At 44.7% G+C, this 144,179-nt stretch overlaps 4 protein-coding genes and 1 pseudogene across 4 annotated transcripts; 3 read left to right on the forward strand and 2 right to left on the reverse strand.

The window, feature by feature from the left end:
* Window positions 1-39,561: 39,561 nt before the first annotated feature.
* Window positions 39,562-42,281, forward strand: LOC123094715 (cyclin-B1-5). The gene is made up of 9 exons (XM_044516654.1): window positions 39,562-39,803; window positions 40,113-40,242; window positions 40,341-40,413; window positions 40,503-40,724; window positions 40,822-40,920; window positions 41,012-41,260; window positions 41,395-41,553; window positions 41,695-41,873; window positions 41,970-42,281. The coding sequence occupies exons 1-9, from the start codon at window positions 39,749-39,751 to the stop codon at window positions 42,112-42,114; spliced, it is 1,311 nt and encodes a 436-aa protein (XP_044372589.1). The 5' UTR covers window positions 39,562-39,748; the 3' UTR covers window positions 42,115-42,281.
* Window positions 42,282-42,915: 634 nt separating this feature from the next.
* Window positions 42,916-80,833, reverse strand: LOC123079663 (UDP-glycosyltransferase 87A2-like; annotated as a pseudogene).
* Window positions 80,834-82,377: 1,544 nt separating this feature from the next.
* LOC123137804 (BURP domain-containing protein 4-like) lies at window positions 82,378-83,774 on the forward strand. Its single transcript, XM_044557654.1, has 3 exons — window positions 82,378-82,504; window positions 82,916-82,975; window positions 83,087-83,774. The coding sequence occupies exons 1-3, from the start codon at window positions 82,390-82,392 to the stop codon at window positions 83,731-83,733; spliced, it is 822 nt and encodes a 273-aa protein (XP_044413589.1). The 5' UTR covers window positions 82,378-82,389; the 3' UTR covers window positions 83,734-83,774.
* A 481-nt stretch (window positions 83,775-84,255) lies between these two features.
* LOC123137793 (ABC transporter C family member 3) lies at window positions 84,256-91,397 on the reverse strand. The gene is made up of 11 exons (XM_044557642.1): window positions 91,181-91,397; window positions 89,025-90,815; window positions 88,341-88,427; window positions 87,631-88,260; window positions 87,351-87,515; window positions 85,983-86,277; window positions 85,674-85,888; window positions 85,169-85,474; window positions 85,007-85,070; window positions 84,676-84,915; window positions 84,256-84,568 (listed from the first exon to the last, which is right to left on the reverse strand). The coding sequence occupies exons 2-11, from the start codon at window positions 90,774-90,776 to the stop codon at window positions 84,468-84,470; spliced, it is 3,855 nt and encodes a 1,284-aa protein (XP_044413577.1). The 5' UTR covers window positions 90,777-90,815; window positions 91,181-91,397; the 3' UTR covers window positions 84,256-84,467.
* A 2,899-nt stretch (window positions 91,398-94,296) lies between these two features.
* Window positions 94,297-100,158, forward strand: LOC123079669 (uncharacterized). The gene is made up of 9 exons (XM_044502472.1): window positions 94,297-94,801; window positions 96,451-96,549; window positions 96,628-97,074; window positions 97,155-97,214; window positions 97,309-97,503; window positions 97,601-97,626; window positions 97,684-98,506; window positions 98,603-99,462; window positions 100,120-100,158. The coding sequence occupies exons 1-9, from the start codon at window positions 94,297-94,299 to the stop codon at window positions 100,156-100,158; spliced, it is 3,054 nt and encodes a 1,017-aa protein (XP_044358407.1).
* The last annotated feature ends 44,021 nt before the right edge of the window (window positions 100,159-144,179 follow it).

The following is a 144,179-nucleotide window of genomic DNA, read 5'->3' on the forward strand; positions in this document are numbered from 1 at the left end:
GAGTGAGTAGGGATTGCCATGCAATGGATGCACTAGAACTAAAAGTGTATGAAAGATCAAAAATAAAGTAAGTGGGTGTGCATCCAACTCGCTTGCTCACGAAGACCTAGGGCATTTTGAGGAAGCCCATCATTGTAATATACAAGCCAAGTTCTATAATGAAAATTCCCACTAGTATATGAAAGTGACAAAATAGGAGACACTCTATAATGAAGATCATGGTGCTACTTTGAAGCACAAGTGTGGTAAAATGATAGTAACATTGCCCCTTCTCTCTTTTCTCTCATTTTTTATTTGGGCCTTCTCTCATTTTTTGGCCTTTTTTTTATTTTTCATCCGGAGTCTCATCCCGACTTGTGGGGGAATCGTAGCCTCCATCATCCTTTCCTCACGTGGGACAATGCACTAATAATGAAGATCATTACACTTTTATTTACTTACAACTCAATGCTTAGAACAAAATATGACTCTATGTGAATGCCTCCGACGGTGTACCGGGATGTGCAATGATTCAAGAGTGACATGTATGAAATAATTATGAAAGGTGGCTTTGCCACAAGTACGATCTCAACTACATGATCATGCAAAAGCAATATGACAATGATGGAGCGTGTCATAATAAATGGAACCATGGTAAGTTGCATGGCAATATATCTCGGAATGGCTATGGAAATGCCATAATAGGTAGGTATGGTGGCTGTTTTGAGGAAGGTATATGGTGGGTGTATGGTACCGACGAAAGTTGTGCGGTACTAGAGAGGCTAGCAATGGTGGAAGGGTGAGAGTGCGTATAATCCATGGGCTCAACATTAGTCATAAAGAACTCACATACTTATTGCAAAAATCTATTAGTTATCAAAACGAAGTACTATGCGCATGATCCTAGGGGGATAGATTGGTAGGAAAACGTCCCCAACCGCCACTCATAAGGAAGACAATCAATAAATAAATCATGCTCCAACTTCATCACATAACGGTTCACCATACGTGCATGCTACGGGAATCACAAACTTTATCACGAGTATCTCTCAAATTCACAACTACTCCACTAGCATGACTCTAATATCACCATCTTCATATCTCAAAACAATCATAAATAATCAAACTTCTCATAGTATTCAATGCACTTCATATGAAAGTTTTTATTATATTCCTCTTGGATGCCCATCATATTAGGACTAATTTTATAACCAAAGCAAATTACCATGCTGTTCTAAAAGACTCTCAAAATAATATAAGTGAAGCATGAGAGTTCAACAATTTCTATAAAATAAAGCCACCGCCGTGCTCTAAAAAGATATAAGTGAAGTACTAGAGCTATACTGCCTAGCTCAAAAGATATAAGTGAAGCACATAGAGTATTCTAATAAATCACGATTCATGCGTGTCTCTCCCAAAAGGTGTGTACAACAAGGATGATTGTGGTAAACTAAAAAGCAAAGACTCAAATCATACAAGACGCTCCAAGTAAAACACATATCATGTGGTGAATAAAAATATAGCCTCAAGTAAAGTTACCGATAGATGAAGATGAAAGAGGGGATGCCTTCTGGGGCATCCCCAAGCTTAGGCTTTTGGTTTTCCTTGAATATTACCTTGGGGTGCCTTGGGAATCCCCAAGATTAGGCTCTTTCCACTCCTTATTCCATAGTCCATCCAATCCTTGCCCAAAACATGAAAACTTCACAACACAAAACTCAACAGAAAATCTCATGAGCTCCGTTAGTATAAGAAAATAAATCACCAATTTAAGGTACTGTTGCAAACTCATTCTTTATTTATATTGGTGTAATATCTATTGTATTACAACTTTTCTATGGTTCATACCCTCCTGATACTACCCATAGTTTCATAAAAAAAGACACACACGAAAAACAGAATCTGTCAAAAACAAAACAGTTTGTAGTAATCTATAACTCTTGAATACATATGTAACTCCAAAAATTCAGAAAAATTAGGAAATCCTGAGCAATTTGTGTACCAATCCATAGCAGAAAGAATCAGATCAGAAGCACATTTTTGTGAATTATCAAAACTAATTTACTGGGCGCAAAAGTTTCTAATTTTCAGCAGGATCAACACAACTATCACCGTAAGATATCCTAAAGGTTTCACTTGGCACAAACACTAACTAAAATATAAAACCACATCTAACCAGAGGATAGATGAATTATTTATTACTAAACAGGAACAAAAAGAAAAGAACAAAAATAAAATTGGGTTGCCTCCCAACAGGCGCTATTGTTTAACGCCCTTAGCTAGGCATTGATAATTTCAATGATGCTCACATAAAAGAGAAGAATTGAAGCTCAAAGAGAGCATCATAAAACACGTGACAAACACATATAAGTCTAGCATACTTCCTATGCATAGGCATTTTATAATCAAACAAATTATCAAGGCGAGCAAAAACTAGCATATGCAAGGAAGAAGAAAGAGACGATAGCAATCTCAACATGAAGAGAGGTAATTTAGTAACATGAAAATTTCTACAACCATATTTTCCTCTCTCATAATAATTACATGTGGGACCATAAGAAAATTCAACAAAATAGCTATCACATAAAATATTCTCAACACGATCCACATTCATGCGAAACTAGCATCCCCAAGCTTAGGGTTTTGCATATTACTAGCACACTTGACATCAATAGAATGTATAATGACATCATTGCAATCATGCTTTTCATCAAAGGAACTATCAAGTATGGGTGCAATAGTAACAATCTCATGTTTAACATAAGGGACTATAGAAAATTCATCTCCATAAATATTGGCATCATGGTCACAAGAATAGCAAGCATCATGTTCATCAAGGTATATTTCAATCAAATCATCGGAATCATAATTATCTATAGATTCATGCATATCATTATTTTCTTCCAAAGCAACGGTCATTCTTTTAATAAATTCTTTGACATAGACATTATGAGCATAGTTTTCATAGGAATATTTATGTATGTCAAAATTTTCATATTTGTAGAGAGTAATATCATAATTTTCAATCAAAGAAGCAACTTCATAAGAACCCTTAAAAGTAACAAATTCTTCAATTTGTTCGATATCATAGTAACTATAAACACCCTTTGCATAAGAAGATAAGATTTCATTATCATTAAACTCACATAGGTAGGGAAGGTGTTTTTTACGGTTCTTAGAGCAACAAGTAAAATCATAAATTTCACAAAGATTCCAAGCATAACACATCACCTATTTATTTAATTCCATAAGAGTCTCCCTTTTTTAGACAAACGGGACACACAAAATGAGCATGCTCATCTAATGATTTTCCCTCAACTAAACTAGTTGGGGTTTCAGCACGAGCACATATAGATCAAAGATGATCCAAGTAGAACACTTTAAGTGGAACCATATCAATAGATTTTTAGCAAACAAAGATGCAAGCAAATAGAAGGCACATGGAAACACAAACAAAAAGACATACGGGAAGAAGGCGAAGAAAAGGCAAATCTTTTCGAAAATCATTTTGGAGGTGGGGGAGAGGAAAACGAGAGGCAAATGGCGAATAATGTAATGCAAGAGAGAAGAGTTTATGATGGGTACTTTCTATGGCTTGACTTGACGTAGATCTCCCCGGCAACGGCGCCAGAAATTGGCAAGTTGATGGGAGACAAATCTTGACCTTGACTTGGCGTAAATTTCCCCGACAACGGCGCCAAAATTTTTTCTTGCTACCTCTTGAGCTTGCATTAGTTTTTCCCTTGAAGAGGAAAGGGTGATGCAACAAAGTAGAGTAAGTATTTCCCTTAGTTTGAGAACCAAGGTATCAATCCAATAGGAGACAACACACAAGTCACTGAATACCTGCACAAACAATCAACAACTTGCACCCGACGCGATAAAGGGGTTGTCAATCCATTCACGCTTACTTGCAAAAGTGAGATCTGATAGAGATAGATAAACCGTAAAGTAAATATTTTTGGTATTTTCTGTTTATAGATTGGAAAGTAAAAGATTGCTAAATAGTAGATCGAAAACTAGTATGATGTAAAAGAGAACTTATATGATGGAAAAGAGACCCGGGGGCCATAGGTTTCACTAGTGGCTTCTCTCAAGATAACAAATATTACGGTGGGTGAACGAATTAGTACCGAGCAATTGATAGAAGAGCGCATAATTATGATGATATCTAAGGAAATGATCATGAAAATAGGCATCACGTCCGTGTCAAGTAGACTGAAATGATTATGCATCTACTACTATTACTCCACACATTGACACCTATCCAACATGCATCTAGAGTATTAAGTTCATAAAGAACAGAGTAATGCATTGAGTAAGATGACATGATGCAGAGGAATGAACTCAATTATGAAAACCCCATCTTTTTATCCTCGATGGCAACAATAGAATATGTGATTGCTTCCCCTACTGTCACTAGGAAAGGGCACCGCAAGATTGAACGCAAAGTTAAGCACTTCTCCCATTGTAAGAAAAACTAATCTAGTAGGCCAAACTAAACCAATAATTCGAAGAGACTTGCAAAGATATCAAATCATGCATATAAGAATTTAGAGAAGAACCAAATAATATTCATAGATAATCTGATCGTAAATCTACAATTCCTCGGATCTCGGCAAGCACACCGCAAAAGAATATTACATCGAATAGATCTCCAAGAACATCAAGAGTAACATGGTATTGAGAATAAAAGAGAGAGAAGGAGCCATCTAGCTACTAGCTATGGACCCATAGGTCTGAAGTAAACTACTCACGCATCATCGGAGAGGCAATGGTGTTGATGTAGAAGCCCTCCATGATTGAATCCCCCTCCGGCAGGATGCCGGAAAAGGTCCCTAGATGGGATCTCACAGGTATAGAAGGTTGCAGCGGTGGAAAAGTGGTTTTGTGGCTCTCCTGGATGTTTTCAGGGTATAAGAGTATATATAGGCGAAGGAACTAGGCCAGGAGACCCACAAGGGGCCCACGAGGCAGGGGGTGCGCCCTAGCTCCCTGGGCGCGCCCTCCACCCTTGTAGCCGCCTCGTTGCTTTTCTCTAAATTCATCTGCAAGTATCCTGGTTTGTTTCTGGTACAAGAAAGATCATCGCAGAAGTTTCATTCCGTTTGGACTCTGTTTGGTATTCCTTTTCTGTGAAACTCTAAAACAGGCAAAAAAACAGAAACTGGCACTGGGCTCTCGGTTAATAGGTTAGTCCCAAAAATAATATAAAATAGCATATTAATGCATAATAAACATCCAAAACAGATAATATAATAGCATGGAACAATCAAAAATTATAGATACGTTGGAGACGTATCACATAACATTAAGTATCAAGTGAAAGTGCAAGTAATCCCTAGGTGGTTTTGGTAATTCTTAACAACACTCAACGGATCCTTATCTTAAAGATCATCTCGTCTTTCGCGCCCACTCATCAATTATTCCTTATAAATAGACCCGACTAGGTCCTTCCTCATTCTTCCCCTTTTCGCATCTTCTTCCTCACGCACCCTACTCCTGCTCGAGCTCCGCCGCCGCCGCGCCCCTCATCTTCGTCGACCTTGGCCGCTGCATCGACCTGAATATGTACAGAGAAACGGCGGCTAACCTCCGCAGCAACCCTGCAGCCGTAAGCTTTCTTCTTCCCCTGCTCCAAATCAGCATTAGGGTTCATATGTTCTTCCTGTGTTCTTCGCTATTCATCTCGGTTCTTCATAGTTCTAACACTGCAGCCTCCTCCGATCCAAGAATAGTATAAAACTTATGCAATAGTTGTTTCACACTCATTTTTGATATCAGCAGATCCCTTTATATTGCGAAGAGGCCTTCTTAGAACTGATTGACTCATTTGTACTCTATTTTTAGGTCTAGAATATTTTCTTTTCTGAACAGCCGTTTGATCCAAAATAGTAGCTGTAACTTGTGAAACATGTTTATGCCACACTTAGGCAAAAAAACTGTATCTGTTAGATCCCCCTAGCCATGGCGACTTTTATCACCCGTTTAAAAGATAATGCTTTAGTTGATAATCTTGACCGCCCATGGCGGCTTAAATAACTGAACTGTCAATGATGCTTATGGCAATTTAAATAATCTGTCATAATTATCCTCATACCATTAGGCCCCTAGATAAGCCGCCATCTTGAATATTTACATTTCCTCTAGCTTAAATTTGAACCGGAAATTTTATCCTTTCCTAGGATTCCATCGCCATGGCACCTAAGACAAGCACCTCATGCAACTGGGTCCCATCCATCATCACCGAGCAGACTCTCGAAGACTTTGTGAAAGTTGGTTATCTGCCGAAAAGGGATGTCATGTCGTATCGTGCCCCTGACCCGACAGAAGAGAGACCTCAACCCAAGGAAGGGGAGGTGATTGTTTTCACGGATCATATGAACCGGGGTTTCTCACCACCCGACCCAAAATTCTTTAGAGACGTCCTGTACTTCTTTGATCTCCGCCCACAAGACATCGGACCCAATTCTGTGTCTAACATCTGCAATTTTCAAGTGTTCAGCGAGGTGTATCTTGGAGAAGAACCCAACGTGCTACTCTTCAGAGAGTTATTTTACTTGAACCGTCAAAATGAATGTTCCAGCGGATAGAGCTTGGAACTTGGCGGTGTCTCAATTCAGCATCGGAGAGACGTCATTTTTCCTTATGCCAATCCGCCGAGCCATCCTAAGGACTGGAATCAAACGTGGTTTTATTGCCAAACATTTCCCCGACTGATGAAAATATGTTCTCCGGTTTTCGCGCCTTGCGTTTGGATTCCAATCACCCACTGCCTGACAAGATATCACCCGCCGAACGCAAAACGCTCGCCCCCACTTTGGCCAAAATAAAAGCTCTTCTGGGGAACGGGTTAAATGGCATCGACTTGGTTTGGGTCTGGCACGCCTGGCGGATCATTCCATTAAGCCGCCGCCCTGGTCTAATGTGCAAGTACTCAGGCAAGAAATATGACCCTCAGCGACACAGCCCTGACAATCTGCCTGATCATCTCGTCAATGATATGACCAAGTGCCTCCTCAATGAAGGCTTAATAGACTATGGCAAAGTGGGCTTAAGCCCTTTCTGCGCAACCAACCCGGCTCCAGCGGTAAGTCGCCAAGCTGAACAATCATTTCCAATATTGATGTTTTGTCTGTACTCAAATTTTTGCTGACTTTGTAGGCTGATGACAAATTCTGGAAAGTCAAATACGACCACGAGGCCGCAAAAAGAGACAGGAAGGCCAAGAGAGCCGCCGCTAAGAGACGCGGAAAGAAACCCAGTGCTTCTGAGCAGCTTCGGCTAGATGATTCTTCTGAGTCGGAGGTAGCCCTTGACTCCCTTGGCTCGTTTTTTATTTACCTTATTGATACTGATTATGATTAGGATGACACAAGCACGAGCCACAGGGGTGGAAGAAGAGGTAACTATTATTTCCTCCAACTCAGAGCCTTTGTCGCGCCAAAAACTCCGCCAAGTAACCCGGGAAGTAATATTTTCACATCCCTTAGCTTATCAAGATCCTCAATTTCTTTTGAAGCGACAGATTCATGAGAGCCGGAGGTAGACCCGGACCACGAAAGACGCGGAACTCTCCTCCGGTCTTCCCAATACACCAAGAAAACATCACAATGAGGTCATATCCGTCTTAGATTACTCTTATTCTTTGGCGGGTCTCACTCGTCAGCCACTGAATCCTTCTGACTCGAATTACCAGGAAACCTATCCTTCTTCTGATGACTCAATTCAATCCAACTTGTCGGCTTTCAAAACTGCTCCAGGGTAATGATGACTTTAATTATCTTGTACCTTGAATTTTTATGCTTATACTGACCTTTTGATCTTTATGTAGCGGCAAAGCAAAGGTTAGCAAGAAGGCCAAGAAGGACAAGCCGGTCGATGAGCTGATCCTCAAAGAACTGGCACGTCAGACGTCCATACCGGAAACCTCTGCTACTGAGCCGCCGCCTGAGCCAGCGTCTAAACCGCCAACCTTAGCAGCTGGCCCGCCTGCCGAGCAAACTCTTGATGGCTCTGCAAATCCTGAAATCTTGAGCCTAGTCAAGACAAACGACCCTCAAGAAGTTGATGTTGAAATTACTAAGACCAGTTACGCTGAGCCGGGAAGGCCTACTGTGCTTGCCAAATGCACTGCCAAAGAAGAACTCCTGGAACACCGTAAGGTCAGATTTGACCTTACGGATTACTCTCACATGAGTGTCGGAGAAGTTTTGTCTGGCTATCTGAGCCAAGTGCACAGTAGCCGTGACGTTGAAATCGACATGGTGAAGCAGATGCGCCATAAATTTGAGGTATGATCTCTTCTTTTCCCTGGATCCTTCTTATTATGCCAATCCCCCAAGTCTACTGCTTATGATGAATATGCTGTAGACTTAGAAAACGTCAAACAAGTATTAACAATGTCTTTAGATTAAAAACCTGTAGAAATCTGGCTTAATCCGTAGCCCCCAAGGGCCAGCTTAATCAAAATGAATGAGCCGGTCCTTCACATGCTTGTATAGAACGTATTAATCTACATAGTTCGAACTGCAATACGCATTAGCCCCCAAGTGCCAAGTAGTCTTGCTTGAAAAGTGCTTGGGACTTTAATTTTGTGAACCACCAATCTCATGAACCGCCATTGTAAATAAACTTCCGCGGTAGACATTAGCCCCCGAGTGCCAAGTAGTCTTGCTTGCAAGGTGCTTGGGACTTGAATATAATATGCTAATAATCATGACTTTGACCCGGTATTTGTGCAGGTTGCCACCAGTCAATTGCAACCAGAAATCTCTGACTTAAAGAATCGCCTGCAATCACAAGAGACAGAAACCCAAAGGGCAAACTCCAAGTTTGAATGCAGTGTATCTGAACAAGAGAAGATGAAGGCCAACTTTGAGGTGGAGAGAAAAGCTTGGGCTGACAAAAAGAATGCATTAACCCAACGAGCTGACAAGGCAGAGGCGGCTCTTGAAAAGGCAACCAATGAATTTTCCGGCTTGAAACGCCACGTGACCCAGATGGTTACCGCAATCTTTGGTAAGTCGCCCTGCAAGTTATAAATACTGTATACTTTTCAATGATCATATAAATTTGTTCTTAACGCACCTGACCTTGCTATGCAGGCCCCAGGAGCTCAAATCTTAACAAGGACATTTTGATAAAACTGAAGGCGGTTTATACACTGGTGGAGCAACTCTACACTAGATCTTAGTGCGCCTTAGCCGTCGTGCCCCTGTCCAATGAAGTTCCCACACTTTTGGCAGATGTGCTAAGGAAGCTTTTTGTGCTTCCCCAATGGATTACTGACCTGAAGCGATCGTCTGCAAGAGCCGGAGCTGTAGCCGCATTGAGCCGGGCCAAAGCTTGGCTTCTGGAACTAGACCCGACTGACATTGCCATTGGGTATCCGAGCCTAAAATAAGACGGTGCGGCCTTTGAACAGGAAGATTTTGCTACTTTGTGTGAAGGCAATATGCCCTGTGGCCACTTTGATTGCTGAAGAAGCGGATCTCTCCAAGTACCAGGCGGGTTATGATGCAGAGAACCGGAGAATCCCAACACCACAATATACCCTGACAAATTTGATTCCACTAACTCGTAAGCATACCTTCGCCCCTGAGGTTGACTCGGCCGGATTAGTTGATGACGAAGCCAAATTTAAAGCTTTGAGTGGCATTGATTGGTCGTCATCAACCTTCCAGGACCAGGAACATGATGAAGAAGTGGAAAGGGTTGATCCGTATGCTTCAGGCCATCAAGATAATTGACCCGCTGGGCGGCTCATACTTGCAGTCCTTATTGAAAAACAATGTTTAATCATTTTGACTCGGGGAGTCATGTAATAGGAGTAGAAATGACTTTGTTGTGTCGTGCCTTCGTGCACGTTTTGATGCCTTAACACTTTTTTAAGCCGCCATCATATATTTACTCCATCTTATGCTTTTATATTTTCCTTGTGCATAAGAAAGCCTGCAATCTGTCATGTACAGAGGTAGATCACAGAGACCCTCGGCGACTTACCACAAGGCGGGTTATAATTATCCCACATAATTATAAATGTGAAACATGAGTCATAAATAACTCTAATGAGAATTAGAACTTTCAATATAACTGATAACATCATACCTGAGATCTCGAAAATATTTTACTGCCGGTTATCTGACCTGTACAGTAAGAGTGAGGACCCACTTTAGAAGTCATGCTTTCAATTGGAGTTTGTCACACGCCTGGCGACTGATTGTTCAAAGTCAAGCCGGCTCAAACAGAAATTTTATATGCCTTTAAAACATGAACACAGAACAGGGTCTCAAGACAAATCCAAAGAGTGCTGTCAAAAAAGACTTATATAAAAAGGAATAGAAATACAAATTAAGGCTTCTGATTCGAATACGATCAGTAAAGCGTCCCAAAGGGGTTGAGCTAGGATTCGAATACAACCATGTAGCCCCCAGTGGCTTTGGCATTGCGCCGATCAAGAGGGTAGCGACAACTATGTTCTCTTTGGTTCGGATATGACCTATGTTTGAACAGGAAGCCCCAAATGACCATGAGAATATTTAACGACTCTGATTCGAATACGATCTGGGTCGGACCCAAGAGGGGTTAAGCTATGATTTGAATATGATCAAGAAGCCCCCAAGTGGGTTTTGGCATTGTGCCGATCAAGTGGGTATCGGCAACTATGTTCTCTTTGGTTCGAATACGACCTATGTTTCAACAAGAAGCCCCCAAGTGACCTTGAGAATATTTAACGACTTTAATTCGAATACGATCAGGGTTGGACCAAAAGGGGTTAAGCTATCATTCGAATACGACCCAGCCCCCAAGTGATCAAGTTTGTTTGAACAGCTATGATTCGAATACGATCAGGAAGTTGTGCCAAAGGGGTTAAGCTAGATTCGAATATGATCAGCCCCTAATGGTCTTTTTGAAATTATGACAATGAAGACATATGATCTTTGGGGATGAAAAGGACAGAGGTCCTGCTTTATTATTGGTAATATATACATCACCAAGATATGTACATCATGAGAGCCGGTGGCTCAAGTGTAGTAAGGCCGAAGATGAGCTATATTCCACGGTCGGCGGGTCTCCTCCTCCGACTTACGTGAGTCTTTGTGCTCTCGAACATCAATAAGGTAGTATGACCCGTTATTTAAATTCTTGCTGATCACAAAGGGCCCTTCCCAAGGTGGGGATAACTTGTGTGCGTCAGTCTTATCCTGGATGAGCCGGAGCACCAAGTCGCCTTCTTGAAAGGTTCTAGATTTAACCCGGCGGTTGTGATAACGCCGCAGGTCCTGTTGGTAAATCGTTGAGTCGGCTACTGCCAAGTTATGCTTTTCATCCAACATGTCAAGTGCTTCCCGATGTGCTTGCTCATTGTTAGCTTCGACGTAAGCCGCCTCTCGGGGCGAGTCAATGGCGGATATCACTAGGAAGAACCGCCTCTACTCCATAAACCATGAAAAAAGGGGTATAACCCGTAGATCTGTTGGGGGTAGTACTGATGCTCCATAACACTGATGGTAATTCCTCCACCCAACAACCCAGCGTTCGTTGCAAAGGAACTAAAAACCGGGGCTTGATACCCTTCAAAATCTCCTGATTGGCTCTTTCTTCTTGACCATTGGATTGGGGGTGAGCCACTAATGAAACATCAAGCCGGATATGCTCACGTTGACAGAACTCGTCCATAGCCCCCTTGGACAAGTTAGTGCCATTATCAGTTATGATTCTATGGGGGAAACCAAAACGGAAAATCACCTTTTTCATGAATTGAACCGTCGTTGCCGCGTCACATTTACTGACCGGCTCTGCTTCCACCCACTTTGTGAATTTATCCACTGCCACCAAAAGGTGAGTATTTTTATCCTTGGATCTTTTGAAAGGCCCAACCATGTCAAGCCCCCACAAAGCAAATGGCCAAGTAATTGGTATCATCCTCAATTCCTGAGCCGGCACATGAGCTCGCCGTGAAAATCTCTAACACCCGTCGCATTTACTGACCAGATCTTCTGCATCAGCATGAGCCGTTAGCCAATAAAATTTGTGACGGAAAGATTTGGCCACAAGGGACTTTGAACCGGCGTGATGGCCGCAATATCCTTCATGAATCTCATGAAGAATCTCTTGGCCTTCTTCAGGAGACACACAACGTTGGAACGCCTCAGTAACACTACGATGATGTAACTCGCCATTGGCAATCGTCATTGACTTAGACCATCGGGTTATCTGTCTAGCCAAGGTTTCATCTTCAGGCAATTCTCCCCGGGTCATGTAAGCCAAGTATGGCACTGTCCAATCTGGGATGACATGAAGAGCCGCCACCAACTGTGCTTCCGGGTCAAGCACAACCAAGCCTTCCTCTATAGGTAACTTAACAGATGGATTATGCAAAACATCCAAGAAAGTGTTCGGGGGTACCGGTTTATGCTGAGATCCAAGCCGGCTTAAAGCATCAGCCGCGTCATTCTTCCTGCGATCAATGTGTTCCACTTGATACCCCTTGATGTGTCCAGCAACAGCATCAACCTCACATCGATAAGCTGCCATGAGAGGATCCTTGGAATCCCACTTGCCTGAAACTTGTTGAGCTACCAAATCTGAGTCGCCGAACACCTTACCCGGCTTAAGTTCATCTCCTTATCCATCCGAAGACCATGGAGCAAGGCCTCATACTCAGCTGCATTGGTAGTACAGGGAAACATCAACCTTAGCACATAATAAAATTTGTCACCTTGAGGGGAAGCCAAAACAACTCCAGCCCCCGAGCCTTCCAATTGCCTGGATCCATCGAAGTGAATAGTCCAGTATGTGTTATCCGGCTTCTCTTCAGGTGCCTGCAATTCTGTCCAATCGTTGATGAAATCCACCAGTGCTTGAGACTTGATAGCAGTACGCGGCACATATTTCAAACCATGAGGCCCAAGCTCAATAGCCCACTTGGCGACTCGTCCGGTAGCCTCTCTGTTCTGGATGATATCCCCCAAAGGAGCAGAACTGACCACAGTGATGTGATGAGCCAGGAAATACTGCTTAAGCTTCTGGCTGGCCATGAACACCCCATAAACAAGCTTCTGCCAATGTGGATACCTCTGTTTGGACTCAATAAGCACCTCGCTGATGTAGTAAACCGGCCGTTGAACCGGATATTCCTTACCAGACTCCTTGCGCTCCACCACAATGGCCACACTAACAGCATGTGCATTAGCAGCCACGTATAATAGCAATGGCTCCTTATCAATGGGAGCAGCAAGGACCGGCGGCTCAGCCAGTTTTCTCTTGAAATCCTCAAAGGCAACGTTAGCAACATCACTCCATACAACGCCGTCTGTCTTCTTCAACATCTGATACAGCGGTATGACCTTCTCACCTAACCGGCTTATGAACCGACTTAAAGCAGCAATGCGACCCGCCAAATGCTGAACATCATTGATGCACTTGGGTTTTGCCAAGGAGGTGATAGCCTTAATCTTCTCCGGGTTAGCCTCAATGCCTCTGTTAGAAACTAGAAATCCCAAGAGTTTTCCTGCTGGCACACCAAAGACACACTTTGTCGGGTTAAGCATCATAATGTAGACCCAGAGGTTATCAAAGGTCTCCTTGAGATCATCTATCAGTGTTTCCTTTTCTCTGGACTTCACCACAATATCATTCACATAAGCATGCACATTGCAGCCAATCTGAGTATGAAGGCAATTCTGCACGCAACGCTGATAAGTCGCCTGGGCACTCTTGAGCCCAAAAGGCATAGAAACATAGCAGAAGGCTCCAAAGGGAGTAATGAAAGCCGTCTTCTCCTGGTCCTTAACTGCCATCTTGATCTGATGATATCCAGAATAAGCATCCAAAAAACTCAGACGCTCACATCCCGTCATAGCATCAATGATTTGATCAATACGCGGGAGAGCAAAGGGATCAGCCAGACAAGCCTTGTTCAAGTCCGTGTAATCCACACACATACGCCAAGTGCCATTCTTTTTGAGCACTAGCACCAGGTTAGCCAACCATTCAGGATGAAATACCTCAATAATGAACCCGGCTGCAAAGAGCCGGGCCACCCCCTCACCAATGGCCTTGAGCCTCTCCTCGTTAAACCGCTGGAGAAACTGCTTGACCGACTTATACTTAGGATCAATATTGAGAGTGTGCTCAACGAGTTCTCTCGGTATACCCGGCATGTTAGAAGGCTTCCATGCAAAGATGTCCCGATTCTCATGGATGAACTCGATGAGCGCGCTTTCCTTTTTGGGATCTAGATTGGCACTAATACTGAATTGTTTAGATGAATCGCCAGGAACAAAGTCAACCAGCTTGGTGTCCTCAGCCGATTTAAACTTCATCTCCGGTTCATGCTCTGTGGTGGGCTTCTTTAAGGACGTCATGTCTGCCGGATCAACATTGTCCTTATAATAATTTAACTCTTCTGCAGCACAGACCGACTTGGCATAAGCCGCATCGCCTTCCTCACACTCCAAAGCCACCTTTCAACTGCCATGAACTATAATGTTCCCTTTATGACCCGGCATCTTCAGCTGCAGATAAACATAACACGGTCGTGCCATAAACTTGGAGTAAGCCGGTCGCCCAAACAGAGCATGATACGGTCTCCTGATCTTGACCACCTCAAAAGTTAACTTCTCGGCCCTGGAATCATACTCATCTCCAAAGGCTACCTGAGAGAGTCCTGGATTAGGGGGTACTCGGACAGCCAGACTATATACTTTGGCCGGACTATTGGACTATGATTGAAGACTTCGTCACGTGTCCATATGGGATTCTCCTTTGCGTGGAAGGCAAGCTTGGCGATTCGGATATGTAGATCACCTCCTCTGTAACCGACTCTGTGTAACCCTATCCCCCTCCGATGTCTATATAAACTAGAGGGTTTAGTCCATAGGATAAGGACAATGATAATCATAGGCTAGCTTCTAGGGTTTAGCCTCTACGATCTCGTGGTAGATCAACTCTTGTAATACTCATATCATCAAGATCAATCAAGCAGGAAGTAAGGTATTACCTCCATCGAGAGGGCCTGAACCTGGGTAAACATCGTGTCCCCTGCCTCCTATTACCATTAGCCTTAGACGCACAGTTCGGGACCCCCTACCCGAGATCCGCCGATTTTGACACCGACATTGGTGCTTTCATTGAGAGTTCCTCTGTGTCGTCGCGATAAGGCTTGATGGCCCCTTTAATCATCAACAACGATACGGTCCAGGGTGAGACTTTTCTCCCCGGACAGATCTTCATATTCGGCGGCTTCGCACTACGGGCCAACTCGCTTGGCCATCTGGAGTAGATCGATAGCTACGCCCCAGGCCATCAGGTCAGGTTCGAAAACTTGAACTACACGGCCGATATCCGCGGAGACTTGATCTTCGACGGGATCGAGCCTGCGTCAGGAGCGCCGAACACTCACGACGCACATGACTTAGATCTGCCATTGGATGGTGTTCGGGATATCGTACCTGCAGCTGCCCCGGGCTTTAATCTGGAGCAGATTGCGCCATCCGAGGACGGGAGGACGGACCCCGCCTCGGAGGCCGCACACTCATCGGTGTTGGAGCCGAACACAGACTCCACCTCTAAGGAAATCTGTGCCACCGGACCCCCGGACTCGTCTCCGGTCTTAGGATCCGGACCGCGTGCGTCCGTGCCTATCGAATCGGATTGGGCACCAATCATGGATTTTACCGCCGTGGATATCTTTCAACACTCACCCTTGGGTGACGTGCTAATTTCACTAAGGTCTCTTTCTTTATCAGGAGACTCTTGGCCGAACTATGTCTGGCTCGAGTGGGACACGGACGAGGAAGAAATTCGCAACCCACCCACCACCCACTTAATAGCCACTGTCGATGACTTAACCGACACGCTTGACTTCGACTCCGAAGACGTCGACGGTATGGACGTCGATGCGGGGGACGATCTGGAACCACCGCCCACGGGGCGCTGGACAGCCACATCATCATATCATATATACATGGTGGACACGCCCCAGGAGGACAATGGCGACAAAAAGGATGCACCAGAGGATAATCCCCCCGGGCAGAAACCAAAGCGACGGCGTAGGCGCCGCTCTAAGTCCAGCCACAGTAAAAATAGCGATAACAACGCAAGAAAAATTGACACCCCGGTCGACTCCAAAGGCAACAACGACCCCATGGACCCAGCGATGGAGCAGGATGAGCCAGGGCACGCCGAAAATAGCCCGGAGAAAACGCCCAATCACGGCGATCCCGAGGGTAAAACTCATCAACCTGCCTCCAGAGAGGAGGACAGTCCGGATGATGCATTCATCATCCCGAAAACACGTTTGGAACAAGAGAACCTCCAGAAGGCTTATGGCCACCGCGAGGAGCCTGAAGAAGCAGAAGCAAAGGCTTAAGGCCGTGCAGGATACGCTCAACCACGGATGGAACAAAGTGTTAGACACTAAAAAAAATATGGCGACGATCGCCACACAAAGAGCTACCCAAAGCGCAAGCTGCTGCCTGAATTCGACGACGAGGCCATAGAGCCCATTCTGCCGAAGAATAATACAGCCGATCAGCTGGACCGACCACCTCGTGGCCGCGGCAGAGCAGCTACTGATGATGCACACAAGCCAGCACATGATTTACGTGAGCTCCTGGACAAAAAGGCTGGTGCGGCCAGGTGCATCTATGGATCTAGAGGACGTGCTCCGGCGCAAGATCATAGCCACCAAACGATCATATTGATCGAATACCAGTTCGGAATCAACCCCGAACACAACAACCGTCGACAGCATGCCACGACACATTCAATTACAGGAGTGCTGCGCACCCCCTGTGCTTCACCGATGAAGTGCTAGATCATGAATTTCCACACGGATTCAAACCCGTGAATATAGAGGCATACGACGGAACAACAAACCCTGGGGTCTGGATTGAGGACTTTATCCTTCATATCCACATGGCTCGTGGAGATGATCTCCACGCCATTAAATATCTGCCCCTCAAGTTGAAAGGACCAGCTCAACATTGGTTGAAAAGCCTCCCCGAAAAATCAATTGGAAGTTGGGAGGAACTTGGGGATGCTTTCAGGGCCAATTTTCAAGGAACCTATGTCCGACCTCCAGATGCAGATGATTTAAGTCACATAATACAACAACCCGAAGAGTCAGCCCGTAAGCTTTGGAATAGATTTCTCACTAAGAAGAATCAAATTGTTGATTGTTAGGATGCCGAAACCTTAGCGGCCTTCAAGCACAATATCCGAGACGAATGGCTCGCCACACACCTCGGCCAAGAAAAACCGAGGACAATGGCGGCCCTAACGAGCCTTATGACCCGCTTTTGCGTGGGTGAGGACAGCTGGTTGGCCCGTAGAGGCACCAGCGACCCAGGCACATCCGAAATTAGGGATGGCAACGGGAAGCCACGACACAATAAAAACAAGCGTCAAAACAATGAACAGAGTCCGGACAACATGGCGGTCAACGCCGGATTCAGGGGCTCTCTACCCGGTCAACGGAAGAAGCCATTTAAAGGCAGTAAAGATGGATCGTCCAGCCTGGACAAGGTCCTGGACAGATTATGCCAAATCCATGGCACTCCCGAAAAACCTGCAAATCACACTCATAGAGAATGTTGTGTCTTCAAGCAGGCCAGCAAGCTAAATGCTGAACACAAAGAAGGGAGACGCCAAGTGAGGACGAGGATGAGCCTCGCCAGCCGAACACTAGGGGATAGAAAAAATTCCCACCAGAAGTCAAAATAGTGAATATGATCTACACAACTCATATACCAAAGAGAAGGCACAAACACGCACTCAGAGACGTATAGGCTGTAGAGCACATCGCCCCCAAATTCAACCCTTGGTCGGCCTGTCCGATCACTTTTGATCGCAGGGATCACCCGCCTAGTATCCGGCAGGGAGGATCGGCTGCCTTGGTGCTCGACCCAATAATTGATGGATACCATCTCACTCGAGTCCTTATGGACGGCGGCAGTAGTCTTAATCTGATATATCAGGACACTGTCCGCAAGATGGGGATAGACCCGTCAAGAATCAGCCAAAGTAACACTACCTTTAAAGGAGTAATACCAGGCGTTGAGGCCCGCTGCATGGGCTCCCTCGTATTAGAGTTATATTCGGTTCTCCCAAAAACTTCAGAAGCAAAGAATTAATCTTCGACATCGCTCCCTTCCGAAGCGGCTATCATGCACTACTCGGAAGAGCGGCCTTCGCTCGCTTCAATGCAGTACCGCACTACGCCTACCTGAAACTCAAGATGCCCGGTCCACGTGGCGTCATCGCAGTTAGCGGAAACACAGAGTGTTCCTTACGTGCGGAAGAATATGTGGCGGCTCTAGCAGCCGAACACTAAGCGGCCTCTCCAACCCGAATACATGATCGGTTGTCAAGACCATGGACACGGTTAGACGAGTTCGGTGCACCACCGGTGGTAATAGCCCAGATAAACCTGAGCTGGGGTCTATAGATATACCCCCATAGGTGGTGCTAGGGGCTGCAAACATGTAACAAAGCCCACAGTTCAGCTTGACCCTATTAATATAACAATATATTGCATTTTCATGATTCATTGAGAATAACCAACTTCTTGCACGATTACACTAGACTCTTTTACCTAAGTTTTCCTTTTTACAGATACCAATCGTGCGACACCCTTCCAGGATACAGCACAACGGAGACAAAGGCGCAGACGTGCATCAGGGCCCCGCTCAAAGGTTTCTCTTTAGATTAAGCCCTTGCGTAAACCTTCTTTAATGTCTCTTGTTGCTTGACATCCCATGGGTACTTAATACACCCACAAGGGATACTGGCATTATTGGCATTTCGCCATGACAGATTAATGCACGTACCTAGAAATTATGGGTTCATTATCGAGGGCGTTACTCCGCCCAGTATATGTTATAAAGTCCGAATACCTTCGGGAGTGTTTGGCGTCGCGAGTTTGGCCTTATATGCATCAGCTCCGAATCATGTCTTTTGTCAAATGTTGGGTTTGCCCAGCTCCTGGGTTTGCTACCTTACGTTCCATTTTATCGGCTAAGGTGACCAAAGGAGAACTACTGCGATTGTGCCCTGGTTATTCCGGATGAGCACCTCAGTAGAGAAAGCTGAAAACTGACTATCATAATACAACGATAGACTGGTCAACCACTCGATGACTTATCGGAATCTTTGGGATTCCTCCGCATTAACGAAGGACCATTTCCCGGTCATGTACATACATGCACCGTATTCGGATGAACGCGGAAGTACCAGGGGCTATATAGTAGCCCCACCGTCAAACTCCTATGACTAAGTGAAAGTGTTAAAGCTATATAGTCCGGTTGCCTAGTTCGAGATGCAATCACCTCCTTAATGGACCAAGACGTTGGATCAAGTGTGATTACATGCATTTTACGAACACCCCCGCATTATATGCGTGGGGGCTGAAGCCAACGACTGCAAACTTTCAGGTTATATACATACATAAACGGCCGCACAGGAGGCACTACCATACTTTCGGGTAAAAGTATAAACACAGCCTTTATAATTAAAATAGCATTGTCTTTACAATCGAGATATTTGTCACTCGAACATGATACTCTTCGAGCACTGAGCCTCTTATTAAACGGGCGCCTTCTAGGACCTGATCAAAATAGTGCTCGGCCGAGTCCTGGCCTCCTGCCGAACCCCGGGTTGCAATACCGGTGGCCTCCATATCTGCCCAATATGTTTTAACATGGTCAAGAGCCATCCGCGCACCGACTTCTTTACATCGTCGATATGCGACACAACACTAAGGAATTGTTGCACTAAACCAAAATTACTGTCCGGCCTTGGTCCCTTCGGCTAAAGATGATCTACGACAGATCTCATAGCAAGTCCGGACAACCTATGGAGCTCGGCCCAAGCGGCCATCCTTTCATTCAACGGCAGCGGACGCGTCGGGGCACTGGACTGTGACCAGAACAACCTTTCCACCTCATGATCTTTCTGATCCTTGAAAAACTTGGTCGCATCAGCAGTACTTTTCGCCAGGTCCGCATACGCGTCTGCAGCACTCCATAATTGATCCAGAGAAGCATACTTTGGATCTCCGAACTTCATCCGCAACAAATAGGAACTCCCAGCCGAGATATTTCCGGCTTGTCGAAGCTCCTCCCGTGTAGCTCTGATTTTAGAGCTCGTTTCCTTGGCTGCATCCAAGGCCTTCTTCAGGTCAGCCGCTTTCGCTCGGCTCTCCTTTTCAAGGAGCTCATATCAGCCGGCGGCATCTTTCAGCTCCACAGCCATCTCAGCTATTTTATCTTTGCTTCGGCGATGAGCAGCCTGTTCGGCTCTCAACTCTTTGGCCACCTTTAGGGCGGCCGCATTGCTTATCCTGGCTTGTTCCTTGGCTAGGGCAAGTTCCGCCCTTAGAGCCTCCACGGCAGCAGCTCCATCTGCAGCCACAACACATTATATTAGCATCATGCTCCTCTTAATATGTGCTAACAATTAGGAAAAAAACACATACCCTGTGACTCGTCAAGCCGCTTGTTCACAAGCAAGATGTCGGCATCTGCCACATCAAGTTGTCGCCTCAGTTCGGCGAATTCAGAAGTCCGGTCAACCGCCGGACCCTTAGCCATCTGCACATAATACAGTGCGATCATTACTTGGGAGTGTGATCCTCCGTTTGCCACCTAGGGCTGGCAACCAGAGTCTCAGGGGCTACTATCTATATGGAGCACACCTGGCGTGTGCGGTACAGCCGAAGGATTATGTATTTCTTTGCGTAACTCAAAGCCTTTGAGCAGGCTCGTAAAAGCTTCATTCAACCTGCTTTTGGCGGATGAAATCTTCTCAAATACCGTGCCCATTAAAGTACGATGAGCCTCTAAGAGAGCAGCTCGCTCCAGAAGGCATGTCAGTGTGTCCGAGTAAGTGTCGGACAGTCCCGGACTCTTCCTATTTCCCTCCTTGGGAGCCGAACACTCCAGGCTTTGCATGGTCGAAGCATTGATTTCTGGCCTTGACGGATCAGGAATCCTCCATGACGACACCTCGGGGTCACCCGCCCCTTTGGGCGGGGAGGCAGGTGGAGTTTCACTCTCCATCATCTCCGGAAGAAGATCCCCCGAAGACGAACTCTGTTGAGAAGGGCTACAAGCAGACTGAAAGAGATAGATCTTGGTTATTGTTCTCAGAGGAAAAGCAGTATATATTTATTAAAATACTTTTAATTCACTTACAGCTTGGTGGAGGGCTGGCCCGTTTGTGGGTGTTGTGCGGCGAGGACGCCCTCTGGGGCGGGGCTCCCTGGCGAAGGCTTCTTCCCTAGTTTGGACGCCTCCACTTCCAAGTCTTCGGAGGCAGCCCTTTTCTTCCCGCAGGGGGAGGGAACTTGAGATTCACCTCCCCGATTATCCTCCTTCATGGAGACGTTAATTCCCCCGGTTTGGATGTACAATGTATGAAGCCCGCTTTCGGCTTCTCTGCTCCTCCCTTCATCCTTCCCCGATGGCACTTGATTGGGTGTGTGTTTAAGCATCTGGGTTAGTACTGTATTCGGTGAGCCTTCGGGAAGAGGGGCCGGACACCTGATCCTCTCCGCCTTTCTTAGCCAATGCTGGCTGTGGATAGTTTTTAGAATAAAGTTATGATAAACATGAACAGTGTGTTCGGTTGCAAAGTTACTTACTTGGGTATATGGACGATTGCAGTTCAAGCCTGCATCCTCGGTGGTGTCCGGACACTTTATTCATGGTCCGAAGAATAACCGATACATCCCTTTGAGCGTCATGCCAAAGAAGTGTTGAATAGTTCGTGGTCCTTCTAGGTTGAACTCCCACATTCAGAGGGGTCGACGTTTGCACGGTAGGACCCGTCGAACTAGCATTACCTGAATTACTTTGATCAGGCTGACATCCCTCTCAAGAAGATCTCGAATGCGGCTCTGCAATGTCGTTATGTCACTAGCAGGCCCCCAGGCCAGTCCCTCGTTGACCCAGGACGCCAGTTGAGGCGGAGGGCCCGAGCGGAAGGCAGGGGCGGCCGCCCACCTTGTGCCTCGGGGAGCAGTGATATAGAACCACCTCCGCTGCCATAGATCGGACACCTCCAGGAAGGAACCCTCTAGTCATGGGGCATCGGCACTTTGGCTTATTGTAGCGCCTCCGCACTCCGCATGTCGCCCGTCGATCACCTTCGGCCTTATATTGAAGGTCTTGAGCCATAAGCCAAAGTGTGGGGTGACATGGGGGAAAGCTTTGCACATGATGATAAACGACGAGATGCGATGGATGGAATCCGGAGCTAGATCATGAAAATCTAGCCCGTAGTAGAACATGAGCCCTCTCACAAAGGGATCAAGACTAAAGCCTAAGCCTCGAAGGAAGTGGGAAACAAATACAATGCTCTCGTTGGGTTCGGGAGTGGGGATGACCTGCCCTTGGGCAGGTAGCCTGTGCTGGATTTCGGCTGTCAGATACCTGGCCTCCCTGAGCTTCTCGATGTCCTCCTCTATGACAGAGGAGGCCATCCAACGACCTTGAAGGTTGGATCCGGACATGATTGAAGGTCCGAAGTGCTTAAACCTGAGCTTTGGGTGTTGGAACTCGAGGTGGGGGAAGAGGCAAGCGTGGGAAGAAAGGGACATGCCTCGGTCCCTCTATAAAGGGGGAGAATACCAAGCGTCCTCAGCGTGACCGTTCGGGACTTGCCTAAAATCGAGGAGTTATACCAACTGGCGTAGTTGGGTTACCCACACCCGTATTGATGAGAATCCCGCGATAAGGGGGACACGATCTCTGCTTCGGCAAGACGTGCCAATAAAACTGCCTTGCAATACGTGTAGTGGCAGGCTGGGAAAAATGGTTCGTGATAAACTGGGCCGTGATGTGATGTCACGCTATGAAAAGTTGTCAGCAGATTAGATTTGTGGAATATTGTTCTCTCTATGGTGGTATGTGACTTTTTTTTGCAGAGCCGGACACGATTCATGTGTTCAAAATTTACTTTGGAGTATTCGGAGATGGAACCCGCCTTGCAATGCCGAAGACAATCTGCGCGCCGGACTCATCGTCATTGAAGACTAGTTCAGGGGCTATTGAGGGAGTCCTGGATTTGGGAGTACTCGGACAGCCGGACTATATACTTTGGTCGGACTGTTGGACTATGAAGATACAAGATTGAAGACTTCGTCCCGTGTCCGGATGGGACTCTCCTTTGCATGGAAGGCAAGCTTGGCGATTCAGATATGTAGATCTCCTCCTCTGTAACCGACTCTGTGTAACCCTAGCCCTCTCCGGTGTCTATATAAACCGGAGGGTTTAGTCCATAGGACAAGGACAATGATAATCATAGGCTAGCTTCTAGGGTTTAGCCTCTACGATCTCGTGGTAGATCAACTCTTGTAATACTCATATCATCAAGATCAATCAAGCAGGAAGTAGGGTATTACCTCCATCGAGAGGGCCCGAACCTGGGTAAACATCGTGTCCCTAGCCTCCTGTTACCATTAGCCTTAGACGCACAGTTTGGGACCCCCTACCCAAGATCCGCCAGTTTTGATACTGACACTACCTCCAGCTCGATCTTGCCGATCGGGTATGCCAACTTACCTAGAACTACGTCGTGAAAAACAGTATTGGACTGCTTAAGATTTTTATCTGTTAGCCTCATACAACAGAAGGTCTCATAATAAAGGATATTGATGGTGCTGCCTCCATCCATGAGTACCTTAGTGAACTTGTACCCCCCAACTTGAGGTGCTACCACCAAAGCCAAGTGACCCGGATTGTCAACCCGGGGCGGGTGATCCTCCTGACTCCATGTAATGGGCTGCCCAGACCATCGCAAGTATCGAGGAACTTCCGGCTCAACGGCATTCACTGTCCTCTTGTGAAGCTTCTGGTCCCGCTTACATAAACTTGTGGTGAAAACATGATACTGCCCACTGTTCAACTGGTTTGGATGACTCTGATAGCCAGACTGCTGCTGCTGCTACTGACCCCCCTGGCCAGATTGTTGATTGTAGCCGCCTTGTCCACCTTGATTGAAATTGCCTTGATTATTCTGGTGGCCCTGAAAGCCGGAACCAGAACCGCCACTTCCATTGTTCGGGCCATGAAAGCCGCCACCTCCAGAACCGCCACCCGGCCCGTGATTACCATTGAATATGTTGGAATTTTTGAAAGCCTTTATGATAGTGCAATCCTTCCACAGGTGAGTAGCCGGCTTCTCTTCAGTGTCGTGCTTCGGGCAGGGTTCATTTAACAATTGTTCGAGAGTAGGACCCGAGCCACCAGATCGAGGAGGTGGCCTCCCCTTACACCGCTGATTGTTGCCCTGTGCATTGGTGTTAGCCACAAACTCTGAGCTACCATCGGCTTTACGTTTATTATTGCCGCCTTGATTTGCCGGGTTAGGCTGAGAGCCTTTAGCGTTGCTGCTCTTCTTTCCCTTCCCTGCCTTCTCATCGTCAAACTCAGGATCCTTGGTACAATCAGAGTCAGCATATTTGACGAGAGCTGCCATCAGCTCGCCCATGTCAGAACACTCGCACTTGAGTCGCCCTAGCTTCATCTTCAGAGGCTCAAAATGGCAATTTTGCTCTAACATTAATACTGCAGAGCCGGCATCCATCTTATCAGAGGAATGTATTATTTCCTTGACCCGGCGCACCCAATGGGTCGTGGACTCACCCTCCTGTTGCTTGCAACTGGTCAAATCCACAATCAACATGGGCTGCTTACATGTATCTTTAAAGTTCTGGATAAACTTCTCCTTTAATTCTGCCCACGAACTAACGGAATTAGGCGGCAACGCCTTCAACCAATTACGAGTCGTGCCATCTAGCATCATGGTGAAGTACTTGGTCATTGCAGCCTCATTAACTTCTAGTAACTTCATGGCCATCTCATAACTTTCAATCCACGCCCCAGGCTGTAAATCGGCCGTATAATTAGATACCTTACGAGGCCCCTTAAAATCCTTGGGCAATCGCTCATTACGCAGAGGTGGCACCAAATAAGGTACACCCCCGGTCTTGGTGACCACACCTGCCTCAACTGACACCGTCGGATAAACTAGCAAGGGCTGATAAGCCGCCTACTGAGCCGCCTGTTGAGCTGCTATTTCTCCTGCCTGTTGAGCCGCCAGCTACGCTGCCTGCTGAGCCGCCTGCTCAATTTGCTGACGCACTCTATCCGGATTATGCACATTAGGAGCCCCACCCTAAGTCGGGTCGTACCCGCGCGGCTGATCGTGGCGCTGGGCATTGCTTGAAACGGCTGGTGAATCTAAGTGTGTGCTATAACTCTTTCTCCGGCTCGGATGTGGGGTTGAATGAATCCTGTCTCTACTGTAAGAGTATGCCTCCTACTGTGCTAAGGCTGTCTGAAGAAGAGCTCTGACCCTTCGTGTTTCAATCGCCGTTGGTGAATCGCCATCAGCTGGGAGATCCACCAGTCGTGCTGCCGCCATGATCATGTTCTCCAGCGGGTTAGAATAATGACCCGGTGGTGTCGGCACATAAGGAGGCGGAGCAGCACTCAGATGTGGGGTCCCATAACCTATGGTTGAATCAACGTGTTGATATCGGGTACTGCGACCCGGTTTACTCCCGGTGGGTTACTGGGTCCTGCTCCGGGTGTCTGGAAAAGGTTCCTAGGATCATAAATCGGAGGCAGACGAGATTGAGCCTTCTGGTACCTTCTCCTCATAACCTGACGCGTTCTGCTCCATTGTGAGCTGGAAAGCCTGTGACTGAATCTGCTGTGCTCGGGCATCCAGAGCCGCCCGCTCAGCAGTCATCCTGACGTCTTCCGTCGCTAGGTCTTCTTTAGCTTGTGCTATATAAAGCTTCAATTGTGCCACCTCCGCATCATGTTGAGCCTGATCCACCAGGTTGACCACGGCGGTTAACAGGGTCGTTAACTTTTCCATGAGATCCATCAACACTTGAGCCGGCGAGCGCACAGGGCCTCCTGCCCCGGCTGCTCCTGTCCCGAAGGTCATTGCCACCGCAGTTGATGAATTTAACGCAGGTTGGGTACCTGCCATGAAGATTCTGACTCTGCTCGGTGGCTCAAAGGGGTCCGGAATACTGCTACCATCGGAACAACCCCCAAGCCCGCCATCATGCAGTTGATAGAATAAATCCGTCTCACCTGTGGACGACTCACCGTCCGAGTAGATGGACGTCTCACCGCGGAAACAGATCCTTCAGAAAATTCCCCTCCATGGAAGCATCCCACGAAGGCACGCCTCATGGCGGGTTGAGCCCGGGCTGGTCTCGCACGCTAAGCCGTCTCGATGATGTCGGTGCAGATGTCCGGCTCAGCTCCCGGCTCGCCGATCTTGCCTATGAGGACGTGGATTCCACCGAAGGGGACCCGGTACCCGTACTCGATTGAGCCGGCGTCTGGCCCCTATTAGGGAACGTAGTAATTTCAAAAAAAATTCCTACGCACACGCAAGATCATGGTGATGGCATAGCAACGAGAGGGGAGAGTAATGTCCACGTACCCTCGTAGACCGTAAGCGGAAGCGTTATGACAACACGGTTGATGTAGTCGTACGTCTTCACGATCCGACCGATCCAACTACCGAACGTACATCACCTCCGAGTTCAGCACACGTTCAGCTCGATGACGATCCCCGGACTCCGATCCAGCAAAGCGTCGGGGATGAGTTCCGTCAGCACGACAGCGTGGTGACGATGATGATGCTCTACTGGCGCAGGGCTTCGCCTAAACACTGCGACGATATGACCGAGGTGGAATATGGTGGAGGGGGGCACCGCACACGGCTAAGGAACGATCCGTAGATCAACTTGTGTGTCATGGGGTGGCCCCCTGCCCCCGTATATAAAGGAGGGAGGGGGGAGGCCGGCCCTAGGAGGGGGCGCACCAAGTGTGGAGTCCTACTAGGACTCCCTAGTCCTAGTAGGATTCCACCTCCCTTGTTGGAGTAGGAGAAGGCGAAAGAGAGGGAGAGGAAGAAGGAAACGGGGGCTGCGCCCCTTGTCCAATTCGGACCAGAGGGGGGGCGCAGGCCTCCTTCCTTTTGATCTCTCTCCTCTATTCCCGTATGGCCCAATAAGGCCCATATACTCCCCGGCGAATTCCCGTAACTCTCCGGTACTCCGAGAAATACCCGAATCACTCGGAACCTTTACGAACTCCGAATATAGTCGTCCAATATATCGATCTTTACGTCTCAACCATTTCGAGACTCCTCGTCATGTCCCCGATCTCATCCGGGACTCCGAACTCCTTCGGTACATCAAAACTCATAAACTCATAATACAACTGTCATCGAAACCTTAAGCGTGCGGACCCTACGGGTTCGAGAACAATGTAGACATGACCTAGAACTATTCTCGGTCAATAACCAATAGCGGAACCTGGATGCCCATATTGGCTCCTACATATTCTACGAAGATCTTTATCGGTCAAACCGCATAACAACATACTTTGTTCCCTTTGTCATCGGTATGTTACTTGCCCGAGATTCGATCGTCAGTATCTAATACCTAGTTCAATCTCGTTACCGGAAAGTCTCTTTACTCGTTACGTAATGCATCATTCTGTAACTAACTCATTAGCTACATTGCTTGCAAGGCTTATAGTGATGTGCATTACCGAGAGGGCCCAGAAATACCTCTCCGACAATCGGAGTGACAAAACCTAATCTCGAAATACGCCAACCCAACATGTACCTTTGGATACACCTGTAGTACTCCTTTATAATCACCCAGTTACGTTGTGACATTTGGTAGCACCCAAAGTGTTCCTGCGGTAAACGGGAGTTGCATAATCTCATAGTTACAGGAACATGTATAAGTCATGAAGAAAGCAATAGCAACATACTAAATGATCATGTGCTAAGCTAATGGAATGGGTCAAGTCAATCACATCATTCTCCTAATGATGTGATCCCGTTAATCAAATGACAACTCTTTTGTCCATGGCTAGGAAACATAACCATCTTTGATAAACGAGCTAGTCAAGTAGAGGCATACTAGTGACACTATGTTTGTCTATGTATTCACACATGTATTATGTTTCCGGTTAATACAATTCTAGCATGAATAATAAACATTTATCATGATATAGGGAAATAAATAATAACTTTATTATTGCCTCTAGGGCATATTTCCTTCAGTCTCCCACTTGCACTAGAGTCAATAATCTAGTTCACATCATCATGTGATTCAACACCAATATTCACATCTGTATGTGATTAATACCAATAGTTCACATCGTCATGTGACCAACACCCAAAGGGTTTACTAGAGTCAATAATCTAGTTCACATTGCTATGTGATTAACACCCAAAGAGTACTAAGGTATGATCATGTTTTGCTCATGAGAGAAGTTTAGTCAATGGGTCTGTCACATTCAGTGCCGTATGTATTTTGCAAATATTCTATGTCTACAATGCTCTGCACGGAGCTACTCTAGCTAATTGCTCCCACTTTCAATATGTATCCAGATGAAGACTTAGAGTCATCTGGATCAGTGCCAAAACTTGTATCGATGTAACCTACTACGACGAACCTCTTGTCACCTCCATAATCGAGAAACATATCCTTATTCCACTAAGGACAATTTTGACCAATGTCCAGTGATCTACTTCTAGATCACTATTGTACTCCCTTGCCAATATACAGAGCAAGGTATACAATAGGTCTGGTACATAGCATACTTTATAGAACCTATGACTGAGGCATAGGGAATGACTTTCATTCTCTTTTCTATTTTCTGCCGTGGTCGGGATTTGAGTCTTCCTCAATTTCACACCTTTGCAACACAGGCAAGAACTCTTTCTTTGACTGTTCCATTTTGAACTACTTCAAAATATTTTTCAAGGTGTGTACTCATTGAAAATCTTATCTCAATAGATCTTGATGCTCAATATGTAAGCAGCTTCACCGAGGTCTTTCATTGAAAAACTTTTTATTCAAGTATCCTTTTATGCTATCCAGAAATTCTATATCATTTCCAATCAACAATATGTCTTGCACATATAATATCAGAAATGCTACAGAGCTCCCACTCACTTTCTTGTAAATACAGGCCTTCCCAAAAGTCTGTATAAAACCATATGCTTTGATCAACTCATCAAAGCGTATATTCCAACTCCGAGATGCTTGCACCAGTCCATTGATGGATCGTTGGAGCTTGCACATTTTTTTAGTACCTTTAGGATTAACAAAACCTTCTGGTTGCATCATATACAACTCTTCTTTAATAAATCCATTAAAGAATGTAGTTTTGACATCCATTTGCCAGATTTCGTAACATGTGACAATTGCTAACATGATTCGGACAGACTTAAGCATCGCTACAGTTGAGAAAATCTCATTGTAGTCAACACCTTGAACTTGTCGAAAACCTTTTTGTGACAAGTCGAGCTTTGTAGATAGTAACACTACTATCAGTGTCCGTCTTCCTCTTGAAGATCCATTTATTTAACATGGCTTGCTGATCATTGAGCAAGTCAATCAAAGTCCATACTTTGTTCTCATACATGGATCCTATCTCAGATTTCATGGCCTCAAGCCATTTCGCGGAATCTGGGCTCATCATCGCTTCCTCATAGTTCGTAGGTTCATCATGGTCTAGCAACATGACTTCCAGAACAGGATTACCGTACCACTCTGGTGTGGATCTTACTCTGGAAGACCTACGAGGTTCGGTAGTAACTTGATCTGAAGTTTCATGATCATCATCATTAGCTTCCTCACTAATTGGTGTAGGAATCACAGGAACTGATTTCTGTGATGAACTACTTTCCAATAAGGGAGAAGGTACAATTACCTCATCAAGTTCTACTTTCCTCCCACTCACTTCTTTCGAAAGAAACTCCTTCTCTAGAAAGGATCCATCTTAGCAACGAATCTTGCTTTCGGATCTGTGATAGAAGGTGTACCCAATAGTTACCTTTGGGTATTCTATGAAGACACACTTCTCCGATTTGGGTTCGAGCTTATCAGGTGAAAACTTTTTCACATAATCATTGCAGCCCCAAACTTTAAGAAACGATAACTGTGGTTTCTCGCCAAACCACAGTTCATAAGGCGTCGTCTCAACGGATTTTGATGGTGCCCTTTTTAAAGTGAATGCAACTGTCTCTAATGCATAACCCCAAAACGATAGTGGTAAATTGGTAAGATACATCATAGATCGCACTATATCCAATAAAGTACTGTTATGACGTTCGGACACACCATTAAGTTGTGGTGTTCCAGGTGGCATGAGTTTGTGAAACTATTCCACATTGTTTTAATTGAAGACCAAACTCGTAACTCAAATATTTGTCTCCGCGATCAAATAGCAGAAACTTTATTTTCTTGTTACGATCGTTCTCCACTTCACTCTGAAATTCTTTGAACTTTCCAAATGTTTCAGACTTGTGCTTCATTAAGTAGATATACTCATATCTGCTCAATTCATCTTGTGAAGGTCAGAAAATAACGATACCCGCCACGAGCATCAACACTCATTGGACCGTATACATCGGTATGTATTATTTCCATCAAGTTAGTAGCTCGCTCCATTGTTCCGGAGAATGGAGTTTTAGTCATCTTGCCCAAAAGGCACGATTCGCAAGCATCAAATGATTCATAACCAAGTGATTCCGAAAATCCATCTTTATGGAGTTTCTTCATGCACTTTACACCGATATGACCCAAACGGCAGTGCCACAAATAAGTTGCACTATCATTATTAACTTTGCATCTTTTGGCATCAATATTATGAATATGTGTATCACTACGATCGAGATCCAACAAACTATTTTCATTGGGTGTATGACCATTTGAAGGTTTTATTCATGTAAATAGAACAACAATTATTCTTTGACTTTAAATGAATAACTGTATCGCAATAAACATGATCAAATCATATTCATGCTCAACGCAAACGCCAAATAACATTTATTTAGGTTTAACATTAATCCTGAAAGTATAGGGAGTGTGCGATGATGATCATATCAATCTTGGAACCACTTCCAACACACATCGTCACTTCACCCTCAACTAGTCTCTGTTTATTCTGTAACTCCTGCTTCGAGTTACTAATATTTAGCAACCGAATAAGTATCAAATACTCAAGGGCTACTATAAACACTAGTAAGGTACACATCAATAGCCTGTATATCAAATATACCCTTGTTCACTTTGCCATCCTTCTTATCCACCAAATATTCAGGGCATTTCCACTTCGAGTGACCATTTCCTTTGCAGTATAATCATTCAGTTTCAGGCTTTGGTCCAGCTTTGGGCTTCTTCGCGGGAGTGACAACTTGCTTGTCATTCTACTTGAAGTTTCCCTTTCTTTCCCTTTGCCATTTTCTTGAAACTAGTGATCTTGTCAACCATCAACACTTGATGCTCTTTCTTGATTTCTGCCTTCGTCGATTTCAACATCACGAAGAGCTCGGGAATCGCTTTCGTCATCCCTTGCATACTATAGTTCATCACGAAGTTCTACTAACTTGGTGGTGGTGACTAGAGAATTCTGTCAATCACTATCTTATCTGGAAGATTAACTCCCACTTGATTCAAGCGATTGTAGTACCCAGACAATCTGAGCACATGCTCACTAGTTGAGCGATTCTCCTCCATCTTTTAGCCATAGAACTTGTTGGAGACTTCATATCTCTCAACTCAGGTATTTGCTTGAAATATCAACTTCAACTCCTGGAACATCTCATACGGTCCATGATGTTCAAAACGTCTTTGAAGTCCCGATTCTAAGCCGTTAAGCATGGTGCACTAAACTATCAAGTAGTCATCATATTGAGCTAGCCAAACGTTCATAACGTCTGCATCTGCTCCTGCAATAGGTCTGTCACCTAGCGGTGCATCAAGGACATAATTCTTCTGTGCAGCAATGAGGATAAACCTCAGATCACGGATCCAATCCGCATCATTGCTACTAACATTTTTCAACATAATTTTTCTCTAGGAACATATCAAAATAAACATATGAAAGCAACAACGCGAGCTATTGATCTACAATATAATTTGCAAAATACTACCAGGACTAAGTTCATGATAAATTTAAGTTCAATTAATCATATTACTTAAGAACTCCCACTTAGACAGACATCTCTCTAGTCATCTAAGTGATCACGTGATCCAAATCAACTACACCATGTCCGATCATCACGTGAGATGGAGTAGTTTCAACGGTGAACATCAATATGTTGATCATATCTACTATATGATTCACGCTCGATCTTTCGGTCTCCGTGTTCCGAGGCCATATCTGTTATATGCTAGGCTCATCAAGTTTAACCTGAGTATTCCGCGTGTGCAACTGTTTTGCACCCGTTGTATTTGAACGTAGAGCCTATCACACCCGATCATCACGTGGTGTCTCAGCACGAAGAACTTTCACAACGGTGCATACTCAGGGAGAACACTTCTTGATAATTAGTGAGAGATCATCTTATAATTCTACCATCAAACAAAACAGAATAAGATGTATAACAGATAAACATCATATACAATCAAAATTTGTGACATGATATGGCCATGATCATCTTGCGCCTTTGATCTCCATCTCCGAAGTACTGTCATGATCTCTATCGTTACCGGCACGACACCATGATCTTCATCATCTTGATCTATATCGATGTGTCGTCACATGGTCGTCTCGCCAACTATTGCTCTTGCAACTATTGCTATCGCATAACGATAAAGTAAAGCAATTATTTGGCACTTGCATCTTATGCAACAAAGAGACAACCATAGGGCTAGTGCCAGTTGCCGATAACTTCAACAAAACATGATCATCTCATACAACAACTTATATCTCATCACGTCTTGACCATATCACATCACAACATGCCCTGCAAAAACAAGTTAGACGTCCTCTACTTTGTTGTTGCAAATTTTACGTGGCTGCTATGGGCTGAGCAAGAACCGTTCTTACCTACGCATCAAAACCACAACGATAGTTCGTCAAGTTAGTGTTGTTTTAACCTTCACAAGGACCGGGCGTAGCCACACTCGGTTCAACTAAAGTTGGAGAAACAGACACCCGCTAGTCACCTGTGTGCAAAGCACGGCGGTAAAACCAGTCTCGCGTAAGCGTACGCGTAATGTCGGTCCGGGCCGCTTCATCCAACAATACCGCCGAACCAAAGTATGACATGCTGGTAAGCAGTATGACTTGTATTGCCCACAACTCACTTGTGTTCTACTCGTGCATATAACATCAACGCATAAAACCTAGGCTCGGATGCCACTGTTAGGGAACGTAGTAATTTCAAAAAAATTCCTACACACATGCAAGATCATGGTGATGGCATAGCAACGAGAGGGGAGAGTAATGTCCACGTACCCTCGTAGACCATAAGCAGAAGCGTTATGACAACGCGGTTGATGTAGTCGTACGTCTTCATGATCCGACCGATCCAAGTACCGAACGTACGACACCTCCGAGTTCAGCACACGTTCAGCTCGATGACGATCTCCGGACTCCGATCCAGCAAAGTGTCGGGGATGAGTTCCATCAGCACGACGGTGTGGTGACGATGATGATGCTCTACCGGCGCAGGGCTTCGCCTAAACACTGCGACGATATGACAGAGGTGGAATATGGTGGAGGGGGGCACGGCACACGGCTAAGGAACGATCCGTAGATCAACTTGTGTGTCATGGGGTGCCCCCTTGCCCCCGTATATAAAGGAGGGAGGGGGGAGGAGGCCAGCCCTAGGAGGGGGCGCGCCAAGTGTGGAGTCCTACTAGGACTCCCTAGTCCTAGTAGGATTCCACCTCCCTTGTTGGAGTAGGAGAAGGGGAAAGAGGGGGAGATGAAGAAGGAAAGGGGGGCTGTGCCCCTTGTCCAATTCGGACCAGAGGGGGGGCGCAGGCCTCCTTCATTTTGGCCTCTCTTCTCTATTCCCGTATGGCCCAATAAGGGCCATATACTCCCCGGCGAATTCCCGTAACTCTCCGGTACTTCGAAAAATACCCGAATCACTCAGAACCTTTCCGAACTCCGAATATAGTCGTCTAATATATCGATCTTTACGTCTCAACCATTTTGAGACTCCTCGTCATGTCCCCGATCTCATCCGGGACTCCGAACTCCTTTGGTACATCAAAACTCATAAACTCATAATATAACTGTCATCGAAACCTTAAGCGTGCGGACCCTACGGGTTCGAGAACAATGTAGACATGACCTAGAACTATTCTCGGTCAATAGCCAATAGCGGAACCTGGATGCCCATATTGGCTCCTACATATTCTACGAAGATCTTTATCGGTCAAACTGCATAACAACATACTTTGTTCCCTTTGTCATCGGTATGTTACTTGCCCGAGATTCGATCGTCGGTATCTAATACCTAGTTCAATCTCATTACCGGCAAGTCTCTTTACTCGTTACGAAATGCATCATTCTGTAACTAACTCATTAGCTACATTGCTTGCAAGGCTTATAGTGATGTGCATTACCGAGAGGGCCTAGAGATACCTCTCCGACAATCAGAGTGACAAAACCTAATCTCGAAATACGCCAACCCAACATGTACCTTTGGATACACCTGTAGTACTCCTTTATAATCACCCAGTTACGTTGTGATGTTTGGTAGCACCCAAAGTGTTCCTCCGGTAAACGAGAGTTGCATAATCTCATAGCTATAGGAACATGTATAAGTCATGAAGAAAGCAATAGCAACATACTAAACGATCGTGTGCTAAGCTAACGGAATGGGTCAAGTCAATCACATCATTCTCCTAATGATGTGATCCCGTTAATCAAATGACAACTCTTTTGTCCATGGCTAGGAAACATAACCATCTTTGATAAACGAGCTAGTCAAGTAGAGGCATACTAGTGACACTATGTTTGTCTATGTATTCACACATGTATTATATTTCCGGTTAATACAATTCTAGCATGAATAATAAACATTTATCATGATATAAGGAAATAAATAATAACTTTATTATTGCCTCTAGGGCATATTTCCTTCAGCCCCAGCCTGCATCGTAGATGTAGAGCTTGCCGCGACGACTCTTGGTCATCCGGCCCACATCATATCCCTTGAGCCCTTTGAAGCTGCCCTTCAAGAACTCAAATCCATCGTGCGCTGGCCCCATGGTGGGCGCCAACTGTCGTGGAATTGTCACATCAGATGTCCTAGCGTAAGGACTTAGTCATGGAGCCATCGCAACTAGGAAGCTTAAAGGGGTTAAACGGGACAAAGGACACACGGTTTATACTGGTTCGGCCCCTTGCGGTGAAGGTAAAATCTAGTTTTGAGTGGGATTGCTTATGACTGGATAACCAGGGAGCGGATCCGCTTGACCTAGTTCTTGATCTGATGTTTCTTACCCTGAACCGCCGCTGGGTCGTCCCTTTATATACAGAGGTCGACGCCCAGCGGCTCACAGAGTCCCGGCCGGTTTATAAACAATGTCCGGCTCGGTCTCTCTCTATTCCTGTCTTACAATACAAGTTATACATACATGGCGGTTTATCTCTACAGGCCTAAAGTCGCCTCTGGGCTTTGGGCCTTTAAGTGAGCCACCATCATCAAGTGTCTTCAGTGGGCTTCGTCATAGGTGTGACCCGGCCCCTGCTGGGCGGGTCATGCCTAATAGTTATATCCCCAACAGAGGGGCCCATGAGGTAGGGGACATGCCCTACCCCCCTGGGTGTGCCCTCCCCCCTCGTGGTCGCCTCGTTGAGTCTCTGACTTCATCTCCAAGTCTCCTTATTTGCTTCTGGTCCAAGAAAGATCATCGCGAAAGTTCCATTCCATTTGGACTCCGTTTGGTATTCATTTTCTGCAAAACTCTAAAACAGGCAAAAAAACAGAAACCGGCACTAGGCTCTCGGTTAATAGGTTAGTCCCAAAAATAATATAAAATAGCATATAAATGCATATTAAACATCCAAAACAGACAATATAATAGCATGGAACAATCAAAAATTATAGATACGTTGGAGACGTATCACTCATGTGGTGGCACATTTGCATTTGGTGGCTCGACCACCACCCCGCGGGGGACATCTGCCGCCACCAGCACTGGCGACGATGAATGGAATATGCTATTGCCACATGAATCTCCCCCCTCACCGTGGGTGCCCCCTGCCATGCCAGCCATCTGTGCTTCATGCTCTATGCCCACTGCGTCGTCGATGATGGATCTGAAACCTATTGCCGCCATGCCCCAGGAGAGAGGAAAGGGAGAGTGGCAGAGGGGAGCGATCGAGGGAACACTCGTGTTCGGCCCAATCGCTTCGGACAGAAGAGTCAATGGTCATTAATGTCGCGCCATCACCGCTGTCGGCCCGCGAGGGATCAACCACATCAAAACATGCTCAGAAAATACTTCAGTATCTTTTGCCATTGTCAGAAATTCTGTTTGGTGCAAAATGTCATGAATCGTAAAGTGGTGGTTTTATGCTAACCATGATACAAATGTGGTGGTTTTGTGCATTTTACACTGCTGACAAGCGATTGAATGACGCTGCTGTCGGGGACATGGCTACCTCTGGTCTTGACGAGGTGCTCTTGGATGCATAGCTCGAAGAAATACGGTGGCTCACCGAGGCGCACATCCCGCTCGGCGCTCAAAGACATGCTAGTTGCTCAAGGTCCACCACAACAGAAATGCCCGCTGGTCATCACCACCATGTCGGACCACCACCACCGGTCCCTACCTACCTCGCCGATGACCAGTCCATCCTACCTCTCCACGCTGTGTAGAAGAGAGAGAGCACACTGTCCACTGGTCGCCAAGAATATTAATGGATCCAGCGAGGTTCTTGATGGAGGCAGTAGCGGCACAAGCCGCCTCATCTGCACTGCCACCCAACTCATCTCCGCCACGCTCACCTCGACTCCGCCGCAGCCCACCTAGACGATGGTGCAGACTGCCTCGCCATAGAAATCAGGCGGGTCAAGTGGGTGGAGTGAGGGGTAATGTGAGCGTGGGTGAGAGAGAAAAGAAGATGAGGGAAGGGGATACAGTCGGGCCTGGGTGTTCGTTGTGCCATCTGAGTACTGCTCGATGATGTGTCTCTCCCTTTGCTTTAAGATTAGTATAAATTGATCTGACGGTAACAAGGGCGTTTGTCGGGAAACCTCAAAAATCTGACGTCAGCCAGATAAAATTCCCCTTCTATTGTTACTAGGACCCATATAACTGGTGATCAATGGACATGGAGGAGGGGTGGCCAAACAAATTTAGTGTCTAGGTGGAGCTGCTCCCAGCGAAGGAATCACCCACCCCTCAATCCTATTGGCCGAGATGCACAACTTACTATTCTTTAAAAAAAAAGTGCCACAAACAAAAAATGCATATCCCCCGCAAACAAATACATATTTTTGTAATAAAAACAGAGAAAACCATAAATGAATATTTGCCATGAATATGGAATTTTTTTTTGGAAATTGCCACACTACTTTATAAAATGCCTTGTTAACTTATAAATTTATAAAAATGGTATGATTAAAGAAATGTGTCGTGTGACCTTAAAAAATTATGAATTCTTCCATGGATAGGTTTTCATAGTGATTCTTTTTTCATGTTTTGGGCAACATTTTTCTCTTTATTTTTGCCGAGGACCAGAACAAAAATGTGCATTGTACAAAAATTCATAAAGATGGCGATGTGAGTGGAAAAATAAAATTGACATGCCAAAAAAATGTCATCCTCTTACTAACTAATAATAGATGCTCATCTCGTGATAACAAAAATGCCAAGCCAACAATATAAAAATGCCAGGCTCTCAGTAATAAAACATCAAACCTGTTAATTAAAAATGTCATCCTCCTAATAATATAAATGCCATGTTATTGATAATAAAAAAGGACATGTTCTTAATCATAAAACTGCCATCCTTTTGACAATAAAAAAATGCCATGTTACTAGTAATAAAAATGAATTTCTCTTAAGACTATCATCCTATTAATTATAAAAATGGCGTCTTACTAATTATAAAAATGCCATGCTTTTAATAAAAAAGTGCCATGGGGCATTGCAAAAAAGACCTAGAAATTACCATCCTAAATATAGAGTCCTCCTCTTCGGTGCCCTCTGCGCCGGTTAGCGCTAGTGGCGCCCGCACACCAGCGGAGCGGGCCTGCGCAGTCAACGTGACGAGGAGAAAAATGCTTATCCTGTGTAAGGCTAAAAACTAGATGGAATTGTGGGAGAAGCATGATTCGGTGCCTGCAAACTTATGCACCCAAGACAAGAACCACTATGCCAACTCATCTCTTTGTCCATTTCAAGGACAAAACTTTATTTGACCCTCGTATTAGAATAACATTAATATGTAGGATAATATCCAGTCTAGTATACGTGTTATTTTATAATAAAAATGAAAACAAAATTCACAATGAAAAACGTGAACTTGAACAAAGTTCATATATTTAAAAGGTTCGTACAAAAAATGAAAAAGTTCATCGGTTTTGAAAAAATTTGGGAAATCAAAAAAGTTCAATAGACATGAAAAAATTTCATTCATTTTGAAAAAAGTTCACAAATTAAAATTGTGACTGCTTTGTAGTTGACCATGTTGACTTAAAAAAACAAATTTGAAAAAAGTTCATCAAATTTGGAAAAGTTCATCAATTTTGAAAAAAGTTCACGAATCTTGAAAAAAAGTTCAGCAAATATGAAAAAAAGTTCATCGAATTAGAAAAAAAAAGTTTATAAAATTTGAAAAAAGTCCATTGAATTTGAAATAGTTCATCGAAATTGATAAAAGTTCAACGATTTTGAATAAAAATTTTATCGAACCCAGGAGGAAGAAAAATAAAAAATAAAAACGAAATACAGAAAACAAAAAACAGAAGACAATAAATGAATGAAGTAAAGATATACAAAGATGAAAGTAGCACGTCTAGAATGGGATGGCGGGGTTGTTATCGCAGCTCACAGTTAACCAGGACGTCCCTGGATTGAATCACAACTCTAGGAAACTGTTTGGGAAAAATAGAGAAGAAAAAGCTAGCTGGACCGGCCCAGCGAAGAGGGGGGTATGCGCTTGTTTGCGAGTTGTACTGTAGCGGGCGCAGCACATGGCAAGTTTGGGAAAAGCCCCTCTCTAGCAATAGGGCTTTTTTTCTTTCAAAAAATGTTTTTTTAGGGGGGGGGGTGGGGGAGATTTTGGGATTTTTTTCAGATGAAAAAGCAAATTTACAACAAATTTAAATTTATACTATAAATCTGTAATACATATAGCATTCTAACCCAAAATGTTCACAACCCTCCTCTGCAGCCGGGTGGCAAGCACCCTCGCATGCGTCAAGATACGTGCAACCACGATGAAAGCGTTGGTAGCCTAAGTTATACCTCTTTTGTCAGGATTTTACCGGGCTTCGGGCTGGCAAGTGAGGCCCGTGCCTGGCTCGGACGTCGGGCTTCGGGCCGGGCTGCCCATGCCCAGGTTTGGGACTAGGGTTGGCCATGTGGCGAAATGTCGCCAGATGGTATTTCCGTTATTACGTTCCGGGGTTCCACACACACAGGAGACGTGACAATCCCAGATTCCGAAGAAACTCGCAGCCGGAAACTTTCCTTTTCCAAGAACCAAAGAACCCCCAACGGCTACTTTGTGCCCCCCGCCGCCTCAACCGCGGCCGCCCGCTTCTATAAAACTTACTTCAGGTCTCTTCCGTCCGCCCCCAACGGCTCACAGCGGTAGGAGGAGAGAGGCATCGGAGAGAGAGGTCCGCTGCCCGCTCTTGCCCTGTTCTTCTGTTCAAGAGCTCGCCGGAAGCACCTCGCCGGAGCCCGGAGAGAACGGAGCTGGAACAGCAAATCCCCATGGGGTCCAGGCAAGACCAGCACGCGGCTGCCGCTCCGCAGCCGGCCAACAGAGGTGAGCCCCGCCCGCCCTCCCTCCCGCCGGATCTCTCTTTCTCGCCGCGCGACGCGGGGAACGACCGCTCTAGCCTCTAGGGGTTCTCGATTTGTCGATTTGGACCTGCCTGCGCCGTTGGGTTTCTTGCGGCTTGTTTTGTTCGAGTTCTTGATCTGTTCCGTCTTACGAGTCTGATTCACCAAGATCGGACTTTTAGTTCTCGACTTCTTGATTTCTAGTCTGATTCGAGCGCGTTTCGTGCCTGACCCGTGCGTCAAAGAAGCAGTTCCTTGATCTTTACTCATGTTTCTCTTTCGTCATGTTCAGGTGCCGCAGTACCGGCAGGGCAGCAGAAGGACGCCGCCGCCGCCGGCGGCCGCCCCGGGGCGGGAGGGAACAGGCGGGTGCTCGGGGACATCGGCAACGTCGTCCACGCCCACGCCCACGTCCTCGACGGGTAAGAAAATCTATCAGCGCAAGGATCGGATCCCGCCCTGTTTTTTCGTTCTTCCGTTCTTTGTCCTGATCTGAATCCTGTCTTGTTCGCTGCAACAGCAAGATCAATCGCCCAATTACCAGGAGCTTCGGTGCCCAGCTCTTGAGGAAGGCCCAGGCCGATCCATCTAAGGTACAGACAGACACGAGCCCCCTTTCCGATGTTCGAAAGCAATTTCTTGATGATGGATTTCTAATCTAAATCGCCGTTGTGGTTTGCAGAACGGCGTAGCTGTTCCTCCAGCAGAGCGGGCCGGCCTGAAGCCGGTGGCCAAGAAAGTCCCTGTCAAGCTCAAGCCCGCCGCCCCTCGCCCTAAGCCGGCCGCCAAGATCGTCACCGGCCCCGGCGAAAACAGGAAGCCATCAGAGGTTGCCGCCGGTTGCTCTGCCCCCAGGAAGAAGGTCGTCCACACCCTCACGACCGTGCTCAACCATCGTTCCAAGGTGAGCGACCTGGGCCATCCAACCAGCACCTCTTTCTGTTCTTACTGCTCACCCCCAAGGTGCCTTAACTCTGCTCGCGTGTACTTGTGAATTGCAGGAGGCCTCAATCGATGATATCGACAAGCTCGACGGCGACAACGAGCTCGCCGTCGTCGACTACATCGACGACATCTACAGATACTACAAGGAGGCACAGGTAACCACAAACCTCCCTCTTCAGCAATTGTCTGCTCAAGTGACACACCGCAAGCAACTGCTCTGACGATGTTCACCAATCTGTGTTGCAGCACGAGTGCCGGCCAATCGATTACATGGGCAGCCAGCCCGAGATCAACCCCAAGATGAGGGCAATCCTGATAGATTGGCTAGTTGAAGTGACCCATAAGTTCGAGCTCATGCCCGAGAGCATGTTCTTAACAATGTACGTCATCGACAGGTTCCTCTCCTTACAGGCGGTGCCTCGGCGGGAGCTGCAGCTCGTCGGCATGGCGGCCATGCTCATCTCCTGCAAGTATGAGGAGATTTGGGCCCCAGAGGTACCCAAGCACTTTATCTCATCCCCTTTGCATCCATAGATCACCTGTTCTGTTCGTTCGAGTAGCTGCCTCAATCGGCTCGTGTCTGTGAAGGAACTCTGAATCTCAAGTGGCGGTTTGCTTTGTGTTTGCAGGTAGACGATTTCATATCCATAGCCGACTACTCGTACTCGAGGCAGCAGATCCTGTCCATGGAGAAGAACATACTCAACAGCATGGCGTGGAACCTCACCGTGCCCACCCCGTACGTCTTCCTGGTGCGATTCGCCAAGGCCGCCGGAAGCGACAAGGAGGTAAAAACGCATAGGACTTTGGTTCAGATATCTGAAGTTGCATGTCAGATAGATGTGCCATGGAACATATGATCTTGTCGCTGAACGTAGCTTGAACATTTGCTGAATTTCGTTTCCTCCTATTGTTGTTATTGAACGCAGCTTGAGCATATGATCTTCTTCTTCGCCGAGATGGCGCTCATGGAGTACGGGCTGGTCACGGTGCGCCCCTCACTGGTGGCGGCGTTTGCCGTGTACGCCGCTCGGTGCACGCTGAAAAGAAGCCCCATCTGGACGGAAACCCTCAAGCACCACACCGGATTCGCTGAACCCCAGCTCCTGTAAGCCATTCATTCACTTGTCCGTCTACCTGATGAAGATGAACTTGGCTGAATGAGCTGAAATTCATGGGAAATCTATCTGTTTGTTGATTTCAGGGAGCCTGCCAAGGTGCTCGTCATGGCGCACGCGGCTGCTCCGGAGTGCAAGCTCAAGGCCATCTACAAGAAGTACTCCTCTGAGCAGTATGGGCGCGTGTCTCTGCGCCCTCCGGCAGTCGCAGCTCCTCAACGTCTGGCCTAGTTTGCTTTAGGATTTGCTGTGCTCGGCTTTCGATCTTGAAAGCTTGGTTTACTTACTGTTACTGTGTGTTCTGCTACTATCTGATCTGATACACCAGGGTGTAAACAACAACTATATTTGTTCAGCCATTTGCTTGGCTTTCGAATCAAGAGAGCTGGGTTTACTTACTGCATGTTCTGCTATTTGATACGAATACAATTCATTCTAGTTTGAATCGAATTCAGAGCCATGTTACTGAACACCTGTTCTCACAGGTGGTCTTTGTTTCAGTTTGTGTTTGTTACAGTTATCCAGTTCTTTTTTTTCGAAGGAAAAACTGTTTCCCCATGTCAACAGCCCATCTGAGCATATCTTGAAAGCTAGAAAAAAACTGTTTGGACTTGTCACCACCTTTGATAGTTCTCACTTGGCACTACTTACTTTCTGTACTTGTATAAATTAGAACATAGCTGAAAATTTTCTCTTCGTTTGGACTGAAATTTTCCGTGTGCTTCCTTTGGTGGTATTGGACTGAAATTTTGTCTGGGCAATAAGAAACAACAGGGGAGGTGTTATAATTCAGAGGAAAGGAGAAGCACAAATATACCACACAGTGCAGAAAAGGAAGCTCAGGAAAACAATAAACAAAGAGAAAATTTACATTTAAAGGGACTGATTCTTCTTTTCCCTCAACCTTTCTAGCAGAAAATTGAGTTCATTCCCAGCTAGTCAATCGAATTCAAATGCTAAATGAACAACATACTAATCGAATTCAAATACATTGCTCAAATGAAGATATATTTAGCAATCTCTAACGACATTTCAGTTATTGAGCCGCAAAATGTAATTGATGAAAGACGTGATATCGCTGTCCGATGAACCACCCACTTCGACCGTGGCGCGAGAAGCCTCTTTCATAAGCGACGCTCTCCTCCTCGAGCCCTCACCGTCATCACAATTCATGAGCCTCTTAACACCCTTCAGCAATGTGATCTCTTCCGATGACGCCATCGCCCCGGACCTTCTCCTTGAGGTTGTACCCAACCTTCCACTCATCGACAATGATCCATTGATCGGCTGGTCGAAAGCTATCGGCAGAGTCAGCATCGGCACGCCGGCGTACAGCGCCTCCAGCGTCGAGTTCATTCCGCAGTGGGTGATGAACCCACCAACTGAAGGATGGCACAACACCTTGAGCTAGTCACACCACGGGACGATCGCACAGTCGCTTTCACGGATCAAATCATGCACGCCGGCACAGCCGCACAGGCGTCGCGGAGCACCCACAGGAACCTGACCTTGCTCTGGGCCAGGCCAATGGCAATTCAAAATACAAACAAAACCCTCACTGAGTTGGATGATCTAGAAAACCTAAGACCTCTCACTATTACCCGAATGCAACTTTCGTAAGATCATGAAAAAAACCTCCTGAGATTATTGGACTATCAGAAGCAGTATTGGAAGAAGAGATCCACCATTCGTTGGGTTAAGTTCGGAGACGAGAACACTAAATTCTTCCAAGCAGTTGCAACAAAACATTACAGGAAAAACAATGTTGCTATCCTTCAAACACCAGAGGGACTGATTGTGGAGGATCATACGGGCAAAGAAGCCCTCATATTCCATGCATACACTGAAAGACTTGGCACTTCCAACCCAACACAGATGCGGTTTGATCTTCCTTCCCTAATTCGGCCGACTGAGAACCTGGATCACCTCACACTTCCATTCACCAAGGAAGAGATTGACCTAGTAGTCAAAGACATGCCTGCTGATCGTGCACCAGGCCCAGATGGTTTCAATGGGTTGTTTCTCAAGGCTTGTTGGCAAATCATCAAAGAGGACTTCTATACACTTTGCTCCCAATTCCATGTCGGCGATCTTAATCTACAAAGCATAAATGATGGCTTAATCACTCTAATTCCCAAGAATGGACCCCCCACCACAGTCAATGATTAACGTCCGGTTACTCTGCTCAACTGCTGCCTCAAGCTCATCACAAAGCTCCTTGCCAACCGATTACAAAAAGTTATCTTGTGAACTATACATTGCAACCAATATGGTTTCATCAGAGGGCATTCTATCCAAGACTACCTGGCTTGGACATTCCAATATATTCATCAGTGCCAACCTTCCAAGAGATAGATAGTTCTCCTAAAGTTGGACTTTGCAAAAGCCTTTGACATAATCAAACATGAAGCAATGATCAACATCATGAAACATATGGGGTTCAATGAAAAATGGTTGTCATGGATAAGTGAAAGTGCGTTACGTCGACTAGAGGGGGGGGGGTGAATAGGCGATTTTTATGAATTCTTCACTGAGGAATTTTAGGGTGAGGAAAATCCTAAGCGAAGAACTACTTGCAGCGGAATAAGTACTCATGTATAAGCATAGCAGAGCAACAGCATAGTCTTCATGATGAAATGAAAGACAAAACACAGAGTATAGAAAGTGTAAACACATGATAACAGGATGAAGACAAACTGGCTGAAGAAATAGGATTGAGGAAATAGAGAAAGTCTTCAGTCAAAGTCTTCAAACAGTAATGATCAGGTTCATCAACACATAATTGAGGAAATGAAAGGGTTGAGGAAATAGAACCAGTAGGCTTGGTGAAGACAATGATTTGGTCGACCAATTCCAATTGCTGTGACAATTGTATGTCTGGTTGGAGCGGCTGAGTATTTAAACTCGAGGACACACAGTCCCGGACACACAGTCCTCACCGTATTCTCCTTGAGCTAAGATCACGCAAATCTCGCCCAACAGTAGTGGTAAGTCTTCACAGGTGACTTCCAAACCTTCACAGACTTGGTCACTCGGCAATCCACAATTCCTCTTGGATGCTCAGACCATGACGTCTAATCGTCTGGAGGATACACAGTCCTCAAAGGTAACAAGCGTCGGTTCCACACAGGAACAATCTCTTCAGTGATACTCAATCACTTTGGGGTTTGTAGGTTTGGGTTTGGGATTTGGGTATTTCCTCACTTGATGATTTTCACTCAAAGTCCTCGGAGGATGGGATGCTCTCAAATGACAAGTGTCAGTTTCTCTCGGAGCAGCTAACCAGCTAGTGGATGTAGGGGCGGCTATTTATAGCCTAGGAAGCAGCCCGACATGATAAGACATAAATGCCCTTGGCTGATATGACCATTAGGTGGTAGATAGTTTTGGGACAGCTGGTGTGCGGCTTAGCAACGGTCGGATATTTTGAGGTTCGAAATCCTCAGGGCTATCATGTTCCTCACTCTGTAGGCAATCTGCACTGGCGAATTCCTAACTCCTCAGTCAGAACAAATTCCTTAGAGACCAGAAGATCTTCGTCTCTGTCACTGAAGAAATTGACTGAACTGATATGAGATTTACAATGGTTTCACTCGAAGGATTGGGTAGGTGTAGGATTTTGAGATGAGCATCACATGGAAATCAGTTTCCTTAGTATTACCTCGACCCCCTTTAACAGTACGGTGTTTCCTATGACTCAAGAAAGAGAAAATGAAACTACGAAAACAAAAGTCTTCATGCTCCATATTCCTCGCATGAATATCCAAGTCTTCAAGGTCACACCAATTTCTTCACTTTCAAAGTCTTCAGGAGAACCAAAGTCTTCAGCCGAAGACATCATTTTTAGGGGTCGACTTTCACTATAAATATCAAACTCCTCATCGACTTATAGAGCCAGTATACACTCACAAACATATTAGTCCCTTAACCTATAAGTCTTCAATACACCAAAATCACTAAGGGGCACTAGATGCACTTACAATCTCCCCCTTTTTGGTGATTGATGACAATATTGGTTAAGTTTTCAACGGGGATAAACATATGAATTGAAAGTACTCAATATTGAGGAATTTGATTGCAAGATATAGAAGAACCCCCCCTAAAGATGTGCATAGTGAGGAATTTGCTTTTGAAGCAATGCACACTTGAAGAGTAGAATCATGGAGATCTCCCCCTATATCTTGTAATTCATACACGCATTTAACATATGAAATGAAGAATTTGAAATGCATGATAAAATATGGTGACTGATGTGATTCAGCATGCATGCATAACATTAACGAGGAAATAGCATGCAGAAAAACAGAGCAAAAGTATCAGGTCACCATTGAACTTAAGTTTACAACTCAATCAACAAAAGCTTTAGAAGAGCAAGAGTTGTAACTTAACAAAAAAACGCCCATATAGATAGACCTGCTTGAAGACTAACTCAAATTTCTCCCCCTTTGTCATCAAATGACCAAAAGGGTCGAAAAGTGAGGACTAATGATGTCTACTACACAACCTTCTTCTTGTAGACGTTGTTGGGCCTCCAAGTGCAGAGGTTTGTAGGACAGTAGCAAATTTCCCTCAAGTGGATGACCTAAGGTTTATCAATCTGTGGGAGGCGTAGGATGAAGATGGTCTCTCTCAAACAACCATGCAACCAAATAACAAAGAGTCTCTTGTGTCCCCAACACACCCAATACAATGGCAAATTGTATAGGTGCACTAGTTCGGCGAAGAGATGGTGATACAAGTGCAATATGGATGGTAGATAAAGGTATTTGTAATCTGAAATTATAAAAACAGCAAGGTAACTAATGATAAAAGTGAGCGTAAACGGTATTGCAATGGTAGGAAACAAGGCCTAAGGTTCATACTTTCACTAGTGCAAGTTCTCTCAAGAATAATAACATAGATAGATCATATAACAATCCCTCAACATGCAACAAAGTGTCACTCCAAAGCCACTAATAGCGGAGAACAAACGAAGAGATTATGGTAGGGTACGAAACCACCTCAAAGTTATCCTTTTGATCTATCTATTCAAGAGTCCGTAGTAAAATAACATGAAGCTATTCTTTCCGTTCAATCTATCATAGAGTTCATACTAGAATAACACCTTAAGACACAAATCAACCAAAGCCCTAATGTCACATAGATACTCCATTGTCACCTCAAGTATCCGTGGGCATGATTATACGATATGCATCACACAATCTCAGATTCATCTATTCAACCAACACAAAGTACTTCAAAGAGTGCCCCAAAGTTTCTACCGGAGAGTCAAGACGAAAACGTGTGCCAACCCCTATGCATAGGTTCCATGGGCGGAACCCGCAAGTTGATCACCAAAACATACATCAAGTGGATCACATGAATATCCCATTGTCATCACAGATAAACACGGCAAGACATACATCAAGTGTTCTCAAATCCTTAAAGACTCAATCCAATAAGATAACTTCAAGAGGAAAACTCAATTCATCACAAGAGAGTAGAGGGGGAGAAACATCATAAGATCCAACTATAATAGCAAAGCTCGCGATACATCAAGATCGTGCCATAGAGAGAACACGAGAGAGAGAGAGAGAGAGAGAGAGAGAGAGAGAGAGATGAAACACATAGCTACTGGCACATACCCTCAGCCCCGAGGGTGAACTACTCCCTCCTCGTCATGGAAAGCGCCGGGATAATGAAGATGGCCACCGGTGATGGGATCCCCCTCTGGCAGGGTGCCGGAACGGGCTCCCGAGAGGTTTTTGGTGGCTACAGAGGCTTGCGGCGGCGGAACTCCCGATCTATCTTCTTATTTGATGGTTTTAGGGTATATGGGAATATATAGCCGAAAGAAGTCGGTCGGGGGAGCCACGAGGGGCCCACGAGATAGGGGGCACGCCCAGGGGGGTGGGCACGCCCTCCTGTCTCCTGGCTTCCTCGAAGCTTCCCTGGCTTGTACTCCAAGTCTCCCGGATCATGTTCATTCCAAAAATCACGCTCCTGAAGGTTTCATTCCGTTTGGACTCCGTTTGATATTCCTTTTCTTTGAAACACTAAAATAGGCAATAAAACAGCAATATGGGCTGGGCCTCCGGTTAATAGGTTAGTCCCAAAAGTAATATAGAAGTGTATAATAAAGCCCGTAATCATTCAAAACAGATAGTATAATAGCATGAATGCTTCATAAATTGTAGATACGTTGGAGACGTATCAGCATCCCCAAGCTTAATTCCTGCTCGTCCTCGAGTAGGTAAATGATAAAAGAAAGAATTTATGAAGTGTGAATGCTAGAAGGTGCACAAGTTTGATCAATGATAATTTCAATCACCTTTTCTAGCATGATTATATGTCATAAAAGTAGTTCATCTCATAAAACTTCTCAAGATCAAGTAGCAAGCTATTCACATGTTAAAGCATAGACCATAAACTTTCTAGCAAACTAGCAAACTTCATTCTCAGTCATCAAACAATTGCAATTCATCTTATTTTCAGGAAGGGTCTATGTCAGAGCATTGATTTAGCAGACTCCACATACTCAACTATCATATAGTCTTCTACAATTGCTAACACTCACGCAATACTTATGGTTATGAAGTTTTAATCGAACACTGAGAAAGATAGGGGCTTATAATGTTGCCTCCCAACGTATTCACCTTTGGGTGATGTTAACAATAATAGTTCATGCTAACTTACATCCAATTGGATATATATATATATATATCAGGATCTTCCCAACACGAGGTGCTTGCCAAAGGATAAAATGAAAAAAGGAAAGGTGGAGATCACCTTGACTCTTGCATAAAAGTAAAAGATAGGCCCTTCGCAGAGGGAAGCATGGATTTGCAGAGGTGCCAGAGCTCGATTTTGAAATAGAGATAAATAATTTTGAGAGGTATGATCTCATTGTCAACATAACAACCAAGAGTTCCCAATATCTTCCATACTACATACATTATAGGCGGTTCCCAAACAGAATGGTAAAGTTTTTACTCCCCCTCCACCAACAATCATCAATCCATGGCTTGCCCGAAACAACGGGTGCCTCCAACTAACATCAATCCCGGGGGAGTTTTGTTTTAATTATTTTTGATTTGATTTTGATCTTTTGATCATGGGACTGGGCATCCCGGTTACCAGCCATTTTTCTCGTGAATGATGAGCGGAGTCCACTCATCTTGAGAATAACCCACCTAGCATGGAAGATACTGACAGCCCCTAGTCGCTACATGAGCGATTCGGGCATACAAAACAGATTATTATTTGAAGGTTTAGAGTTTGGCACATGCAAATTTACTTGGAACGGCAGGTAAATACCGCATATAGGTAGGTATGGTGGACTCTCATGGCAAAACTGGTTTAAGGATATTTGGAAGCACAAGTAGTATCTCTACTTGGTGCAAGGAATTTTGGCTAGCATGAGGGGGAAAGGCAAGCTCAACATGTTTGAATGATCCATGACAATATACTTTAACTGAGATGTGAGAAAACATAACCCATTACGTTGTCTTCCTTGTCCAACATCAACTCTTTAGCATGTCATACTTAATGAGTGCTCACAATTATAAAAGATGTCTAAGATAGTATATTTATATGTGAAATCTCTCTTCCTTCAATATTCTTTCATGAATTGTTCAAATGACCAATACAATGCTTGCTAACCTTCAATAAATTTACAACCTCTACTTCTTAGATGTGAAGTCATTACTCCCCATGGGATAAGCAAATGAGAGATATATAATTTCAGATTTATGACATTCAACTCATTCAACCATTTACTCATAGGATATAAGTGAAGCACACGAGTAAATGACAAACTACTCCAAAAAGATATAAGTGAAGATCAATGAGTAGCTAAATAATTATGTAACTATGTGAAGACTCTCTCTCATTTAAGAATTTCAGATCTTGGTATTTTATTCAAACAGCAAGCAAAGCAAAATAAAATGACATTGCAAGGATAGCACAACTCATGTGAAGAAGCAAAAACTTAGGTTCAACCGATATTAACCGATAGTTGTTGAAGAAGAAAGGTGGGATGCCTACCGTGGCATCCCCAGGCTTAGATGCTTGAGACTTATTGAAATATTATCTTGGGGGTGCCTTGGGCATCCCCAAGCTTGAACTTTTGTGTCTCCTTAATTCCTTTTATATCCTCGGTTTCCTTAATCTCGAAAGCTTCATCCACACCAAACTCAACAAGAACTCATGAGATAAGTTAGTATAAACCAATGCAAAAACCTTATCATTTTCTACTGTAACAAATCGCTAAAATTATTATTAAACATTGCATAATAAATGCCTCTGCATATTTAATATTCCTATCATCAAATGATCATTAAACAAGCAAACATATGCAAACAATGCAAACATAACAGCAATCTGCCAAAACAGTATAGTTTGTAAAGAATGCAAGATTCATCATACTTCCCTAACTCCAAAAATTATGAGAAAATTACTAAGCTGTAGAAGATTTATCATATCTCATTATGAAAAAAGTTTCAACATTATATCATTCTCTGAACTTTCTAGGGAATTTTTGCAACAGCGGTAAACTTTCTGTTTTCAAACAGCAACATGTATACTAGCAAAATAAGCATGGTAAAGGCTATCCTTAACATTTTTATTGAAAATAGAGATGAAAAACATTACTATAAATAACAGAAATCAAATACTAATAAAATAAAATGACGCTCCAAGCAAAACACATATCATGTGGCGAATAAAAATATAGCTCCAAGTAAAGTTACCGATGAACGAAGACGAAAGAGGAGATGCCATCCGGGGCATCCCCAAGCTTAGGCTCTTGGTTGTCCTTGAATATTACCTTGGGTTTCCTTGGGAATCCCCAATCTTAGGCTCTTTCCACTCCTTATTCCATAGTCCATCGAATCTTTACCCAAAACTTGAAAACTTCAACCACACAAAACTTGACAGACTTGTAAGCTCCGTTAGTATAAGAGAATAAAACCACCACTTAGGTACTGTAATGAACTCATTATAAATTCATATTGGTATAATATCTACTGTATTCCAACTTATCTATGGTTCATACCCTCCGATACTACTCATAGATTCATCAAAATAAGCAAACAACACATAGAAAACAGAATCTGTCAAAAACAGAACAGTCTGTAGTAATCTGTATCAAACGTATACTTCTGGAACTAAACAAATTCTGAAATAAATTTTCGGACCTGAGGAATTTGTCTATTAATCATCTGCAAAAAGAATCAACCTAAAAGCACTCTCCGGTAAAAAAAATGGCAGCTAATCTCGTGAGCTCTAAAGTTTCTGTTTTTTACAGCAAGATCACAAAGACTTCACCCAAGTCTTCCCAAAGGTTCTACTTGGAACAAACACTAATTAAAACATAAAACCAAATCTAACCAGAGGCTATATGAAATATTTATCACTAAACAGGAAAAAAAATCAAGGAACAAAAATAAATTGGGTTGCCTCCCAACAAGCGCTATCGTTTAACGCCCCTAGCTAGGCATGATAATTTCAATGATGCTCACATAAAAGATAAGAATTGAAACATAAAGAGAGCATCATGAAGAATATGACTAGCACATTTAAGTCTAACCCACTTCCTATGCATAGGGATTTTGTGAGCAAACAACTTATGGGAACAATAATCAACTAGCATAGGAAGGCAAAACAAGCATAACTTTAAATTTTTAAGCGCAAAGAGAGGAAACTTGATATTATTGCAATTCCTACAAGCATATGTTCCTCCCTCATAATAATTTTCAGTAGCATCATGAATGAATTCAACAATATAACCAGTACCTAAAGCATTCTTTTCATGATCTACAAGCATAGAAAATTTACTACTCTCCACATAAGCAAAATTCTTCTCATTCGGAATAGTGGGAGTATCATAAGAGACTTGAATACTATAAATTGTTCCCACATTAAAAGAGTAATGTTCAGAAAAAGGGTAATCATAATCATGACAATTTTTATAAATATAATCATCACTACTTTTTATAGCATAAGTTACATCACAATAATCATCATAAGTAGCAACTTTGTTCTCATCATAATCGATTGAAACCTCTTCCAAGATAGTGGAATCATCACTAAATAAAGTTGACACTCTTCCAAATCCACTTTCATATTCATCACAATAAGATTCAACATCATCCAAAATAGTGGGATCATTACTTCCTAAAGTTGACACTCTTCCAAACCCACTTTCACCAATATAATCATCATAGGTAAGAGGCATGCTATCATCATAACAATTTTGCATATCAAAACTTGGGATGCTAAAAATATCATATTCATTAAACATAGCATGCCCCAAGCTTGGGACAAACATTAATTTAAGCAAATATATTATCAAATATGTCATCCTCATCAAACATAGCTTCCCCAAGCTTGGGCCCTTTCATATCATAAGCATAATCACTCTCATCATTAATAGTATGGATAGCACCAATAGTATAGCAATTACCACCATCACAATGAGTAGTAGGAGCAACATATTTTGGGAGGGATACCTTTTTACCTTTGTTACTCCTTCTTTTCTTTTTCTTCTTCACATTATGTGTGGGTTCAACCTTATTTATTGATGGGATTGGTTGAATAGAAAGCTCCTCCTCGTTACCTGATTCATCATAAGAAATAATAGGAGGAGATTGGGAAGTCTCTTCCCTTTCATTAGTATTCTCATCATCTTCTATTTGCTTTCTTTTCTTTATGTAATTGGAAATATAAGGATTTTAAATGCAATTCACCGCACAATACAAATAAATCTTCTCTAGATCAAAATCAAGAAATCTATCAAGATTAAATTTTGGAATACCCTCAGTTATACGTTTCATTTCTTCATACCCCAAAAGAAGACTAAGCTCTTTATGATGCTCAGAGGTAATCAAATTATCACAATTTTTGGATACGATTTGGTCATGAAACAATTTGCATTAGAGATTTAAATGACCACGTTCATTGCAAAGTTCACAAGGAGCGCGAAAAATATTGAATTTTTCAGCACAAACATCAAGACTTTCTTGCAACAATTTAGTTTCTAAATACTTATGCCTCTTGCAATATCTATTTTCCCTATTTGGTGTGTACTTGCAAACCCAATCTACTCCACAAAAATCGACATGCTTATAAGAGACATTTTCATCATAACTAGTGCAATCATCATTAGTACTATGGATATTCAAAGAGTTCATACTAACAACATTGCAATCATGCTCATCATTCAAGGATTTAGTATCAAGCATTTGAATGCATTCTTCTTCTAGCAATTGAGCACAATTTTCCTTTCCATCATACTCACAAAAGATATTAAAAAGATGAAGCATATGAGATAAACTCAAATCCATTTTTTAATTTTCTTTTATAAACTAAACTAGTGATAAAACAAGAAACAAAAAGATTTGATTGCAAGATCTAAAGATATACCTTCAAGCACTCACCTCCCCGGAAACGGCGCCAGAAAAGAGCTTAGTTGATGGGGCGTGAGTGCCGCTTACCTAGCCTCCCCAGGAACGGCGCCAGAAAAGAGCTTGATGTCTACTACACAACCTTCTTCTTGTAGACGTTGTTGGGCCTCCAAGTGAAGAGGTTTGTTGGACAGTGGCAAATTTCCCTCAAGTGGATGGCCTAAGGTTTATCAATCCGTGGGAGGCGTAGGACGAAGATGGTCTCTCTCAAACAACCCTACAACCAAATAACAAAGAGTCTCTTGTGTCCCCAACACACCCAATACAATGGCAAATTGTATAGGTGCACTAGTTCGGCGAAGAGATGGTGATATAAGTGCAATATGCATAGTAGATAAAGGTATTTGTAATCTGAAATTATAAAAACAGCAAGGTAGCAAGCGATAAAAGTGAGCGTAAACAGTATTGCAATGGTAGGAAACAAGGCCTAAGGTTCATACTTTCACTAGTGCAAGTTCTCTCAACAATAATAACATAGATAGATCATATAACAATCCCTCAACATGCAACAAAGAGTCACTCCAAAGCCACTAATAGCGGAGAACAAACAAAGAGATTATGGTAGGGTATGAAACCACCTCAAAGTTATCCTTTTTGATCTATCTATTCAAGAGTCTGTAGTAAAATAACATGAAGCTATTCTTTCCGTTAAATCTATCATAGAGTTCATACTAGAATAACACCTTAAGACACAAATCAACCAAAACTCTAATGTATCCATGGACATGATTATACGATATGCATCACACAATCTCAGATTCATCTATTCAACCAACACAAAGTACTTCAAAGAGTGCCCCAAAGTTTCTACCGGAGAGTCAAGACGAAAACGTGTGCCAACCCCTATGCATAGATTCCCAAGGTCACGGAACCCGCAAGTTGATCACCAAAACATACATCAAGTGGATCACGTGAATATCCCATTGTCACCACAGATAAACACGGCAAGGCATACATCAAGTGTTCTCAAATCCTTAAAGACTCAATCTGATAAGATAACTTCAAGAGGAAAACTCAATTCATCACAAGAGAGTAGAGGGGGAGAAACATCATAAGATCCAACTATAATAGCAAAGCTCGCGATACATCAAGATCGTGCCATAGAGAGAACACGAGAGAGAGAGAGAGAGATCAAACACATAGCTACTGGTACATACCCTCAGCCCCGAGGGTGAACTACTCCCTCCTCGTCATGGAGAGCGTCGTGATGATGAAGATGGCCACCGGTGATGGGATCCCCCTCCGGCAGGGTGCTGGAATGGGCTCCCGAGAGGTTTTTGGTGGCTACAGAGGCTTGCGGCGGCGGAACTCCCGATCTATCTTCTTATTCGATGGTTTTAGGGTATATGGGAATATATAGGCGAAAGAAGTCGGTCGGGGGAGCCACGAGGGGCCCACGAGACAGGGGGCGCGCCCAGGGGGTGGGCGCGCCCTCCTATCTCCTGGCCTCCTCGAAGCTTCCCTGGCTTGTACTTCAAGTATCCCGGATCATGTTCGTTCCAAAAATCACGCTCCCAAAGGTTTCATTCCGTTTGGACTCCGTTTGATATTCCTTTTCTTCGAAACACTGAAATAGGCAAAAAAACAGCAATATGGGTTGGGCCTCCGGTTAATAGGTTAGTCCCAAAAGTAATATAAAAGTGTATAATAAAGCCCGTAATCATTCAAAACAGATAGTATAATAGCATGAATGCTTCATAAATTGTAGATACGTTGGAGACGTATCAACTAACGCCCCTGAAGAATTTCTTCACGAAGTTGATGGAGGAGCATCAGCATTGTTGGGGTCGGTTGTTGGAGTAGGGCATGCCGCAGTGTTGTCCAAATCTTCATTTTCATCAGTCTCGCATGATGAAGAATATGAGCTGGGCACCAGAGGAGGAACTTCAACTTTCTTGAATTTCTTCGGTGGAGGTTTGGACCAGTCGAAGTCCTGCTTGAAGCCCATCTGCTGAGATCCTCATCACCGTAAAGATGAGCCAGGACAGCCCAGGTGCGATTGAATACTTCATTGTGGTAATAATTTTTTTTCTTCACTGAATTGTTTGTTGCAGTCATGTTGTGAAGAATAGCGCCAAACTGACGCTTTACCCATTTGTGATTGTGATCCACCTTTTGATGAAGACTGAGGAGAAGCTCATGATCAGTCATCACCCTTGGAGCTGTAGCCTGAGGACTTTGCTTTGAAGCATTGGCAGCAGAGTCATGAGTAGCAGAGTCATCATTGGTGGAGTATGAAGCAGCTTTGAGAAACTGTCCATCCAATGGACGAATGCCCTCATCAATAACAGCAGTGGCCTTGCCTTTTCATCACCTGAGGAAAATGTCCGTTTGAGGACTTCAATTGGGGGCAAGTAGCTGCCATGGTTGAGTGTATCAGCTTTGTAGTTGAGTAAAGACCTTGATCTGATGAATCTCATAATCCAGGGAGCATAAGGCTTCAACTCAAATGGGGACATCGCAACGTTTGCCAAAGTCCTCATGAAGAAATCATGATAGTTCACGGGAATATGGTGCATGATGTTTAAAAGCATATTCTTCATGATGCTAACGACTTCTTTATCATTCGAGTCGTGGCCTTTGATAGGACTCAATGTCTTTGTCAGAATGTGATAGACTGTCCTTGGCACATATTGCAATTCCTTCACAAGGAATTTTGTCCTTGAGGCTTTTCCAGGCTTCAATGGCTTCATCAACACTTGCATGAAATGATCTGACAGCTCAGTTTCAGAGTAGAGGAGACGTGCACCTTCTGAGGGAGGACTGACAGGCATGGAACAAAGCAATTCAGTGGCCGGTGCCTTATAGTGTGTGTTCTCTGTCATCTAGTCTAACACCCAGGAGTTCACATCTTCAGCATTGCCGGTGATGTGCAGCATCGCATAGAATTGAAGAATGAGTTCTTCATTCCAATCGCATATGTCAGTGCAGAAATTGAGTAGACCAGCATCATGAATGGCAGCGAGGACTGGCGTGAAGCAAGGCAGTGATTCCATGTCCAAGTGAGGAATATGCTCATGGTCGAAGACTTTGTCTTTGTCGAAGAGCACCGAGGCATAGAAATTTGCTTGACTAGCTGTCCAGAAGTGCTTCCTCCTCAACCGAGCAGAATCATATGGATTGTAAGCAGTGAAGAATACATGCTCATTGAAGAAGGCATCAGCCTTGAACTTCAGAATTTTGGAGAATGGATTATTCGGCTGTGGCTGAGGGGTGTCAGTGATTTAAATAATGACTTCTGGAATGTCAATCTCTGGAGCCGCAGGCTGAGGAATTTCAGCATCTGCTTCAGTGGCAGCCTGGGCCTCCATTTCTTCAGCAACATTTTCATCAGCACTAGTGGCTGTAATCTCTTCATGAGTGGAAGGGGCATTATGGATTTCATCATAACCAATCTGAACTTCAGTTGGAGCTGGGAACTGAGGAATTGGCTGGATCGGTGTGAACAGAGGAGAGTTGGGGTGTTGACTATCCCAAAAATCATCGCTCATCTCTCGAGTGGTGCAGCCAATGTCCACATCCTCATCCACTTCCATTTCTTCAACGCCAGCCTCTTCAGCAGTGAACTGAGGTGTTGGTGATGATACCTGGGGAGTTGAGCTAAAATCCTCAACTTCAATTTCTTCATCCATCTGCTCTGTGGAAGCAGCAGAGGGATCTTCATCAGCAGATTCTTCAGGAATCTGATATTCTTCACCATAAGGAACAAGTTCCTTTGATGGCATGCTTGCAAGGGGAACAACATCAATGGGATTGTCCAGAGAACTTGTCAAAATCTTCGCCTTCTTGGGGGCTGAAGATTCTAAGGTAGCTGATGCTTTCCTCTTCTTTAGAGCAGCTCACTTCGCAACTTTGGTTTTCTCCACTTCTAGAGGAAAAGGAAGAACTGAGCTTAGTAGAGGTGCAGGCGGAGCAGAGGGGGTAGGATCAATTTCTTCAGGCTCAACTGATGCAGTTGGCCTGTCTTGAGCAATTTCTTCAGGCGTAGCGATAGAGTCTTCAGCTGGCCTGGCAGATTCTTCAGGCGCGACACTAGTGGTTGCCCTGGTAGTTTCTTCAGAGGCTGAAATTTCTTCAGCAGCCCTGGTGCTTGCAGTTTCATCAGCAGCCTGATTTTCATCAGCGGTGCTGGCAATTCCTTCTGTGGCTTGAGCAGATGCTTCAGTCGGAGTGACTTCAATGTGCACAGGAGCAGCAACACTTGAAGTGAATTTCTTCGCCAGCTTGACGAATCTGACCTTGGCACCCTGCCAGTCTGCCTTGTAGGCGTCAAATTCATCACTGAGCTTTTTGATGTCGGCTTGCAGTGCAATGAGCTGTTCAGGCGAAAGACTGAGGACATTGTCCTTTAGGTAGCGCCGCTTCTTATACTGTGCTTTCTTCACTATCCTGGCTTGGTCATACTTCCATTTCTCTTTTGCAATGAACGTCGTCAACACGTGACTTTGTCCAAGAGTGAGGCCCAGATCTGGCATAGGAGCATTTGGATCTTTGTGCCAGAGGTCGATAAAATCGAGGATCTTCTTCGGATCCAGTAGAAGGGGCACAACACTCCCTTTGGCTCTAGCGGCCCGTTGCTGTGTGTCCTTGATGATATCAGCTAGCTCATCATCATTAGCCTCATCATCAGATGGAATTTGGAAGACCACCTGCTTCTTGTGAGGACTTGGTCTAGTGCCCCGTCCAATAGTGACCTTTTTCTTCAGCAGAGATGGGCCAGCAGAAGAACTTGCAGAAGCTCCGGAGGCAATTGATATGCCCGTTGTCCGTTGGCAAGTGGCAAGATGCACATGTGCCTAGGACTTTTCCAGAGGAGCTGAGGACTTTGAAGTCCGAGGAAGTTGAGCAGCTTGAGGAACTGGGGCAGCTTGAGGAATTGGCCTTGGTGGCACTGAGGAAATTGGCCGTGAGGGCATTGAAGAAGAACTTGGTTGTGAGGGAATTGCTGAGGAAAGTGGTTTCTTGGATGGCTTCTTAGGCATAGCCTTCTTGCTTGAAGAAGCCTCAGTAGCGGCTGCGGCAGCAGCAGAATCCTCATTGAATTTCTTTACTACTTCTTTGGCCTGCTTGGCCAACTTTGCTTGCCGCCTGGCCCACTCATCAGCATAATCCTCACCACGTTTAAGGCTTGTTGGATCTGCTAATTGGCCAGGTGCCAGAGGAGGTCTTGGGCACTGAGGATTAAGAGAGAATTTCTTCACGTATTTGGGAGTAACATATCTGTACTCCCTCCACTCTTTTGCCCATCTTCTTTCTATCCTCTGAATGCGCACTTTGTGCTCATTCTTCGTTTCCTTGCCGTGAGTTGCCTCATCAGGCATGCAATATCTCAAAAGCAGTGTTAATTTCAAGCTTATTTCCTCCTTTCTGGGGCCTTTTACCATCTGCCATTTTTCTTCAGCTGAGGAATTTGCACAATTGAGTTCTCTGAAGATGTATGTAACTTTTCTTCGAGGAACGCTGCAAATGAGTTAAGTTGATGAGAACCTAGTGATTCAGCAGCAGACATGTGTACCTGTTAACAGAGTATAGGTGCGTAGAATTTGGAGAGGTCATATGCGTTCTTAGAAGTTTTTGCAAAACTGAACAAGTTTGAGGAAGTTGACCCGATGTGTCTTGAAGAATTTCACTAAGCGTTCTTTGACTTAGGTTCCAGAGTTGTGCGGATTGTGAGATTCACACAACTGAGGAATCATAAAGAAAAACATCACTTAGAGAAACAGATCAAGAACAGAAGATTTGTGCTAGGTGTTTAGAGTGTGGAGGTTGAAGAATAAACACCTTTTGAAGATTTGATGAAAATCATCAGTAGAATAAATGCGGTGAAAGTAACTTTTAATTACCCTTGATGAAGAACACGACGAGCAAGAGGTGTAGATTTAGAAGTTCGTCGGCTCGGATCTTCCACACCCTAACTTGGCGGAGGAAGACGTCTACGGCGGCGGCGGAGAGAAGATTTCCGCTGCCGGCGCGAGTACGACGGCGACGAGGTCGAGGCAGTGAAGCTCTTCTTCACCAGCGATGGTGGACGTAGCAGCAACGCTAGGGCTTGAGAAGCTCGAGTGAGGGAGAGAGGTCAAGCGGAGTAAAAGTGAAGTGAGGAAGGGGAGGGGGTATTTATAGCTTTGGTGAAAAACTGTTCGCCCGAAGAAATTGGACGAACGTGCCCCTGACCCTTCTCATTCGCGCGACATGTGTCACCCACATAATGAGAGGTGGCTATCGTGTAAGATCGTGGGTGAATAGATAAGATTTATCATGGAATGTGTAACGGTTTGAGCGGCAAAAGCCGAAAATTCAGATAAGAATTTTTTAAATGTTTCGTTTGCAATTTCTTCAGCTGACAAGGACAAAGTGAAGAATTTGAACGAGTTTCAAATAGAACGCACATGAAGAATTTGTGAACAGACTAGGTTGAGTTTAGCATAGAGGGGGAAGGGTCCGATCACATTCACTTAGCAGAAAAAACAACTTGAAGAATTAGCAATAAGTGAATGCTGTAGACGACATAAACTCATATATATATATATATATATATATATATATATAGTTAAATGAAGAACAACGACGAAAAGAGTGAAGACAATGCAAAGTTGAAGAATTTGTAAAACTGAGGAATTTCAAAACTGAAGGAAAACTCAAATCAAAGATTATCAACTTTGGTTGGTGGTGTAACCCACCGTATAAGAAAGCTGATTTCAGACACCGCGTACAACTGTTGTAGGGTTCTGAGAATCAATTTATTCATTAATTTCTTCACACTTAGAGGGTTAGTCTTCATTGATTGAAGAAAAACGTTACTTCATGTGTTGCACATCTAAGTCATCAAGTCAGCATAAGTGTTAGGATGTGTGTCCTTTTCAAAGAACATTTGAAGATTCTAGGATATTTAGCTCACACTGCAACTTGCTAAATCTCTTCTCATCCAAGGGCTTTGTGAAGATATCGGCCAGCTGATCTTCAGTACTTGCATGGTCGGTGGAGATGTCACCCTTCAACACATGGTCACGAAGAAAATGATGACGAATCTGGATGTGCTTTATCTTCGAGTGCTGAACTGGGTTGTGAGCAATCTTGATAGCACTCTCATTGTCGCAGTAGAGAGGCACATTCTTCACGTTGATGTCGTAGTCCTTGAGTGTTTGCTTCATCCATAGTAATTGAGCACAGCAAGATCCAGCAGCAATGTATTCAACTTCTGCAGTGGAGAGTGATACGTAGTTCTACTTCTTCGAGGACCAACATACCAAGGATCGTCCAAGGAAATGACATGTGCTGATGTTGACTTGCGGTCTACCCGATCACCAGCATAGCCAGAGTCTGAATATCCAATGAGATCAAAGGAAGAGCCCTTGGGATACCATAATCCAAGTGTTGGTGTGTGAGCTAGATATTGAAGAATATGCTTCACAACCTTATGGTGTGATTCCTTCGGTGTAGCTTGAAATCGGGCATACATGCAAACACTAAGCATAATATCTGGCCTAGATGCACATAGATACAATAAAGAGCCAATCATGGAGCGGTATACCTTTTGATTGAAGTCTTTACCATTTTCATCAGTGCATAGATGGCCATTTGTGGGCATAGGGATTTTGACGCCTTGCAGTCTTGCATGCCGAATTTCCTCAGTACATCCTTGAGGTATTTCTCCTGAGATATGAATATGCCATTGTATTGTTGACGAATCTGAAAACCTAAGAAGAATTTCAATTCTCCCATCATAGACATTTGATATTCTTCACTCATCATATAGGCAAATGCATCACTGTAACGTTGGTTAGTACAACCAAAGATAATATCATCAACATATATTTGGCACACGAATAATTCATCATCATATGTTTTGGTGAAAAGAGTTGGGTCAAGTGAACCGGGTTTGAAGCCTTTCTTCATGAGGAATTCCTTCAGTGTGTCATACCATGCCCGAGGTGCTTGCTTGAGGCCATAGAGGGCCTTGTTGAGTCTGTAGACGTGATCTGGAAATTTTGGATCCTCAAAACCTGGTGGTTGAGCAACATATACTTCTTCCTCAAGCTTACCATTGAGGAATGCACTTTTCACATCCATTTGATGTATGATGATATTATGATGGTTAGCGTAAGCAAGCAATATCCGAATAGCCTCAAGTCTAGCAACAGGTGAAAAGTTTCATCGAAATCAATTCCTTCAACTTGTGTGTAGCCTTGAGCTACAAGACGAGCCTTATTCCTCACCACGAGGCCATTTTCGTCTTGTTTGTTGCGGTAGATCCATTTGGTACCGATGATGTTGTGCTTGTGTGGGTTTGGTCACCTGACAAGCTCCCACACGTTATTGAGCTCGAATTGATGCAATTCATCCTGCATGGCTTGAATCCACTCGGATTTCATGAATGCTTCATCAACTTTAGTGGGCTCTGTGTGATAGAGACAAATGCAAAATGCCCACAAAAGTTAGATAAATGTGAAGCTTTTGAGCGTGTTAGAGGACCTGGTGCTTCGATGTCATTAATGATCTTCTCGATTTGCACTTCATTTGTAACACGAGGATGTGCAGGTCGACGACTTTGCTTCGGTCCAGCATTTTCTTTAGGACCAGTTTCTTCAGCAGCACCAGCATGATTTTCTTCACGATCTGGAATGATTTCTTCAGCAGATTCTTCAGTTGTGATGATATGTTTAGTAGCTTTGAACTTGATGGATTCCTCGGGTGACATTTCATCTAACACAGGAGGTAGGTTCTCTCTTTGTGAGCCATTAGTTTCATCGAACCACACGTCTACAGTTTTAACAACCTTGTGATAATTTAGGTTGAAGACTCTGTAGGTGCGCGAGTCCGTTCCGTAACCAAGCATAAAACCCTCATGTGCTTTCGGTGCAAATTTAGAGTGATGGTGAGGATCTCTAATCCAGCATTTAGCACCGAAGACTTTGAAATAACTTACACTGGGTTTCTTGTCAGTGAGGAGTTCATATGAGGTCTTTTTGAAAAATTTGTGAAGATATACCCTGTTGATGATGTGGCACGCAGTATTGATTGCTTCAGGCCAAAAAAACAAAGGCGTCTTGTATTCATCAAGCATAGTGCAAGCCATCTCAACAAGAGTTTGATTCTTGCGCTCCACGACGCCATTCTGCTGAGGAGTATAAGGAGCAGATAACTCGTGAGTAATACCAAGTATATCAAGATATTCATCGAGTCCAGTGTTCTTGAACTCAGTTCCATCATCACTCCTAATATGCTTGATCTTCACACCGAAGTTAGTGGAAGCCCTTGAGGAAAATCATCTGAAGACTTCCTGCACTTCATTTTTGTAAGTGATGATATGCACCCATGTGTAACGAGAATAGTCATCAACTATGACAAAGCCATATAATGATGCAGAACTAGAGAACGTGGCATAATGAGTAGGGCCAAAGAGATCCATATGAAGTAATTCAAAGGGACGAGAAGTGGTCATGATAGTCTTCGAGGGATGCTTGGCTCTGGTGATCTTTCTAGCCTCACAAGCCCCACAAAGATGATCTTTGAGGAATTTGACACCCTCGATGCCAATGACGTGCTTCTTCTTCGCGAGTGTATGCAAGTTCCTCATCCCAGCATGACCAAGTCATCGATGCCATAGCCAGCATTCTGAAGCTTTTGCAAGTAGACATGTGGCAAGCTGTGGTCCTGCAGAGAAATCAACAATATACAAGTCTCCTTTCCTAAAGCCTTCCAAGACTTTGGAGTTGTCAGATTCCATTAGCACAAGGTAACGAAATTTGCCAAAGACAACAACCATATCAAGATCACAAAGCATTGAGACAGACATAAGATTGAATCCTAAGGACTCAAGAAGCATGACTTTGTCCATGTGTTTATCCTTTGAGATTGCAACCTTACCTAGACCCAATACCTTGCTTTTGCCTTTGTCAGCGTAGGTGATATGCTTCAGATGATATGGTGAAAAATCAGTGTCCATCAACAAGCTCCTGTCACTAGTCATGTGATTTGTACATCCACTATCGAGGACCCACTCAGTAGCTTTGGGTTGTTCATCCTGCAGATGAATTAGTGCAACTTACGAACCCATATACTTCATCAGTGAAGAATATGATATCAATTTCATCAACAGAACAGATATAGCAATATGAGGACGTGAGAAATGAATGATTCATTTCTTCATGATTAGCTTGCGTCCTTTCAAGCACATTCAGGTCTCCAGCAAATTCTTCAGACGAGTAAGTTCGTTGGGAGACCTGACCCTGCATAAGAGATTAGTTCTTTTCTTTGTAACTAGTGGACTAAGGAATTTTCTCGGTTATGGAGGTGATAAAGAGTTCGACGTAAAGAGTTACGACGATGCAAGCTTAACACCTATCCGGATAGCTCTGAGTAGAGATACCAGATACGTATAATGGAGAAACAATTTAGAATAGCTCCAAGTAGAACAGTTATTTGGAATAGCTCCAAATAGAGCGTGGTAGCTGCATCTAGGAGATGACATAAAGATTTGTAAAGCACACACGGATCTGAAAGGTTCAGACCCGTTGACTAAAACCTCTCTCACAAGCAACATGATCAAACCCAGAACTCATTGAGTGTTAATCACATAGTGATGTGAACTAGATTATTGACTCTAGTAAACTCTTTGGATGTTGGTTACATGGCGATGTGACCTGTGAGTGTTAATCACATGGTGATGTGAACTAGATTATTGACTCTAGTGCAAGTGGGAGACTGTTGGAAATATGCCCTAGAGGCAATAATAAATTGGTTATTATTATATTTCCTTGTTCATGATAATCGTTTATTGTCCATGCTATAATTGTATTGATAGGAAACTCAGATACATGTGTGGATATATAGACAAAACCATGTCCCTAGTAAGCCTCTAGTTGACTAGCTCGTTGATCAATAGATGGTTACGGTTTCCTGACCATGGACATTGGATGTCGTTGATAACGGGATCACGTCATTAGGAGAATGATGTGATGGACAAGACCCAATCCTAAGCCTAGCACAAAGATCGTGTAGTTCGTATGCTAAAGCTTTTCTAATGTCAAGTATCTTTTCCTTAGACCATGAGATTGTGCAACTCCCGGATACCGTAGGAATGCTTTGGGTGTACCAAACGTCACAACGTAACTGGGTGGCTATAAAGGTGCATTACAGGTATCTCCGAAAGTGTCTGTTGGGTTGGCACGAATCGAGACTGGGATTTGTCACTCCGCGTAAACGGAGAGGTATCTCTGGGCCCACTCGGTAGGACATCATCATAATGTGCACAATGTGACCAAGGGGTTGATCATGGGATGATGTGTTACGGAACGAGAAAAGAGACTTGCCGGTAACGAGATTGAACAAGGTATCGGTATACCGACGATTGAATCTCGGGCAAGTACAATACCGCTAGACAAAGGGAATTGTATACGGGATTGATTGAGTCCTTGACATCGTGGTTCATCCGATGAGATCATCGTGGAACATGTGGGAGCCAACATGGGTATCCAGATCCCGCTGTTGGTTATTGACCAGAGAACGTCTCGGTCATGTCTGCATGGTTCCCGAACCCGTAGGGTCTACACACTTAAGGTTCGATGACGCTAGGGTTATAAAGGAAGTTTGTATGTGGTTACCGAATGTTGTTCGGAGTCCCGGATGAGATCCCGGACGTCACGAGGAGTTCCGGAATGGTCCGGAGGTAAAGATTTATATATGGAAAGTTGTTGTTCGGGTTCCGGAAAAAGTTCGGGTTTTTTCGGTATTGTACCGGGAAGCTTCCAAAAGGTTCCGGAGGATTCCGGAGGGGTCCGGAGGTCCGGAAATTGTTCCACCACGTCCAATACAGTAGCATGGGCTATAAGGGGGCGCCCTAGCCTTAATGGGCCAGGGGCACCAGCCCCCCCAAGGCCCATGCGCATGGGAAGGGGAAACCCTAAAGGGGGAGGCCTCCACTTTACTTGGGAGGCACTCCTCCCCCCTTGGCCGCCCCCCTTAGATGGGATCTAGGGCTGGCCGCACCCCTTGGGGTGGGAAACCCTAAAGGGGGTGCAGCCCCCCCCTTCCCCCTATATATAGTTGAGGTTTGGGGCTGCTAAAGACATGAGAACCTCTCCCTCTTGGCGCAGCCCTACCTCTCTCCCTTCTCCTCTCCCGCGGTGCTTGGCGAAGCCCTGCAGGATTGCCACTCTCCTCCACCATCACCACGCCGTTGTGCTGCTTCTGGACGGAGTCTTCCTCAACCTCTCCCTCTCTCCTTGCTGGATCAAGGCGTGGGAGACGTCACCGGGCTGTACGTGTGTTGAACGCGGAGGTGCCGTCCGTTCGGCACTAGGATCTCCGGTGATTTGGATCACGACGAGTACGCCTCCTTCAACCCCGTTCTCTTGAACGCTTCCGCTTAGCGATCTACAAGGGTATGTAGATGCACTCTCCTTCCCTCGTTGCTGGTTTCTCCATAGATAGATCTTGGTGACACGTAGGAAAATTTTGAATTTCTGCTACGTTCCCCAACAGTGGCATCATGAGCTAGGTCTATTGCGTAGATTATTTTGCACGAGTAGAACACAAAGTAGTTGTGGGCGTTGATTTTGTTCAATATGCTTACCGTTACTAGTCCAATCTTGTTTCGATGGTATTGTGGGATGAAGCGGCCCGGACCGACCTTACACATACTCTTACGTGAGACAGGTTCCACCGACTGACATGCACTTGGTGCATAAGGTGGCTAGCGGGTGCCAGTCTCTCCCACTTTAGTCGAACGGATTCGATGAAAAGGGTCCTTATGAAGGGTAAATAGAAATTGGCATATCACATTGTGGTTTTGCGTAGGTAAGAAACGTTCTTGCTAGAAACCCATAGCAGCCACGTAAAACATGCAAACAACAATTAGAGGACGTCTAACTTGTTTTTGCAGGGTATGCTATGTGATGTGATATGGCCAAGAAGAATGTGATGAATGATATGTGATGTATGAGATTGATCATGTTCTTGTAATAGGATTCACGACTTGCATGTCGATGAGTATGACAACCGGCAGGAGCCATAGGAGTTGTCTTAATTTATTGTATGACCTGCGTGTCATTGAACAACGCCATGTAATTACTTTACTTTATTGCTAACCGGTAGCCATAGTAGTAGAAGTAATAGTTGGCGAGACAACTTCATGAAGACACGATGATGGAGATCATGATGATGGAGATCATGGTGTCATGTCGGTGACGATGATGATCATGGAGCCCCGAAGATGGAGATCAAAAGGAGCAAAAATGATATTGGCCATATCATGTCACTATTTGATTGCATGTGATGTTTATTATGTTTATGCATCTTGTTTACTTAGAACGATGGTAGTAAATAAGATGATCCCTTACACCAATTTCAAGAAGTGTTCTCCCCTAACTGTGCACCGTTGCTACAGTTCGTCGTTTCGAAGCACCACGTGATGATCGGGTGTGATAGATCCTTACGTTCACATACAACGGGTGTAAGACAGATTTACACATGCAATACACTTAGGGTTAACTTGACGAGCCTAGCATGTACAGACATGGCCTCGGAACACGGAGACCGAAAGGTCGAGCATGAGTCGTATAGTAGATACGATCAACATGAAGATGTTCACCGATGATGACTAGTCCGTCTCACGTGATGATCGGACACGGCCTAGTTGACTCGGATCATGTAATCACTTAGATGACCAGAGGGATGTCTATCTGAGGGGGAGTTCATAAGATGAACTTAATTATCCTGAACATAGTCAAAAGATCTTTGCAAATTATGTCGTAAGCTCGCGCTTTAGTTCCACTTTTTAGATATGTTCCTAGAGAAAATAGTTGAAAGTTGACAGTAGCGATTATGCGGACAGTAGAAAGCTTATGTCGTTAATGCACTGCTCAGTGTGCTGAACCCCAAACGTCATTTGTGGATATTGCAAACATCGGACATACACGTTTTGATAACTACGTGATAGTTCAGTTAAACGGTTTAGAGTTGAGGCACTAAAGACGTTTTCGAAACATCGCGGAACATATGAGATGTTTCAAGGGCTGAAATTGGGATTTCAGGCTCGTGCCCACGTCAAGAGGTATGAGACCTCCGACGATTTTCTTAGCCTGCAAACTAAGGGAGAAAAGCTCAATCGTTGAGCTTGTGCTCAGATTGTCTGAGTGCAACAATCACTTGAATCGAGTGGGAGTTGATCTTCCAGATGAGATAGTGATGTTTCCCCAAAGTCATTGCCACCAAGCTGCTAGAGCTTCGTGATGAACTATAACATATCAGGGATAGATATGATGATCCTTGAAATATTCGCGATGTTTGACACCGCGAAAGTAGAAATCAAGAAGGAGCATCAATTGTTGATGGTTGGTGAAACGACTAGTTTCAAGAAGGGCAAGGGAACAAAGGGATACATCATGAAACGGCAATTCAGCTGCTGCTCTAGTGAAGAAACCCAAGGTTGAACCCAAACCCGAGACTAAGTGCTTCTGTAATAAAGGGAACAACCACTGGAGCAGAATTACCCTAGATACTTGGTAGATGAGAAGGCTGGCAAGGTCGATAGAAGTATATTGGATATACATTGTGTTGATGTGTACTTTACTAGTACTCCTAGTAGCACCAGGGTATTAGATACCGGTTCGGTTGCTAAGTGTTAGTAACTCGAAATAAAAGCTACGGAATAAACGGAGACTAGTAAAGGTGAGCTGACGATATGTGTTGGAAGTGTTTCCAATGTTGATATGATCAAGCATCGCACGCTCCCTCTACCATCGAGATTGGTGTTAAAACCTGAATAATTGTTATTTGGTGTTTGCGTTGAGCATAGACATGATTGGATTATGACTATCACAATACGGTTATTCATTTAAAGAGAATAATGGTTACTCTATTTATTTGAATAATACCTTCAATGGTCTTGCACCTAAAATGAATGGTTCATTGAAATCTCGATCGTAGTGATACACATGTTCATGCCAAAAGATAGTAATAGTACCACCTACTTGTGGCACTGCCACGTAAGTCATATCGGTATAAAATGCATGAAGAAGCTCCATGTTGATGGATATTTGGACTCACTCATTTTTGAAAAGTTTGAGACATGCGAACCATGTCTATTGGTGTATATGCATGAAGAAACTCCATGCAAATGGACCATTTGAACTCACTTGATTTTGAATCACTTGAGACATGCAAATCATACCACATGGGTAAGATGACTGAAAGCCTCGTTTTAGTAAGACGGAACAAGATAGCAACTCGTTGGAAGTAACACATTTTGATGTGTGCAGTCCAATGAGTGCTGAGGCATGCAGTGAATATCGTTATGTTCTTACTTCACAGATGATTCGAGTAGATGTTGAGAATATTTTCTTGATGAAACACAAGTCTGAATTATTGAATGGTTCAAGTAATTTCAGAGTGAAGTAGAAGATCATTGTGACAAGAGGATAAAATGTCTATGATATGATCATAGAGATGAATATCTGAGTTACGAGTTTTGGCACGCAATTAAGACATTGTGGAAATTGTTTTACAATTAATACCGCCTGGAACACCATAGTGTGATGGTGTGTCCGAACATCATAGTTGCACCCTATTGGATATGGTGCGTACCATGATGTCTCTTATCAAATTACCACTATCGTTCATGGGTTAGGCATTAGAGACAACCGCACTCACTTTAATAGGGCACCACGTAATTCTGTTGAGACGGCACTGTTTGAACTATGGTTTGGAGAAACCTAAGTTGTCGTTTCTTAAAAGTTTGGGGCTGCGATGCTTATGTGAAAAGGTTTCATCGTGATAAGCTCGAACCCAAAACAGATAAATACATCTTCCTAGGATACCCAAAATGGTTGGGTATACCTCCTATCTCAGATCCGGAAGCAAAAGAGATTGTTTCTTGAATCGGGTCCTTTCTCTAGGAAAAGTTTCTCTCGAAAGAATTGAGTGGGAGGATGGTGGAGACTTGATGAGGTTATTGAACCATCACTTCAACTAGTGTGTAGCAGGGCACAGGAAGTTGTTCCTGTGGCACCTACACCAATTGAAGTAGAAGCTTATGATAGTGATCATGAAACTTCGGATCAAGTCACTACCGAACCTCGTAGGACGACAAGGACGCGTACTGCTTCGGAGTGGTACGGTGATCCTGTCTTGAATGTCATGTTGCTAGACAACAATGAACCTACGAGCTATGGAGAAGCAATGGTGGGCCCATATTCCAACAAATGGTTAGAAGCCATGAAATCCGAGATAGGATCCATGTATCAGAACAAAGCATGGACTTTGGTGGACTTGCCCGTTGATCGGCAAGCCATTGAGATAAATGGATCTTTAAGAAGAAGACGGACGTGGATGGTAATGTCACCATCTATGAAGCTCGACTTGTGGCGAAGAGTTTTTCACAAGTTCAAGGAGTTGACTACGATGAGTTTTTGTCATCCGTAGCAATGCTTAAGTCCGTCGGAATCATGTTAGCATAAGCAGCATTTATGAAATCTGGCAGATGGATGTCAAAACGAGTTTCCTTACCAACTTTCGTAAGGAAAGGTTGTATGTGATACAATCAGAAAGGTTTTGTCGATCCTAAGGATGCTTAAAGGTATGCTAGCTCCAGCAATCCTTCTAAGGACTGGAGTAAGCATCTCGGAGTTGGAATGTGCGCTTTGATGAAATGATCAAAGATTTTGGGTTTATACAAAGTTCACGAGAAACTTGTATTTCCAAAGAAGTGAGTGGGAGCACTATAGAATTTCTGATGAATATATGTTGTCGACATATCATAAATCAGAGATGACGTAGATTTTCTAGAAAGCATATAGGGTTATTTGAAAGGTGTTTTTCAATAGAAAACCTGGATTAAGCTACTTGAACATTGAGCATCAAGATCTTTAAGGATAGATCAAAATGCTTAATAATACTTTCAAATGAGCACATACCTTGACATGATCTTGAAGGTGTTCAAGATGGATCAGTCAAAGAAGAAGTTCTTGCCTGAGTTGTAAGGTACAAAGTTAAGACTTAAAGCTCGACCTCGGCAGAAAAGAGAGAAAGGACGAAGGTCGTCCCCTATGCTTTAGATGTAGGCTCTACAGTATGCTATGCTGTGTACCGCACCTGAAGTGTGCCTTGCCATGAGTCAGTCAAGGGGTACAAGAGTGATCCAAGAATAGATCACAGTACAACGGTCAAAGTTATCCTTAGTAACTAGTGGACTAAGGAATTTTCTCGGTTATGGAGGTGATAAAGAGTTCGATGTAAAGAGTTACGACGATGCAAGCTTAACACCTATCCGGATAGCTCTGAGTAGAGATACCGGATACGTATAATGGAGAAACAATTTAGAATAGCTCCAAGTAGAACAGTTATTTGGAATAGCTCCAAATAGAGCATGGTAGCTGCATCTAGGAGATGACATAAAGATTTGTAAAGCACACACGGATCTGAAAGGTTCAGACCCGTTGACTAAAACCTCTCTCACAAGCAACATGATCAAACCCAGAACTCATTGAGTGTTAATCACATAGTGATGTGAACTAGATTATTGACTCTAGTAAACTCTTTGGATGTTGGTTACATGGCGATGTGACCTGTGAGTGTTAATCACATGGCGATGTGAACTAGATTATTGACTCTAGTGCAAGTGGGAGACTGTTGGAAATATGCCCTAGAGGCAATAATAAATTGGTTATTATTATATTTCCTTGTTCATGATAATCGTTTATTGTCCATGCTATAATTGTATTGATAGGAAACTCAGATACATGTGTGGATATATAGACAAAACCATGTCCCTAGTAAGCCTCTAGTTGACTAGCTCGTTGATCAATAGATGGTTACGGTTTCCTGACCATGGACATTGGATGTCGTTGATAACGGGATCACGTCATTAGGAGAATGATGTGATGGACAAGACCCAATCCTAAGCCTAGCACAAAGATCGTGTAGTTCGTATGCTAAAGCTTTTCTAATGTCAAGTATCTTTTCCTTAGACCATGAGATTGTGCAACTCCCGGATACCGTAGGAATGCTTTGGGTGTACCAAACGTCACAATGTAACTGGGTGGCTATAAAGGTGCATTACAGGTATCTCTGAAAGTGTCTGTTGGGTTGGCACGAATCGAGACTGGGATTTGTCACTCCGTGTAAACGGAGAGGTATCTCTGGGCCCACTCGGTAGGACATCATCATAATGTGCACAATGTGACCAAGGGGTTGATCACGGGATGATGTGTTATGGAACGAGTAAAGAGACTTGCCGGTAACGAGATTGAACAAGGTATCGGTATACCGACGATTGAATCTCGGGCAAGTACAATACCGCTAGACAAAGGGAATTGTATACGGGATTGATTGAGTCCTTGACATCGTGGTTCATCCGATGAGATCATCGTGGAACATGTGGGAGCCAACATGGGTATCCAGATCCCGCTGTTGGTTATTGACCAGAGAACGTCTCGGTCATGTCTGCATGGTTCCCGAACCCGTAGGGTCTACACACTTAAGGTTCGATGACGCTAGGGTTATAAAGGAAGTTTGTATGTGGTTACCGAATGTTGTTCGGAGTCCCGGATGAGATCACGGATGTCACGAGGAGTTCCGGAATGGTCCAGAGGTAAAGATTTATATATGGAAAGTTGTTGTTCGGGTTCCGAAAAAAGTTCGGGTTTTTTCGGTATTGTACCGGGAAGCTTCCAAAAGGTTCCGGAGGATTCCGGAGGGGTCCGGAGGTCCGGAAATTGTTCCACCATGTCCAATACAGTAGCATGGGCTGTAAGGGGGCGCCCTAGCCTTAATGGGCCAGGGGCACCAGCCCCCCCAAGGCCCATGCGCATGGGAAGGGGAAACCCTAAAGGGGGAGGCCTCCACTTGACTTGGGAGGCACTCCTCCCCCCTTGGCCGCCCCCCTTAGATGGGATCTAGGGCTGGCCGCACCCCTTGGGGTGGGAAACCCTAAAGGGGGCGCCCCCCCTTTCCCCTATATATAGTTGAGGTTTGGGGCTGCTAAAGACATGAGAACCTCTCCCTCTTGGCGCAGCCCTACCTCTCTCCCTTCTCCTCTCCCGCGGTGCTTGGCGAAGCCCTGCAGGATTGCCACTCTCCTCCACCATCACCACGCCGTTGTGCTGCTGCTGGACGGAGTCTTCCTCAACCTCTCCCTCTCTCCTTGGTGGATCAAGGCGTGGGAGACGTCACCGGGCTGTATGTGTGTTGAACGCGGAGGTGCCGTCCGTTCGGCACTAGGATCTCCGGTGATTTGGATCACGACGAGTACACCTCCTTCAACCCCGTTCTCTTGAACGCTTCCGCTTAGCAATCTACAAGGGTATGTAGATGCACTCTCCTTCCCTCGTTGCTGGTTTCTCCATAGATAGATCTTGGTGACACGTAGGAAAATTTTGAATTTCTGCTATGTTCCCCAACATTCTTCACCACCCACATCTGGAGGGGTGGCAAAGAGTTCATCATTCTGCGAGCTCCATAAGAAAATGATGGCATATAAGCCAGTGCACTTAGTTTCACAGAAGAGTGGTTAGGATAAGCATATGCATAAGCAGAGAAATTCTTCGAGGACTTATGAACATAATGGTTTGAAGAATAATGCACATATTCATGACCCTTAGACTTTCCCTGCGAAATAGAAGTGTTAACACGATGATGTTCATATGAGGATCTGGTGTTCCTTTTCTTCATGGGTGGTGTCATGATGACCTTCACCTGAAGATTTTCAAGGCATCTTTTGGGAACCCAGATTTTCTTCATAGGTGGACCGTTCCTGCAGTTAGTTCCAACATATCAAGCAAATACTTCACCATTCTGATTCTTAAACATCTTATAGTTGGAGTCAAATGACTCATGAGAGGAATATGAAGAATCAGAGGTAAAGCCAGATAAAGTGCATGGATCTACATGAGGTCCTTTCGCAGCAACCCATGAGGTTTTGGGGTACAGCTCAGGTTTCTAGTAGGTCCCATCAGCATTGAGTTTCCTCTCAAAGGCAATACCCTCTTTCCTAGGGTTCCTGTTCAAGATCTGCTTTTTAAGCACATCACATAGAGTCTGATGCCCTTTGAGGCTTTTGTAAATGCATGCCACATACAATTCCTTCAAACCTGCATTATCGTCAGTGATACTTGTGGTATCCTCAGATGAGGAATTTATGACCACAGAGACAGTTGAAGAATTTGCAGCAATAGACACATTTGAACATTCAGGTGATGAATTAGCAGATTCACGTTCAATGCATTTAAGACATGGTGGAATAAATTCTTCCTAAGCAAAAATGATCTGTAGAGCAAGCAATGAATCGTTTTCCTTCTGAAGATCTTCATAACTCGCTTTTAACTTCTCAAGATCTTGCTTTCTCTAAAGAAATTCATAAGAAAGTTTCTCATGATCAGTTAAGAGAGTGTTATGATGATTTTGAAGGTTGTCAAACTTATTTTGAAGTCTCTGATGATTATCGGTCAGAGACTTGGTTCGATTCAATTCCTCACCCAATGGGTCATCGCTTCTATCTAGTTGATTTTGAATCTTTTCTAAATCCCTCTATTGTTTAACAGCAATTCTAGCAAGTTTTGAATAGCTAGGATTAAGATTGTCATCAGATTCATCCTCACTAGAGTCAGAGGGGGAATGTTTGAGTACCTTGGCACCTTTTGCCATGAAGCAATAGGTGGGAGCATAGTCATCGACGCTTTTGTCAGCAGAGTTGGGGAGGTCATTTTCTTTAGTGTTGAAGACGGACTTGCTGACGTAAGAAGTCGCAAGGGCTAAGCTCTCCACACCAGAGTCTGATTCCTCAGATTCCTCCTCTTCCACATTTTCCTCAGATTCAGCTTCAGAGTCCATTTCCTTGCTAATGAATGCCCAGGCCTTCTTGGAACTGCTCTTCTTGTGAGATGAAGACTTTGAAGATTTTGATGATGAAGACTTTGAAGATTTCTTCTTCTTCTTCGAGTCGTCAAAATCGTCATCTTTGTACTTCTTCTTCTTTGATTCCTTTTCCCACATAGGACAATCAGACATGTAGTGACCAGGTTTCTTCCATTTGTGGCAAGTTCTCTTCTTGTAGTCCCGAGACGAGGAATCATCATTTTTTGAAGACTTTCCAAAGCGACCGCAGCGAGAGAACTTCTGTAATTTCCTCACGAGCATTGCTAGCTCCTGGCTCAGTTCTTCAGGATCACCAAGGCTGCTACCAGAGTCTTCAGCTTCGGACTCAGAGACTGCCTTGGCCTTCAATGCACGTGATCTTCCGTAGCTAGGTCCATAGAGATCTCTCTTCTCAGCAAGCTGGAACTCATGAGTGTTTAGCCTCTCGAGGATACCAGCGGGATCTAGTGACTTGTAATCAGCTCGTTCTTGAATCATCAGTGCAAGGGTATCGAATGAGGTGTCAAGTGATCTCAGCAATTTCTTCACCACCTCATGACTGGTGATGTCAGTGGCACCAAGTGCTTGAAGCTCATTTGAGATGTCAGTGAGGCGATCAAAGGTTTGCTAAACATTTTCATTGTCGAGTCTTTTGAAGCAGTTGAAGAGATTGCGAAGAACATCAACTCGGGAGTCACGTTGAGTTGAGACTCCTTCGTTAACCTTGGACAACCTGTCCCAAATCAGCTTCGCAGTTTCCAGTGCACTCACTCTGCCGTACTGTCTTTTGCTCAGATGGCCGCATATGATATTCTTCGCTTGATAATCGAGTTGCTTGAATCTCTTCACATCAGTAGCATTCAGAGATGGAGTGACTGAGGGGATGCCATTTTCCACAACATACCAGAGATCGTTATCAATTGCCTCAAGATGCATGTGCATCTTGTTTTTCCAGTAGGGGTAGTCCGTCCCATCAAAGGTAGGACACCCGGCCGAGACCTTGATCATACCTGCAGTTGACATAACTAAAACTCCAGGCGGTTAAACCAAAATCACACAGAACAAGGGAGTACCTTGCTCTGATACCAACTGAAAGTGTGTTACGTCGACTAGAGGGGTGAATAGGCAATTTTTATGAATTCTTCAATGCGGAATTTCAGGGTGAGGAAATTCCTAAGTGAAGAACTACTTGCAGCGGAATAAGTACTCAGGTATTGATACGTCTCCAACGTAACTATAATTTTTGATTGTTCCATGCTATTATATTACCTGTTTTGAATGATTATGGGCTTTATTATACACTTTTATATTACTTTTGGGACTAACCTATTAACCGGAGGTCCAGCCCATATTGCTGTTTTATTGCCTGTTTCAGTATTTCGAAGAAAAGGAATATCAAACGGAGTCCAAACGGAATGAAACCTTCGGCAACATGATTTTTTGGAAGATTATCATCCTGGAGACTTGGAGTTCACGTCAGAAGATACTCAAGGAGCCCAGGAGATAACGGGCGCCCCCCCCCTACTGGGTGCGCCCCCCTGTCTCGTGGACCCCTCGAGCACCCCCCGACCGACTTCTTTCGCCTATATAGTCCCACGAACCCTAAAAACATCCAGAATGAAGATAGATCGGGAGTTACACCGCCGCAAGCCTCTGTAGCCACCAAAAACCTCTCGGAGCCCTTCCGGGCACCCTGTCAGAGGGGGGGATCCTTCACCGGTGGCCATCTTCATCATCCCGACGCTATCCATGACGAGGAGGGAGTAGTTCACCCTCGAGGCAGAGGGTATGTACCAGTAGCTATGTGTTTGATATCTCTCTCTCGTGTTCTCTCTCGTGTTCCCTCTATGGCATGATCTTGATGTATCCCGAGCTTTGCTATTATAGTTGGATCTTATGATGTTTCTCCCCCTCTACTCTCTTGTGATGAATTGAGTTTTCCCCTTTGAAGTTATCTTATCGGATTGAGTCTTTTATGAGAACACTTGATGTATGCCTTGTCGTGCTTATCTGTGGAGACAATGGGATATCATGTGCCACTTGATGTATGTTTTGGTGACCAACTTGCGGGTTCCGCCCATGAACCTATGCATAGGGGTTGGCACACGTTCTTGACTCTCCGGTAGAAACTTTGGGACACTCTTTGAAGTACTTTGTGTTGGTTGAATAGATGAATCTGAGATTGTGTGATGCATATCATATAATCATGCCCACGGATACTTGAGGTGACAATGGAGTATCTAGGTGACATTAGGGTTTTGGTTGATTTGTGTCTTAAGGTGTTATTCTAGTATGAACTCTATGATGGATTGAGCGGAAAGAATAGCTTCATGTTATTTTACTACGAACTCTTGAATAGATAGAACAGAAAGGATAACTTTGAGGTGGTTTCGTACCCTACCATAATCTCTTCGTTTGTTCTCCGCTATTAGTGGCTTTGGAGTGACTCTTTGTTGCATGTTGAGGGACTGTTATATGATCTATCTATGTTATTATTGTTGAGAGAACTTGCACTAGTGAAAGTATGAACCCTAGGCCTTGTTTCCTATCATTGCAATACCGTTTACACTCACTTTTATCATTAGTTACCTTGTTATTTTTATAATTTCAGATTACAAATACCTTTATCTACTATCTATTTTGCACTTGTATCACCATCTCTTCGCCGAACTAGTGCACCTATACAATTTACCATTGTATTGGGTGTGTTGGGGACACAAGAGACTCTTTGCTATTTGGTTGCAGGGTTGCTTGGGAGAGACCATCTTCATCCTACGCCTCCTACGGATCGATAAACCTTAGGTCATCCACTTGAGGGAAATTTTCTACTGTCCTACAAACCTATGCACTTGCAGGCCCAACAACATCTACAAGAAGAAGGTTGGGTAGTAGACATCAGGTATAAGCATAGGAGAGCAACAACATAGTCTTCATGATGAAATGAAAGACAAAACACAAAGTACAGAAAGCGTAAACACAGGATAACATGATGAAGACAAACTGACTAAAGAAATAGGATTGAGGAAATAGAGAAAGTCTTCAGTCAAAGTCTTCAAATAGTAATGATCAGGTCAACACATAATTGAGGAAATGAAAGGGTTGAGGAAATAGAACCAGTAGGCTTGGTGAAGACAATGATTTGGTCGACCAATTACAATTGCTGTGACAGTTGTATGTCTGGTTGGAGTGGCTGAGTATTTAAACTCGAGGACACACAGTCCCGGACACACAATCCTCACCGTATTCTCCTTGAGCTAAGATCACGCAAATCTCGCCCAGCAGTAGTGGTAAGTCTTCATAGGTGACTTCCAAACCTTCACAGACTTGGTCACTCGGCAATCCACAATTCCTCTTGGATGCTCAGACCATGATGCCTAACCGTTTGGAGGATACACAGTCCTCAAAGGTAACAAGCGTCGGTTCTACACAGGAATAATATCTTCAGTGATGCTCAATCACTTTGGGTTTTGTAGGTTTGGGTTTGGGATTTGGGTATTTCCTCACTTGATGATTTTTGCTCAAAGTCCTCGGAGGATGGGATGCTCTCAAATGACAAGTGTCAGTTTCTCTCGGAGCAGCCAACCAGCTAGTGGTTGTAGGGGGCGGCTATTTATAGCCTAGGGAGCAACCTGACATGATAAGACGTAAATGCCCTTGGCTGATATGACCGTTAGGTGGTAGATATTTTTGGGACAGCTAGCGCGCAGCTCAACAACGGTCGGATATTTTGAGGTTTGAAATCCTCAGGGCTATCATGTTCCTCACTGTGTAGGTAATCTACACTGGCGAATTCCTAACTCCTCAGTCAGAACAAATTCCTCAAAGACCAGAAGATCTTCGTCTCTGTCACTGAAGAAATTGACTGAACTGATATGAGATTTCTAATGGCTTCACTTGAAGGATTGGGTAGGTGTAGGATTTTGAGATGAGCATCACATGGGAATCAGTTTCCTTAGTATTACATCAACCCCCTTTAACAGTACGGTGTTTCCTATGATTCAAGAAAGAGAAAATGAAACTACGAAAACAAAAGTCTTCACGCTCCATATTCCTCGCATGAATATGCAAGTCTTCAAGGTCACACCAATTTCTTCACTTTCAAAGTCTTCAGGAGAACCAAAGTCTTCAGCCGAAGACATTCATTTTTAGGGGTCGACTTCCACTGTAAATATCAAACTCCTCATCGACTTATAGAGCCTATGTACACTCACAAACATATTAGTCCCTTAACCTATAAGTCTTCAATACACCAAGATCACTAAGGGGCACTAGATGCACTTACAATAAGGACGAGTTTTTCCTCTGGACAATCCTCTATTCTTCTCAATGGAGTGTTGGGCCGACAATTTCACTGCCGCCGTGGTGTCCGTCAGGGTGACCCGCTCTCCCCTCTCATCTTCATCCTGGCTGCAGATCTCCTTAAATCAGTAATTAATGATGCCTTTAAGAGAGGTCTAATTAACTTGCCCTTCCCCTCCAACGGGAATATGGACTACCCAATCGCCCTACGCTGATGACACGATCCTACTCATGCATGCTTGCCCCAGACAAGCTGCAATCATTAAGAACATACTTTCTGACTATGCTCAGTCCATTGGCTTGAAGATCAACTTTCACAAGTCCACACTCATCCCCATCAACTTGGATTCAGAATTTGCCACAAATATTGCAGCAATTTTTGGATGCTCAATAGGTTCTATGCCCTTCACATATCTTGGCCTGCCCCTCGGCACTTCCCGGCCCACGATTCAAGATTTCATGCCGCTTGTCAGCACTATTGAATGGAACTTGTCATCAACGCTCTCGCTTATGTCTTAGGTTGGGAAACTTACACTGCTCAACACTATAGTCACATCTTTGCTCATTTATGCTATGTGTACGCTAAAGTTCCCGCCAAAACTCATTGAAATGTTGGATAAAATTAGAAGAAGATGCCTCTGGGTCAAGAAAACAGACCAGGGAGAGAAATGCAACTCTCTTGCTGCCCGGGACATGGTATGTAAGCCCAAAAACAAGGGGGGGGGGCTCGGAGTGATAAACCTCAAGATCCAGAATGAATCCCTCCTCATGAAGTTCTTACACAAATTTTATAATAAGCTGGACATCCCTTGAGTGCAACTCACTTGGGACACATACTATAACCAAAAAAACCCACACGCTATGGATCCGGTCGGGTCCTTCTGGCGGTGTGACATGCTCAAGCTGACCCCTACTTTTCGAGGGATCTCTCGCATCAACATTGTCTGTGGCACCACAACCCTCTTTTGGAAAGATCTATGGGCTGATCAACTGCTTCAGGAGTCACACCCCCGGGCTTTCTCGCATGCAACCAACGAAGATGTCTCCGTCCGAGATTTTTTGGGGATCACGTCACTCGGAGCGGCCTTTCACCTAGCGCTCTCTCCCCAAGCGCTCGATGAGATAAGGCACATGCAGACGATTGTGTCATCCTTCCAACCCATGGCTGCCTCTTCGGACGTTTGGCATTATGTTTGGGGCAAAACCATCTTCAAATCCACAGATTATTACCGCTTCTTCTTCAGGGATGTTCAATCCCATCAAGTGTTCGTGTGGCTCTGAAAATCCAAGTGCACAATGAAGCTGAAGGTTTTTGCATGGCTATTAGTCAATGACAGGCTGAACACCCGGAATATGCTCAAAAGACGCCACTACAACATAGGTGATGACCACAACAACCTTCTCTGTGGACTCAACATTGAAGAAACGGTTGATCACATGATCTTCACCTGCTCATTCAGTAAGCAATGCTGGCGAGCTCTGGACATAAATTGGGAACAATTCTCTGCTCCGGTGCAAGCTATCGAGGATCAAATAACCAACCGCCCCACGCCGATGTTGTTTGAAAAATTTACTGTGGCGGCGTGGAGCATTTGCAAGGAGAGAAACAATAAAAATATCAGATCGATAGACCCCTCATTTCGGTCCTGGCTTGAAAGATTCAAGAAAGATTTTGAACTCCTTCAGCATAGGGTCAAAGAGGCACATAGGCCTCTTGTTTTGAATATTGTAAACTCCTTACACTAGACCCTGTTACTTTGTATTTGCTCCTTTAGCTTGACCCAAAGTGGTCAAGCCTCCCCATTCCACCATGTAAATACTCTCCCTGTACAGTGATCTTGGTTTATTAATATAATTACACAGTAGGAGCCTTTCCTACTGTTTTTGGTCAAAAAGAAAATGGCGATCTCGTCCAGCTGAGCGGACGACATCGAGAGGTAGCTGCAAAGTGAGACATACAACACTGAGTTCACCGGCTGCGCGTCCAGCCAAGCCATGGAGCCTTGCTCTTGTGAAGAGTTGGCATTGTGTTCTTGGAGTGACATGAAGGGGATGCAAGGGCCAAGGGCGAACACAGGGCAGGGGAGCTCTCGCCTTAGGGAGTCAATGGCATCGCTCTCGAGCTCGTAGAAGGAGATGAAGATGACACACTGTGCTTTTCTGACATGGCGATATGCTTCAAGGACCTGGTTCAGCACTACCTTGTTGGAGTGTGTGGGCTCAAGATCGGCTCCTGCTCTCTTTAGGTAGCTTGCTAGGGGGCGGGGATCGAAGGCTCGAAGCAGAGTTCCTGTGCACTGTGACCATGGAGATTCCGGCTGCCATCTTTCTTGCGGGCGGCAGGACCGAAAATACATTATTTTTACAGAGAAAAATGCATAGGGATATCCACCAACGAATTGCACTGTTTGTCGTGCTTCGTTTAGGTCCTCCATTCAAAATACATTTTTTTTGCGGCTGCAAAATACATTAATTTTATTTTACAGAGAAAATACTCATATATTTGTGCTCGCGTTTTGCTTCCTCCGTTCAAAATATTTAAAGTTTTAAATTTGTCCTAAATCAAACTTATTTACATTTGATCAGATTAATTGCAAAATTCATAAATATATGAGTATTTTGAGGATTTGGGCACCTGCTAAAAATTTCATGGTGTCAAAAAAGTACTTGTATTAATTGTCAACATGTCCAATAATATAGCAACATGTTCAGAGAACCTAGCCGACTCGACACACACCACTAGAAATTCAACTAGGTCGGTCCTGCCAAAGAACTAGCCCAACGCATCAATGGCTAGTTAGCTCCATCTTTATTCTTTAGTGCTGCTAGTGGGAGGAAGTTGCAAACCTTGAATCGACAAATCTCATCATGGCCGTTGAGATCACCGCACACCGAAACCGTCTTTTGTGAGACATTATCACCATCATGTTGGCATACGTGATTAGAGTCCAACTTTGCAATGCAACCCAACTCCACTCGCTACCACCATTGTTGCAATGTTTCACTGCGAGTTAGCCAATATTTAGACGCTATGAATCAGAACAATATATCAAAGAGTTGCATTGAGTGATTGATGTGTGTTTACCGAGAGGTCAGAGTTTAACGGTAAAGAGCAATGTGAATTACTCTTTTTTTTAAACACCTCATATATTAATAACTAACATAGTTATTACAATCATTGATTACAAAATTCACCATGCAGGGCGCAACACTATTAAGATACCACGCAGAGCATTGTGAATTACTCTTGATATCACAGGGTGACAACTATATTGTAAAAAATTTACCATACATATTACTAGTATTTCCCAATTTCCCAATTTTCAAAGCCCCTGCTTGCAATCCCACGTCAGTTCAACAAAGATCACCAACGTCGCTGAATTCATTGCTTCTGTTGGTTCTCATCCTCACCCCTTGCTAGGGAAAATGGGATTAAGTGAGGAGGATGAGTAATTAGGAAGAAGGAAACTAAGGGAGGGGGAGGGGAAGCTAAGTACAAAACCAGAGGCCGCTCGTAGGCTCCCCTTTTACCACCATGGACTCCCGCATCTCATGAGCGTCAGTGTTCTTCCGCGAGTGCCACACCAGCTTTATTTTATTTGATTTATAGGTTCGGTACAAAAGTGAGTTATCTAGAGATGTTGAGAGGAATATATCAACACTTTGTGAGTACAAAGATACAAGTGGGTCCATCATAAAAGACAAGGGGTATTTGCTATCTAGCATTATTTTCATCGTAACTGCCAACGGATTCCATCCATGTAGAGTTGATGGTGGCGTGGCAAGCATACCAATAGTGTGTTCGGTTGCGAAACAGAAATCACAACATTCGCGCTTTTTCCGGCTTCGCGTCGGTTTAGAAATGCAAACCCGATGCTAATGCTAGTATAAAAATACACTTGCCGAATAGAAAATGGAAAACGAAGAGAACATTGCGAAAGAAACTGCGATGATGACGGTTCTCATAGCCATGTTCGTCCTTGGGTTCGTTGCAGGAGCAGAGCAAACCGATGGTCATCCTCATTCATGTAAATTTATGGGTCGCTATTTTGCACACTAGTTGATTGTTTTTAGTCGGGTTGCAATTTTTTGATGGTTTTAATCCTGTTTTTGATTCGTCCCGTTGATTGCCATTTTTGTTGTCGCATCACCTACGTACATGCATGTCGATAAGGATGACGTCCCTTGAAATATAAGTCATACGGCTATACCTTGCGTCCTAGCACATATGTCATGGCTATAAGAGACCATGCGGTGTTTATGGGCAAATTGATGGCTTCAAATTCCGGTTTATGTTGTGTCCTATTTATATGAATGCTACTCTGCTTTTTTGACAAAAGCTCATATATTATGGGACGGAGGGAGTACAACACTATTGATTATTTGAATTCAAAAAGGAAGAAAAGGGAAAACTACTGATCATTTTGTGGTTTGTTCAGCCGCGTATGATGTCACGTGGTCACCGCGCGGTCTTTCGTCAACAATCCCACCTCTTCATCGTAAGCAATCTCATTTTTTACCTCCACCTTAACAATTAATTTAAGTTAGAATTTGTATCATGGAGCGATCATTAGTTTCCATCTTGAATTGCGTACGTGTTGTGAGTGCAGCGTCGGACGGCGTGTTCCCGACACAGTGGTGCAACCCCCGGCCACAGCACCTCAAGGCCGACAAAGGGATCCTCTTTCTCAAGCGCAACCTGTTCGCCGGCGCCGTGCTGCCCGCAGACACCAAGCTGGGCCACGTCAGGGGGACAGGCACCCCCAGCACGGTCACCGGCACAGACCCCGTGCCGCCGCCGTTCGCCTACGGCAATCTCGGAGACATACTGGCTTACTACAGCATAACGCCGGGCTCGGAGCAGGCCCGGCAGGTCGCCAGCACGCTCCGGTTCTGCGGCCGCAGCGACGCACGAGGCGGCGACCAGCCGGAAAAACCACACGTCTGTGCCACCACAGAGCAAGAGGCCATGGAGTTCGCCGCCGCGGCTCTGGGAGCGGCGTCGGCGGAGCCGCTCAGGACGGTCGTGCACGGGCGCGAGGAGCCGCACAGGTACAAGGTGGCACACGGCGGCGTCGCCGGCATTGCCGGCGCGGTCGTGCCGTGCCACCCGCTGCCGTACCCGGCGGACGTGCTGTCAAGGTTTTGGTTACCGAATGAGGCAATTTTACCGAGGGAGACGGGTAAATGTGGTTACCACGGTTACCGAGAAATACCAAAAAATACCGAGAATATTTCAAGCGAATTTTATAGTTGAATTTTGAATTCAAATAAGTGGATGAACGAATATTCAAACCAGAGACCTCTCAAAACAGGAACTAGGTTGCTACTAACATGCCAGAACCAACTCTCATGGCATTATTTAGATCCTACGTACTTTACTGTAAATCGAGTGTTTAAATTCAAAAATTTCAGAAAAATGGTATTTTTTGTTCGGTATGGCGATTTACCGAGGGGCACGGAAATACGCGGTAACCATGGGAAATCTTGAAATTTCGACCGGTAACCAAAACCTTGCGTGCTGTACTGCCACCTGCCAGGCAACGTGCGGGCGGTGCGCGTGGAGCTGGTCGGGCAGGACGACCCTTCGCTGGGCGCGACGGCGATCGCCGTCTGCCACGAGGACACCTCCGGCTGGGACGCCGAGTACTTCGCGACGCTCAACGGGTCCCGCGGCGAGCCGATCTGCCACTACATGCCGGACAAGTATGTGGTGTGGGTAGCCGGTGAAACCCACTAGCTTATAATCGGTGAAGTATGAATCTCGAGCTAAGAGGGATGAAGTATCAACCTCCACCTTAATATGATCCGACCAAGCTTAAACTAATGGTCACTACTAGTACATCTTTATACTGTAAGAACTGCATGCACCAATTTGGAGAAATATATGTGGAGTTCTGAGCAGCCGTCTAATTTCAAGCCGGAAACGTGAGATCCAATCGAACACCGGCGATGTCGGCACCATGACTTGCTCTACTTTGCATCCTCTGCTTATAATTTTGATCCCATTGTGTATTCCGACACAAGTTTGGAGAATAAGGACGAACTGTCCTCTAGCAACCTCGCCGGTGAGTCGTGCTCTGCAATTTCACCTGTTTTACGACAGCACAACAGGAGTTAAAACAGACCAACAGAGGAGAACAGCATAAAATATAGGATTTGTCAGCTAAAAATGTGCAAGGCAGTGGAGAGGACTAACCGTTGTCCAGAAGAATAACCCTCTCGCTATCAAGAACCGATGTGATACGGTGCGCTATCGTGATCACGGTGCATTCGGCGAATTGCTGTTTCAAGGTTTTCTGGATCAAACTGTCGGTTATTGGATCCACTGAAGAAGTTGCCTCGTCCAAAACTAAGATCCGTCTCCTCTTTAGAATCACCCTTCCCAAGCAAACAAGCTGCCGCTGACCCGCGCTCCAGTTTTCGCCATTCTCTGTCACTGCATTTCAGTTCAAAATGCCAAGTTATTGGTTCGCCATCATAAAGAAAAGCAATGTCCACTGGGAATTTCTTCATAAATACTATCAAACCTGTAGAGTCGAGCTTAAGCTCGTTCTTCCGAACTTCATCTCCAAGATGACAGCAGTCCAATGCCTAGACAACATAGATCCAATGCAGATGCTGATTTTTTGCAAGTTATGGGGTCAAATCAATTTTTCAAATGAATGGAGTAAATTTGAAACTATAAGTACCTCCCAGATTTGCTCATCATTGTATTCATCGAGAGGGTCGATGTTGCTTCGCAGAGTCCCCTCAAACATAACAGGGTCTTGTGGAATGATGCTCAGTCTTGTCCGTAGGTCATGCAGTCCAATGGTGGAGATGTCGACGCCGTCTATCAATATTTGCCCGACACACGGATCGACAATGCGGAATAGTGTTTGAATCAAGGTTGACTTTCCACCACCTGTTCTTCCAACAATACCAGTCTTCATACCTCCTGAGAAGGTGCACGTCACGCCTTTCAGAACTAAAGGCAGATGTGGCGCATATTTTACCTGCATGCCATACAAGCACTTATAGGGTACTAATAACTGCAACGTTATATTAGAAGAAACTCAGCACTGCTATTACTAACTGACCCAAAAAAAAAATACTATGTGCCATTAAAACTATCTAATAGAACTTTAGAAGTTTCATCAATATGGATTTGCAACACAAAATTAAAATGAAATATTTAAAGTTGAAGAAACGAACATGGAGGTTGCGAAGCTCAATTTCACCCTTTGTTGGCCAATGGCAATCCAGCCTACTTTCTGATATCGTAAGGGGCGGTTCAGAAGGAATGGTCATGTATTGCAATATTCTTTCCACAGATATCATTCTGTTTTCCAAAGCACAGAGGACCATAATAGCCCACCCTATCAGCATATTCAGACTTAGTCCATAAGTGACTGCAAGACCAGCTGTCTCTGTGAAGTGTAAGGAGATAATAATTAATACTAATCAGGGAGCTAATACATTATTTTCTAATTTTAGTTGATTGGAAAAAGCATCTTTACTTACTTGAGTCAATTAGATCAGTTGGCAAGGTGACCAGAAGTATCAAGGCAAATCCAAAAATAAAAGAAGAAAGAAAGTCCAAGCGAAAGCACAGCCATTCCATCGCAGCAGCATTATATAAACTTGCCCGAGATAAATTATCCATCAATTGGCCAGTCCAACTGATGAACTCTCTTTTCTTATCAAAGCATCTAATTATAGTTGTGCCAGCTATTGATTCGGCGAAATGCTGCATCACAGGAGCTCTGTAAACTCCAGTTAACCTCTGCAACTCCCTAGCAGCACTTATGTAGTATTGCTGGAAGAGAAGGGATGGTATTATGATTAAAAGAAGAAACAAGAAGTACCAATTAATTTCATAGATAGACAGAAATATAATTTTCTGGTATAATATGCTACATATTATACATTAAAAGAATGTCATGGGCTAAATTTGTCTTAATCTGCCTAACCAAAAATTCACCATTGGTATAAATTTGCAGTTGTGACACTTGGTTCTGAACATGCAAAGGACACCTTTTTTAGGTTCTTTAAATCTTACTCCCTCCGTCCCAAAATAAGTGTCGCAGATTTAGTACAAATTTGTACTAAATCTGCGACACTTATTTTGAGAGGGAGGGAGTATAAAATAGTTAATATAGAGGTTCAAACCAACCTTACTTGGTATTCAAAGTCCATTGAACAAAATTATTGGTTTTTTCTTCAAGTATAAAATTATTAGCTTTTTGCGTAGCCACCTGTCAATAAGGTCACTTGTTGCTTCAATAAGGTTAAAGTGCCATGGCCTCTACTACTGCTAATTTAAATTGTACTGGACCTGCTCTGAGTCACTTACACAAGTTTTTGAGTCAATGTAGTTATACTCAGTGACCTATATGAGAAACCATGAAAATCTCGGGACACCTCATTGAGGAAACAGAAACACAGCTTCTAGAATTAGTAGCACTTCAAATTATATATAGAGTGATATTTGAACAGATTTTTCACAACACTACTCCAACCAATAAGTCTATCTGTATGAACATTGGCATAGAAAATAATTGCCAAAATATATGATTACCTCATGTACTCTACAAACTAAATTTGTTGATATTCTATATTTTCATCAAAGAACTAGCCATGAACAGGGGTGCGTGGAAGTTAGCATATCCATGTGCCAGAACCATGAGTTGGTTGCGAGATCTTATGGGTTTCAGCTCTAGCCTACCCGAAGTTGTTTGGGACTAAAGGCTTTGTTGTTGTTGTTCAAGGTGTGGAACTCCCATGCAGAATTTACTAGCTATGAATTAATCTATTTGTACTTTTCCTATGTTTTCAAAATGGATGCCAACAAAAAAGTCACATCGAACAAAACTATATGAGAAACATTACCTGATATGATAGAGATGCAATAATAACAGGGACAAAAATTACAAATACTGGCCATGCAACCCGTGACATTAGAATAATTGTTCCAAGAATTTCGATGGCAGGAAATAGAAGGTAGCCCATCAGATCATATATTTGAGTATCCACTGCGCTCTGATCGGTGGAGGCCTGCAATTTGTTTCGAATTTCAGCGTTAATACTAGAATAAAAAGTTTAACAGCACTCCAATGACATGTGACTTCAATTTATCATTGTAAATAACTTTCTTAAGGCAATTACTTACTCTATTCAAGATACGGCCGCTAGGAGTGGAATCAAAGAAACACATCGGTGCTCGGAATATGCATTCGTGCATCTTGTCAAATAGCATGGTTGCAGTCCTACATCCAGCCATGACTAGAAGATAGGATCGTATGAAGACGCACAATGAGGTAACAAGAGCTAATGCAACATATACATTTATCATCGTCGAGCTATTGACTGGAGGATTCACATCTTTAGATACCGGAGCTGCCCAAGCCATCCATAAATTGCTTCCAATTTGAAGAGATTGAAAAATGATCTGAGCTAGCAAAATAAGTGGCACAAATGCTCCTTTGTGTGCCATTGTAATATATCTCCAGTAGACAATAAACCCAACCCGGCCTTTCTCCCTCTCTTCTTCTTGTACAAGTTGACCATTTTGAACAAGTACTTCTTGATTGTTATCATGTGTTTGCTCATCTGCTATGGGCAGGGCGCTTCCATTGCCATGAAGATGGCAACTACTTTCATAATTGCTACTTGGGAGCTCCAACATGTCCATAGTAGATAATGCATCCTTGTGGGACACAATTAATTCAGTGAATTCTTTTCCAGAATTAAGAATTTCAGTGTAATCCCCTGCTTGTATTATTTTGCCATCTTTCAATACCTGAAATATGACAAAAGGACTTGAAAAGGATTTTTTGCACATAGCATAGAGAAGACATTAGACATTAGTTTCCAGCATACCATGATAACGTCGGCTGAAGGTAAAAATTCGACATGATGTGTAACATACACAACTGTTTTTGAAGCTAAAAATCCAAGCAAGCACTCCTGCAAAATACAAATTATGGTCAATAAATTCACTGACTAGCACCCTAGAATCTCTCTCAAGGATATATAAACTCAAAATTGCTTGGCTAACTGGATCAATCACAAAATCCAAGGAGTTGTTTAACTTGACTAAAAGAGCTATGAAACAAATTTTTCTACAAATGCAATATGAAGCACATTTGCTATAGGATGGACACAGAAGCGAGAGACTAATTACCACTCTCAGGCATAAGTATTTTGAAATAAGTTACTACCCTCGGTAAAAAATATTTTCGAAAGAATACTCATTCTTCCAAGTTAGTTTCGGTAATATTTGTCATGTAAGCAATGTTTTACACCGAATGCCCCCATTAAAGGCATGCCAGTACTTGTACTCAGATATATAGACAGACACTTCGTAAGGGAAAACTTTAAATGCGTATCAGTACTAGACTCAGATATTGTGCGAAAACTGGAAGGCGAACACTGCAGCACATGGGAATATAGTATAAATTTATATAATCAAAATTAATGTGTATAAGATCTGTCGCCAGATAAGATATTAGTTTTAGCATTCAGTACATAAAGAACAATGAAATGCAAAACATCAAGACATACCTTGAACAAGTGCAATCCAGTATGAGCATCAACTGCACTAAACGGATCATCAAATAGATAGATATCAGCATCATGGTACAAAGCACGGGCTATTTGTATCCTCTGTTTTTGTCCACCACTGAGGTTAATGCCTCTCTCTCCTATAATCGTCTGGTCACCGAATGGTAATATATCCAGGTCCTTGATAAGTGAGCATGCTTCAAGGACCTTTTCATACCTCTCCCTATTCATTTCTGTGCCGAAAAGTATATTATCTTCAATTTTCCCACTCTGTATCCAAGGTGTTTGGCTAACATAGGAGATCCTGCCACAAGTTCTAACCTCTCCTGATAATTTTGGTATCTCACCGAGTATGCAAGACAATAAACTTGATTTGCCAGATCCAACTGTTCCACAGACAGCAACCCTCATTCCCTGTCGTATACGGAAGTTCACGTCTTGGAGAGTAGGCACTTGAGAAGATGTATTCCAAGAGAAATGACCGTTCGTCACCTCAATCGACACATCGGTGGTACCCCTAGGAAGCTTAGTTACAACATCACTAGGGAGTTCCTCAAGACAGAGAAATGAGCATATCCTGTCAAGCGATACTTTTGTCTGAATGATCATAGAGTATGCGTCTGGTAGACCATGGATAGGTGTTTGCAGCTGTCTAAATGTTGCCAGGGCACATAGCACTTTACCTGTTTCTAATGGAATGCCCATAAGCACGCAAACACCGAAAGTGACCATAGCAACAAAAGCAGGAGCAGAAAAGAAGATGGATAGGAGCATCGCCGAGGTGTATACGTTCTTCTTTAGCCAATTCATCTCTACCTTCCTCAACTCTATGATCTTGGACAAGAAGATCATTTCCCATCCTTGAAGCTTGAGAATGCGCATGCTCTGTAAGATCTCAGACATAGCCCTCATTCTCACGTCCTTGGCGCTCATCATTCTCTCTTGATAATTTTGCTCCATTCTCCCTAAAGGCTTATTACCCCCAATTGTCAAAGCAGTGGCAAGAAGGGCAGCAAATGCAGGGCAAAAACCAAGTGTCGAGTATAAGATGAGCATGGCTAGAACAATTTGCACAGGAAGCCGCCAAAGATCGTGCATGGATCGACTGAAATCTCCTACACACTCGGCATCGAGGCTCACGACATTGATCATCTCTCCGCTCGAGTTGCTTTGCCTGGACTGACTGGAGAGGGCAAGGCCTTTCTGGTAGATAGCAGCGACAAGCGACGAACGTGCACGCACCCCTACTTGTTTTGATCTAAACTGCAAATGCCTCGTCGAGAGGCCTTCGATCAGCTGCGCGGCAACAAACGTCAACACTAGAACGTAGCCCTCTTTGGTGGATCTTGAACTTTTGTTTAGATAGTCGACAAAGTACTCGATCAGGTAGGGACCGACATATGAAGCAACACTGCTAAGTAGGGCGTAGACGGCAGTGACGAGGATAGGTTTCCATGTTGTAAGCACAATAGCCTTGGCCAGCTTGACCGCCGTAACGCCGGTGAACTGCCCCGTCGCAGAGTTTGACACAATCTTTGCCTTGAAATTAGGGAGGACCCCATGGACACTGTCACTGTCATCCAAGAATGGCACATCGTCGAGATCTAGCGGTTTCTTTCTGCCAAGATCAAGTAAGGGCCCCATCCAATAAAAAGTGATGATGCTGAACCATCCAGCATCTGTGAAAAGTGATTTAGTGCCGGTTGCCTCAGATGAGGAAGAAGTTGCCTGGTCCAAAAGCGGTTGCTTCATGATGAACGTACGGGTGAACGGGTAACTCCTACACCGAAACTGAAGGAAGAAAGAGTACACCTTAATTAACTTTCAGTGTTATTAAGAACAGAGTATATGTAAGACTATGGACATTAGAGAACACGTCGTTTAATTTTGGCACATGTGTAGGAAAAAAAACCCGGAAAGTTGAGCTGAAGCAATTGTACAACAGAAACAACAGGCAAGCAATGAAGCGCATCACTCCTAAAAATAAAAACAGCAGAGAGCTGGAGAGCCTAGTGCGTGTTTCTGAACCTGGATTTTTCGAGTTCTATCCTGAACTGTCAGCACTGTAAACTGAAGGAAGAAGAAGACCAAAAGGCAGCAGCAACATCGAAATCTCGCGAAGAACAGACACATGTAGTGAGGCAAGGAGGAGTTACATGGGCGGGGCAGCAAGTTGGACGATCGATGCCGATTTCTGTCACTCTGCCTCGCAGTATAGAGGATTCCACGTATCCGATCGCGAGATCAGGTCATGATCTGACGTTTTGCCGTCTCCAGATGGGGCGCCGCCGCCGCCGCCTACGGAGGGAGGATCTTTCTGGCGGCTAGCCGCGTGTGTGTTATGTCCGGGCCTCCGGGGTTTGGGCGAGAGTTCATATTTATACAAGTAGGTAAGGATCATTCTTCGTGACACAAAAAATCAGCAGCGTCGCCTCCCTTAATCCTAGGTTTCCGGGGAGCAACTTTTCTTTTTCTTTTTTTCTTTTTTTTTTGAGAAAAGGAAGATGCTTTCCTAGTTAGTACTTAGTACTACCTATTTATAGGTCCCAATTGTATTTCATGCCAAATTTTAACCATAATTTTTAACTAACAAAATGTCCAAGCATGTCATAAAAAATTATACCATTGAAAATATGTTCAAATACGAATCCAACGATATAATTTTTGTTGACATGCATTTATATTTTTGTTAGTTAATTCTTTTGTCAAAATTTAACACAAATTACAAAGGGGACCAATAAACCAGAACATGTGGATCTGGGTGCTCTTGGCCAGATCCGGGTGGTGGCGGCGGCAGCCGGCGGTCAGGCTGCTCCTTTCGGAGTGGAGGGGTGCTGGCCATCCATGGTCGGGGGGGCGGGCTGTCTTCGACGGTGTGTCACAACTGCTGCAAGGTGGCTCGGGGCTGCTCCTCAAGGTCTCGGCGTGGATGTGGCTGTCACGGCGTGGTCGTAGCTCATGGTGGTGGTCTGGATCGTTTCACGACGGCGGCTGGTATCATCCAGCGTTGGTCATCGATGAGCGGCCTGTATCGACCTTCCCTCCCGCGTCGTCCAGGCTCTACCCTCGTCGTAGGGCTGGACCGCTCCCAGCTGCGGTCCATTGCTTGTCTCGCGCCCGTGGCTGCGGGAAGGAGCCCGTCTCGCGCCCTGCAGTAGGACCGAGCTCATCACGCGCCCGACAGCAGGACCGAGCTCGTCGCGCGTCCGGCAGCAGGACCGAGCTCGTCTCGCGCCCGGCGTTTGGACCGAGCTCGTCCCGCGCCCGGTGCAGCAAGACGGGGTGATGAAGGCCAATTTTAGCCGGCCCTTTGGGTCCGGGGTGTGAAAGGAGAGGCCTTTCCACTCGTCCCTTTGGCTGGGGTATCGTCGGGTCCCGGGTGAGGTGGTGTCAAGGTCTTGGATGCCGGGGCGGCGGCCCTGGTGGTGTTAGCGTAGTGCTCGTGGGCAGAGCCTGTGGCTGGTGCTGCTCGGTGACCATGGCCGTGTGGGTGACATGGTGGCAGGGGTGTGGCGTTCGGTGGCGGTGAATGTTTGCTGGGGTGAAAACCTGTTCTATTTTCGGACGGACTAACGGCGGCGTAGCGCGTTACCTTCTTGAAGACGTCGTCGCGGCTCTTATCGTTCATCGTGTTGCTCCAGGGAAACTTTTTTGGAGGCGCCGCCTTGAAACTCATGGTTTGTCATAGGCAGCTTCAGGGTGGTGTTAGGGGTGATGTTACTGTGCTCAGTGCCTATGTGTCCTGCCTTGAACGTGTGTGTATTGTCGTGGGATACGTTTGTACTTGGGCTGTGGTTAATCACGTGTCCAAGGACAAAGGTAGTAGTACTAGCGGGCAAGCGATCACGTGTCCCATTTTAGTCTTTCTGTTTCCTCGCTAAACAGCCCAAGAACATTCTGTTTTATTTGGTTCGGCCGTGTTTGGGATAGAGTTTTTCTCTCTTTCTTTATGAACAGAGACAGAAAAGCAAGACTGTACCGGCTTGGTTCGGCCCACTGTAGCGACCGTTTGTTTAGTTTTCTTCATTTATTTTTGACAAATACGAAAAAATAAAGAATTTTATAAAAAACCCAAACGTGTTTAACAAAAAGTGATTTTTTAAAGTTATGTTTCTTTAAGTGCAAACAATTATAAAACTCTGAAAATTCTTTGAAAAATTGAAATTTACAGAACCCCTGAATATTGTGAACCCACAAACATTTTGTTTTCAAATTCTAACACATTTTTTTAAATTCTGATCATTTATAAAAAGCAAACAAAAATTAAATTTCTAAACATCTTTTGAAATGTGAACATTTCTTGAAAAACATGAGAAAATTTAGAATATTAAAAAAACAAAAAGAGAAACATTGAATGTTAAAAAATGAAAATAAAATAAAAATGAAAACTAGAAAACCAAAAGAAAACCAGAAAAACAAGTAAAAATAACAGGAAAGGAGTGAAAAAATAGCTGAAGAGAACCTTCATAAAAATCGGTGGGAAAGGTGGCGACCTGGCTGGCCTAGTGAGACGGCCCATTTATGTCGGTCGTCCCTCAGATATGTGCGAAACAGGGGCAATTTGATGCAATGTGTGTAATATAGAAATTGTTGTTCCTAGCCATGCCTGTTCTAAAAAAAAGTTTCAAGCCAAACCTTGCCAATTCGTGCAAAAAAAGCCACACTTTGCCACATCTCAAATTAAGCAAGTTTGATCAAATTAAGTGGGTGTTTGATTCTAGACACACCAGGTGTGGCAAGAATCTTGTTGTGAGCAATAAGCCTACATATCATATACACACAAAAATGTGGCAAGATTTTCTAAGATAATTCAAAGTGTGGCTAAGAATTTAAGCACCTCAAGTAAGGCAAGTGTGGCAGAAATAATGTGACAAAGTTAGTCACCAACCAAAACATGCCTTAAACTTTAGTAACTAGCGAACATGCACTATGCAAACGAGATGTATGCCTGGGAACATAGAGAGAGAAAAGTTTAAATAACAATACTCTGGTCTTTGTTTACCTTAATAGGGAGATGATGTTGCCTATAGGAGGCCCCTGGCGTGAACGAACGTGCCCTCAAGGAGGCTCATTCTAGTGAACGGTGTCACCAAAGAGCTCTCCCTCAAAAAACTAACCCCCAAGGAATCTCTACTCTTATAAAAACCACAATTGGTGATGATGGTGTGCCTGCCAACTTTGATTCACAATGTTCGATTCATATCCAACGTCCAGGAAGCAACCTATGGCAATGTTACAAAGACACCCACTATTCCGTTACATATTTGCAAATATGCCCTTGTCTCTCTCTTCGAGCCTATCCCTCCGGCTCTCCCCCAACCTCATCCAACCAGTAGCACCGGCAGCGTTGGAGCCGATATGGCGTGGTGGCCGCCGCCGGTGCCATCCGCCTCGGAGCCTCTCATGCCTCCCTCAACTCCACCGGTCACCACAACCCCCCCCCCCCCGCCCCCGCCCCCCGCCCCCTTCCACACAGGCGGCGCCGTCCCTCCTCAGGCGCCTCTCCCGCCTCCTTCTCTTCCAGAGAAGTGCCGACGCACAGCAGCACCACCACTCCCCCCTCCTCCTTGCCATCGCCTCCGCCCCCTCCTCTGTATCCTCCCACGCCGGCCTCGGCAGGCACGCCGGCGGCGCCGTCCCTTCGCCGGCGCATCTCCTGACTCCATTGCCAGGTCAAGGCCCCCACCCAGCATCACCACCACCTCTTCCTCCTCTTCCCCATCCCCTCCGCCTCTTCCCCGATGCTGAACTCCGCAAGTACGCCGGCGGCGCCGTCCGTGCCCCGAGGCTTCTTCTAGCTCCTCCCCCCCTGCTGCAGAAGCCCGCTCGCCCACCCCCCGCCCCCTCTCCTCATCGCCGTCTTCTCCGCTCTCCCCCTTCTCTAACTCTGGCCTCCACAAATACGTCACCGGCTACAGGCTGCTCATCCTCGGCGGCGGCGGCGCCACCACCTAATGCCACTTCTCCTCCCCGCCGACGCACTCCACTGCCTGTTCTGGTGCTATGGTCGGCTACCGCCTCTCTTTCCGAGACCTCATCGTTCCCACCCTGCCGCCTCCCAAATTCAAATTTTCGTCACCCAAATGCGCGCGCCTGGTCGAACTGTCTAGAAACCACCCTTTCAGCCCAATATAAATACAAGTGAGCAGACAGATGAGACTCACACTGCTCGAACTACATCCCAAGAAGCAACACAGTGGTCAAGCTCTCATATCTTCAAATCGGCAGATTGTGAGGAGGTTGATTTACTGCCCATCGCCTTCTGATTTGCTTCGCCAAGGACCAAGGTATGTTGTGTTATGCAATACCAAGATTTAGTAATGATTGCAATAGATGAGTATCTGCACATACTACTATTAGATGATGATGCCTCTTTTATTTGTGAAGTTAACATCAAAACAAGAATTTGCAGATCACTGTATGGTTGTATAACACGTTTTTTATTTGTTATTTTAAGTTTTTATGCATACTGATCATTGGGGCTTTGACCTCCAAGTTGGTTTGTTTCCTATTAAAAGAATTAAAAGATCTGCATCTTAGTTCTAGGTGGATCAGCTTATTTTATAGGAGTTGGTCAGAGAGAAACTGCTGTTGCTAGGTTTGTTATATTTCCCTTCGTATAAAATCACATGACTTAGTCAATCATATGTATGCATATAGATACTCAGTTCAGCTCCAATCGTATAAAATCACTGAAATTTTTGAAAAAAATGATTATTTACATGGCAGGTCCAGAAGAAATTTGATAAGCCTAGAAGTTCCTGGATAAACACTTGGATTTGGGTGTGAAGCTGAAAATTAAAAGGTCAGGACCAAATGGCCGAGTTAGGTCGAATATTCAGTGAAAGTTTCATACTTGATCACTGGAATTCATTGGTTTACTGTTGTATTCTATTATGCTTTGGCTTGTATTTTTTGGCTGCCACACCTGTGCATAACATTTGTTTTTATTCATGTTGCTTACCTAATGATTATCAAACTCATCCAGTCTGCAATTTCGTATCTAATGATGATGAACTGCCCTTCGGTTAAGGAATGTTTCTTTTGACTTCTGGCAAAGAATAGTTGTCTTATTAGATTGCATATAGTGTTCCTACTAGCTTTGATTCAATTTTTTCTAACCTCCACTTCTGTTTTTTGGGGGAAAACCAGCAGCTATTACACCCCAAATGTTACAGCTCTCGTGCCAACAAAGTGCTAAAGGAAAACAAAAAGGTTGGTTCCTGTACCTTACTGTTTGGCAAAACAATCTGCTTGTATATTTCTTATTTATACCTAATCATTTACGGTCCAACTTGTAATAACACAGTGGTCGACAGCAGTAGCAAGCCCAACAGAACTTGCTCCAATGGCATGCCATGTCCTCGAACAGGTTTATTTATACGTGAACCAACGGATGCGACAAATTTAAGTTACTCATCTTCAGATGATGAAGTGACAAACCAATCAGCGACGGTGATTTTTCCTACTTATACTGGTATGCTCACATCAATCGACGGATTGGAGCGAGGAGAAAGCTCAAAAGGTAAATCTATAGGGCGGAAGTGTTTGCTTATATAATTCCGTTTACCCACTTAATTAATTTCTCGTGTAAATTCTGTAGGGCGAAAGCGTGCACGTGAAGCAATAAGATATGCTAGCCGTACACCAGAGCAAATCCAAGCAAGGCGAGAACGTGTTAGAGCACGTCGGCAAAATTTGACACCTAAGGAGAAGGAAGAGATTAATGCACGAAGAAGAGAGAAACGACAGCGTATGACACTTGATGAGAGAAATGCAAGCCAGCGAGCACGTAGGCAAAGTTTGACACTAGAGGAGAGGCAAGAAAGAAATGCACGCCAACGAGCGCGTCGGCAAAGCCTGCCACCGGAAGAGCGGCGGGCACTTCTAGCTCAACGTAATGCAAGTTATGCATCTAGACGAGATACCCCATGCATGGATTCCATTGTATCAAATTGCCCTACAGGTTCATTGTTGGGACATGCATCATCAAGCTCTTATGCCTTTAGTTACCCAAGTACACTGACTCAAACTTTTTCTACAATTCAAGGTAATTCTCACATACACATTCCTTTATTTGCCAATTTTGTCAAAGTTGAGCATGCATTTTTACAGTCATTGAAATAGCAGGTAATCTAGAAAGCATACCTGAAGGAATGGAAGATGATCACATAGTTTTCACTAGCAAAGGTATGATTGTGATGCTGATGCCTTCCTTTTCTCTACTACTATAACACACACTACTCAAACTATGTAGTAACTTCATTCCTCAAATTACATTTAGGTGACGCTAATACTGTCCAGTGCAAGGAACTCACATCGGTGCAATGTCCAACATCTACATCAGTGGACAGTTCATCATTGGCCCCTGATGACTCCATATGCCCAGGTTCCCCAACGGAAAGCTTTAATGTGGATGATGATTATTCTCATATGACCGAAGAAGAAGATGATGAGTACTTCGCATTTGCTGGGAGAGGTATTAAAAATTCCATGGATGTCTTATTTCCCTACGTATGTATAGCACAGAAAATTCAATACCTATATATAACACAATTCATCTCATGTGTATACAGGGAACACTGAAGATTGCGATGACATGGTAGATGCTTTTACAACAGACAACATTGTTCCTGACCCATATGACTGTGTTTACTAGAATATACCAGAAAGTACTCACACGCTGGTGCCAAAGCCTGATTGCAAGCATTGCGGCGCAAAGAGGTTCCAGTATGAGACAAATGGATTTTGTTGCCAGTCTGGAAAAATTAAGTTAGCACAGTCAGAACCACCCTTGGAACTTCAGATGTTGTACACAAGTTCAGATAGTGATGCTGTACATTTTAGGGATAACATTCGCTACTTCAATGGCCACTTTTCATTCACCACTCTTGGAGTCAGTCTTGACAATAGATACACAAACATGAGGTCAGGAGTCTATACATTCCGAGCCCATGGTCAGATTTACCACAACATCTTCTCATTTGGTCCAACACAAGATGGACCTAAGCATCTAGAGTTATACTTCTACGATGATGACCCCAGTCTACAACATAGGTTTCGGCGCTCCCCGAACCTAGACCGAGATGTCATTCGAAGGCTTGTCGACATCCTTAAGGATAATCCTTATTCTGAAACATTCAGGAATCTAGGTGGAGTCGATGACCTTGAGGAATATCGTATTGAACTGAACACCGACATGAGGTTGGACCAACGGAGATATAACTTGCCTATATCATCAGAGGTTGCAGCTATTTGGGTTGAGGGTAATGAACTCTGTAATCATTTTGACCGTAGCATTGTCCTGTTTGGTAATGACAACAAGAGATATAGCATCCAACCATATTATGGATGCTATGATCCATTGTCTTACCCTTTGTTCTTCCCAAGAGGGGATATTGGTTGGCATCCTGAGATCCCAAAGAACGGTGTCAGCTTGAATGAGATACTTCAATCCCGCCGCAGTGGTCGAAAGAAACCAGGTACATATAATGAAATTAGCATTTATTCATTTTTTTATTATCCCCAGTGTACTTATTTTCTTAATCAGTTCTTTCTGTTACCTCCCATTTCCGTAGGTACATGTACAAGTAGTCGATTATGTGTCTCGGTCAGAGACTACTATTGTTACAAGTTTCAAATACGTCGTGGTGTATTTAACACCATGCTATACGGTAAACGACTGTTCCAACAATATGTGGTCGACATGTACATCAAGGTTGAAACCTCTAGGTTAGACTATATAAGAAATCACCAGAAACAAATACGCTCTGATCTATACCAAGGTGTTGTTGATAGCCTTCAAGCTGGGGAAAACCGTGCGGATGCTGTGGGCAAATGGATTGTACTTCCTACATCATTTATTGGGGGAAGAAGAGATAGGAGACGAAGATACCTTGATGCCATGGCCTTGGTGCAGAAGTATGGGAAACCAGATATCTTTTTAACCATGACTTGCAACCCGAATTGGGATGAGATAATTGGTGCGTTGGAGCCTGGACAAACCCCACAGGATCGCCCTGATCTTGTTGTACGAGTATTTAGAGCAAAGTTGGAAGACCTCAAGATACAACTTTTCAAAAAGCACATGCTCGGCAAGGTAGCAGCATATGCATATGTTGTCGAGTTCCAGAAAAGGGGTCTACCACATGCTCATTTCCTCCTAATCATGGAGGGGAGGTACAAGCTAACATGCCCAGAGCAATATGATTGTATCATATCTGCTGAATTGCCAGACAAATTCAAGTACCCTGAGTTGTACAAGATGATCGTCAAGCATATGATGCATGGCCCTCGTGGAGTCCTAAACCCCAAAAATGTGTGCATGCAAAATGGTAGTTGCAAGAACTACTATCCACGGCCATTTAATGCGTCAACTCTTCAGGGAAAGGACTCATATCCCATATACAGGAGGAGAGATGATGGACGTCGTGCAAAGGTACGAGGTGAAGAATTAGACAATAGGTGGGTTGTTCCATACAATCCTTACCTACTAAGAAGGTATAATTGCCACATCAATGTCGAGGTTTGCTCAAGCATAAAAGCTGTAAAGTACCTCTTTAAGTGTCGAGGCCTGTATGATTCATGAGATGATTGGTTTTAAGAATGAAGAAATAGTGGCAAATAAACAAAATAAGACATTATGGCACATTGTATTTGGAAAATTGTCGTGTTGTGTGTCCTTGTAGTTGTAATGTTTTAGCCGAAGTTTGTTTATTCATGCTTTATTTCTATCTTGCATACATGACTGAAAACACATATGTTTACAATCTTTTTCATTCATCATCTAGAAATGCAGGCCTCTTTTTATTTATTTCAATTTTACTTCGTAAGCAAATATTTGTATACTAAAACTGTAATCAAAATGTTTTCGCTAACAAACATAAGCGACATATTCAAATCCATTTGAGCTTTATCTCTCTTGGAATGGTGTCACCTCTAAAACGTTTTCCTGTGGCAACGCATGGGTCGGTGCCAGTCGCACTTCCATTGCACTGAGTTGTGGGGACAAATATCGATATGTTGCATCATGTTATTCCATTATTGATATTAAGGCTAGGTTTAAATGAGGTGCTTGATTTGTTACCATTTCTAGCTGGAAATGGTGTATGGGATGGAGGTGGCGTCCATGTGACACTAGTAGAAAAATGGTCAAATGTGAAGCACAATAGTGCCGGTTGGAATTTCAGCCAGCACTAATGTGTACACTAGTGCCAGTTCGTGGCGGCGATCAATAGCACCGGTTCGTGGTGAACCTTTAGTACCGGTTCATGCCACGAACCGGTACTAAAGAGGTTGTGTCAGCCTGCGGTCAGTCTATGGCCCCACCATCACCATTTAGTGCCGGTTCGTACCACGAACCAGTACTAATGAGGTTATGGCAAACTGTTTTTTAGTCCCACCTCGCGAAGTGAGAGGGACTAGGAGCGGTTTATAAGCCCTGAGTGCAGAGACGATGAAGAAGAGGCTCAATGCTCATGTTGCTTAGCTTCAAGCCTTCAGGAATACGGTAGACTGCATGGAGCTATGCGCAGTGCAGTTTACACTATTCCGAAAGGCTTGAAGCAAATTAACGAGCATTGCACCTCTTTTTTATTTTTAATAACTTATTACAACTCCGGACTTCTTCTGTTATGGCAAAAACTAATTGCACGTCGACATTTCTTTTTTTTAAGTTATAACTCCAGACTTTGACCATCAAGTTTTGCAGAAAAGAAAAAATAGCAGAAAAGAAGAAAAACTATAGCTGAAAAGAAAAAAACAAAATAAAAAAACTACTCAGAAATAAATAGAAGAAAATAAATATAGCAGAAAAGAAAAAACTACTCAGAAATAAGTAGAAGAAAAAATAAAGCAGAAAAGAAAAAAAAAATATATTTGCTATTTTTCAATCGTTTACAAAATGACCATGAAATTGAAAATCACTACAAAATGAACTCTGAAAATGTTGAATTTTGGCAAACTAGATGAAAAACTACTCACAAATAAATAGAAGAAAATAAATATAACAGAAAAGAAAAAACTATACAAAAAACTACGCAGAAATAAGAAGAAGAAGAAGAAGAAGAATAAGAAGAGGAAGAAGAAGGAGGAAGAAGAAGGAGAAGAGGAAGAAGAAGAAGAAGAAGAAGAAGAGGAGGAAGAAGAAGAGGAATAAGAAGGAGAAGAAGAGGAAGAAGAATGTTGGGGCGCTGCCCTGTGGGCCTGCCAGACCTTGGGTGTGCAAATACATGCCTAGTAGGGCCAGCAGGCTCACAGGGCAGCGCGCCCTAGTTAGGCCTAGAAGCCTGCTAAATAGAGGAGTTCGAAAGGGCAGCCGCGGCTGGGTTTATAAACCAGTGCGACATTTCTTTTTTTTAAGTTATAACTCCAGACTTTGACCATCAAGTTTTGCAGAAAAGAAAAAATAGCAGAAAAGAAGAAAAACTATAGCTGAAAAGAAAAAATAGCAGAAAAGCGCACGGCCATTAGTACCGGTTGGTGGCTCCAACCGGTACTAATGTGTTGCCCTTTAGTACCGGTTGGAGCCACCAACCGGTACTAAAGGCCCAGTTTTCCGCCGCTTGGGCTGGCCAAAATTGGGCTTTTTAGTAAATGCTTAGTTGAATTAATAGAAGTAGTTGAATTAATTGAATTAGTAAGTGTTTAATGTTTCGCCTAATATGAACATAGGAAATGTCGTCTGACGACGGAAAAAATTTCATTATGTGCGAATACTGTGAAGACCAGCGCGACCAATGCGACAAAAATTTCCTTGTTGATGGTAGGCGATTCAGCATCAAGCTGGACGAGACTTTCGAATTCGATACAGTAAGTCACAACGACAAGTCTGTTTTCGTAATTAAGCATGACTTATATATGCTTCATTTGTCTGACTTATAATTTTTAATTTTCACTATTCTACTAGCGCATCCCCTGCCATGCAAGAATTTTTGTCTTGGATAAGATAGGTTTCAAAGATATGGAAACTATGGAGGTAAAGAGAGCTTACCTGAAAACTGAGCATGATGGTTATACTTTCAACGTCAAAGTATACAATGCACACACGTACACCTATTTTGAATGCAAAACTTGACAAACACTATGCAAGACTTATGCATTTGAGCCTGGTATGATTATCACCTTTGATATTCGTCCGGAAGATGATATTGAAGGTAATAGAGACATATGGGTCGATGTGCAGACGCCTCTAGTTCTACCATTATGTGAGTTCTTCTCAACTATATTTTTGTCTTTGATATTGCTTATTCAAAAATAACTGACAACTAATTTCTATTGATAGCTTATCTCCATTCAACCAAACATGTCCGACGCTTGGTAGACAGGACCTACTACTGTCCCGGCGCTGAACTAAACTGCGAGGAGATAAGTCATTATGTTTCATGGCTTGAGGATCTTCATACTGTCAAGACAAATTTTCTTCCTGCACTTAGAAATGTTAGTACTCAAAACGTGCGACCAATAGTGATGGTATTGAACTACGGTCACATCTATTTAGGAACGATGGTAATATATTTACTATTTGTCCTCAGTGCATATTTTGCATACATATTTTTTTTGCTAAACTTTCATTGTTAAGTATATTAATTAAGTACTATACGATGTTCTTCAACAGGGACTCCCGATGACAGTCGTGCCTCAGGGGATCGAGACTAAAGGTTAGATGTCAATTGTTAGCTTACGGCCAAGATATCCTGCATTGCACATGAATGCATTCAGGATTTCTAGAAGCGATCAATGCTTAATAGTGAAAGATTGGAGGAAAATTGTTAATGATCGCAGAGAAGTACTAGGGGGCAGCAATGAGAAGCGCAGCCCACGATTAGGAGACAGGTTCATCGGCATGCTTCAGTATGATCAATCAGGAGAGCTATACATGTTCTATGCTATTTTACCAGAGAGAGAGTAGCTAGCAGGAGTGATTTAGCTAGTTCTTCATGCTGCTCTTAATTAGTACTTGTCCTTTCATGTCCGTGTTCTTCGTTCTGAACTTAAGTGATTTGCTTTTGTGGTGTTATATATGAACGCTTATAATATCATGACAATCATGTTGAACTCGATGATTGGTTCTACTAGAAATTCTATTTATATATATATATATATATATATATATATATATATATGCATAACGTGTACAATATGTAGTATCGTAAAATACCAGCAAACGAAAAAGAATTAAAATGGAAACACAAAATTAAATGAAAAAGAAATCATAAAACTAAAAAAACCCCAAACCTTACAGTACCGGTTGGTCTTACCAACCGGTACTAAAGGGCTCCAGGCCCCCGGAGCTGGCTCATGCCACGTGGTTGCCCTTTAGCACCGGTTCGTGCTGAACCGGTACTAAAGGGGGGGGGGCTTTAGTGACCATAATTTAGTGCCGGTTATGTAACCGGCACTAAAGGGCCTTACGAACCGGTGCTATTGCCCGGTTCTGCACTAGTGTGAAGCAAAGAGGACTTGAAATCAGACCAATTTAGATTCAGAGATAAAGCTGGTCAGTCATGAAGTTGACCGATTTGGATTCAGTGTCGCCGTTGTTGCCACATGTGTGTGAACATATTTTCTATCTGCAGCATGGTCTCTATCAACTTGATATAGGATAGAGTGAGCAATGATAAAACTCAGTATGGAGTACAACAAGTCTTTCAGTGAGGCAGAGATGGAGAAGAAACTGTTTGGCTTGGACGCATGGGTTTGTGGATTGGAAACCATATTTTTGATTGTGCTTGATATTTATGTACCTATCAATAACACATCATTACTTTGATCAATGACTGTATATCTTTTTATTGTCAGCAGCAACGTATGGGATCGTAACTATAACTTAAGTTAACCTTTTTTTTATCCCGTAGCGTAGCACGGGCATCTTACTAGTACTTTAGAAATTGTCATGACATAGAGATTTGACGTGCTATAATGGGAGACTTATGTTAGCTGAAACAAAGAGAGCGGGCGGAATCCACGCAGCCGTAGAGAGAGAGAGAGACCCCGACGGCTTGCTCGGCCGCCCCAGCGCCAACCATGGCGGCCCCATCTCCACCCTGCATCGCTGGGATTCGCGCTGACACCTCGGTGCTGTGCTCTCCCGTCTCCAGGGCCATCTCGTCCACCGGGTTCTCCGGCACGCGCTCGGAGCCCTCTGAGCGAGTTTCTCTCTCTGCTCAGAGCTCGGACCTCGATGCATCTCCGCGCTCCACTCCTCTACCCGGCGGTCCACGACCGTCCTACGCCGACGTGACACGGGGCCAGCTCTTCCCTGGTCCTTGCGATGCTTCCGCATCGCTGGATATGTATGGCTTGGCGGGCAGTTCCTCGGATTCCTCTTCCATGCCGGCCCTCCGCGAGGGGGCACCGCTCGATCCTGGTGGCTGGACCATGGTCCGCGGTCGTAAGTCAAGAGCTTATCCCGCGGTTCCCTTGCCTGCCAGGATTCCAATGCCGCTCACCCCGCCGAAACCCCGCATTTCTGTACGCAAGCCTACCCCCTCCAGCAAGACGCTCCTCCATAATCTGCCTACAGACGCTTGTTGCTTCAAGTGCCTTTCTCCTCACCATTTTATCGCTAGCTGCAAGAACCCAGTTCGTTGCCATCACTGCCGCCAAGCTGGACACATAGCTAAGGAGTGTCGTGCCCACAAGCTCCCGCAAAAGGCATTCCTCCCACCCTCCATACCTCGCCGCAAACCACCCCCTCCCAGTGATCGCTCTCCATTGCTCAAGAGGTTGCCGGCCAAGGCACGACTGGGACCCCTGTCAACAGCTGCTCCGTCGCCGGTTCATAAGGCCAACTCCACCGCGCGACCCCAAACGAACGTCCGTTTTGTCTGGTTTCAGTCCGTTTGGGTAGGGGTTTGGGGTCGTGTCCGGGCCTGTCCTGGGATGCAGTGGCCGTGCGCCCAGCGCGCGGCCGCATCCATTTGCCCCATCCCGTCTGTGAGGGCCAAAAATGCCTAAATTTGCATCAAACTACTTCCAACCGAAATGTTTGTCTGAAAATTAAAATAGTTTTACAACCCAATTGAAATTGTCTTAAATAAAATAGTTTTACAACCAAATCGAAATTGTCTTGACTGAACATAAATTGGACCAATACATCTATTGGTTGCCAATGTGATCCCAGACGTGCTCAACCAAGTCATTTTAAAGATTCAAATGAGTGTGCCAATCACGCATCTCACGGTGGAATTGGACAAACTGTTCAAATGTGGCCGGGTCTTGGTGCAGGGGCTCAATATTTTCACCTTGATAATCAAATCCTTTGTCGAGGATACTCTCATCACGCTCATCCTCGACGATCATGTTGTGCATGATCACACAAGCAGTCATCACCTCCCAAAGCTTCCTTTCATCCCATGACAGTGCAGGGTTTCGAACGATACCCCACCGGGATTGAAGCACACCGAAAGCACGTTCCACATCCTTTCTAACACTCTCTTGCATTTGGGCAAATCTTTTTCTCTTCTCACCTTGGGGTTTCGAGATTGTCTTCACAAAAGTTGACCACTGAGGATATATACCATCTGCTAGATAGTATCCTTTGTTGTACTGGTGGCCGTTGATCTCAAAGTTGACAGGTAGGGAGTTTCCTTCTGCAAGCCTCACGAAGACTGGAGAACGTTGCAGCACGTTGATATCATTGTGAGAACCTGCCATACCGAAGAAAGAATGCCATATTCAAAGATCTTGCGATGCCACCGCTTCTAATATGACAGTGCACCCGTTAACATGCCCCTTGTACTGGCCCTGCCAAGCAAATGGACAGTTCTTCCACTCCCAATGCATACAATCAATGCTGCCAAGCATGCCTGGAAAGCCTCTAGCTACATTGGTCACCAACAATCTCTCTGTATCAGCGGCAGTTGACTGCCTCAAGTACTCTGGGCCAAACACCTCGATCACAGCCTGGCAAAACTTGTACATTGACATCAGACATGTTGTCTCACTCATACGCACATACTCGTCCACCAGATCGCCTGGAATACCATATGCAAGCATGCGGATGGCCGCGGTGCATTTCTGGTAAGAGGAGAATCCAAGCTTGCCAAGGGCATCCGTCTTGCACTCGAAGTATGGGTCATGAGCAACCAATCCCTCTCGGATACGATTGAACACATGCCTTGCCATACGAAAACGGCGACGAAATTTATCTGGCTTGAAGAGCGGGGTGTTGGCAAAGTAATCGGCATAGAGCAGGGCGTGGCCTCTCTCCCTGTTGCAGTTCAGGTTGAGAGCCTTGCCAGGGAGTGACCCCCTGTACCGAGGAAGCTGCCGTTGAATATGGCCGTTCACGACCAGTGCAGCCACCACAAGTTCTTCATCATCCGACGATGAATCGTCCGATGAACAAAGGAAGTGATGGAAGAAAAACTCGTCTCCACTGTCCATACCTTTGTTGGCAAAAGGTCGAACACCTTGCGGTCGTGGTGGCGAAGCGGCCGCGATGATCACCTCAACGTAGCAGGGGTGGTTGCCGGCCGGCTACTGGCCGCTCTGGAGCTCTCGTCGGAATCTGCCTCGGCCGCCGTGATCCATCGCCGGCAGTCGTGTCCCCTCCGGCACCGGCAAGGATGGCGACGACCAAAACTACGGCGAAAGCGCGGGCGTGGTGGCGGCCATGTCCAGACGTGGTTTGTTATGGACGGCGGGGGGGGGGGGGGCTGCGCGGTGAGGAGGCGGCCGGAGAATACGGCGGCGCCGGCGGCGGGGCGGGGCGGGGAGAGAGGGTGAAGCATTGGGGAGCAGAGGGACTGCTAGTGTCCCCGATAGGCGGGCCACGGGGGGGGGGGGAGGGGCAAGGGCGTGCGTCGCGATCGTCCGCGCGCGTCCGTTTCACCCCAAACCGAGTGCAAGTTTGGGCCTGGGATGGGTCGAAAACGGACGGAATCCGGACATTTGTCCGTTTGAGGCCGTGCACTGGGCCGCCTCTTTTGTCCCTTTTACCCCAAACGGACGGAGCCGGACAGGATAGGGTCATGCGGTGGAGTTGGCCTAAGCGCCTCTCCTTTCCGGACCCTGAGCCGTCCCCACCCAGCCGAATGCTCCCCCATATACTGTCTGCTAATGCTTGTTACTTCAAGTGCCTCTCTCCTCTCCATTTCATCGCTAGCTGCAAGAACCCCGTTCGCTGTCATCGCTGCCGACAAGCTGGACACATAGCTAAGGAGTGTCATGCCCATGAAATCCCTCAAAAGGCACCCGCCCACCCGCCATACCACGCTGCAAGACACCCCTCCCAGCGACCGCTCCCCGCTGCTCAAGCTGCCGGCCAAGGCACGACTTGGACCCCTGTCGACAACTGCACCACTGCCGGTCCATATGCGCCTCTCCTTCCCGTACGTAGGGGAGAAGGTTCAGATACTGGACCGTCTCGTCTTCCCCGGCAGCCCCCGAGCACGTTTGTCTTGCTCCGTCACTGCGGAAGTCTCAACCACCCCTCCTCTCAGCCCTAACGGTGACCGGACGGTTGCGCAGATGGCACGCGCGCCTCCCCTGGCCTGCAGCTCGACGCCGTTGGTTTCGGTCCCCCATGCAAGCGGTGCCCATGCTCCTTGTGATCAAATCGCAGCTGAGCCTGGGTTAGCATGTTACGCTTTGCCTGCCAACGCTGATGCTGCCACTTTCGTGGTTGCCGAGCCCATGATTGAGCGAGAGCCTGTGGTGTTGGCTGCGGCAAGGCCAGCTTCCTCTGTTGGATGCATGCTCACGGACCTGCCACCCGTTGTCATGGCTGTGCCCGCTTCGCCGCTGGGGCCTTCCTCTGATCTCGTTGAGAGCCTCGAGACTTTGACTCTTAACGTGGCAGCCATCATGGAGCAGAGTGCCACTGCCAAGTCTGGCCCGTCTGTGACCTCCTCTTCGGCCGCCCCGCTTCTGGCAACAATACAGTACCAGCCCATTGGAACCCCCTCACCCATTCAGCAGTTCATGGGCCTGGTTGGAGAGCCTATCTCGCCTGGACTACTTAGGGGCCCAACTTTCAAGCCCATCGCGACTCCACGGCACAAAGTTGTTCCTGTGGAGGCGGATGCAGTGAGACGCAGCCGCCACCTTGCCAATCGGCCACCGGAGTTGCAGGGGTCATCTCTCACGCTGGCGAAGAAACTAGTCAGCCGCCGCCTCGAGGTTGCGCTCGACGAGCCCGACTCTGACCCCGCCGACCTGCTAGTGCGCTACGCGAGGTATTTCCAGACTCCCCTCAGCGCTGCCCAGATTCAGGCTCTCACCGAGCTCGCATCCAATGCCTGCGGTGGAAAGAGGGCTGCTCGTGCCGCGACCACTTGAGCTCGTGTGGTATCTCTGTATTTATACTGCTATGCGTCGTGTTTGTTTCCAATGAATTGCTGCAATTTGCTAGTCTGGAATGTCAGGGGTCTCAATTCGGTTGCTAGAAGAGCTGCTATTCGTGCGGTTGTTAAGCATAATGCTGTCAGTATGATTTGCTTGCAAGAAACGAAGATGTCAACCTTTGATTCCAGTCTGGTCTCTGAAATCTGTGGTCCTAGGTTCACTGGCTTTGCTTTCTCCCCCTCTGAAGGTGCTAGTGGAGGTTTGCTTGTTGCATGGACGGATGACTTGTCTGTTAGCTCCACCCAATGCTCTAAATCCTTCATCTCTGCTAAATGTACAAATGTTGCAACCGGGGTCTCTTGGCATCTCATTAACGTGTATGGTCCTCAGGCTCATGTGGACAAGATTGCATTCCCTGCTGAACTGCAATTGATGTGCCTGAACTCGGCTGATGCACTTGTTTTTTTTGGGTGATTTTAATTTGATTGCTTCTGTTACTGATAAGAACAATAGCAACATCCATAGGGGATTGCTCAATGCCTTTAGAAACTTCATTAATGTGATTGAGTTAAAGGATATGTATCTTCATGGCTGTAGGTATACTTGGAGTAATGAGCAGTTTAATACTACTTTGGTAAAATTGGACAAGGTTCTCTACAATCAGCAATGGAACTCTGCTTTCCCTAGTGCTATACTCCAAGGTCTATCCTTTGCTGCCTCGGACCACTGCCCTTTGCTACTCACTTGCAATTCTGACATGAAGCCCCAGAGACGTTTCAGGTTTCAGAATGTTTGGACCAAGCTTGATGGTTTTACGGAGACTGTTAATTCTGCTTGGGATAATGCTGTGACATCCAGTGACCCCTTTCAGAACTTGCACAACAAGCTCACCCTGACTGCTAAGAAGCTCAATTCATGGTCCTCCTCTATCTTCTCGGATATAAAGCTCAGAACGCTCATTATTAACGAGATAATATATCAGTTGCATATTGCTAGAGATTCCAGAACCCTCTCCTGGGAAGAGCACACTTTCAGGGGAAAGTTGAAGATGATGCTACTTGGGCTGGCCGCTCTAGACAGATGTATTTGGAGGCAGAAATCTAGGTATTTAGGGTTAAGAGAAGGCGATTGCAACACCCAGTTTTTTCACATGAAAGCAACATCCAGAAGGAGGAAGAATATTATTCCTAGTCTGTGCGTTGATGGTGTTGACATTGCTGATCAAACTAAGGAGTAATGTATTTGGTCTCATTTCAACAGTCTGCTTGGCACCTACCAATCGAGATCTGCTGCCTTGAACTTCAATGCTCTAGGTTTTCACCCTTGCGACCTTTCTCACCTGGACAACAACTTTACTGAGAAGGAAATAAAGAGTGCTATTTTTGATCTTCACCCAGAAAAAGCTCTCGGGCCTGATGGATTTACTGGGCAATTCTTTCGAAGTTGCTGGGACACCGTGAAGCCGGATCTATTGGTCGCTTTCTCCCACTTCCAGAAGCTCAACTCGCAAAATTTTTTCCTTCTTAATAGTGCCATCATCACTCTATTGCCCAAGCATGCTGGTGCTAGCAGACCACAAGACTTTAGGCCTATAAGCCTTATACATTTCTTTGCCAAGCTCGTTGCCAAGATTCTTGCGACTAGGTTGCAACCTCAGATGGATAAGCTTGTTTCCCAATGCCAAAATGCTTTCATAAAGGGTCGAAGCATCCATGACAACTTCGTGTATGTGCAATCCATGGCAAAGGTGCTCAGACAAAAAAAATTCCATTAATTATGTTCAAGTTGGATCTGGCCAAGGCTTTCGATTCTGTGTCTTGGGAGTTCCTTCTCAGCCTACTGGAATTTAGAGGGTTTGGGCTGAAGTGGAGGGAGTGGATTTCTGCTCTTTTCCTTACCTCCTCCACCAAGGTCTTGGTTAATTGGGCACTTACTGATCAGATTCTGCATCGCAAGGGACTTAGACAAGGGGACCCCCTATCCCCCCTTCTTTTTGTCTTGGTGGTTGATTGTCTTGGTAGATTGATGAATACAGCACAAGCTCATGGTGTCCTAGCCCCGCTTGGTACACAGACTATTAGACACCGGGCTTCCATTTATGCCGATGATGTGATTATCTTCAGCAAACCACTACTCTCTGAGATTAATGTCGTCTCTCAAATTCTGAACCTCTTTGGCAATGCCACTGGTCTGAAGACTAATATGGTTAAGAGCAAAATCATTCCCATCCAGTGCGAGCACATCGACCTCTCGGACATTCAGACTGCACTGGGATGTCAGCTTGGTAGTTTCCCCTGTACTTACCTTGGGATGCCACTGTCTGATAGGAGGCTCAAATGGCAAGATCTGCAGCTTCTCATTGAAAAAATTATGAAGAAAATCGCTGGGTGGAAGGCTCGATGGATTTCTACTCCTGGGCGTGTCACTCTTGTAAGATTTGTGCTCTCTGCCATGCCCATCTTCCAGTTGCTGGCAGTGGAACAACCCAAATGGGTTATCAAGCAGATTGATAAATTGCGAAGGGCTTTCTTATGGGCTGGTTCAGACTCGGTCAGTGGAGGCAAATGCTTAGTGAAGTGGTCTCTGGTTTTCTCTCCTCTGGAACTTGGTGGTCTGGGAATTCATGACTTATACAGACAAAGCAAGGCTTTGAAAGTGAGATGGCTTTGGCAGAATGCTTCCTGTCCTGACAAACCTTGGCATGGGCTACCCCTACCTATCGACAAGGAGATCAAGAATCTTTTCTATGCATCTACGTCCTGGGAGATCGGCAGCGGCACTGGCATATCTTTTTGGCATGATCACTGGCTTGATGGGATCTCCCCTTCCTTGGCTTACCCCAAACTTTTCAAACATAGTAAAAGGAGGAACATCACTCTTTCTCAGGGTATAAAAAACAGATTTTGGGTCACCTTGATTAAGCCAAACCCATGCTTTGAAGTGATTGCTGAGTATTTGGACTTTTGGCATCATGCTGACCAGGTGGTGCTCTCCCAAGCTGATGACAAAATCATTTGGAAATGGACCTCCAACAAGATTTACACTGCTAGTTCTGCATACCATTGCCAGTTCATTGGCCGGATTTACACCCCTCTCTCACAACTTATTTGGAAGATCAAGATACCATAAAAGGTGAAGTTCTTTGTGTGGCTTTCCATTCAAGGTAAATGCCTAACTGCAGATAACCTCGCAAAAAGAAATTGGCCACACAACCCTATGTGTCCACTGTGTTGCATTGGTTTGGAGTCTGCTATTCACCTTTTTGGAACTTGCCCGTTCACTGCTGCTGTATGGGGTTTCTTCCTGACCAAATTCAGATATCGATTTGACCTTCGACCGAGCTATGATACTAACTCTTTGATCCAATGGTGGCTTCACACTCTGGACAATATTCCTTTGCATCGACAGAAAGAATTTTCATCTCTTTGCATGATCATCTGGTGGCAGGTCTGGAAAGAGAGAAATAACAGAATTTTTAATGGCAAAGACACCGACTTCATGGGAACCTGTAACGTGATAACTGACGAGTTGCACACTTGGTTTCGGGCTGGTGTCAAAGGCGTACAGTGGCTGGCACAGTAGCCTAGTTTTTCTCTCTTTTTTTTTCCTTTTTTCCCTTTTTTTCTCTTTTCTACATATGTAAAGTTCCTGGTTGAGGGTGCCAACAACTCTGGTACACCTTGCTCTCATGTATTTCCCGGATGGATTATTCCTCTTAATGAATGAAAAACAGCATCTGGCTGTATTTCGTCAAAAAAATGAGAGACTTGCCATGCTAAGAAGAAAGAATTGCCACGCTATATATAGTAGAAAGAATTGCCACAGGAGTTTGCTATGGAACGACAAGAGAAATTGTCATGCCTTTGAAGGATTTTTCATTCAGAGAGAATTGGCAAGCTAAAAATCGGAAAGCTGTTCACATGTTTTGAAATTTCCATTCTACGCAGGAAAGTTGTCATACATGCTTCCACTAATTGTCATCATAAAGGGTTCCATGCTAAACATGGGGTCATTCCCAGAGAGAGAGAGGGGAGAGGGAGAGGGAGAGGGAGAGGGAGAGGGAGAGAGAGAGAGAGAGGAGGGGGGAGAGGGGTGTTTGGGTGAGAACATTTGCCTCATTTGCTCAGGAGGGTGCATGGGAGGGAACGAGCATTGCTATGTTGTCACCACTTTGCAATCCACACACGGAACGCTAGTTCTATAGCATTTCCCTTCTTTTGTCAAGGAGCTGAAGCTCTATATTGATCAAACACGAGCATTACAAGAGAACCCCTAAAATAAAGTGAAAAAATTCAGTCCTCGGATAATCCTCCATATCCCACACATGGCGACGACATGCCAATGTTGCTAATACTAGAGTTCTGCGCGAGGGCGGAGCTAGAAAATTTAGACGACCAATTCACTCCATGACTCACTGTGAGGATTTTCCATTGTTGAAGTGTGTTGTGGCTCTTCGAGCGCTTGTGTGACAGCCTGTATTTTGCCTTCTCTCTTTTTTTGGACTTCATTTGTTTTGCTTTGAATTTGGGGTTTTTGAATCAATTCATATGGACTTAAACACTTGGGCATGTCCTTGATTTTCACCCAAGTGACCCATCCATCTCTAACTCATCATTCTTTCTATGAAAAATCCCAAAATAACCCAAGCAATATTTTTCATCAAAGAAAAATATTCATTTTCTTTTCTAAAACTCAATTCAGAAACTTGTGCTCCATAGCAACCCTCATTTTTATTGCTCCTAAAATCCTGAGAAAATTCCCAAATATTCTTTGACCCTTGGCGCACCTCCCTGAGCAAAAATATTGCATAACTTTTTGGAATATTTTTGCTACAGAAAATAATTTCTGTTCTGACCTCAAAATGCACTTTGCATAGCAAGTGTATTTTTCCTTGATCCAATGAGGCTGATTTTTCTTTTGCTTCATTACCCTCGTAAGTAAAGCTTAATCCCAGGAGATCAACCCTAATCACATTCTAGAAGCCCTCCAAACTTGGCGACCAAGTTTCTATCCAGAAACTTGCCAGGAAGCTCAAGTCTCATCTAGTCGGCCTGGCAGTGTGCCATCACCCCTCTTTGACTAAACACTACACGGATAACACCCCAGACATGGTTTGGCATCGCGTAGGCGTCGTCTTGACCATGCCAGCGTGGTGACCGCGTGAAGACATGGCCATGCCAGCGTGTTCGACGTGCTCTGCGCTTCGCCCGCGCGTCTGTTTCGCGCGTGCTCGTTCCAGAGCTCGCCGACGACTGCAGCACCACGCCACCATCTTCATCTCATCGCCTTTGACCCCTCCCTGCCACTCGCCGACGCTGGAGCAGCCGCAGCGAGCATGGGCACATCGCGGCCAAAAGCCACAATGCGCCTGTGCCCCTGTCTTCTTCTTCCACCGCCTCTTGTGCTCGTCTTCGAGCTTCAAAGTGCCCGCATGAGCTCTGAAGCTCTGCCCCCTCCTCGCCGGCGCTCCTCGTCACCGTGCGTTGCTTCCAGAGAGCTCCGGCGGAGCCGAGACCCCCTCCCCTCCCCCTATAAATTCAGACCCCCTCCATCCTCTCCAAGCACTCCAAGCTCACCACACAGCATCCACAAACCCGTAGCCTCTGGACACCGCCCCTGACCTGAGCTCGCCGGCGATCCTCGGCCCTCCTCCTCACTCCAGTGCCCCATGAGCTCGATCCACTCCTCGGGCAACCCTCTGGTGGTTCACTGGTGTCGTCCGGCCCCGTTGGAGCTCCTCGTGCAGCCCCACGTCGCCGTCGTCTTCAACTCCGACGAGCTCCGCTTTCTGCAGCAGCTGGAGAAGCTCGTTCCGACCCCGTCTGACCACCTCTAGCCAAGCCACAGGTACAGGCAGGTGCGCCTCGACCCTCTCTCTCTTTCTATCCCTCTGGATCTGGCCGCCGAGCACTCCTCACCGGAGAACGCATCGGCGAAGCACCGCTGTCTCTGTTTATCTCTCTCCCTCCCCGACTTGACGCGTGGGGCCCGCTGTTGATGTCTACTACACAACCTTCTTCTTGTAGATGTTGTTGGGCCTGCAAGTGCACATGTTTGTAGGACAGTAGCAAATTTCCCTCAAGTGAATGACCTAAGGTTTATCAATCCGTGGGAGGTGTAGGATGAAGATGGTCTCTCTCAAACAACCCTGCAACCAAATAACAAAGAGTCTCTTGTGTCCCCAACACACCCAATACAATGGTAAATTGTATAGGTGCACTAGTTCGGCGAAGAGATAGTGATACAAGTGCAGTATGGATGGTAGATATAGGTTTTTGTAATCTGAAAATATAAAAATAGCAAGGTAACTGATACGTCTCTGTCGTATCTACTTTTCCAAACACTTTTGCCCTTGTTTTGGACTCTAACTTGTATGATTTGAATGGAACTAACCCGGACTGACGCTGTTTTCAGCAGAATTGCCATGGTGTTGTTTTATGTGCAGAAAATAAAAGTTCTCGGAATGACCTGAAACTACACGGAATATCTTAGAATAAATAATAAAAAATCCTCGCCAAAGATGAAGACCAGGGGGCCCACACCCTGTCCACGAGGGTGGGGGGCGCGCCCCCCTGGGCGCGCCCCCTACCTCGTGGGTCCCCTGGTGGCCATCCGACGCCAACTCCAACTCCATATATTGGCTTTCGGGGAGAAAAAAATCAGAGAGAAGAAATCATCGCGTTTTACGATACGGAGCCGCCGCCAAGCCCTAATCTTTCTCGGGAGGGCTGATCTGGAGTCTGTTCGGGGCTCCGGAGAGGGGGATTCATCGCCGTCGTCATCATCAACCATCCCCCATCACCAATTTCATGATGCTCACCGCCGTGCGTGAGTAATTCCATCATAGGCTTGCTGGACGGTGATGGGTTGGATGAGATTTATCATGTAATCGAGTTAGTTTTGTTAGGGTTTGATCCCTAGTATCCACTATGTTCTGAGATTGATGTTGCTATGACTTTGCTATGCTTAATGCTTGTCACTAGGGCCCGAGTGCCATGATTTCAGATTTGAACCTATTATGTTTTCATGAATATATGTGAGTTCTTGATCCTATCTTGCAAGTCTATAGTCACCTACTATGTGTTATGATCCGGCAACCCCGAAGTGACAATAATCGGAACCACTCCCGGTGATGACCATAGTTTGAGGAGTTCATGTATTCACTATGTGCTAATGCTTTGTTCCGGTTCTCTATTAAAAGGAGGCCTTAATATCCCTTAGTTTAAAATAGGACCCCGCTGCCATGGAAGGGTAGGACAAAAGATGTCATGCAAGTTCTTTTCCATAAGCACATATGACTATATTCGGAATACATGCCTACATTACATTGATGAACTGGAGCTAGTTCTATGTCACCCTATGTTATGACTGTTACATGATGAACCACATCCGGCATAATTATCCATCATTGATCCGGTGCCTACGAGTTTTCCATATACTGGTTTTCGCTTATTTACTTTTCCGTTGCTACTGTTACAATCACTACAAAAACACCAAAAACATTATTTTTGCTGTCTTTACTTTTGTTACCGTTGCCACCACTATCATATTAATTTGCTACTAAACACTTTGCTGCAGATACTAAGTTTCCAGGTGTGGTTGAATTGACAACTCAGCTGCTAATACTTGAGAATATTCTTTGGCTCCCCTTGTGTCGAATCAATAAATTTGAGTTGAATACTCTACCCTCGAAAACTGTTGCGATCCCCTATACTTGTGGGTTATCAGTAACAAGTGGTAAAATTGAGCGTAAACGGTATTGCAATGCTAGGAAACAGGGCCTAGGGTTCATACTTTCACTAGTGAAGTTCTCTCAACAATAATAACATACTTGGATCATATAACTATCCCTCAACATGCAACAAAGATTCACTCCAAAGCCACTAATAGCGGAGAACAAACAAAGAGATTATGGTAGGGTACGAAACCACCTCAAAGTTATCCTTTCTGTTCTATCTATTCAAGAGTCCGTAGTAGAATAACGTGAAGCTATTCTTTCCGTTAAATCTATCATAGAGTTCATACTAGAATAACACCTTAAGACACAAATCAACCAAAACTCTAATGTCACCTAGATACTCCATTGTCACCTCAAGTATCCGTGGGCATGATTATACGGTATGCATCACACAATCTCAGATTCATCTATTCAACCAACACAAAGTACTTCAAAGAGTGCCCCAAAGTTCTACCGGAGAGTCAAGACGAAAATGTGTGCCAACCCCTATGCATAGGTTCATGGGCGGAACCCGCAAGTTGATCACCAAAACATACATCAAGTAGATCACGTGAATATCCCATTGTCACCACAGATAAACACGGCAAGACATACATCAAGTGTTCTCAAATCCTTAAAGAGTCAATCCGACAAGACAACTTCAAAGGGAAAACTCAGTCCAGCACAAGAGAGTAGAGGGGAGGAAACATCATAAGATCCAACTATAATAGCAAAGCTCGCGATACATCAAGATCGTGCCATAGAGAGAACACGAGAGAGAGAGAGAGAGAGAGAGAGAGAGAGATCGAACACATAGCTACTGGTACATACCCTCAGCCCCGAGGGTGAACTACTCCCTCCTCGTCATAGAGAGCGCCGGGATGATGAAGATGGCCACAGGTGAGGGATCCCCCCTCTGGCAGGGTGCCGGAACAGGCTCCCGAGAGGTTTTTGGTGGCTACAGAGGCTTGCGGCAGCGGAACTCCGGATCTATCTTCGTATTCGATGGTTTTAGGGTATATGGGAATATATAGGCGAAAGAAGTCGGTCGGGGGAGCCACGAGGGGCCCACAAGACAGGGGGGCGCGCCCAGGGGGTGTGCGCGCCCTCCTATCTCCTGGCCTCCTTGAAGCTTCCTTGGCTTGTACTCCAAGTCTCCCGTATCATGTTCGTTCCAAAAATCACGCTCCTGAAGGTTTCATTCCGTTTGGACTCCGTTTGATATTCCTTTTCTTCGAAATACCGAAACAGGCAATAAAATAGCAATATGGGTTGGGCCTCCGGTTAATAGGTTAGTCCCAAAAGTAATATAAAAGTGTATAATAAAGCCCATAATCATTCAAAACAGATAATAAAATAGCATGAATGCTTCATAAATTATAGATACGTTGAAGACGTATCAGCATCCCCAAGCTTAATTCCTACTCGTCCTCGAGTAGGTAAATGATAAAAGAAAGAATTTATGAAGTGTGAATGCTAGAAGGTGCAAAAGTTTGATCAATGATAATTTCAATCACCTTTTCTAGCATGATTATATGTCATAACAGTAGTTCATCTCATAAAACTTCTTACGAACAAGCAACAAGCAATTCACATGTTAAAGCATAGACTATAAACTTTCTTGAAAACTAGCAAACTTCATTCTTAGTCATCAAGCAATTGCAATTCATCTTATTTTCAGGAAGGGTCTATGTCAGAGCTTTGATTTAGCAAACTCCACATACTCAACTATCATATAGTCTTCTACAATTGCTAACACTCACGCAATACTAATGGTTATGGAGTTTCAATCGGACACTGAGAAAGATAGGGGCTTATAGTGTTGCCTCCCAACGTATTCACCTTTGGGTGATGTCAACAATAATAGTTCATCCTAACTTACATCCAATTGGATATATATATATATATATATATATATATATATATATATATATATATATATATATATATATATATATATATCAGGATCTTTCCAACACGAGGTGCTTGCCAAAGGATAAAATGAAAAAAGGGAAAGGTGAAGATCACCTTGACTCTTGCATAAAGTAAAAGACATAAAGTAAAAGATAGGCCCTTCGCAGAGGGAAGCAAAGGTTGTCATGCGCTTTTATGGTTGGATGCACAAAATCTTAATGCAAAAGAACTTCACTTTATATTGCCACTTGTATATGGACCTTTATTATGCAGTCCGTCGCTTTTATTACTTCCATAACAAGATCGTATAAAGCTTATTTTCTTCACACTAATAGATCATACATATTTAGAGAGCAATTTTTATTGCTTGCACCGATGACAACTTACTTGAAGGATCTTACTCAATCCATAGGTAGGTATGGTGGACTCTCATGGCAAAACTGGGTTTAAGGATATTTGGAAGCACAAGTAGTATCTCTACTTGGTGCAAGGAATTTAGCTAGCATGAGGGGGAAAGGTAAGCTCAACATGTTTGAATGATCCATCACAATATACTTTAACTGAGATGTGAGAAAACATAACCCATTACGTTGTCTTCCTTGTCCAACATCAACCCTTTAGCATGTCATACTTAATGAGTTCTCACAATTATAAAAGATGTCTAGGATATTATATTTATATGTGGAATCTCTCTTCCTTCAATATTCCTTCATGAATTGTTCAAATGACCAATACAATGCTTGCTAACCTTCTATAAATTTACAACCTCTACTTCTTAGATGTGAAGTCATTACTCCCCATGGGATAAGCAAATGAAACATATAAAATTTCAGATTTATGGCATTCAACTCATTCAACCATTTACTCATAGGATATAAGTGAAGCACACGAGTAAATGATAAACTACTCCAATAAGATATAAGTGAAGATCAATGAGTAGCTAAATAATTATGTAACTATGCGAAGACTTTCTCTCATTAAAGAATTTCAGATCTTGGTATTGTATTCAAACAGCAAGCAAAACAAAATAGAATGACATTGCAAGGATAGCACAACTCATGTGAAGAAGCAAAAACTTAGGCTCAACCGATACTAACCGATAGTTGTTGAAGAAGAAAGGTGGGATGCCTACCGGGGCATCCCCAAGCTTAGATGCTTGAGACTTATTGAAATATTATCTTGGGGTGCCTTGGGCATCCCCAAGCTTGAACTTTTGTGTCTCCTTAATTCCTCTCATATCATGGTTTCTCTTTTTATCAAAAGCTTCATCCACACCAAGCTCAACAAGAACTCGTGAGATAAGTTAGTATAAACCAATGCAAAACCTTATCATTTTCTGCTGTAACAAATCACTAGAATTATTATTCAACATTGCATACTAAATGCCTCTTCATATTTAATACTCCTATCCTCAAATAGAATCATTAAACAAGCAAACATATGCGAACAATGCAAACATAACAACAATCTGCCAAAAGAGTATAGTCTGTAAAGAATGCAAGAGTATCAATACTTCCCTAAATCCAAAAATTATGAGAAAAATACTATGCCATAGAAGATTTATGAGAGCTCAAAATGCAAAAAAGTTTATACATTATACCATTCTCTGACTTTTCTAGGGAATTTTTGCAATAGCGGTAAACTTTCTGTTTTCAAACAGCAATATGTATACTAGCAAAATAAGCATGGTAAAGGCTATGCTTGACATTTTTATTGAAAATATAGATGCAAAACATTATTCTAAATAACAGCAAGCAAATACTAACAAAATAAAATGACTCTCCAAGCAAAACACATGTCATGTGGTGAACAAAAATATTGCTCCAAGTAAAGTTACCGATGAACAAAGACGAAATAGGGGATGCCTTCCGGGGCATCCCCAAGCTTAGACTCTTGGTTGTCCTTGAATATTACCCTGGGGTGCCTTGGGCATACCCAAGCTTAGGCTCTTACCACTCCTTATTCCATAGTCCATCGAATCTTTACCCAAAACTTGAAAACTCCACAACACAAAACTCAACAGAAAACTCGTAAGCTCCGTTAGTATAAGAAAATAAAACAACCACTTAGGTACTGTAATGAACTCATTATAAATTCATATTGGTGTAATATCTACTGTACTCCAACTTATATATGGTTCATACCCTCCGATACTACTCATAGATTGATCAAAATAAGCAAACAACACATAAAAAACAGAATCTGTCAAAAACAGAATAGTCTGTAGTAATCTGTATCAAACATATACTTATGGAACTCAAACAATCCTACCAAATTAGGAAGTCCTAAGAAATTTTTTTACCAATCCAGATCAAAAATAATCAGATCAGAATCATGTTTCTGTGAATTACCAAAACTAATTTACTGGGTGCAAAAGTTTCTGATTTTCAGCAGGATCAACACAACTATCACCGTAAGCTATCCTAAAGGTCTTACTTGGCACTTTATTGAAACAAAAGATATAAAACATGATTACTACAGTAGCATAATCATGTGAACACACAAAAACAGTAAGGGTAAATATTGGGTTGTCTCCCAACAAGCACTTTTCTTTAATGCCTTTCTAGCTAGGCATGATGACAATGATGCTCACATAAAAGATAAGAATTGAAACATAACGGGAGCATCATGAAGCATATGACTAACACATTTAAGTCTAACCCACTTCCTATTCATAGGGATTTTGTGAGAAAACAACTTATGGGAACAATAATCAACTAGCATAGGAAGGCAAAACAAGCATAACTTCAAGATTTTAAGCACATTTTGAGGAAACTTGATATTATTGCATTCCTACAAGCATATGTTCCTCCCTCATAATAATTTTCAGTAGCATCATGAATGAATTGAACAATATAACCAGCACCTAGAGCATTCTTTTCATGATCTACAAGCATAGAATTTTTATTACTCTCCACATAAGCAAAATTCTTCTCATGAATAGTAGTGGGAGCAAACTCAACAAAATAATTATCATGTGAGGCATAATCCAATTGAAAACTAAAATAATGATGACAAGTTTCATGGTTATCATTATTCCTAATAGCATACAAGTCATCACAATAATCATCATAGATAGCAACTTTGTTCTCATAATCAATTGGAACCTCTTTCGAAATAGTGGAATCATCACTAAATAAAGTTGACACTCTTCCAAATCCACTTTCATGTTCATCACAATAAGATTCAACATCCTCCAAAATAGTGGGATCACTACTTCCTAAAGTTGACACTCTTACAAACCCACTTTCATCAATATAATCATCATAAATAGGAGGCATGCTTTCATCATAATAAATTTTCTCATCAAAACTTGGGGGACAGAAAATATCATCTTCATCAAACATAGCATCCCCAAGCTTGTGGCTTTGCATATCATTAGCATCATGGATATTCAAGGAATTTATACTAACAACATTGCAATCATGCTCATCATTCATATGTCATGCCAAGCATTCTATGTAATTCTTCTTCTAACACTTGAGCACAATTTTCCTTTTCATCATACTCACGAAAGATATTAAAAAGATGAAGCGTATGAGGCAAACTCAATTCCATTTTTTGTAGTTTTCTTTTATAAACTAAACTAGTGATAAAACAAGAAACAAAAAGATTCGATTGCAAGATCTAAAGATATACCTTCAAGCACTCACCTCCCCGGCAACGGCGCCAGAAAAGAGCTTAGTTGATGGGGTGTGAGTGCCGCTTACCTAGCCTCCCCGGCAACGGCGCCAGAAAAGAGCTTGACGTCTACTACACAACCTTCCTCTTGTAGACGTTGTTCGGCCTGCAAGTGCATAGGTTTGTAGGACAGTAGCAAATTTCCCTCAAGTGGATGACCTAAGGTTAATCAATCCATGGGAGGCGTAGGATGAAGATGGTCTCTCTCAAACAACCCTGCAACCAAATAACAAAGAGTCTCTTGTGTCCCCAACACACCCAATACAATGGTAAATTGTATAGATGCACTAGTTCGGCGAAGAGATTGTGATACAAGTGCAATATGTATGGTAGATATAGGTTTTTGTAATCTGAAAATATAAAAACAGCAAGGTAACACGTGGTAAAATTGAGCGTAAATGGTATTCCAATGCTAGGAAACAAGGCCTAGGGTTCATACTTTCACTAGTGCAAGTTCTGTCAACAATAATAACATATTTGGATCATATAACTATCCCTCAACATGCAACAAAGAGTCACTCCAAAGCCACTAATAGCAGAGAACAAACGAAGAGATTATGGTAGGATACGAAACCACCTCAAAGTTATCCGTTCTGTTCTATCTATTCAAGAGTCCGTAGTAAAATAACATGAAGCTATTCTTTCTGTTCAATCTATCATAGAGTTCATACTAGAATAACACCTTAAGACACAAATCAACCAAAACCCTAATGTCACCTAGATACTCCATTGTCACCTCGATTATTCGTGGGCATGATTATACGATATGCATCACACAATCTCAGATTCATCTATTCAACCAACACAAAGTACTTCAAAGAGTGCCCCAAAGTTTCTACCGAAGAGTCAAGGCGAAAACTTGTGCCAACCCCTATGCATAGGTTCATGGGCGGAACCCGCAAGTTGATCACCAAAACATACATCAAGTGGATCACGTGAATATCCCATTGTCACCATAGATAAACACGGCAAGACATACATCAAGTGTTCTCAAATCCTTAAAGACTCAATCCGACAAGACAATGTCAAAGGGAAAACTCAATCGATCACAAGAGAGTAGAGGGGGAGAAACATCATAAGATCCAACTATAATAGCAAAGCTCACGATACATCAAGATCATGCCATAGAGAGAACACGAGAGAGAGAGAGAGAGAGATCGAACACATAGCTACTCGTAGATACCCTCATCCCCGAGGGTGAACTACTCCCTCCTCGTCATAGAGAGCGCCAGGATGATGAAGATGGCCACCGGTGAGGGATCCCCCCCTCCGGTAGGGTGCCGGAACGGGCTCCCGAGAGGTTTTTGGTGGCTAAAGTGGCTTGCGGCGGCGGAACTCCCGATCTATCTTCGTATTCGATGGTTTTAGGGTATATGGGAATATATAGGCAAAAGAAGTCGGTCTGGGGAGCCACGAGGGGCCCATGAGATAGGGGGCGCGCCCAGGGGGGTGGGCATGCCCTCCTATCTCCTGGCGTCCTCGAAGCTTCCCTGACTTGTACTCCAAGTCTCCCGAATCATGTTTGTTCCAAAAATCACGCTCCCAAAGGTTTCATTCCGTTTGGACTCCGTTTGATATTCCTTTTCTTCGAAATACTGAAACAGGAAATAAAACATCAGTATGGGCTGGGCCTCCGGTTAATAGGTTAGTCCCAAAAGTAATATAAAAGTGTATAATAAATCCCGTAATCATTCAAAAACAGATAATAAAATAGCATGAATGGTTCATAAATTATAGATACGTTGGAGACGTATCAGCTGTCAACCTCACCGCTCGCACCCGAAGCGGTATGAGTGGCGGCGTATTCCTGGAATACGCCATCGACATCACCCCCCCAGGTTTTTCTTTTAATTCGAATTTAATCAAATTTTGACCAGAAACTTTGACCAGCTGTAACTTTTAAACCATAAGTCCAAATGAAATGATTCTTTTTGCATTGTGTTCTTATTGAAAAGATCTAACAACACACCAAAAAATGAGAATTTTCTCCGCTGTCTATATTTTCTGGTGATTTTCATAATGGTTCTTGATATTTCTTTTTGCTGTTTTTAAATATTTTTAGAAGAAGAAACTTGTCCTAAACAGAACCAGGAGGAGTGTGAGCCTCCTCTGCATTAAGGCAAGCCATTCCAACATTTATATGGTGTAATTTCAATATCTATGATTTTTGAACTTGAATCTGAGTTATTTTCCATGCATTTAATTGTTTAAATAAATATTGCTTGTGTTAATTACTTTGTCATGGTTGACATGCTTAGTTTACAATACTGTTTAAGATGCTTGACTTGTTGGAAATATGCCCTAGAGGCGATAATAAAATGGTTATTATTGTATTTCCTTGTTCATGATAATTGTCTATTATTCATGCTATAATTGTATTGACCGGAAACCGCAAAACATGTGTGAATACATAGACCACAACATGTCCCTAGTGAGCCTCTAGTTGACTAGCTCGTTGATCAACAGATGGTCATGGTTTCCTGACCATGGACATTGGATGTCATTGATAACGGGAGCACATCATTAGGAGAATGATGTGATGGACAAGACCCAATCCTAAGCATAGCACAAGATCGTGTAGTTCGTTTGTTAAAGCTTTTCTAATGTCAAGTATCATTTCCTTAGACCATGAGATTGTGTAACTCCCGGATACCATAGGAGTGCTTTGGGTGTACCAAACGTCACAATATAACCGGGTGACTATAAAGGTGCACTGCAGGTATCTCCGAAAGTGTTTGTTGGGTTGGCACGAATCGAGACTGGGATTTGTCACTCCGTATGACATAGAGGTATCTCTGGGCCCACTCGGTAATGCATCATCATAATCAGCTCAATGTGACTAAGTAGTTAGTCACGGGATCATGCATTACGGAATGAGTAAAGTGACTTGCCGGTAACGAGATTGAACGAGGTATTGGGATACCGATGACCGAATCTCGGGCAAGTGACGTACCGATTGACAAAGGGAATTGTATACGGGATTGCTTGAATCCTTGACATCGTGGTTCATCCGATGAGATCATCGTGGAACATGTGGGAGCCAACATGGGTATCCAGATCCTGTCGTTGGTTATTGGCCAGAGAGCTATCTCGGTCATGTCTGCATGATTCCCGAACCCGTAGGGTCTACACACTTAAGGTTCGGTGACACTAGAGTTGTTATGGGAATTAGTGTGCAGTTACCGAATGTTGTTTGGAGTCCCGAATGAGATCCCGGACGTCACGAGGAGTTCCAGAATGGTCTGGAGGTAAATATTTATATATGGGAAGTCCTATTTTGGCCACCGGAAAATGTTCGGGATTTTTCGGTATTGTACCGAGAAGGTTCTAGAAGGTTCCGGAGTGGGGCCCACCTGCATGGGGGACCCACATGAACGTTGGTAGTGGGGGAAAGGCCCCACACCCCTGGTCAAGATGCACCAAGATCCCCCCTTAGAAGGAATAAGATCATATCCCGAAGGGATAAGATCAAGATCCCTAAAAGGGGGGGGGGGGGTGGATAACAATCGGCGGGGAAGGAAATGATGGGATTTCTTTCCTCCCACCTTTGTCCACGCCCCAATGTACTTGGAGGGCAAGAAACCAGCCCCCTCCACCCCTGTATATAGTTGTTAGGCACATGGGAGCTTCACCCTTGCCCCTGGCGCAGCCCTCCCCCTCTCCAACTCCACCTCCTCCTCGGTAGTGCTTGGCGAAGCCTTGCCAGAGAACTGCAAGCTTCACCACCATGCCGTCGTGCTGCCGGAGCTCTCCCTCAACTTCTCCTCTCCCCTTGCTGGATCAAGAAGGAGGATACGTCCCCGAGCTGTACGTGTGTTGAACGCGGAGGCGCCGTCCGTTTGGCGTTAGATCGGATCTTCCGCGATTTGAATCGCCGCGAGTACGACTCCATCAACCGCGTTCTTGTAACGCTTCTGCTTAGCAATCTTCAAGGGTATGAAGATGCTCATCCTCTCCCTCTCTTGTTGCTATAATCTCCATAGATTGATCTTGGTGATGCGTAGAAAATTTTGAATTTCTGCTACGTTCACCAACAGTGGTATCAGAGCTAGGTCTATGAGTAGTTTCTATGCATGAGTAGAACACAACTTGTTGTGGGTGTTGATTTTGTTCAATATGTTTACCGTTACTAGTCCTATCTTGTTTCGACGGTATTGTGGGATGAAGCGGCCCGTACCGACCTTACACGTACACTTATGTGAGACAGGTTTGACCGACTGACATGCACTTGTTCCATAAGGTGGCTAACGGGTGTCTGTCTCTCCCACTTTAGTCGGATTGGATTCAATGAAAAGGGTCCTTATGAAGGGTAAATAGCAATTGGCATATCACGTTGTGGTTTTGGCGTAGGTAAGAAGCGTTCTTGATAGAAACCTATAGCAGCCACGTAAAAACTTGCAACAACAATTAGAGGACGTCTAACTTGTTTTTGCAGCATATGTCGTGTGATGTGATATGGCCAAGAAGGATGTGATGAATGAAATATATGTGATGTATGAGATTGATCATATTCTTGTAATAGGAATCACGGCTTGCATGTCGATGAGTATGACAACCGGCAGGAGCCATAGGAGTTGTCTTTATTTATTGTATGACCTGCGCGTCACTGAATAATGCCATGTAATTACTTTACTTCATTGCTAAACCGTTAGCCATAGTAGTAGAAGTAATAGTTGGCGAGACAACTTCATGGAGACACGATGATGGAGATCATGATGATGGAGATCATGGTGTCATGCCGGTGACGATGATGATCATGGAGCCCCGAAGATGGAGATCAAAAGGAGCAAAATGATATTGGCCATATCATGTCACTATTTGATTGCATGTGATGTTTATCATGTTTATGCATCTTATTTGCTTAGAACGACGGTAGTAAATAAGATGATCCCTCATAATAATTTCAAGAAAGTGTTTCCCCTAACTATGCACCATTGCGAAAGTTTGTTGTTTCGAAGCACCATGTGATGATCGGGTGTGATAGATTCTAACATTCACATACAACGGGTGTAAGCCAGATTTACACACGTGAAACACTTAGGTTGACTTGACGAGCCTAGCATGTACAGACATGGCCTCGGAACACAAGAGACCGAAAGGTCGAACATGAGTCGTATAGTAGATACGATCAACATGAAGATGCTCACCGATGATGACTAGTCCGTCTCACGTGATGATCGGACACGACCTAGATGACTCGGATCATGTATTACTTAGATGACTAGAGGGATGTCTATCTGAGTGGGAGTTCATCAAATAATGTGATTAGATGAACTTAATTATCATGAACATAGTCAAAAGGTCTTTGCAAATTATGCCGTAAGCTCACGCTTTAGTTCTGCTGTTTAGATATGTTCCTAGAGAAAATTGATAGTAGCAATTATGCGGACTGGGTCCGTAAACTGAGGATTGTCCTCATTGTTGCGCAGAAGGCTTATGTCCTTAATGCACCGCTCGGTGTGTTGAACCTCGAACGTTGTCTGTGGATGTTGCGAACATCTGACATACACGTTTTGATGACTACGTGATAGTTCAGTAATGGTAAACGGTTTAGAATTGAGGTGCTGAAGACGTTTTGAAATGTCGTAGAACATATGAGATGTTCCAAGAGCTGAAATTGGGATTTTAGGCTCGTGCCCACGTCAAGAGGTATGAGACCTCCGACAAGTTTCTTAACCTGCAAACTAAGGGAGAAAAGCTCAATCATTGAGCATGTGCTCAGATTGTCTGGGTACTACAATCACTTTAATTGAGTGGGAGTTAATCTTCCAGATGAGATAGTGATGGTTCTCCATAGTCACTGCCACCAAGCTATTAGAGCTTCATGATGAACTATAACATATCAGGGATAGATATGATGATCCTTGAGCTATTCGCGATGTTTGACACCGCAAAAGTAGAAGTCAAGTAGGAGCATAAATTGTTGATGGTTAGTAAAACCATTAGTTTCAAGAAGGGCAAGGGCAAGAAGGGATACTTCATGAAACGACAAATCAGTTGCTGCTCTAGTGAAGAAACCCAAGGTTGAAACCAAACCCGAGACTAAGTGCTTCTGAAATGAGAGGAATGGTCACTGAAGCAGAACTACCCTAGATACTTAGTAGATGAGAAGGCTGGCAAGGTTGACAGAAGTATATTGGATATACATTATATTAATGTGTACTTTACCAGTAGTCCTAGTAGCACCAGGGTAATAGATACCGGTTCAGTTGCTAAGTGTTAGGAACTCGAAATAAAAGGCTACGGATAAACGGAGACTAGCTAAAGGCGAGATGACGATATGTGTTGGAAGTGCTTCCAAGGTTGATGTGATCAAGCATCGCATGCTCCCTCTACCATCGAGATTGGTGTTAAACCTAAATAATTGTTATTTGGTGTTTGCGTTGAGCATAGACATGATTGGATTATGTTTATCACAACACGGTTATTCATTTAAGGAGAATAATGGTTACTCTATTTATTTGAATAATACCTTCAATGGTCTTGCACCTAAAATGAGTTTATTGAATCTCGATCATGGCGATACACATGTTCGTGCCAAAAGATATAAGATCGTAATGATAGTACCACATACTTGTGGCACTGCCACTTGAGTCATATTGGTATAAAACGCATGAAGAAGCTTCATGTTGATGGATCTTTGGACTCACTCGTTTTTTAAAAGATTGAGACATGCGAACCATGTCTATTGGTATATATGCATGAAGAAACTCCATACAGATGGATTGTTTGGACTCACTTGATTTTGAATCACTTGAGACATGCAAATCATACCACATGGGCAAGATGACTGAAAGGCCTCATTTTTAGTGAGATGGAACAAGAAAGCAACTTGTTGGAAGTAATACATTTTGATGTGTGCAGTCCAATGAGTGCTGAGGCACGCAGTGGATATCGTTATGTTCTTACTTCATAGATGATTTGAGTAGATGCTAAGTATATTTACTTGATGAAACACAAATCTGAATTATTGAAAGGTTCAAGTAATTTCAGAGTGAAGTTGAAGATCATCGTGACAAGAGGATAAAATGTCTATGATATGATCATAGAGATGAATATCTCAATTACGAGTTGGGCACACAATTAAGACATTGTGGAAATTGTTTCACAACTAATACCGCCTGGAACACCATAGTGTGATGGTGTGTCTGAACATCATAACTGCACCCTATTGGATATGGTGCATACCATGATTTCTCTTATCGAATTACCACTATCGTTTATGGGTTAGGCATTAGAGACAACCACATTCACTTTAAATAGGGTACCATGCAATTCCGTTGAGACGACACCGTATGAACTATGGTTTAGAGAAACCTAAGCTGTCGTTTCTTAAAAGTTTGGGGCTGCGATGCTTATGTGAAAAAGTTTCAGGCTGATAAGCTCGAACCCAAAGCAGATAAATGCATCTTCATAGGACACCCAAAAACAGTTGGGTATAGCTCCTATCTCCGATCCGGAAGCAAAAGGGATTGTTTCTAGAATCTGGTCCTTTCTCGAGGAAAAGTTTCTCTTGAAAGAATTGAGTGGGAGGATGGTGGAGACTTGATAAGTTTATTGAGACGTCACTTCAACTAGTGTGTAGCAGGGCACATGATGTTTTTCCTGTGGCGCCTACACCAATTGAAGTGGAAGCTGATGATATTGATCATGAAACTTCGGATCAAGTCACTACCAAAACTTGTAGGTCGACAAGGATACGTACTACTCCAGAGTGGTACATAATCCTATCTTTGAGGTCATGTTACTTGATAACAATGAACCTACGAGCTATGGAGAAGCGACGGTGGGCCCGGATTCCGACAATGGCTTGAGGCCATAAAATCCGAGAGAGGATCCATGTATGAAAACAAAGTGTAGACTTTGGAAGAACTACTTAATGGTCATAAGGCTGTTGGGTATAGATGGATTTTAAAAGGAAGACGGACAATGATGGTAAGTGTCACCATTAAGAAAGCTCGACTTGTCGCTAAGATGTTTTCCGACAAGTTCAAGGAGTTGACTGCGATGAGACTTTCTCACTCGTAGCGGTGATAAGAGTTTGTTGGAATTATATTAGCAGTTACTGCATTATTTATGAAATCTTGCAGATAGGATGTCAAAACATTGTTTCCTTGACAATTTTCTTGAGGAAAGGTTCTATATGATACAACCAGAAGGTTTTGTCAATACTATAAGATGCTAACAAGTATGCAAAGCTCCAACAATCCTTCTAAGGACAGGGGTAAGCATCTCGGAGTTGGAATATATGCTTTGATGAGATGATCAAGGATTTTGGGTTTATACAAAGTTTTATGAGAAACTTGTATTTCCAAAGAAGTGAGTGGGAGCACTATAGAATTTCTGATGAGTATATGTTGTTGACATATTGTTGATCGGAAATGATGTAGAATTTCTGGAAAGCATATAGGGTTATTTGGAAAGTGTTTTTCAATGGAAAGCCTAGATTAAGCTACTTGAACATGAAGCATCAAGATCTATAAGGATAGATCAAGATTGCTTGATAGTACTTTCAAACGAATACACACCGTGACAAGATTTTGAAGGAGTTCAAAATAGATCGACAAAGAAGGAGTTCTTGGATGTGTTATAAGGTGTGAGTATTGAGTAAGACTCAAGACCTGACCACGGCAGAATAGAGAGAAAGGACGAAGGTCGTCCCCTATGCTTTAGACGTAGGCTCTACAGTATGCTATGTTGTGTACTGCACCTGAAGTGTGCCTTGCCATGAGTCAGTCAAGGGGTACAAGTGTGATCCAGGAATGGATCACATGACAGTGGTCATACTTATCCTGAGTAACTAGTTGACTAAGGAATTTTCTCGATTATGGAGGTGGTAAAAGAGTTCGTCGTAAAGGGTTACGCCGATGCAAACTTTGACACTAATCCGGATTATGCTGAGTAGTAAACCGGATTCATATAGTAGAATAGTTATTTGGAATGGCTCCAAATAGAGCATGGTAGCTGCAACTAGGAGATGACATAGAGATTTGCAAAGCACACACGGATCTGAAAGGTTCAGATCGACTAATAACCTCTCTCACAAGCGAGATATGATCAAACCCCATGGGTGTTGATTCATTACAATCACATAGTGATGTGAACTAGATTATTGACTCTAGTGCAAGTGGGAGACTGTTGGAAATATGCCCTAGAGGCTAATAAAATGGTTATTATTGTATTTCCTTGTTCATGATAATTGTCTATTATTCATGCTATAATTGTATTGACCGGAAACCGCAATACATGTGTGAATACATAGACCACAACATGTCCCTAGTGAGCCTCTAGTTGACTAGCTCGTTGATCAACAGATGGTCATGGTTTCCTGACCATGGACATTGGATGTCATTGATAACGGGACCACATCATTAGGAGAATGATGTGATGGACAAGACCCAATCCTAGGCATAGCACAAGATCGTGTAGTTCGTTTGCTAAAGCTTTTCTAATGTCAAGTATCATTTCCTTAGACCATGAGATTTTGTAACTCCCAGATACCGTAGGAGTGCTTTGGGTGTACCAAACGTCACAACGTAACTGGGTGACTATAAAGGTGCACTACAGGTATCTCCGAAAGTGTTTGTTGGGTTGGCACGAATCGAGACTGGGATTTTTCACTCCATATGACGGAGAGGTATCTCTGGGCCCACTCGGTAATGCATCATCATAATGAGCTCAATGTGACTAAGTAGTTAGTCACGGGATCATGCATTACGGAACGAGTAAAGTGACTTGCCGGTAACGAGATTGAACGAGGTATTGTGATACCGACGATCGAATCTCGGGCAAGTAACGTACCGATTGACAAAGGGAATTGTATACGGGATTGCTTGAATCCTTGACATCGTGGTTCATCCGATGAGATCATCGTGGAACATGTGGGAGCCAACATGGGTATCCAGATCCCGCTGTTGGTTATTGGTCAGAGAGCTGTCCCAATCATGTCTGCATGATTCCCGAACCCATAGGGTCTACACACTTAAGGTTCGGTGACGCTAGAGTTGTTATGGGAATTAGTGTGCAGTTACCGAATGTTGTTGGGAGTCCCGGATGAGATCCCGGAATGGTCCGGAGGTAAAGATTTATATATGGAAAGTACTATTTTGGCCACCGGAAAATGTTCGGGATTTTTCGGTATTGTACCGGGAAGGTTCTAGAAGGTTCTGGAGTGGGGACCACCTGCATGGGACCCACATGAACGTGGGTAGTGGGGGCAAGGCCCCACCCCCCTGGTCAAGGCGCACCAAGATCCCCCCTTAGAAGGAATAAGATCATATCCCGAAAGGATAAGATCAAGATCCCTAAAAAGGGGGGATAACAATCGGTCGGGAAGGAAATGATGGGATTTCTTTCCTCCCACCTTTGCCAACGCCCCAATGGACTTGGAGGGCAAGTAACCAGCCCCCTCCACCCCTATATATAGTGGGAAGGCGCATGGGAGCTTCACCCTTCCCCCTGGCGCAGCTCTCCCCCTCTCCAACTCCACCTCCTCCTCGGTAGTGCTTGGCGAAGCCCTGCCGGAGAACTGCAAGCTCCACCACCACACCGTCGTTCTGCCGGAGCTCTCCCTCAACTTCTCCTCTCCCCTTGCTGGATCAAGAAGGAGGAGACGTCCCCGGGCTGTACATGTGTTGAACGCGGAGGCACCATCCGTTCGGCGTTAGATCAGATCTTCCGCGATTTGAATCACCGTGAGTACGACTCCATCAACTGCGTTCTTGTAACGCTTCCGCTTAGCAATCTTCAAGGGTATGAAGATGCTCATCCTCTCCCTCTCTTGTTGCTAGAATCTCCATAGATTGATCTTGGTGATGCGTAGAAAATTTTGAATTTCTTCTACGTTCACCAACATGACTAGTTTAAGGCAGTAGAAGAAGTTTTAATTGGGTGGTTATGCTTTTGATATAAATAATGGTAGTTTCATTATGTGGTTAATTGATTTTAATATATTATGGTATGACCAAAATGATGAGTGCTAAACCAGTAAAGTAAAAACCAGTAGAGTTTAATGATGAGTAGTGCAAGTAGAAAAATTTGATGATGTTGATCTGTTCACTTTGAGTGGTATCTGTAGTTGCATGTTCATGGCATATTGTGACTCGAGTTATTTTATTTCAAGTTAAAACTAATGTTAATTCAACTTGAACATAACGTTGATCGAGTCATGGTGCCACTGAATCGAGTTCTTCCTAGTGCAACCACATTTGCCTTTGTGGGGAGGTCATTATTCTGTCCATTGTCATGCCTCTGGTCGGTACCTCCAATGAGGGAAGGTTATGGGCGTGCGGTACCCTAGCCCGGTAAGAAGACATAACCTTGTGTGCCTGTTTGTTGTTATGGTACCTTGTCCCCGTTTGGGACTGTTTTGCCACGACGGTGGCCGTTGATGCCTTTGGTAGGCACGAGGCCACCCATGACTTAGCCCAGTGGGGAGTTAGTCGGAGTGGTCGGGAGAGTGTCATGCCAATGGGAGGGTTCTGTCGGAATGTCGTTGGTCCACCCGAATGGGAGTGCGAGGCCATGGGTTCCGTGGTGTGGGTAAAGTGCGCTACCTCTGCAGAGTGTATTTTCAGTATATCAATAGCCGTGTCCTCGGTTACGGACATAGCTCGTGAGTAAGTCACACCATGGATCAACATTAATGAGTAATCTTGCACACTAAGTATTATGGCTGGCACTGGTTATGTGATGATTTGTGAGATCGTGAAGATGATCGTTGCTGGAAGCAAAGTGTCGGTTTCGTTTGTAATCCGGGTATGATCACCGTTTTGGTTATGAGGTAACCCGTTTGGTAAGAGAGTTCACGGGACTCAGTGCAAAAGTTGATTTATTACTGCGTCAGTAGTATTGCTTGCATTGCATTTAACCTGAATAATTGTCATGATATTGTCTGTCATTGTGCTTATGCTTGTTGTGAGCTTGCAAGTACATTCAATGTACTGACCTGGCGTGTCATGCCAGATTTCAGGACAGGCTTATCGGATCGGAGTGCTTCACGAGTCTAGAACGTGTCCATGTCGGTGTCCCTGTGCTATGGAGTTCCGCTACGTCATTGTTCCGCTGCCACGTAGTTATCATGATCGAGGCCCCTTCATGTTCATTAAATAATGTACATATTGTGCAGCCGCACCGTGCGTGCCGCTTGGCCTCGTAACTTGATGTAATATCGAACCTATGTTTCCGCTAGCATCAATAAAGCAGTTGTTTTCTGTACCATGTTGTTGTGTGTTGTCAGAAGACTTGATTTCTGGGCTGGCAATGCATGGTAAACCGGTTGCTCTGAGCCGGGGTGCCACAACTTACCTATGGACGCTCGGTTTGTGCCATCGATGACTATGTCCACACTGCTGGAATTTTTGCTTATTTGGGCCTAGCCCAATAGTAGTTTCAGAAATTCCTAATAAATCCTAGAGGCCCACGCAGCCCATTTGTGCAAGGCAAGAGGTGGAACTAAAGTTTAGTCCCACCTTGCTAGTTTAGAGGAAGTTGGACCTCTTTATAAGGGAGGCTCCTTCCCCACTTGTATGAGCATGAGAATAAGAGGGACATCCACGCGCGCTCCTCCTCCGCCGCCTGCCTCGCCACGCCACGCCACGCCTCAGCACGACGCGCCGCGGGTTGCGGGAATGAGCCGAGCCGATGTCTAATTTTTTCCACGCACTACGGGTATACGAAAGGTCACCTGGGAGCTGAAAAGTTTTGCGGTAGTGGATAATGAATACGAACGGCGCACCTCTTCGCGTGTTGCCTGTTCACTTCGTTTCCCTCCATTGCTTCACCTCCCGGCGTAGCCTGTTCGCATCCCTCTGCTGTGCCTATATAAGAGAGGTCGCTCCTCTCCCGAGATACACATCAGAAGGTTCTCTTCCTCTCGCCACACAGTTCCAAACTCTGCGCTACTGCTGTCTTCCTCATCCCGGCTTGCGGCGTGCACCGCGCGTCGAGATAGTAGGCCTCCGAGACCGCACCTTTTGAGTCCTTTACGGGAGAAGGGTGATAAGGTTTTTGGGGAGCGCTCAGCGCGACTACTGGCTGCTTCATCACGGACGATCCGGTCGCCGACGACTACTTCCCCGACGACGACTTCTTCCCCGACGTCCACGACCTCCTCGACGACATGGCAGGCGAGGACATCGACCCCAAGACCAGCGCTTCTGCTGCTGCTATGCCGTACGTGTTCTTATCCTTTTTGTTAGAAGTCGTGCTACAGTTCTTGGCTCTAGTCTCTGCCCTACATATGTTAGGTTCTATGTATTATAAGCATCTTCATCTAGTGTTTGTTCTAGATATGTTTACCTCAAGTTCATATATGCAGACGATGTTTACCTTCTCTTTGTCAGATTGCATGACTTGCTTTATATTTGCTATATTAGTCATGCTTTATCTAGTATTTCTGGTAATAAAATCATTCAGAAAATTGCTCATATTTCCAACAATCCAAAAACCTTATTATAGGAAATTTACCCCGAGTGGTTTTGCTGCTTCCATGAGACCTCCTATGTTTGAGGGTATCCACTATAAGAGGTGGCGTGTGAGAGCAGTCTTATGCTTTCAAACCATGAGTTGCTATGACGCCACTCTTGGTAAACCTGAAGGAGAGCAAGATGCCCAACAGGCACAAGCTTTTCAGAAAATGGATACCTTGTTTAAGGCTGCTCTCTTGAGTGTTCTTGGTGAGAACATTGTTGATGCTTATGCGTCAATTGATAATGGAAAAGATATGTGGGACGCACTCGAGGCCAAGTTTGGGGTCTCGGATGCCGGCACTGAGCTGTACATCATGGAGCAATTCTATGATTACAGGATGACTGAAGAGCGCTCCGTGGTTGAGCAGGCTCATGAGATACAGTCATTTGCTAGAGAACTTGAGCATTTCAATTGCATGCTACCGGACAAGTTTGTTGCCGGAGGTATCATCACTAAGCTTCCTCCTTCATGGAGGAACTTTGCTACCTTACTGAAGCATAAGAGACAGGAGTTTTCCATTCCGGATCTCATTGGTACTCTTGATGTGGAAGAAAAAGCGAGAGCAAAGGACACACGTGCTCGAGGTATTGAGGGAGGATCTAGTGCCAATGTGGTATAGAAGCAGAACTTCCAGCCCCACAAGTTCAAGAACAAGGGCAAGTTTGATGCTAAAGCAAAGTTTGATGGGAAGAACAAGGCTATGCAACACACGAACTTCAAGAAGAAGAATGGCAAGAAGAAAGGTGCTTGTCATGTGTGTGGAGATCCTGATCATTGGGCTCCTAGTTGTCCTAATCGCTATGACAAGCGTCATCCTGGGAAAGGCGGCAAGACTGCTAATATTGTCATTGGAGACACTGACATGAAGGATGCTGGGTATGGTATATTCCCCACTATTCTTTGAGTATGTCATTCTCCTGATTGGTTGATTGACACAGGTGCTAATGTGCATGTATGCGGTGATATTTCCATGTTTTCGTCTTATCAGACCGCAGGGACTTCAACCGTGCTGATGGGCAACGGTTCAAGTGCTTCTGTTCGTGGTGTTGGCGCGGTCGATCTGAAGTTTACTTCGGGGAAGATCGTGCGGCTGAAGAACGTGCATTATGTCCCCTCCGTCAATAAAAATCTTGTTAGCGGATCTCTTCTGTGTAGAGATGGCTATAAGCTTGTCTTTGAGTCGAATAAATTTGTAATATCCAAGTATGGAACCTTTGTTGGTAAAGGCTATGAGTCAGGAGGCCTGTTTCGTTTATCCTTATTAGATGTTTGTAATAAAGTTGTTAATCATATTTGCAACAATAGTGAATCAAATGTGTGGCATTCACGTCTTTGTCATGTTAACTTTGGTTGCATGTCGCGACTAGCGAAGTTGAACTTAATCCCTAGTTTCACCACTGCCAAGGGATCTAAGTGTCAAATGTGTGTGCAAGCTAAGCAACCTCGTAAGTCTCACGTGACTGCGGAGACGAGAAATCTTGCACCACTAGAACTTATACATTCAGATCTATGTGAAATGAATGGCGTTTTGACAAAAGGTGGAAAGAAATATTTCATGACGTTAATTGACGACTGAGGGAGTCCTGGACTAGGGGGTGTCCGGAAAGCCGAACTATCATCATTGGCTAGATTCCAAGACTATGAAGATACAAGATTGAAGACTTCGTCCCGTGTCCGGATGGGGCTTTCCTTGGCGTGGAAGGCAAGCTTGGCGATACGGATATGTAGATCTCCTACCATTGTAACCGACTCTATGTAACCCTAGCCCTCTCCGGTGTCTATATAAACCGGATGGCTTTAGTCCGTAGGACGAACAACAATCATACCATAGGCTAGATTCTAGGGTTTAGCCTCCTTGATCTCGTGGTAGATCTACTCTTGTAATACCCACATCATCAATATCAATCAAGCAGGACGTAGGGTTTTACCTCCATCAAGAGGGCCCGAACCTGGGTAAAACATCGTGTCCCTTATCTCCTGTTACCATCCGCCTAGACGCACAGTTCGGGACCCCCTACCCGAGATCCGCCGGTTTTGACACCGACATTGGTGCTTTCATTGAGAGTTCCTCTGTGTCGTCGCCGATAGGCTCGATGGCTTCTCTGATCATCAACAACGATGCAGTCTAGGGTGAGACCTTCCTCCCCGAACAGATCTTCGTATTCGGCGGCTTTGCACTGCGGGCCAATTCGCTTGGCCATCTGGAGCAGATCGAAAGCTACGCCCCTGGCCGTCAGGTGAGATTTGGAAGTTTGAACTTCACGGCTGACATATGCGGGGACTTGATCTTCGACGGATTCGAGCCACAGCCGAGCGTGCCGCACTGTCACGATGGGCATGACTTAGCTCTGCAGCCGGACAGTAACCTGGAGGCCACACACGAGTCCGCTTCGACCTTCAATTCGGAGCCGGCTGCGCAGATCGAGGACGGGTGGCTAGACACCGCCTCGGGGGCTGCAACCTCTACGGCGATAGAGCCGAACACTGACCTTGTCCCTCATGAAGCTTGTGAGTCCGAGGTACCGGACTCCTTGCCGGACTCCGAACCTCCCGCGCCCCCTCCAATCGAATTCGAGTGGGCACCGGTCATGGAGTTCACCGCTGCGGACATCTTTCAACACTCACCTTTTGGCGACATCTTAAGTTCGCTAACATATCTCTCGTTATCAGGAGAGCCCTGGCCGGACTGCGGTCAGGACAGTTGGGACGCGGACGACGAAGAAATTCAAAGCCCACCCACCACCCACTTAGTAGCCACTGTCGACGATCTAACCGACATGCTAGACTACGACTCCGAAGACATCGACGGTATGGACGAGGATGCCGGAGACGACCAAGAACCAGCGCCTACTGGGCACTGGAAAGCCACCTCATCATATGACATATACATGGTGGATATCCCAAAGGATGGGAATGGCGAAGGAACAGCGGAGGATGACCCCTCCAAGAAACAGCCCAAGCGCCGGTGTCAGCGGTGCCGCTCTAAATCCCGCCACAGCAAGAATGGAGATTCCGGCACCGGAGATAATAACACCCCAGACAGTGCCGAAGACAACCCCCTCCAGCAAGATTCGGCGCAGGAGGAGGGAGACGCCAGCCCTCATGAGAAAGCAGCAGACAAAGAAGTAGAGGATTACATGCATCCCTCCGGAGACGAGGCAAGCCTCGACGACGACGAATTCGTCGTGCCTGAGGATCCTGTCGAACAAGAGCGTTTTAAGCGCAGGCTCATGGCCACGGCAAACAGCCTCAAGAAAAAGCAGCAGCAGCTTAGAGCTGATCAAGATCTGCTAGCCGACAGATGGACTGAAGTCCTTGCGGCCGAAGAGCATGAGCTCGACCACCCCTCCAAAAGCTACCCTAAACGCAAGCTGCTCCCCCGATTAGAGGAGGAGGCATATGAACCTGCATCACCCGCAGACAATACGGCTGACCGACCACCCCGTGGCCGCGACAGAGAGGCCTCTAGGCCCTCCACCAGAACCGTACCCCGGCATCACTCGAAAAGCACAAGGCCACAGGGGAATGCTCCGGACTTGCGAGATATATTGGAGGATAAGGCAAGACAATCAAGATTGATCTATGGATCGCGTGGGCGCCCCATGATACACGACGACAACCGTCGCGCCGGACGCAGTAAGTCCGGCCGGGCCGAACAAACTATACAAAGTTCTTTCGAACTCCGTCGTGATATCGCCCAGTACAGAGGCGCCGCACACCCACTATGCTTCACAGATGAAGTAATGGATCATCAAATCCCCGAAGGGTTTAAACCCGTGAACATTGAATCTTATGATGGCACAACAGACCCCGCGGTTTGGATCGAGGACTATCTCCTTCATATCCACATGGCCCGCGGTGATGATCTCCACACCATCAAATATCTCCCACTCAAGCTTAAAGGACCAGCCCGGCATTGGCTTAACAGCTTGCCAGCAGAGTCAATTGGGAGTTGGGAAGACCTGGAAGCCGCATTCCTCGATAACTTCCAAGGCACGTACGTGCGACCACCAGACGCTGACGACCTAAGCCACATAATTCAGCAGCCAGACGAATCGGCCAGATAATTCTGGACACGGTTCTTAACAAAGAAAAATCAAATCATCGATTGTCCAGATGCGGAGGCCCTCGTGGCCTTCAAACATAACATCCGCGACGAGTGGCTTGCCCGGCACCTGGGACAGGAAAAGCCGAAATCCATGGCAGCCCTCACATCACTCATGACCCGCTTCTGCGCGGGTAAGGACAGCTGGCTAGCACGCAGCAACAACCTCAGTAAAAATTCTGGCAGTCCGGATATCAAGGACCGCAATGGCAGGCCGCGTCGCAACAAAAACAAATGCCGCACTAATGGCGACAATAGTGAGGATACGACAGTCAATGCCGGATTCAGAGGCTCTAAACCCGGTCAACGAAAAAAGCCATTCAAAAGAACTACTCCAGGTCCATCCAATTTGTACCGAATACTCGACCGCTTGTGCCAGATACACGGCACCCCTGAAAAGCCAGCTAACCACACCAACAGGGACTGTTGGGCATTCAAGCAGGCAGGCAAGTTAATTGCCGAAAACAACGACAAGGGGCTGCATAGTGATGACGAGGAAGAGACCCGACCGCCGAACAATAGAGGACAGAAGTGTTTCCCCCCACAAGTGCGGACGGTGAACATGATATACGCAACCCACATACCCAAAAGGGAGCGGAAGCGCGCACTCAGGGATGTATACGCAATGGAGCCAGTTGCCCCGAAGTTCTATCCATGGTCCTCCTGTCCAATCACTTTTGACTGAAGGGACCACCCCACTAGTATCCGCCACGGCGGATTCGCCGCATTGGTTTTAGACCCAATCATTGACGGATTTCACCTCACCAGAGTCCTGATGGACGGCGTCAGCAGCCTGAACCTGCTTTATCAGGATACAGTGCACAAAATGGGCATAGACCCCTCAAGGATTAAACCTACAAAGAAGACCTTCAAAGGCGTCATACCAGGTGTAGAGGCCAATTGTACAGGCTCAGTTACACTGGAAGTGGTATTCGGATCCCCGGATAACTTCCGAAGCGAAGAGTTAATCTTCGACATAGTTCCGTTCTGCAGCGGCTATCATGCTCTGCTCGGACGCATCGCGTTTGCAAAGTTCAACGCGGTACCGCACTACGCATACCTTAAGCTCAAGATGCCAGGCCCTCGAGGAGTCATCACGGTCAACGGAAATACTGAACGCTCTCTCCGAACGGAGGAACATACATCGGCTCTCGCGGCAAAAGTACAGTGCAGCCTCTTAAGGCAATTCTCGAGTCCGGCTGTTAAGCGACCAGACACGGCTAAACGCGCCCGGAGTAACCTACAACAAGACCACCTGGCATGTTCGGAGCAGGCGTAGCAATGCGGCCCCTACCCCAGCCCCTACAAAATTCGAAGACGGGTCCTTCGCGTACATCATTACGCTCTGAAGATACCATGGGCATAGGGGGAGGGGCATGACCATGATAGGCCCAGGATGCGGCTTAACCACACCAGGGGCTCTCAAGTGTGTTGTTCTTTTTTTCTTTTCTTTTCTTTTTACCACAGGACCCCGCTCATCAGAGGCCCTGTCCGGCAGTAGACCCGTCGAACTAACGATGCAACAGCCAGGGAAGGAGAGAGGCTACGACGAATATCCAGGTGGTCTCCATTATGAGCATTAAATCTGTTTTATACACCATTCCGCAGCCTACCCCTGGAGGGAGACATGTTTAATAGTCCCATCCCTTGCTTCTCGCACCATTTGTATCGTTCTGCATTCACAGCAGTATTTCTTGAATAAACAATGCACCCTTTTTGCTTACAATTGCATTCCTTTCTTATACATATATTCATTTATGACATGTTGCATCCGTACACTTTGGTACGGCTAAATACACTAGGGGCTTATGTTTCCCGCATCATGGTGCGACAAGTCCGAACACTTTCAAAAGTGCGGCACCCCGAACTTATAGCATTATATGCATCGGCTCCGAATCATGTCTTGGGTCAATAGTTGGGTTTGCCCGGCTCCCATGTTTTGGTACCTTATGTTCCGTTGTATCGGCTAAGGTAGCACTGGGAGAACCACTGCGATTGCGCCCCAGTTGAGCTGGGCGAGCGCCTCAGTGGAGAAAGCTAAAACTGACCGTCATGATGAGGCGAGAGCCGGTCGCTGTTCGAGAGGTTTTTTCGAGTCCCTAAAGACTTATGCCGCTTAGAGCGAGGAACCGGCTTTGTCCGGCCCAGGCGTGGATAGCGCCCCAAATTCGGCCTTCCGAACACTAGGGGCTTCGCCGAAATTTAAAATTATAGAATTCTATGGCTAAGTGAGAGTGTTCAAGCATTATAAGTCCGGTTGCCTTGTTCGTTGTGTTGAGCGCCTCCCTAGATGGACCCAAAAATGGGAACAAGAGTGCTCAAATTTATCCCGAACACCCCAGCACTCGTGGCATGGGGGCCGAAGCCGACGACTTGCCATCTCTCAGATTTGATAAACGACCGCACAGAAGGTAATATTTTAAATTAACAAGCGTTGCTTTGCGCATATGAACAAAGTTTTTGGCGCACAGGATAACAAATGCGAGTCTACTCGAATATTACATCTTTGGAGCAATCACCCGCAATAGTGCAGGCACCCTTCAGAACAGTCTTATAATACATCTCGGGCGTACGATACTCCTTGCCCAGCGGTGGCGCGTCCGTCACAAGCTTCTCAGCATCCATCTTGCCCCAGTGCGCCTTTGCACGGGCAAGGGCCCGACTGGCACCTTCAATACAGGCGGAGTGCTTGATGACTTCAACCCATGGACACGCATCCACCAGCCATCGCACCAGGCCGAAGTAGCTCCCAGGCACGGCCTCCTTAGGCCACAGCCGAACTATGAGGCCCCTCATGGCCTGTTCGGCCACCTTGTGGAGCTCAACCAGCTTCTTCAGCTGGTCGCTAAGGGGCACCGGATGTCCGGCCTCAGCATACTGAGACCAGAAGACCTTCTCCGTCGAGCTCCCCTCCTCAGCCCGGTAGAAAGCGGCAGCATCGGCAACGCTGCGAGGAAGATCTGCAAACGCTCCTGGAGAGCTCCGAATTTGGGTAAGTGATAGGTAATTCACACTCACATGCTTACTTTGCATGAAAAATGCCTTACTCGCTGCTATTTTCTTCAACGCCTCGATTTCTTGGAGGGCCTTGTAGGCTTCGGCCTTAGCGGCTTTGGCACTCTCAAGAGCCGATGCAAGCTCGGACTCTCGAGTCTTCGAGTCACACTCCAGGGTCTCCTGTTTCTCCACGAGATCCTGGAGCCCTTGCTGTACCTCCGCCACCCGCGCCTCCTGTTTCTCTCGCTCGGTGCGCTCCGCGGCCGCATTACGTTCGGCCGCGGCTACCACCTCCTTCAGGGTCGCCACCTCGGTCGTGGCACCTGCAATACCCATGTTATCCTTGTCAATTTTCTTGCAACCAAATCCTTTTCTGTAAGGTACAATCTCAATACGGTGTTATTCACCTTCCTTGTCCTCGAGATGCTTCTTGGCACGGCCGAGCTCGTTCTCAGACCGCTCGAGGCTTTGCTTCAAAGTATTGACCTCCGCAGTCAGTGCGGCAAAGGTCAGCAGCACAGCCTGCAATCCCATATTGACATATTTCTTATATATGACTCCTGCGTATATCTTTTTAGATCCTCAGTCCGGCTTTTCTTTCCGAATACCGAACCGAGCATCATCGGCTACTGTCTATGCAGTACTATTCTACATATAACAAAATTCTTACCTCAAAGCCTGTCAGAAGGCTGCTGCAGGCTTCGGTCAGCCCGCTCTTGGCGAGCTGAACCTTCTGAATCACTGCACTCATGAAGGTGCAGTGTTCCTCTTCGATGGAGGCGCCGTTGAGCGCCTCCAACAAGCTATCCGGCGCCTCCGGTTGGATAGAGGCCGCGGGCATCGCGGTCTTGCCCTTCTTACGAAGGGGCCGCCCGCCGGACTCCGGAGCCACTTCAGGTTCCGGTGCGGAGTCCGGCGCAAAGTCCGGGAGGTTGCCCTGCGGCACCTCCGGGGCCTCCTCCTCCTCCTGGCGGGTCCCTTCCCGGGATCCCACCTCGGCATCGTCCGCATCACGTGGGGTGGAGGCGGTCGGAAGGGAATCCATATCCGACGCACCCAAGGACCCGCTCGACGAAGCGGGAAAATCATCCTTGGGCGGACTACAGGGTTGTATGCGGCATTAGAAAGACACTATGTGGCGAAAAGAAAAACCATGAAGTTATTCGAGAGTCCGGATACTTACGATCTCGCTAGGGGCTTGGCCCTTGGAGGCCAATCCTCGTCATCATCACTGGCATTGGCAGAGCAGTCCGGGGGAAGAGTCTTTCCCTTCTTGGACCCTTCGGCCTCCCCCGTTGGGGAAGCCTTCCTTTTCTTCCCTCCCTCCGTTGGGGGAGAGGCCTTCTTATTTTCCTCCTCGCCTTTGTGGGAGGAGTCTGCCTCGGAGTCATCGTCCGATGACACCTGAAAACGGGAACTCTTACGAGTGCTCGTGGCCTTCTTCTTGGCCTTCATCTCCGGCACCACGTGGGGTACCGGAGCCAGCAGCCCCGTTAAGCGGGCGTCCACTGGGTCCTTTGGCAATGGGGCCGGACAGATAGTCTGTTCAGCCTTCTCTAGCAAGTCCTGTCAAAGGAGAGGGAGTTTAGATCCTGCATAGAGTCAATCTATGAAAAACAAGTGTCCCTTAAAAGGGCAAAATCGCTTACCTCACTAGCCGGATTCTGCAAGCTGAATCCGCGATCTTTGGTAGCGGATGCGGGGGCCTCGGCAGCTTTAAACATCACTCTCCAGACATCTTCGTACGTAGTATCAAAGAGCCCGCTCAAAGTCTGGTGCTGCGCCAAATTGAACTCCCACATACTGAAGCCCCGTCGTTGGCACGGGAGAATCCGGCGGATGAGCATGACCTGGACTACATTAACGAGCTTGAGCTTCCTTTTCACTAGCTTTTTGATGCAGGCTTGGAGTCCGGTCAGCTCCTACGAATCACCCCATGTCCGGCCGCTCTCTTTCCAGGAGGTGAGCCGTATGGGGATGC

Source organism: Triticum aestivum, chromosome 1B, assembly GCF_018294505.1.
Source record: "Triticum aestivum cultivar Chinese Spring chromosome 1B, IWGSC CS RefSeq v2.1, whole genome shotgun sequence".
NCBI classification, from domain to species: domain Eukaryota; kingdom Viridiplantae; phylum Streptophyta; class Magnoliopsida; order Poales; family Poaceae; genus Triticum; species Triticum aestivum.

Coding starts and splice junctions, on each gene's coding strand:
- LOC123137804 (XM_044557654.1), top strand. CDS start 82,390: ATGGAAAACGAAGAGAACATTGCGAAAGAAACTGCGATGATGACGGTT. Junction 82,505..82,915: donor CGATGGTCATCCTCATTCAT/GTAAATTTATGG, acceptor TGGTTTGTTCAG/CCGCGTATGATGTCACGTGG. Junction 82,976..83,086: donor AACAATCCCACCTCTTCATC/GTAAGCAATCTC, acceptor TTGTGAGTGCAG/CGTCGGACGGCGTGTTCCCG.
- LOC123094715 (XM_044516654.1), top strand. CDS start 39,749: ATGGGGTCCAGGCAAGACCAGCACGCGGCTGCCGCTCCGCAGCCGGCC. Junction 40,414..40,502: donor CCCAGGCCGATCCATCTAAG/GTACAGACAGAC, acceptor TGTGGTTTGCAG/AACGGCGTAGCTGTTCCTCC. Junction 40,725..40,821: donor TGCTCAACCATCGTTCCAAG/GTGAGCGACCTG, acceptor TGTGAATTGCAG/GAGGCCTCAATCGATGATAT.
- LOC123137793 (XM_044557642.1), bottom strand. CDS start 90,776: ATGAAGCAACCGCTTTTGGACCAGGCAACTTCTTCCTCATCTGAGGCA. Junction 87,516..87,630: donor GCGGCCGTATCTTGAATAGA/GTAAGTAATTGC, acceptor AACAAATTGCAG/GCCTCCACCGATCAGAGCGC. Junction 85,071..85,168: donor ATGATGAGCAAATCTGGGAG/GTACTTATAGTT, acceptor TATGTTGTCTAG/GCATTGGACTGCTGTCATCT.
- LOC123079669 (XM_044502472.1), top strand. CDS start 94,297: ATGCCCTTGTCTCTCTCTTCGAGCCTATCCCTCCGGCTCTCCCCCAAC. Junction 94,802..96,450: donor GTACGCCGGCGGCGCCGTCC/GTGCCCCGAGGC, acceptor ACTCATCTTCAG/ATGATGAAGTGACAAACCAA. Junction 96,550..96,627: donor GCGAGGAGAAAGCTCAAAAG/GTAAATCTATAG, acceptor TAAATTCTGTAG/GGCGAAAGCGTGCACGTGAA.